Genomic DNA, 127,444 nt, shown 5'->3' with positions numbered 1-127,444 from the left:
TCGGCCAGAATCAAAGCACCACCAGGGAGCACCTTCTTTACTATGTATGGATCACCATAATTTGGAGCGAACTTCCCTTCCGGGAGTGGGACTATTGGCAACAATTTTCGCAAGACTAGGTCATTGATATGAAAATATCGAGGCCGAACTTTTTTGTTGAATGATTTAGCAACCCTCTGCTGATAGCACTAGCCATGACATACAGCCTTAAGTCTCTTTTCGTCGATCAGATTCAATTGGCTCGCCCTCTCGTGGATCCATTCAGCTTCGATCAACTTAGCTTGAGATAGTATACGTAAGGAAGGAATTTCCACTTCAACCGGTAGAACAGCCTCCATTCCATATACAAGAGAATACGGGGTTGCTTCCGCAGATGTCCGAATCGAGGTCCGATACGCCATAAGTGCAAATGGCAAACTTTCATGCCAATCACGATAATTTTCAGTCGTCTTCGCTAAGATTTTCTTAATGTTCTTATTGGCGGCTTCTCTTGCTCCATTCATCCGAGGACGATATGGGGAAGAGTTCGGATGCTTGATCTTGAATTCCTTGAACAATTCGTCCATTAGCTTGTTATTCAAGTTTGAGCCATTGTCAGTGATTATGGCTTTAGGTGAACTATATCGAGCAATGATGTCCCGACGGATAAATTTCACGATATTTCGTGCCGTGACCGCTAAATAGGATGCGGCTTCAATCCACTTAGAGAAATAGTTAATTGCTACCAAGATGAATCGATGCCCATTGGATGCTTTAAAGTTGATAGGGCCGATAACATCAATGCCCCACATAGAAAACGACCATGGTTCGGATAATCGATGCAACTCGTTCGGAGGGACATTAATCTTGTCACCATGAATCTGACACTTGTGATAGCTTCGGACATGCTGAATACGGTTTCTTTCGAGCGTGAGCCAATAATAACCCAATCTCATAATCTTCTTAGCTAACAAGTGGCCATTCATGTGTGGATCACGGATCCCTTCATGTACTTCTATCATCAGACGAACCGCTTTGGTTGAGTCAACGCATCTTAGCGGGACAGAATCGAATGACCGCTTGTACAAATTCTCTCCGTTCAAGAAGAACTTCCAGGCTATCTTCCTTATGTACTTTTGGTCAGATACGGTAGTTTTTTCGGGAAACTCTTGCTTCTGAATGTATGTTTTGATATCGTGGTACCATGGCTTGCCGTCGGGTTCATCGGTCATAGCTATATAATATGCTGGCTTCCTTAGTACCTCATTCTTCAACGGCTCAACCTCAAGTCCATCGGTGACTTGTAACATTGAGGACATGGTAGCCAAAGCATCAGCGAACCGATTGTGAGTTCTAGGTAAATACTCGAACGAGATATCGTGAAACTCCTCTATTAATTCATCAAGATACTCGTGGTAGGGCAGCAGTTTGGCGTCCCGGGTTTTCCATTTTCCAAATGTTTGGAGGATAATCAACGCCGAATCCCCAAATACCTTGAGTCGAGTAACTCCCACCTCGATGGCGGCCTGCAAGCCGAGGATGCATGCCTCATATTCTGCTATGTTATTTGTGCAAGGGAATACCAATTTTGCTGCCACAAGATAATGTCGACCACCTAGAGATATCGTAACCGCGCCCGTGCCTGATCTCGATAAATTGACAGCTCCGTCAAAATACATAGTCCAGATGTAATCCTCCACCGACATGATTCGATTCTCAGAATGATAGGCATAATCATCTCACCCCGGATTTTCAGCTAGGACATCTGCTATAGCCCGTCCCTTGATTGACTTTTGGGACAAATATTGAACATCAAACTCGGAGATGAGGATTTGCCATTTGGCAAGTCTACCAATCAAGGCGGGTTGATTAAGCACCTGGTAATGCAAGGTATATTGTCGAAGCCTGCGCAGTACCCTGACTAACGCCGCACATGTTTTCTCCGCTTCGGAGTACTTTATTTCCGAAGTTGTGAATTTCTTGCTCGAGTAATAAATGGCTCGTTCTTTTCCATCCTCCTGCCTTTCTTGGGCTAACATAGCACCCAAGGACTTACTAAGGATTGTGAGATAGAGGATTAAAGGTTGCCTCGACGCTGGAGGAACAAGCACGGGTGGATTCATGAGATGCTGCTTCAGTTTCCCAAAAGCTTCTTCACATTTGCTATCCCATTAGACTAGCACATTCTTCTTTAACAGCTTGAGGAATGGCTTAGCGGTTTCTGATAACCGAGAGATGAATCGAGCAATATAGTTTAGCCTACCCATCAAACTTCGAACTTCTTTAACCATCGTCGGCGGCTTAAGCTCACGAATAGCCTTGACTTTAGAAGGGTCGACTTCAATACCCTTGCTGTTTACCATGAATCCGAGCAGCTTTCTCGAGCTGGTCCCAAAGACACACTTGGCGGGGTTGAGGCGTAACTTGTACTTTCGGAGTCCGTCAAACAATTTCTTTAGCGTTTCGACGTGATCTTCTCTATGCCTTGTTTTTGCTATCATGTCATCGACGTAAACCTCAATCTCATTATGCATCATGTCGTGAAAAAAGGGCAACCATGGCTCGTTGGTAAGTAGCTCCAGCGTTTCTGAGACCGAACGGCATTACTCGGTAATGGAACATTCCCCATGGTGTGGTGAAAGTGGTTTTCAACTTGTTATTAACATTCATCAGGATCCGATTGTACCCGGAGAAACCATCCATGAATGAAAACAATTCAAACCCCGCAGTATTGTCAACAAGTATGTCGATATGCGGGAGGGGAAAATCATCTTTATGATTGGCTTTATTCAAATCTCGATAATCGACACTGACCCAAATGCGCCCATCCTTCTTCATGACTGGGACTATATTGGCAACCCAATCAGAATATTCTGTAGTATCAAGTAGTCCGACGTCAAGCGCCTTCATGACCTCCTCTTTGATCTTCTGGACCAATTTTGGTATGGCCCTCCTTGACTTTTACACCACTGGCTTAGCCGAAGGATTGATCGGCAAACAATGTTTGACAATGGAACAGTCAAGACCGAGTATGTCTGCATAGGACCAGGCGAAAATGTCTTGGTAATCCTTCAGGAGCTTAATCAAGCGCTCAGACATCTCTTTGGAAAGGTTTGCCCCGATCTTAACTTCTTTAGGGTTTTCCGCATCGCCTAGGTTGACCGAGATAGTTTATTCACCGGTCAAGGGCTTGATCTCCTCATGTCGTTCGAAATCCCGACGAATTTCCTCATAATTTGGACTGGACTCATCTAGGTCGTATACTTCTGAATCCACTAGGTTTCCCTCCTCATGTTTGCCCCCGAAACATAAAGTGGCGAAAATCAGAAAAACAAACAGGGTTTAATTGCGGTGTGATTATTTTTTGAAGAACTTTATTTATTTATTTTTGTTGTTATTTATTTATTTTTCAAAACCGTGGAACATGAATTCTTGAAGAAGCCCAACCCTCGGTTCTTACCATGATGACAAACTCGTTGGTCTTTGGTTATCGTTATTGGGTTGGTTTGGGATACTTCAACAAGATTCGAAAAATAGTGTAATTTTATTGATATGAAATTACATCTTCTAGGAAAGAAAATCCGAGAGTGCAACACGTAATAGAAATTCAATTGCGATCCAAAACCTAAAGGAAAACAGAAAATGTCTCACGTAGGGGATTGCATAAACATAAAGATGTTACTCTGAATCTAAACCCTCCAAAGGATCATCACATATGGCATTGATGAATGATTTGGAAGGTTTAGGCGCCGATTAAGGTTCCTCCTCATGCGCTCCGTCTTCAGATATAGTAGCAATGGTTACATCGTCAAAATAACCAGCGATATCGAAGACCCCTTCATCCTCTTCAGACCCTATTGGCTCAACTGGAATACCTTGATCCTTCAAGGTGTTGGGAAACACAATCCCCAAGTCATCTTCGAGTTGGGTCAAATTATCGTAACCTCCGACCACTCCAGGTGATCGGAAAGTGGTATATAGAGGTGGGGGTAAAGGACTACATGCTTGCTTACCGTGACCCATTACGCATCTTTTATACCCACGTCCTCGACATCTCGGACCGGCTGTATGAGATTGGCCTTTGGGTTCAATTGGGGTGCGGATCCCTTGGTCATGTTGACGTAAATCCATACCGGGCTTAAAGCCATTGCCCACTATTATCTTAGCCACCATAACGGAAGTGGTTGACATTTCGGGAATTGGCAAAGGACTTTTCGGTGATGCAAGGATGGTGTGTACTATCTCAAAAGTGTGGTAGGAATCTTCTTCATCATGAGCCGGCTCAATGTAAGGGATGGCCGTTTCATTGAAAATCTGGTGATCTTCCTCTCCATGGACAATCACCAACTTTTGTTCGACCACGAACTTAATTTTCTGATTAAGGCTTGATGGGACAGCTCTGGCGTTATGAATCCAAGGTCGGCCTAGGAGAAGGTTAAAGGCCGAAGGAATATCTAGTACATGGAAAAGAATGTCAAACAAAGAAGGCCCGATTTGAATCTCTAAGTTGATTTGCCCCAGCACATCCTTCTTTACGCCATCAAATGAGCGGACAGAAGTCTTGGCCGTCTGCAACTTGGCCAGGTCGATTCCAAGACGATTCAATGTGGCTAATGGGCAGATATTCAAGGCCGACCCGTTGTCAATAAGTACCCGAGTTATTTGAGTTTGCTTGTGTTTGATTGTTATGTGCAAAGCTTTGTTATGACCCCGTCCTTCGAGCGGAATCTCATCGTCGGCGAATGCGACCTGATCCTTTAAAAGGATCGTCCCTACAAAGTTCTCTAGTTTGTCTTGTTCAATATTCTCGGGTACGTGAATTTCACCGAGTACCTTCATCAAGGACTCCCGATGCTTCTCGGATGACTGCAGAAGTTCAAGTAGGGTTACCCGAGTCGGTGACTTCCGCAACGGGTCGACAATGCTATACTCACTCGCCTTGATTATAGCCAAGAATTCCTTAGCATCTTTCTTAGTAACTTGTTTAGCCGGTTGGTCATCACTATAAGCGCGTCCCGATCTTGTTATCGGGGCAAAATCGTAGGACCAAGGAACCGCCTTGTCACTAACATACGGAAAAGGTTGGGGCGAGGCAATGACTATTCCGAATTCATCGTCCGCTGCATCTTCCAAGGCGGGCATGTCCGCTAACTCTGAGTCATTCTTGATCAAATTAGTCACATTGGCATCTTCTACCCGAGACTCTTGAAAGGTCCCGGGTTGGGTCAAAGCCGCAAGCTCCCGATCGCAGTTAATGATAATCCGGGATATAGTGGCTATTGTCTCGGTTTGACTTGCCCGGACTATGAATCCGTTCTTCATGAGAGCGGATACCTTTTCCTTCAACCGATCGAGTGATATTGGTTCACCGACCTTATAATATCCTGCCCTGATCAAAGCGTTGAGAATATCGGCTACTTCAACCTTAACAGCACCAACTTGTCCGATTCCTAGCCCGAATACAGCATTAACTTTACTTGAATGATCCGGCAAAGGATTATTCCGGACATTCAACTGTTTGTTGCCTTAGAACGAGAATGCCTTAGAATCGAGAAGATCTTGAATCTGATGCTTCAATACGAAACATCCGTCGGTGTCATGTCCAAGCTCCCCGCAGTGGTAATCACATTTCTTTGATGGATCATATCTCGGCGAGCTCGTGTTATTGGGTCGTAGAGGCTTGGAAGTTAGTAAACCTCTCTTACGTAGAACCGCGAGTACCTACGACGGGGTTCCTAGTAGAGGGGTAAATTGCCGAGGGGACCGTTGATTCCCTCTTTATCGTTGCAAACCGAAATTGACCTGCTGCTGATTAGGAATCTGCACGACCGGCGTCCGGGTCGTGGGTTTTTGGCTATAGGTCATGTTGACTTGTGAGGCCGGCTCCTTATCTTTCCTTACCACAAACCTCTTAGTCGTCGTGGTGACATAATCGTACCAACCTTTCTTCATACTGTTCTCAATTTCTTCAGCCATTGCGATGAGATGGCTGAATGACATGGCAACGGATCCCAAAATTCGAGTTCTCATAACTTGCGGCAGAGTGGAAACAAACAATTTCATGAGCTCCCTTTCCGGAGGGGCTGGTTTCAACTGAGATGCCACGTTCCTTCACCTGGTAGCATACTACTTGATTGTTTCTCCTTTCTTCATCTCAAGCTGTTCGAGATCTTCTCTAGTGGGGAGCACGTCCAAGTTAAAGCTAAAATGTTTGATGAAAGCGTTAGCTGCCTTCTCCCAATCATCCATCCGATAGATCTCGTAGTCCGTATACCATTTCATGGGAGCTTCTTTTAAACTAGCTTGGAAAGTCCGAACCATTAGGGGGTCGTTGGTCGCATACTTGTTCATTCTTGCCTAATACATATGGACGTGCTGAACCAGGTTGGAAGTTCCATCATACTTCTCGAAGTCGGGCATCTTGAACTTCTCTGGTACCGTGACCTTTGAAAATACAGACAGGTCAATCTAGGGTATGTTGTGAGTCCTCTCGACCTCTCGGATCCTCTGTTCCATTTGGGCAAACAGCTTGGCCGTATCACTATTCAATCCGAGGGCCATAGGACCGGCTTAAGGGATTGGGACTACGAGCGGCGTACTTGAGCTCACGCTTGTGATGATCATATCTTCTAGTGGCATTGTCCGATAGGGAACAGCTTCCACGGCTTTACCGAAGTTGTCCGTAGGAGGAATTAGAGTAGGAATGGTTAGCGGCGGGCTGGAGGTGGACGATTGAAGTTTGGCGGTGAAGGCGGTGAAGGCGGCCATCATTTCCTCCATCTTTTGGGACATCATCCCTTCAAAGCACTCGGTCAAGGAGCCAAGTTTTTCGTCCGGGGCAGCACTGATGGTGGCGTTGATGTTGGCCATCCTCTTCGCGACCGATCGAGTAATATGTGGAGGATCCATGATAAATTACCTGTACGCAATAACAAACCCAAAATGAGTACAGGGAGCAAGAATAGCGAGCCGGCCCATGGCATCCCTCTAGACTCAAACGAACAAAGTGATTATGACCAAAGGATTGAAACATGTAATTTTCAGTTTGTCCGCTTTTACGAAAAAATCCGTATTAATTCGCACGTTGATCAAAACACGTCCAAATTTTACGAGATTATAGTTGAGAAGATGATGAACAACTTTTATGTTGGCCAATCGGACTAGAAATGCACGGATCAAATCAGTTTAATGTGTCTTTCTAAGAAATCACGTTCAGAAAACTGTTATAACCGCATATTGTTGAAAAAACGAAGGGCCATCTTAAATTATGAATTTAATTCTGAAATTTTGTAGGATAATAGTTGAAACATAGGTCTACGACTTTTGTGTTTGACACTTACTCAAAGCTCGGTCGTAGAGTTCAGTAAAAATCGCACAACAGGAACAAGCCAAATCAGAATTGAGGACAACCGATGAAATTGTAAAAGCTACAGAAGCAAAGTGTGAAATTGGAAACAAGACAATGAGATTCCTAAACAATCATCCCATGAAAGTAAATACATGACTCAATTTAAGCAAACCAAGAAATCAAACGGTCTTTCTTTTTTTAGAGGCCACGCGATCTATAGACGAATGGGCATTCAAGGCACGCCATAATCGTGCATTCTCCTTCGCCAAAGCATATGCCTTTTCTTGGGCCTTCATCGCCTTCTCTTCGTTGGCTTTGAGTTGAGCTTGACGGGTATGTTGCATTGTCACGAACGGGATCTTTGGGAGTATCTCAGCAGGGATGGCATGAAACCGAATATACCGAGTTGTGGCAAAGTGACTCCTCATTTTTCCGGTGAGCTCCTCCGTGGGCCAAATCAGCTCTTGATTATAACATTCCCGCTAAGCCTTAGCATGACGCCTTAGCTCTGCTCCGTAGTTCTCATCCTTTTCAAATTGAACTTGGAATTCGTTGGGCCCAAGTGAAGCGGGATATTCTGCGTAACCCGAAATTGTCGTGTAACCCGAAGAGGCCGATAGCTGGTTGCTCCATAAATGCCCATCAAAGGCACGAGCTTTTGATCGCCATGACATAGTCGAGCTTCTACCACTCGGAACCATACAGCTTGCCAAAGGAAAATCTTAGGGTTTGGATTCTCGAATAAATGGACCCACCGCGTATAGCGCAAGTTTTTAGTTTGATCCCGTATTTGTTTAAATCTTAAAATAAGGTTGTTAGTTATACCCATTTCAAATACGGTCATGTTTTCCCCGAATTGAGAAAGGTGTAAGAAAAACCAGATTTGTAAAAGCTCAACCGGGGCTCGAAAAGTCTTATCTTTTTCTTTCTTGTTTTCTTTTTTGGAATGAGCGAAACGTGTTAATGAAATGAAAGTTTCAGCAAGAATGGTGTTTACAAAATTGACCCCATCACAAACTTGTTTTACCCCGTCCATGCTATCACGGGATCTATAGTACTCTGACGGAATGGAAAAATGATAAGTCCGAAAAAGGGTAAGATAAAAATCTTAGATCTCATGAGGTCGGAATTATTCTCAAAACATTTAATGAGGAAAGATAATGGGCATGCCCTATAGTTACCCTTCAGCACTTTTTCAAATTCTTTTTTAGTCAAACCCAAAAATTCAGCAAGCACTACCACCGGATCTACCCCGAATAGGTGGTTCAACCATATCCAACTCAATTGATTTTCCAATGGCAATACTGTATTCTTCCGGGGTAGGTGTGAGCTCAAACTTACCTCCTAACACAAATGTGGTCGTCTCGGGGCACCAAAAATGAGTAAGTGCTTGCATGATCCTGCTCTGAACATCGATATCAAGAATCGGCAACATGAACCCGATACGCTTGAGCACGTACTGCTGGCCATCCAGCTTCAATCGGCCCCATAGCTTCTTGAGCTTTAACTTTGAAGTAGGCACGAAACGGTTATCGTTGCGACCCATTCGTATATAGATCACGTGCCAATTAAATCAATTTAAACCATGGACCAGCCCCAAAATAAAAATGAGATAACAGGGCATCAGAGACAAGAAATTACCGCTCATAGGAAAAAAATGTCAATCACAAAGACATGCGCATGAATTGTGGATTCAGATTTTAATTCTTTTAGCAAAATGAAATGAAAGACAGAACGACATCTCGTGGCCTCGCGTACGTTCATCATTACTAGTTGCCGCCTCGCATACATAGTCATGACTAGTCGGGTCCAATCATCTCGGCTTGGTTCGGTCGACAAGGGCAACTCTCATGCATCATAGCCTCACGTGCATGAGAACAACCCTTAAGCCATTTTTTGAAGAATTCGGGATCCAAGTGGGATAACCTTTGGCGAAGCCTTACCGCCAAGGTTAAAGAACCACATAAATACCATCCTGAAACTATCGGGTGACCCGAGTTCGGTCACAAGTCAAGGCGGTGTAGTGCAATTATATTTGGGGCATGCATGACATTTTAAAAGCAATCAGCACTCTGATAGTTCAAAAATTAAAATTCTCATCACCAAGCTCGCAAAACAGAGGTTAGCCACGGACTCCTCCACTTATAACTCCCTTTCTTGCAAAACCATTTAACACCTAGGGATTGAAATTCAACCAAGATTGCCAAATCAAGTGATTTTCTTTTTCATGAAATTATCCGGCCTAAGTCCTCTTTGCGTCCCTAGCGGAGTTGCCAAGCTGTCGCGACCTAAAAAATAAACAAGTTAATTTCTGGGCTAATAGATTATCAAGTTAATTAATTAACTAACCTAACTCGGACTCTCCCAAGTCCATACCAAATCGCAACTTAAGGTTCGAATAATTAACAAACAATGTAATTTGAATTTGGAGTCGCCACTAATAATTTTTGGTAGGTCAATTAGAAACCTAAATAAAATAGCGAGAGAAAACTATCTTATTTTTACGAACCGGAGATTTTGAATCCGGGGATTTGGTTACGCTAGATTACTCTAACACCTTTTCGGTACCATTTTCATGAAAAATGTCCGATTTGGCAATTTTGATGGATTTTACTTGAAACTCAAAGGTGCAGTTTTTTGGTTTTTTCCTTTTTTTTCTTATGAGAATGTAAGACATTGAACTTTATGCGATATATACCATGGATGATTTAGAAAGAAAGAAAATGCAGCCAGTCATGAGTATTCACAAAAATAAATTACCTTGTAATAATGCTAAACTTTGGAACACGTGACATATCTAAAATAAACAAACAAATGTTCAAACCAAATGATTACATCTTTGTAGATCGAGATGGAGAAGATTACTTTCTATTACACAAAATCTTACTCACGTACACGTTATAGTTTCATTTAAGATCTCGGAGCTGGAAGAACGTGGCTATCGTCGAAAATGGCAAGCAGTGGCGTTGTTGGGTGGCGAGAGGCGAAGTATGTGTCGGGACTCGTCGAAGATGATGCTCGACTAAAGCTCTTTTCTTTACTCTCGAATTTTCTCTTCTAGTTTTTCTTAAGAACTCTCTTTTTCCTCTCTAAGAATTCCTCTAAAAAATTCTCTCAATTCTTTTCCCCTTCAAAAAACTCCCCTTCTCTTCAAGAACTCTTCTTCTTTTATAGGCAAAGTTCTTCATCTTCATTTCTTCATCTTCCATTTTCATCTTCTCTTCTTCATCTTCATTTCCTCATCTTCCATTTTCATCTTCTCTTCACCATCTTCCTTTCATTATCTTCTCTTCTTTATCTTCTCTTCACCATCTTCCTTTCATTATCTTCTCTTCACCATCTTCCTTTCTCCATCTTCTTTTGGTATTTGCAATACAATCCCCGAAGTTCCAAGTATTTGTAATACAATCCCGGAAGTTCTGAGTATTTGCAATATAGTCCCCGAGAAAATATTTCTTTCAAGCCCAAATCTTCTTGGTGCATTTTTCCAGCTCATGCCTAGTCCAAACGCCCGTTAAATTAAGCTCAAACGTTTTTCTTGTTCAATTATATGCCAATGCTAAATGAATATGTGGGATGATTTTTGTTTAGAACTAAAATTAGTTCTAATTTTTATGCGAAAAATAGATTAGTCAAAATTTAGGCGTCAACAATCCAGACCTGGTCAAAGCCTTTGCTCCCTTAGCCGTGGTCGATGAAGCCCCCTCGAACATGTGCAACCAAGTGCTAAGTAGACCCTCGTCTTTTCTTGCACTATGATTATTGTGATTCCCCTCAATCTCGCTCTATTTTCCTCTAGATCATGTGAGAATGGCTTTACTTGCTCAACAAAAAAGACGTATCTTCAAGGGAAAATTTCAAGTAAGGGTCCGAAGTGTCTTCATTTTCTAAAAAAGGACTTGAAGAGAACCTTATTTTAAATAAGGACCCGAAGTGCTCTTATTGTTTCAAAGAAGGGCTTGGCTGAAGGACATTTTGGTCTTTTATTTTTTTATTTCTTTTTCCTTTTCTATTTTTCTTTCCTTTTCTTTTTCCTCTCTCTTTCATCTCCCCTTCTCCCACCATCGCCGGCCTTTAGGGTTGTTCTTTCGGGCACAACAGTTGCTATAAGTGTAAGAAAAATGCACCGATTGAATGGCTCAATTCATCTCTCACCAAAGTATTACAGCATCATCAATCGTTCTTCATGGGATCCAAGATCCTAGAAGTTATACTAAATGTCGAAAGCTAGCTCCATATTCCGCCATCTTGACTCTAGACCGGAGCAATACCAGTTGCTGATAATGCAGAGAAAAACGTAAATCTTAGTTGCCCTAGCAGGCATCATTGTGACGCCCTCGCCCGGGAGGGCGAGAGCCGCTCTCGTGACGGCACCGGCATTAACCTAGCCGGAAGTTTTGGTGTTGCGGTCATTTTCAACAACGAAGAAGGTCCGGGATGACCAGGTAATTCAAAATCATCAATACCCACCACCATAACATTTAATGGGCATTAAATTTTGTTAATCATGTCTATTTGTTTGGTTTTCTTAGCGGATCTTTGAGTTGAACCTTTCATTGGGGCTGCAATGGTGGCATTCCATTAGTTCATCTCCAGAAAACGATGAAGAGGGTAAAGAAAAAAGAAAAAAAAGAGAATAACGATCAAGGGGATATAATCAGTATCGGTTTGTCCTCGCAGTAGGTGCCATCAAAGTACTAAGGTCTCGCTAGGGCGCGTAAGGAAAGCCAAAGTTGGGGCGGAGAGTTGGCATAAGCTGTTTGGGGGAGTGTTAAAGTTGGGGCATAGAGTTGGCTCCAATTAGTAGCTCAAGCCAGCATTAAGGAGGCGAAGGGGAGCCTGCGATTTCTAAGTATTGTGAGGGCGGTCGCGGAGAATGGGGAAAAGGCAACGACGGCCCGAGACTTTAACGATCGAACTATGGTTCCATGTTGCCAAAAACATGAGCCAACTTGGAGTTGCTTCTTGTGGAGCTCTGCCGCTTGGGTATCGTCTCCAGGCACTATGGTGTCAGACCGAAGACGGAAGGGAGTCGGCGAGAGTCCGACGAGCGGATCTTTTCAATGACCAGCAAATAGTCGATTGATTAAAAACAAAGGAGGAACTATTGGTGTGAAGACTTGAATTTCTGTCGATTGGATTATTAAGCGGAATAGTTAATATGGAAGTATGGATCACAATGGAGATTTTGATGGATGAGCACACAAGATACGGGAATGTTAAACCGATGGGTGATTGGTGTTGGTTTATTGACTAGTTTATGATCCGTCTCTATGAAATCTGATCCCGAAAGCCCACCGCCTCTAGCCCTCTCTTCCACCGACCTATGCCCCCTATAAATACCCTAAGTCTTTCTCTCTCTTCATTTTGGTGGACATCTCCCTCTCAACTCTCTTCCTCTCTCTCAGCAATTCCCCCTCTCGTGACCACCTTGCCCTCTTACCGCCCTTATCGACAAACCAATTGCCCCGACGCCCACTCGAGCTTACTCGTTCTCGTTCCCGTTCCCTGACCTTAGCTCCTTACCGCCTCGCTCGAAGACCCACTTGAAGTCGCCTACCATTCGCCCTTGGCCGTGCGCAAGAAGGAAGGAGAATAAGCTTGTTTTTGCGACGATTTGACTTTCGTTTTCTTCAAGCTTGAATCTGAGGTGAGTCTAACCCTTAACCCTTCCATTAGATTGGTTATTGTTCATCGATTTGGCTCGATATGGCCGTTTGGAAATGGGTATCTCGATGAGAAGATTATGTTGCATGTTAGGGAAAACACTTTTGCATGGACGATTCGTCGCTTGCTTTAGAGTTCACAAGTCTTGGGTAAGCTAATTCTATAGTCCGATCGTCTTGTTTTCCTTTGGATTGAGATGAATTGAAGTTGGATGTACATGGGTGTGTGGCCGTGAGCTTTGGAGGACTGTTTATGGAGTTATGCGACTTTCATGTTGATTCTATGATTTAGGCGAATGCCAAGTAGTCATGGGTGAGCGGAATTCAAGAGCTGATCATCTAATCTATCGTTGAATCGAAGTGGATTGAAATTGGACCCTATGGAGGGTGGTTCGGCTGTATAAGGAAGGAAGACATGTGATTTTGAGCGACGATTCCACTCATATTTCTATCGCGTAGGACTTGAGGCAAGTAGAACCTCTAACCCTTTCCATTAGATTACCTATTGGATCGCTGATTGGGTGTGATGACGTTGGTTGTGTATGTGTTTGCATGTCGCTTTTGATGTTTGAAGTAATGTCCTATGGTCTTGAGTCGCTGGAATTCTTGGGCTAATTGTCTTGTTTATGGTTGGAATAACGAGAATTAGGGTGGTTTGCATATGGGCATTCGGCCTAGTGGCCATGTGGTATGTGTGACATGTTTGGGTTCGGCCTGTTGGAAATGATTAGGGAAGTGAGGTTTCGTGGTTCTTGATGGTCGAGTCGTGGAGTCGGTTTTTGCATGCATGTAAGTACCGAAGCATGTGTGTGTGCTAGATTGTTCTTCCCGATGTATTGAAAGTCAACTGTGTATGGGGTTGATGGTTGGTATGCATGAAAATGGAATGAATAAATCGAGGATCTCGTCGGCCCGTGTCTTGACGAGGACGAGATGATATTCGCCTGTGTCCGGATGATACCCCGTGGGAGCCGGAGGGAAATCGAGAAGTCCACGGCCTATGTCTCGTTGGAATAGAATACCTAAGCCCTATGTCCCTTGGAAACCCCGGAGTAAGGAAAATTGAGGCATGTGTTCCTCAAGTTACCTATGGCCAGTGTCCTATGGACGAAAAGCCGAGGTATTTATCTTTTAGAATCGAGGCCTGCGTCCTTTGGAGACGAAATTAAGGCATGCATCCCTCAAGTAAGCATGGCCTCAGTCCAATGGAAAATGGTAAAAAAAATGGAAACTTAAAACCAAACGAGTTATATGCATGCTTATGCGGTTTAAGGTTCATGTTGCAAAATGTGTGGAGTCGTAGTCGGGTCTCATACATGCTTGTGGTTGGTGCTTGTCTTTGGTGTCGTGTCTATGTTTTGCTTGTCAAGTCTACTGGTTGTGGTTCTTGCTTGGTTTATAGTTGTGATTTGCTTGATTAAGTGACGAATAGATAGTTTAGTCAATTGGCTTAGAAAGTTCTACCTGTCGAGCTTCGACTCACTCTCGTTGATTTAACCCATTTTCAAATAAGCTTCTCATTTGAGAAGTAGTGGACATGGATGGTAGCATTGGAGCTCGCCGATGGAGATGGTGGATGGTACTTTTGAGTAGACGATCCCTTTTGAATTTCTCTCGGTGTAGTCTGTAGTTTCGTTTTATAAAATGATGATGTACAAAACTTGTTTCCCTATTTTATATACATATATATGTATGAAATATTTTAAACCTATATGCTGAATGATCTTACTAATTGCTTTACAGTGTTGGACACCTTATTAAGGCTATACCCTTTAGGCATTGTACCTGGCGATTGTTTTCATGCACTTGTATGTGATGTATGGCCGTTGATTTTTTTAGTTTCTAGTCTTCTACATGCACCCTCATATTAGAGTAGAGCTTGTTAGTAATAACCACGGCGGACGCCTTGGGACATCATAGCCCGTAAAGGTGGTATCGGAGTGGGTCGTTGAAGTGATAGGGTGCGCTAGTGAATGAAGTGTTTGGTAGGCACGTATGCGATTAAAACTTACAAGTGCATGTGATTACACTTGTCGGGGGATAGGTAGTTGCTTATGCTGCTTATTAGATAAGAGACTCGTTGATCTCTATTTAAGGATTTGATGATCTTTGTGCTTTTGAGGTTATATAATGGTGATCGACGGGTGGATTAGACGATGAGTCAAAATCAAAATAACTTATCGATAGGCTTGGAGTGTGGAGTTTAATGGATTGATATTTGAGGATCATAGACTTGAATCTTTGCTGTATCTTGATGGTTCTAAATATTGATTGTTATTGAAAGCCTTGATTGATGATACGAGGTTCGCAAGGAAGCGAACGGGGATTGTGAAGTTTTAGGCATGGATTTGAACTTGTGCTTTGGGGTTTAGTTGTTGACTTTGGACGATGGGTCAATTTGATTATGTGATCTTGATTTTGAATTGACTTCGACCAAAGAAGAGGTTTATAGATTGATCTTATGCAATTGATCTTTGGTCCGATGATCGATTATTTAGAAAGTTTAGTTTAAGAAAAGGAACTAATAATATAAGAATGATTGATATGTGAGGTATAGTTGAGGTCGTTCATGCATTGCACGGATTTGTTGCATTAAAATAGAGAAATTTTATGAATGTGCATGCATCATTTTAGTTGAACTTGATAAACTATTAGCTTGGTATGAGACGAACCGTATGGGGATGCCTACAAACCGTAGTGAGATAGGATATGGGACGTCTTGAACGGGACCTTCTTCATAGGTGCTTGACTTCGGGACAAACTAGGCGAAAGCTGGTAGACCTGTAACAACCCTATTTGAAAAGGGAGGAGAATGACACCAGGCTAGAGAGGCCTTGACAAGAAGTGGTTCTTGGCAGGCTTCTAAGATGGTGATGGGGATAGGAATAAACCAAGTCACGCATTGAAAAGTGGGTATAAGCGTTGTCTTGAGTGTAACTTATTTTGAAAGATGCATTATTTTTCTCAAAATGTAAAGAGTTTTTGAAAAATGCATGGCAATACATTGCATTTCAATGAGCGAAAGGGATACCATGGACGTGGAAATGTCCGAGATACCCGATGGGAAGTTGGTGAAAGTCGGTTGTGCGTGCCTTCGCTATGATGGGAAAGGGCCCTCGCTGTGTGATCATGGTAGCCTTGGAATGAGATGAAACCCACACGAGCTAACTGTCGCAACGTAAAATTTTTTTAGGCTAATGGATTATCGGGTTAAGTATACGACTAACCTAATACGGACTCTACAAAGCCCTACCAATTCTCAACTTTGGTTCATTCAGATGTTTTAGGTTTGGAGTCGCCACTAATCATTTTTGGTAGGTTGATTAGAAAACTAAGTAAAATAGCGGGAGAATATTTTAGTTCTACGAATCAGAGATTAAGTGTTCGGGGACTTGCTTACACTAGTTAATTAAAACTAATGCCCTTCAGTATCTTAAATCTCATGAAAATCCTAATGTTTGGCAACATTGATTAGATGATTTTAAAGCTCAGAAAAATGAAGTTATTATGGGGTTTTGCTTTTTAAGATAAATGCATGAATGATAATGAATGCATGAATGAATAGAAAAAAGAATGCAATCACATGAATAGATGACTAAATAAAGGGATGCAATGCAAGACACGCAAAGTCAAAGTCATGTTTCCCTATATGCGGAATGACACAGCATAAACCCAAATCATGAAATAAAATGCAAGGCAAATCACAATGGCATGATATGAGTGTCAATCGAAACTAGATTAGACATGCAATAGCCATGCAAAAATTCATGTTAAATTAAAGGGACATGTGACTTTAACTTAACAATTCAAACGTTAAATGGGACATTGGACGCTCGGATTTGTCTTTTAAGGCACGATGGATTGTGGTAGTTCATGGGCGTTCGCTGGGATTCGGAGCCGCCTGAGGCTTGGAGGCGAGACCTTAGACGTAAAACTGAATACCTTCAAGAAAACGAAGCAATACCGACACAACAAGGAATATCACATAACAAAACGTGACTAGTCTAAGTACTGTTAAGATCGTCCCTCACACAAACGAGAACAGGTTCGCTTGGTGACGGCTAGACTATCGCCGGACAAACCAGTGTCGCTGGAGATCTTCGACATCGCTTGGCATCATTGCTGGGTATTCACCGAAATAGCAAGCTATTGGATGTCAGAACTTTTCTCATGAACGCCGCATCTCCGTTGGAAAAAATGCCACCGAACGGATGAAGTGACTGAAGCTTCTCTTGGATTCACAGCCTCTGATCTTTAACTTTGAAATCGTGTTCTTCATGAGTGATAATCTGGAAACGGTAGCCTTTGGGAGTCTCTAATCAGTGATCGACAATCTGCAAAAAAAAGAAAAAAGACAAAAAAGAAACAAAGAGAGAATAAGTATTGTTCGGTGCCCAAGATTCTGAGGGAGGAAGTTTCCTTCTTGATGTTCTTTCTCTGCAACTCCCTTTTTCCTCTTTTAGCTTGGATCCCTTAGACCTTTTCTTTCTCCTTTATACTCTGCCGTATATTCAATAAAAGTGGCCTCCCTCCTTTCACGTGAACCCTATATGTGTATTTACAATGGAGAGTTAGGATTTACGTTTTTTCGTTTGATTACCTAATAGTCCCAATTCTAAAACCTTTTCCAATTAAGTCCTTAAAGGGCTCAATTATGTTCAATTAAATCCCAATTTGGATTTATTATGTGGAATTTTCCGCCAACTTGCTCCCTAATGCCTTAGCACAATTTTTTTTAGCTCGTCGAATCCGCATGATTAATTCCGGTCCGTTCGCCTTTTGATCAAACAAAAATGCAAATGTTTATGCATGAAGAAAGGAAATAAATATGCTATCCATGTGAATTAAATTAATTATTTTTGGCTATAACTAAAACTAATTCTCATTTTTATTTTTTATGAATAAACGATTGAAAGAGGTTAGTCAAAATTTAGGTGTTAACACTAGTTGACCAACGACCCGGCAATGTCATGGTGGGGTGCGAAATGTGTAAGACTGTAAACAACGGAACCACAAAGCGAGCATATTGAGTTGGCATCGTAATTGGCATAAGTGGGATACATCCCGAGTGGTGATGAGAGGTCTGCCTGGACATGTGGACATTGTGAGTCCATTTTGACGCCAGTGAGAATGGCAAGTTGTGGAAACAAACTTAAATTGTTAGTAGCCGAATCTGTGAGCTGATAGTTAAGTATCCGAGTGGATTTGTAAAATACTAGGGTCGGTGATGACCATGAGAAACAGTTAAGATTGCATGATGTAGTGAGCGGGGATAAGGATTGAAATTCCGAGGACGAAATTTCTTAAGAAGAGAAGAATTGTGGAGACCTAAATTTTGCCCAATTTGACTTACGAGCGGATTGGTCATTGTCAGGCTTAGAGTATAGGTAATTGTGATTTGGGGTTTAATTAGTTGGGCGGCGGACTACGGGATTTAAGTGTAGGGGTGAGCGCGATCAAAGTTTGAATGAGGGACCGTTAGGTATCCGAAGTTGTTTTGGACCTCGATAAAACGGTTCGTGCGAAACCTTAGTTCAAGATTGAGGCGCCAAGGCCCCAACCAACTCCCTCTCTTCCATCGTCTTAAACTCCGCTATAAAAGGGGATACCCTCGCTCTCTCCTCTTCTCATTTTTTCTCCCCCTCCTTCTCGTGGACAACCCCTCATCTCTCTCAATTCTCTCTTCCCTCTCGATCTTTCACCAGCTTCACCCAATGCCGCTCCTCTCCTCCGCCCGACGCCGCTCGAGCTCTCATCGTTCGACGACAATAGCCCCGAGCAGCTCATCATCTTGCCCTTGAACCGCTTGTCATGTATCTCCATTGATTGATCTCGGGGATGCGTCCGGCAAGAGGAAATAAGGAGGAATCACGGCTTGTTTTTAGCGTAATTTGACTCCATTTACTCTGAGCTTTAATTTGAGGCAAGTATTACTTATATCCTAACTCCTAGACTATCCGATGGTTGTTGTTTTGGCGATACTTGTTGTCTTGAAAATGGGTATGCCACAAGTGAAATTGGCCAGCATGGAGGAGAAAACACCTTTGTATGGGCGATCTGTTGCTTAAGTCAACCTCCTCGGGTCTTGGGTAGCTAGAATTCATAGATCGATTGCTTTGAATGTCATCGAGTTGACGGAATTTTGGGAGTGGAACCATACATGGTTGTTGGCCTTGGTTTTGTAAGGAATATTCCATGGAGCTTGTGGTTCGTCTAGTAAAGCTATTGGTTAACTCACGATCCCTTGACCATGGGTAGTAAGGAGTTGAGGACTGATAATCAAAATTATCACCGGAATGGAGTGAATTGACATGGAAGTGTGTAAGTGTTGTTTAGCCATGAGCCCTAGAAGGAAATTGTGCACTAATTCTAACTAATCGTAGCGTTTACATGTGTGCTTTGTTGTGGTTATTGTTGTGTGCCTTAGCGTTGGCTAATTGTTTGAATTTCGTCCGAATGAAAGGTGAATTGGGTAGTTTAGTTGTTCGGCTAGACATTGTACTTGCTGAGCTTATAGTTCACTCCGTACTTGTCCTCTCTTTTTCGGATACCTAGGTTCAAGTGGCCTCGGATGACGGTGATAGTGTCGGAGCATGCCAATGAAGATCCGGATAGTTACAAAGGAGTAGACATTGCCCATTCGAATCCTCCCAATGTATTTAGGTGGTTGTTTGACTAAAGATAGATGTAATTTAATAGTTATCTATAATGTAAAATTAGTATTTTTGTGTTTGGCGGTGTGATGTAGGTTAGAGAGACCCTATGAAAGGCCATACCCTTTAGGCGTTGTGCATGCCTCTGTTTTGTCATGCGCTTGTGTGTTAGGTATGGCCGCTCGATGGTTTTTAGTTAATTAAGCTTCCACATGCGCCCTCTATAGGTATAATATCACATTAAAGTAGAGCTCGTAAGCGGGGTGGCGCCGTGGGATGTTACAAGTGGAGATGTCGAGGCGGGGCAAGATGTGAAAGAGGTGGTAGAACAATTTATTTTGGTTTAGGCAGGCAATGGCTAGGGGAGGATAGAGGAAAAAGACAAAGAACAATGAAAAAGAAAAGGAAAGGAAAATAGAAAAAGGAAAAAATAAATGGCAAAAATATCCTTCGGCTTGGCCATTCTCCGAAACAATAAGGGCACTTCAAACCTTTATTGGAAACAAGATCCACTAGGCCCTTATTTGAGAAAATGAAAACACTTCAAACCCTTATTTGGAATTTTCCCTCTTCGAGGATTCCCACTGTGTTTTCAATTTTGCAACGATTGCAACTTGTCGGAAAAACATCCTTATGTAATTTTGATGATGACCAAACTTTAATGAGTTCATTTAAGTGTGCCGAGATTCATATTTGAACTATGCAAAAGCTCAACTGAGATTTTACAATCACCTCAATTAGATTTTGCTAAGTCTTGAAAATTATAGAAGGAATGGTGTTAGCTAAGCATAGGTCTTGCAATTAGGTAAAATTGTGCCAACTAGGCCTTCCGAAAGATAGATTTTCATGACTGTTAGAGTTCCTAAATTGAAAGCTAAACCCATAGAAATTAACTCGGATATTATGTAGGCAACTCAAATTCATCCCCATTTTCAAATATATCATCCAACCTGTCATTGATAGAGATTTGATTGAAGATTTGACCGGCAATATAAGGTCCGATCGAGGTGTCAAAATGGGTTGAGAATCCATATTTTAACACATATTCAATGAGATGAGTCAAATATGGATTAGTTAAGTTTTAATAAAGGGATTGTTAATTGTTTGAGTTGTAAACTTAATTATATGTGAGTTTTAAATAGATTTAAAGACAAACTCATTTACAACCTATTTAGTTTATAAAGATGATTAGTTGAGTCAACATATTTATGTGCCTAATAATTTATGTATATTTTAAATTTCTGATTTTATTGAATTTTTAATTTTTAATTTGTATCTTTCTTTCTTTTACATAACAAATTAAAAGTCCAACTGCCATTCGCCCACTGTTGGCCCCCGCTATCGGTAGCCGTGGGATGGACGAGCGAGGTCAAGTATGAATCGCTAGATTTGTATTACATGGAAAAATGTAAAAAAAGGTTGAATAGATCAATATGGGTTAGACCATTTTGGACCCGACCCACCAATTTAACAAGTCTAGGTTTAAAACACAATTTAAATCTCAAAAATAGCTTCTCCTCATCAAAATGAGTTCTTTTCTTTTTATACTCACGTTATTATCGGAGCTCAACAATAAATTTCTTACCCTTCGGGCATAGTCGTCCGTTTTTCATGCTGTCATGAGTTTGTGAATCCCCCATCTTGATTGGACATTCCAAAACTAGAAACCGTAAGCATTCAACACAACAAAAATCGGGTTGATCGGATATCGGATGGGACAGTAATTGCCAATTAAATTTCGGTCATACCTTCCAATAGTTGAAAAAAGTACTAGATCCCAAAATTATACCCAGAATCTCGTAATCAAAACAAAATTTCTCGGACTTTTAAATTATGACAATGATGATATTTTTAGAATGATAAGCTATCGAAATGATACTTGATTTATAGATCCAAGCCTTAGACATTGGGCGGTGATTTCGCAATTTCACCTCGCAATATATGAGCTCGTTCGGAAGTTCTTGATTGGTAGTGATCTAATGCCATGAAAATCATGCGAATCGAACATCGAATGGAAAAATATGAGCTAGCGAACCTCAACTTGAGGTGTGTGCACCCGAGACGAGTTGTGTACCCTTGATTTGAGGCCCGCATACCTTGAGATGATGTGCACCCACTATAAATAGACATTTTCTCCAATCAGCACATGGTTAGTCTCTCCCTCGTCTTTTCACACCTAAAATTCCCCCAAAAGGAGTTCGGTTGTCACATTAATCTATTTCTTTCCACATGTTTTTTTATTTGTGTAAATACCAAAACTCACCGAGTAAGTCTTGACTCCCTTGTGAACATTTTCCAATATAAATGCATGTTAAGATATCATAATCTCTATCTAGAAGATATGTAGTTATGCTATCCATTTGAAAAGTCAAAAAATGCATGTTCTTAGGCCGTCCTAATGTCCTAATGTCGACATGAAAACCGTAAAGCCTTGGACGCATCATCATGGTACCCATTGGAATAGTCTAAAAATGAATGTTCTTAGGCCATTGTAATATCGCAATAGGATATCAAGTTCTCGGTAAATTTAGGTAGGGATGGAATTTGCCCCCTACACGACAATATGAATTTTGCACGGTCTCGTATTTACATTGGTTACTGCGTTACTCTACATTTAGATACTACATATATTTTTGTTTAGGAATAGCATGTTCATATTGAATAAATCGTAGGCCCAACTATGAATTCCGTTCAAATTGAATCGATAAGTGCTCCGACCTTAATGAGTCCGGCCATATCCCCTTTGGCTCGACCGAAGTTTTTGATCTCAGATTTATCTTACTTGGGGTTTCTTTCCCTCAACTCTAGGTTTTGTATCTTTTGAGCCTTGAGTTCGGTGGGAATTCCAATGGCCCATCGTAAGATTTTTACGATCACTAAAGTGGGCACTATATGAAATATTTGGCATTTTCAGTGTTCTTATCCCGAACTTTACTATTGCTTATTTCAAGTGGGTCCATAATCACTGGAAAGCTAACTCAATATTAACTAAAATGCGAACTCACCTTCGACCCAATGGCTAGAGACGGGCGAATATTGATGCCAAACATAGTAGTTCGAATATGGTTCCAACTGCGCACAACAAATTTCAGTATTTCACCCCAACCAAACCGTAGCCCCTGTTAGAATAATTAGATTGATTATGTTAGAATATTAGGATTGATTTTGTTAGATATATTACAATTACGATTCCGTGAATCGTAATCAGAATCGATTGTAATTGATATTGTAATATTTCATATATAGTTGCTCTTAAAGCCTATAAATAGGCTCCCGTATAGATAATAATAAAAGGACAGAAATTTCACAATCGCATTTTTCACTTTGATTTCTCTTGGTAGTAGAGCCAATCGTCTCCGAACGTCAATTCCTAACGAATGTCTGCTACGACCCGACCATAGTGGTCCAGAGCGGTTGCCAAAAGCGATCCCACGCACCTCTACGCCCCGCTATCTCGAACTTGTCTAAACTCATCCGTCGCTTGTAAGTTCTTGTATGACACCTTAATCTAGTTATTTTTTTTTTTTCATAAAATACCACCATCGGGTTCCTCATCACCGTATGAGTCCAATGAGCCAAATGTTGCTACTGTCCGACGAGCTACGCGCAGGAAACAACTCTTGTGAGTGAGATTCACTCACCAGCGGGCCCAACATGTGATTAGTAGCTAAGCCACGTTTGCAACACGTTAGAAAGTGATGTCCGCACTACCTATCTGCCATGTGTATGCCACATCATTGAGAGCACTAATCGGCATTGACCCGACGTTGACCGGCGTTAACCGGATCGGTTCACTCACTTTTCTGACCGATTTGACCCATTTTAGACCGGTTCTTGGTGTTTTTAGATCGGTTCTCGAAGTATTTAGAGGTTACGAACCCATTTCTAGCCTTATATTCTTCATATCAGCTTTACAAGTATTAGTTTTCTTAGAATTTCATAAAGATCTACTGGGTTTTGATATCATGGAGAAATTGAAAGTCACAATTCCTATCTAGACTAGTTTGAATGGATCTAATTACATTTTATGGGCTCAAGAAATATCCGGTTTTACGAGAGGATGCCGACTTTGGCATTATGTCACCGGTAATATTCGTGAACCTCCTCGTAATGCTGGTGAAAGAGATGAGAAAATCAATGAACTCTTGGAGGATTGGGATAGCAAGAATCATCAAATTCTTACGTGGTTTCGAAAAAATTCGATTCCCCCTATCGGACTTCGGTTTGGTTGTCTTAATATAGCAAAAGAAGCATATGATCTATTTGCTAGCCGATATTCTACCTCGGATATTGCTCATTAATATCGGTTGTTAGGGAAACTACATCGCATACGTTAGGAGACAGATCGGTTGATCAATGATTTCTTATCCTCCATGCATGCTATCTGGGATCAATTAGCATTATTTGAACCATAATGGGATGCAAAAACCGATGCTCGTAAGTTTTCTTCATATCGCGATCGCATGCATGTTATGCAATTTTTTGTGGCAATTAATGATGAATTTGAACATGTGCAAGCTTCCCTTTTACATTGAGACCCATTACCTCATCTTGAGGTAGTTGTCTTAGAGTTGTTGTCCGAGGAGACTAACCTTGCTGCTTGAAGGCGCAACGTTCTTTTCCTTCATCCACAGACATATTGCTTGCCACTCCAGGTTCTTCATCCTCGTGCAAATATTGTTATACGCATTGTCATCGATCCGGTCATCTTTCATCCAATTATTATTAACAACGGCTTAAGCAACCTACATTGACAAACAATCGATCATGGTATAGAGGTCCATCTCAACACGTACGTCAATCCACTGTTGCTATCATTGAGAGTTCCAACAAAGATTCATCTGTCACTTTATCGTTAGAGGATCTTCGTTTATTCTTCAAGAATCTAGCACTTCTCGCTCCTCTGTTCCTAGTACTTCTGCTACTTAGGTTACTCCGGATACTCTTAATTCTTGGTTCTTTGATTACGCTTGTTGTAATCACATGACTTCAAATTCCAATGTTTTCAAGTAAAAAACATTCGCTTCACAAGTACCCACTATTCATACAGCTAATAACTCACGGATGATAGTTAGTCATACAAGGAACGTTTTAACGTTCAAATTATCCTTACCCGACTTTCTTAGTTCCCAAACTCTCCTTAAACTTGATATCTGTGGGACAACTATGTGAACTTTGTTTTGACATTCATTTCTCTTCAAATGGTTGTTGTGTGTAGGATCTATGGATGGGACATGCCGTAAAGTGGGACATATATTTGAGCTTGTTTCCTTGCGGTTTCCAAACTCTTTTGTTCCTTGTCTTGCAACAATTTCATCTGATACTTGATATTCTCGTTTGGGTCAAACTTCCTTTTCTAGATTGAGTCCTTTAATTTCCGGTGGTCATTTAGGTTCAATTAACAATGAAAATTTCGATTGCTTATCTTGTAAGTTGGAAAAACATCATGCTTTGCCGTTTGATTTAGTGATTCTGTCTCTCATGCCCTATTTGATCTTATTCACTCTGATATTTGGGGGCCATCTCCTACTCCAACTATGGGAGGATCTCGTTATTTTATGATTTTTGTTGATGATCACTCTCATTGCACATGGCTTTATCTTATAAAAAATCGCTCTGAACTTCCTCATATCTATTGTAATTTTGCTTCCATGATCAAAACACAATTTTCTCAAGAAATCAAAGTTTTTCGTGCTGATAATGCCATGGAGTATGGAGATACTAAGTTTCTTCGAATTGTTTCCATCGTTTTGACAAAACAATCCGGTCATCTTGCATCCAACCGTTATTGACGACAGCCTAAGCAACCTACAATGATAAATAACCGATCACGATATAGAGGTCCATCTCAACACGTATGTCAATCCACTGTTGCTATCATTGAGGGTTCCAACAAAGATTTATCCGTTACTTTATCTTTACAGGATCTTCGATTTATTCTTCAAGAATCTGGCACTTCTCGCTTTTATGTTCCTAACACTTCTGATATGTAGGTTACTCTAGATACTCCTAATTCTTGGTTCTTTGATTCCGCATGTTGTAATCACATGACTTCAAATTCTAATGTCTTCAAGTAAGAAACATTCACTTCACGGGTACCCACTATTCATACAAATGATAACTCACAGATGATAGTTAGTCATATAGTGAATGTTTTAATGTCCAAATTATCCTTACCTGACACATTCTTAATTCCCAAACTCTCCTTAAACTTGATATCTATGGGACAACTATGTGAACTTTGTTTTGACATTCATTTCTCTTCAAATGGTTGTCATGTGCGGAATCCATGGATGGGACAAGCCGTAAAGTGGGACATCTGTTTGAGCTTGTTTCCCTACGGTTTCCGAATTCTTTTGTTCCTTGTGTTGCTATAGTTTCATATTAAACTTGGCATTCCCGTTTGGGTCAAATTTCCTTTTCTATATTGAGTCCTTTAATTTCTAGTGGTCATTTAGGTTCCGTTGATGACAGAAATTTTGATTGCTTATCTTGTAAGTTGGGAAAACATCATGCTTTGTTGTTTGATCTTAGTAATTCTCTCTCTCATGTTCTATTTGATCTTATTCACTTTGATATTTGGGGGCCATCTTCTACTCCAACTATGGGAGGATCTCGTTATTCTGTGATTTTTGTTGATGATCACTCTCGTTACGCATGACTTTATCTTATAAAAAATCGCTCCGAACTTATTCATATCTATCATAATTTTGTTGCCATGATCAAAACATAGTTTTCTCAAGAAATTAAGGTTTTTCGTTCCGATAATGCCATGGAGTATAGAGATACTGAGTTTCTTCAAATTGTTTCCATTGTTTTTGTCCAGAAACTTTTCAACAAAATGGTCGAGCAGAGCATAAGCATAGGCATATCTTAGATATAGTATGTACTTTGCTTATCTCAGCTTCTTGTCCCGAACAGTTTTAGGGAGAAGCTTGTCATACCGATGTATACACTATTAATTGTATTATGTCACCTACTGTAAGTAACTTATCTCCTTATGAACACTTGTATGGTAGTACTCCTATTTATAGTCTTCTTTGAGTTTTTGGCGGTGCTTGTTTTGTGCATTTACTTCATAAAGAACTCATGAAGTTAGAACATCGTACTCGCTTATGTTGCTTTATTGGGTATGGTATTGAGCACAAAGGGTATAGATGTTGGGATCCAGTCTCTAATGGTCTACGTGTTTCCCGTCATGTTACTTTTTGGGAATACAAAATGTTCTCATCTCTTTATTCCTTTGAGTTATCTCCCACCATTCACTTTTTCACCAATCCTTCGGTGGAACTATTTACAGAAGATGACAAACTTGCATCTTCCTCTTCAGAATTGTCTTCTTCTAATCTTGATGCAGGTACATTAAGCGATCCCATTTTAGTAGCTCTTGACATTTCTGCACCATCCGCTCTTCATCCTTAGTGCTACCTTCTTCTCTTATTCGTCATTCTACCTACGTAAGGGGAAAAGTACACTAGAAGTGCCACAACTTTTGTACGGCGTTCACTTGAGTGCAATAACTTTCAAAATGTTCACTTAAGTGCTATAACTTTCAAAATCGTTCACTTGAGTACCATGTTGACGTGGCAACGGGAAAAGCTGACGTGACAGTAGAAAAACCGGCGTGGCACGCCAGAAAAGTTACTGTAGCTCGGCGGAAAGCCGACATGTCACGTCGAAAAAGTTACTATAGCACTCAAGTGAACGATTTTGCTCCGACGTAACACTCAAATGAATGATTTTTGAAAGTTATGGCACTTAAGTGAACGTTTTGAAAGTTATGGCACTCAAGTGAATGTCGTACACAAGTTATGGCACTTTTAGTGTACTTTTCCCCCACGTAAGTTAACCTTTTGTTCGATTTCGTGGATTTCATTATTATTCCACTATAGCCTCATTTCACGAGTCTCACATATATAGAGAAGCTCGTACTAATCCTCTTTAGCAACAATTAATGGTGGATGAGTTGCAAGCGTTAGATAAATCTCATACTTGGGATTTAGTTGATTGCCTACTGAAAAGTCTGCTATAGGTTGTAAATGGGTGTATAAGATCAAAACTAAGGTAGATGGTACTATGGAGCGTTACAAAGCTCGATTAGTAGCAAAATGATTTACTCGGGAATGTGGGATTGATTATGATGGGACTTTTGCTCTAGTTGCACCTTTTACGTCCGTTTGAAGTCTTATTGCCGGTGCCTCTATCAAGCAATGGTCCATGTTCTATATGGATGTTAAAAATGTTTTTCTCAATGACGATCTTTTTTAGGAAGTATATATGGAGCCTTCTCTTGGATATACTATTTCTGACAAAGTATGTCGATTATGTCAAGCATTATATGGATAGAAACAGGCTCCTCGTGCATGTTATTCTAAGTTCAGTCCCACTATGGAATGCCTTGAATTTAATCCAGCCCTTATGATAATGCTCTCTTTGTTCAATGAACATATCGTGGGTATATTCTGCTCAATTTATATGTAGATGACATGGTTATCACTGGCGATGATCATACTGACATTACAATACTTCAACAGTATCTCGATCGGCAATTTGAAATGAAAGATCTTGGTAAACTTGGTTATTTTTTAGGCTTGGAGGTTACTTTCAATTTTTCAGGGTATTATTTTTCTCAAGCTAGAGATGCCACCGATCTTCTTTCTCGAGTGGGACTTACCGATAACAAGATTGCTACAACTCCTATTACGACTAATGCCACATTTAATGACAAAGATGGGACTCTTCTTCCCAATCCTACTCTTTATCGGCAGCTGGTTGAAATCTTGTATATCTCACTGCCACCCGTTCTAATATCTCTTATGCTGTTCTTATTGTCGGTTAGCTCATGATTGCACCTCGAACTACTCATTTTGCTGCTGTTCTTTGAGTGCTTGGCTATGTCAATGGCACCTTATTTCATGGTCTTCACTTTTCTGCTCAATCTACCTTGGAGTTGAAGGCTTATTCTGATGCTGACTAGGTAGGAGACCCTCTTGATCATCGCTCCACTATTGGCTCTTGCTTCTTTCTAGGTATCGGAATACGAAGCCCATTCTATCTACATATTCAATTCGCAGAAACATGCCCAATAAATCACTTGAATCATTGATCGAAGCGGGTATATCACAAGGACATATCTTAATTGTTATAGGTTAAGTGCCTCTTTGTGATCTTGGAAATTCCTTCGTGTTGAATGCCGATCAACAGTGAGTTGGGAGAGAGCGTACGTCATGTTTGTCTTCTTGAAAGTGACAGATTAAATAGGAGGAGATGGAGTGGTAGTTTTTTTTTACATCATTTGAAGATACGTGACTTATCACGTTTCAAATAGCAGATAATCGCTAGTGTGCGGGTGATTGCCCGCATGGGTGCACACCGAAAGTCCCACACACCAACATCTCCCACTTGCCCATGTAGGGCAAATAGTTCCCACATGCCCACGAAGGACCAACAACTCTCACTCATCCATAGAGGACCAAACAAAAAAAAAAATTATCTTCGCAAAGTTCATATTGACAAATAACTCATACGATCAGCATACGCCGAGAGCTCGTTGTTATACATCCGTTGGGAGTATATGGCAACTCAAAATGGACATATTCAAAAATAGATTTTCGTATGTTGTACCATAGATCGATCAATCACATACATATTCCTCTCTCTTGATCTTATTTAAGTATGATATGTTATATTCACAGTTATGATCACACTAAATAATCATAATTGACCGATCCGTGAATATAATCCATAATATAACTTAAAAACTCTAAATCAATCTTCCTCCTCCATTAGACCTCTCAATCTCGGTTCAGCTCGCTTTTCTAGAAGTGTCCCTTTAGATTGAATCAATTTCATGACGATAGGCAACACTCTAAGATAGCGAACACTAAAAAGAAATCACGAGAATAACAATGAGTCATGAGGGTACGAAAATGATGAATTCTTATCCTCGAGAGTCTCATAGAAAAGTTGAGATCTAAACTTTTGGCTACTTTCAATGGTTGATTCATGCATATGTAATATGAAATAAGTATTACGGTATTTTCTCCTTCCCTATAGAGCGTATGTCTTTCTATTTTAATACCGTACAGATGATAATTTAGACACACTCAATGTCTAACTCGAGTTCACGTAACAACTCTAGCCAAGAATTTCCATCAGAGCTCCTATCTAGCATTAAAGACAAATAAAGTGCAGTATGTGGGTTATTTCACTTTCAAACTTTAGGAGTGATAAGTTCTCATCTTAACATTCTATTAAGGCGACTTAAGTATTTTAAGCTTGAGCTCTCAATTATCTCCTAGAAAATATGCTTAAAATTGCTTCATCTCTATTCAACACGCAGTAAATAAAGGCGATTACCGGTGTGAGTGGGCTAATCTCACATCTGTCCGATATACCTTCTCAATATAATGCACCAAGCATTAACATGCATAAATATCAAATCGACTTAAAGACATCTATATTGATAAACAACATCATCAACTATAAACATTTAGGGAAAATACATATATTTAATACTTCAACCTCTGCGCAATCCTAGAGTCTTTACATGACTTATGAAAATATCTCTAGGAATCGGCTTTGTCATAGGATCTACTAACATTCTATGTGTTGATATATATAGTAGGTTCACGTCCTTTCGTGCTACCATATCCTTGACATAGTTATACTTAATGTCTATGTATTTGGTCTTCTTGTGGAACTTAGGATCCTTAGTGTAAGCTATTGCTGCTCGACTATCACAATAAACCTTTATAGGATTTGCAGCATCTCTAGTAACACCCAAATTATCTAAAAATCTTCTAAGTTAAACACCTTCTTATGCTGCCACCGATAATACTACAAACTTGATTTCCATGATGGAAAAGGTTATACACCGTTGTTTCTTAGTGCTCCATGATATGGCACCATTATTCAGTAAGAATACATTTCCGAAAGTGGATTTCCTCTCATCCAAATCTCCGCCCCGGTTAGCATCAGTATAGCCCTCATGGTTCAGATTGCTTCTTTGATATGTTAGCAAGTAATCAACGGTTTCTTTTAGATACCTCAGGATTTTCTTAACCGTAGTCCAATGTGCTTAACCTGAATTGGATTGGTATCTACTCACCGGTTCGATTGCATAACAAATATCGGTCTAGTACACATCATAGCGTACATGAGACTTCCAACAAGACTGGCATATGGAACATTTTTCATTTGTTCTTGCTTATGTGGAGTTTTAAGATACATTCTATGGCTCAATCCTTCACCTTTTGCAATAGGAGTATCAATGGGTTTACAATCTTGCATACGAAATCGTTCAAGAACTTTATTAATATACGTCTCTTGTGAAGACAACAACTTTTTCGAACGTTCTCTCGAAATCTTAATTCCAAGAATGTATGTAGCTACACCCATATCTTCCATTTCAAATTTAGAAGATAGCCAAATTTTGACTGTCTTGACAAGCTCCAAATTGCTTCCGACAATTAGTATATCATCAACATATAATGATAAAATTACAAAATGATCTTTGGATCTTTTGATTTATACATAATTATTTTCATTAATCATTAATCATGTTAAAATCGTATGCCACTATGGCATTATGGAAGAGTATATACCATTGTCTTGAAGACTACTTAAAGCCGTATATCGATCTCAGAAGTCGACATACTTTTTGTTCCTAGCCTTTGGGAACAAAACCAATAGGTTGCTCCATATAAATTTCCTCTTCTAATTTTCCATTGAGAAAAACAGTCTTTATATCCATTTGATGTAACCTAGATCCAAACTGGCTACTATTGCCAAGATAATGCGAACTCAAGTAAATCTAACCACAGGGGAAAAAGTTTCCTCATAATTAATTCCCTCATGTTGGTTGTATCCTTTCGCAATAAGGCGAGCCTTATACCTCTCAATTGAGCTATCAGCCTTACGCTTTATTTTGAGGACTCATTTGTTCCCAATGGTCTTACGTCCTTTTGGGAGATCAACCAAATCCCAAACTTGATTTGACTCAATTGACTTCATTTTCTCTTTTATCGCATCCATCCGTTTTTCCTTATCGGGACGAGTTAGAGCCTCATTTACATTCTTTGGCTCATCCTCTTCTAGTGGAGCTATCATGAAAGTTTCCCCTTCAATTTCAAAGTGTCGATGGGGAATGCTTTTGCGGCGAGTTCATCATAGAGAAGATTGTACCCTAGCTACTTCATTCTCCATTATGCTCCCACTCGGAATAAATAATGGTATCGTTTCATCAAGTGGTAGCAATTGAGACCGGTTCGTACTCAACTCCCCACTTCTCACATTGCTCCCACTTGGATCATTATATCCAACTATCCCATTATCCCGATCTAAGGTGTCAAATAGGGAATAGTCTTCACCTATTTCGCCTTTTTTCAAAAATTCTTTCTCTATGAATGTGACATCTCTTGATTCAAATTTAGTCACACTTTCGCTTTCTTGCTCCCCTATGAACACATACCTTTTTAAGTGTTTTGAATATCTTATGAAGATACTCTTTTTGCATTTTGGTCCCAATTTTTCATATTATGAGTGGACTCATGAGTATAGGCAGCACAACTCTAAGGTTTAAGAAAGCTCAAATCAGGTTTTTGACCTGTCCATAGGCACACGGTTAAGCACATAGGCAACAATCAATAAAATATCGCCCCAAAAGGCGGTTGATAAATTAGCTTATGCCATCATGGACTTAACCATTTCAAGTAATGTTATGTTTCTTCTCTTAGCTACTTCATTTTATTGAGGAGTATATGAGATTGATAATTGTTTATCTATTCCCTTTTCATCACATAAATCTATGAACTAATCGGACATATACTCTCTACATCGATCGGATCTCAAAGCTTTTATTTTCTTGTCTAACTAATTTTCCACTAAGGTCAAAAATTTCTTAAAGCAACTCAATGCTTCTGATTTATGAGAAATCAAATAGACATAGCCAAATCGAGTATAATCGTCAATAAATGTGATAAAATAAATGGAACCGTGCATTGCTTTCACATTCATTGGACCACGGATGTCCGTATGGATTAGTTGCAAAGGAAATTCAGCTTTTGTGCCCTTTCCAAATGGCTTTCGCGTAGTTTTCCTAGCTAGGTAATATTCACAAACAGGCAAATCGACTTTTTCAATATTGCATAATAAGCCATCTTTGACTAATCTATTCATTCTATATTATCCAATATGACCAAGCCTAGCATGCCAAATATTCACATCATTTTCACTAGAATTGGAAGATACAATAGGGAATAACAAACACTTACATTAGTATTTTCCACATCCAACACAATAAAGTCATCTACAAAATAACTTGAACCATAAAAAGTTGTACCTAACAATAAATCCACACCATTGTTATGGAAATTCATACTAAAACCAAGTTTGACTAACACTAACACATAGACAAGATTTTGATAAATCTCTAGAGCTTAAAAGATATCATGCAAGAATAAAGTGTGTCCACCACGCATGATGAGTTGGCAGGTGCCAATTCCTTTAACTTCCACTTTAGAATTATTTCCTACATAGATCCATCTCACTCCACTTGGAATTCATTGAAATTTCACAAAAGTACTTCTATCTCTGGCTACATGGTGTGTGGCATCCGAGTCTATAGTCCACAAAGGATAAGATTCAGTTAAAAATGCAGAACTTGATGCAAAACTAACACTTTTAAGTGTATAAAGAGTTTTTACCTTCTTCGGCTTGCCACGATCGCGAGCAAAGTGACCTTTCTTGCCACGGTTGTAACATTTCATCCTTGAAATGTTTTTCTTCACGAGACGCTTCCCTTTTCCATATTTCTCAAACTTCGGTTTCTTACTAGATGGTTCCGCTCCTTTACCTGTCTTCTTTATGAACCTGCCAGGATACTTGCGCTTGGAGCCCGAAGCTCCATGTGAGCTAAAGCTAGCAAAATATACATCAGATTGTGTCTTAGCCGCCGGAAGGCGGTCCTCCTCTAGCTCCAAGTGGCACATAGCATCCTCGAAGGTCTTGACATTTTCATTGTGAGTTAGGTTAACTTTCATGTGCTCCCAGCTATAGGGCAAATAATTGATCACTGCATGCACTTGTTGTTCATCAGATAATGTGTGACCAGCATTCTTCAGCTCACTAATCATGTTCGACATTTTTCTCAAATGCTGCTTCATATTATGCCTATGTGGCATCTTATATGTGTCGAATCTGATTGTAAGCTGCCTCGGCTTAGTGGCGTAAGTCCGCCTAAATCTAACCTTTAAAGCATCCCACATATCTTTCGTATTATCATACTGCCCGAACTCTCGTATGATATCATTGTCCATGCTGCTCAACAACGTAATGCGAGTAGTTGAGTTCTTTTTCTTCCAAATAGCGAATGCTTCCTTATCTCTCCTGTGTTGTGCAGTAGTTCCATCCTCTGGCTCAATCATGATCAAGTTAAAAGCTTCCAGTGCCTCTAGCTCTTCCAGCACATACTGAATTTTCATATTCCGGATCTCATAATTTTCACCGTTCAACTTCTCACCCTTATTGAGCTTAGCCACAATGTTCTTTGAAGTCGTTGCCATTGTATCTGAATATGAGGTAATTTAGACATTTTTCACGAATCGTTAAGTCTATTTGAATGCAACAAATGCAACATATTTATGCATTTTAATTGTATTAACATACAATCTCACAATATACCATAGAATCGACAGTTCACTAAGTTCTCATCATCTCATAGGAATTCTAATCCGAAACTAACATCAATACAATTATTCCATTTGTGTTCATGTAAAGATACTAAAACTCATGAACACTCCCACACAAAAATATAATATATATATATATATATATATATATATGTAGAGAAGATATTGCATTGAATAATCATATTCCATATTCCAACAAACATAATATTCTCAAAAAACATTAATTCAACAACAAAAAATTCCTAAAAAGAATCTCCTAGACATACTATGAAATGAGACTAACAAAGGAACAAACTCATATGTAATAACGCATTTTGATCATTTTTCCTGTTTCAACGTTGACCCATGTTATTTCCTTCCTACAAGGAAATTATGCTTCAAGATCTATAGAGGAATGTTCTATTACATTGGGAACCCATATCGGTGCCCTCGGATAACCCTTCTGAGAACCTTTGTTGATACGCCAAGGCGCATATTGTCAGTACAAAGATCCGTTGATCCCGAGCGATGATGTCTTCGCCAGCCCGATTCTCATGTATTCGTGCAAGAAATGTAGCACATAATTCTTGTATATGTCATGCTCAATTATTGCACGAGTGAGCAATTCATGCTGTTCCTCAAGCATATAGTTCCTCGGTGCATAAAAGGCATCTATAGATGATACTTCATGTCCTTCCCATATGATCTCTTAGAGCATGCTGTTGACCCTCTTTACATGGGTTATAATGTCACGGACATTATCCCACCTATAATGGCCCAATCGGTCAACCTTTTCATTCATGCCTTGTTTTTGCTCATCTATTCTTGGCCTTCTAGGCGTTATCATACTTCGACCCACCATGTAGTCACGGGGCCTGGTCTTGATGACATTGTTCCCGCAACAAATGCAGAACAAAGTGGATTACTAAAATCCATCAATCATGTAGTTTTTACAAACATATTATAACCAAGAACATGCAAGTCCAGGTATTAAACAAGCCCCTATAGGTTGACCGACCCTTTTTTTTTTTTTTTGTCAACAATCAACGATCGGTTAATGGTCACCGGTCGATCGGCGGTTAATGGTCAACAGGTCACGAGTCGGATTCAACCTAAAGCAAAACCGGATTTTGTTTAAACCAAACCTAGATTAGGAAAAATCAAAATATGGTTAGAATTACCTTAAACCGGAATAGGGATAAGCTAAAACCTGGTTAGGACACACGATAAATCGGATAATAGGCCTCGGCATGCGCCACGCACGTGGGCGCGTGGCGCCCACTCGCACCGGACCCCCTCGGCACGTGCGGCTTACTCCAACGGCCTCCAGCAACGATGCTCCCCTCTAAACACTCGTTTCGTCAATACGAACTTAATGGTATACTAAAACCTAATTTCCGTTGAACTAAAAGTGACAAAAAAAAGGACGAAACATCGCGGCCTAGAGGGAGTTTGCCCGTGGTGGAGCATGGCACGCGTGCAGCCGCTGCCGGCGTCGCCTCACGACTTGCGACCACTCAAAACGATCGTCTTGACGAGCCCGATCCAACTATGTATTCAGAAATAATTTTCATTTCATAGAACATAAAAAATTATGGATGAACAAGAACAACGTAAATAGGGCTAAAATCACTCAATAATACGAAATCATTAGAAAAACAATCAAGAAACAAGTAACATGGCTCTGATACCAATGTCGGAATATGAAGCCCATTCTATCTATATATTCAATTTGTGAAAACATGCCCAATGGATCACTTGAATCAACGATCGAAGCGAATATATCATGAGGACATACCTTAATTGTCACAGATTAAGTGCCTCTTTGCGATCTCGGAAATTCCTTCATGTTGAATGCCAATCAACAGTGAGTTGGGAGAGAGCGTAAGTCTTTTTTGTCTTCTTGAAAGTGACAGACTTAATAAGAGGAGATAGAGCAGTAGTTTTTTTTTTTTTTTTACGTCATTTGAAGAAACGTGACTTATCGGGTTTCAAATAGAAGATAACTACTAGTGGGCGGGTGATTGCTCGCATGGGCGCATACTGTAAGTCCCACGCACCAACACTAGGTAACTCACTTATCTCATGGCGTAGCAAGAAGTAGACTATTGTCGCTCGATCTAGTATGGAAGCAAAATATTGTGCTCTTGCCGATACAACAATAGAGTTGTTATGGTTATGATGGTTACTAGAAGATATAGGTGTATGTCACAACGGTGGAACAATGCTTTATTGCGACAATTGGAGTACTATCCAAATAGCACATAATGACGTTTTCCATGAGCGCATCAAGCATATTGAAATAGACTACCATTTCATATGCTCTCATGTGCTTCATGGTACCATTCATCTTGTCTCAACCTCATCGGCTAATCAAATTGCTGATATATTCACTAAGGCACATCCACCTGAGCGCTTTCAAGATGTTTTCTCCAAACTCCATTTGACTTCTTCCATGTCACCTTGAGTTTGAGGGGGATGTTAGAATAATTAGATTGATTATGTTAGAATATTAGAATTGATTTTGTTAGATTATTACGATTATGATTTTGTAATATTACGTTACTATAGATAGCTGCTCTGTAAAGCCTATAAATAGGCTCCTGTATAGACAATGATAAACAGACAAAAATTTCACAATTACATTTTCCGCTTCGCTTTATCTACCCCCAATAAACTTTTCTAAATTTCTACCTATTGACAACACACAAAGGCTTCTTTGAAACATGATTTCATAGCTCATAAACCTCCGATTTCGACCTAGAAACTGAGAATTCAACTTAGTACTAAGTTACAACGTTACTTAGATATCCTCTTCTGTTGAAGGAATCAAGGCTTGGAATTCTCACCGAGCGCTTCGAAATGAAGACAATTCGGCGTGTCCAGATGTCTACGGCTTGCATGAACCGGCGGCCCCTCCTTCCTCCGTTGTCTCCTCCCCTTTCTTATTTTTCTTGCTTTTGCGGACTCTCCCCTTTCTCTTATTGAATTACCTCTTCATTTATTTAGCAGCTGAAACAACATTAATAACGGGCTAAGGATGTCGTTTCAGAACCGAGCGCACCAAACTGCAAAATAGAGAAATGCGTGTATAACTCGTAACCCACCAATTAAGCAATGACGTGAAAATATATCCTCTTCTTTTCCTTCTTATAACAATTCAAATTTTTCAGTTAAGCAATAAGCTTCGTGAGTATATGTATGACATTGGCAATGTCGGTGACCAACCAAGCAAGATTAAGTTTCCGAACTTCTTAAACCAATTAAGCCATATGCGCAGTAATATTAAATCCCCTTATTAAAAGCTGGTTAGGTAAAATGGACAGGTCCCAGAAACCACGAAACATCAATGTCAAGCGGAACTTAACATTAAACAATTCCCTGCATATGATCCTGCTCTCATAACATTAAAGTTGACTGAACTCGAGATGAATAATTTTTTGAATATCCCAAAATGTCGAATTGCAAAAATCATCTAACAACCACGAGTTTAGCAATTTTTGAAATTATACAAACGTCTGAAAGTTCCATTCCACCGACTATTTGGTGCAGTTGCGACCCACAAGTTTCTTTAGCTTAAAGAAAAAAACTTTCAAGTGAGGAGAAAATTTCTTCCTCTCTCCCGCCAATGAAAATGCCCCAAACGACTGGATTAGACCTTGAGGTTGCCTGTATCAATCATTGGCATGTTGAGCCCCAACCTCTTGCTGGATTATTTTAGAGATGGAAATTGTTAATTAGCATCACCTTCTCTCACTTTCTCAGCAGCTGTCATATAAATTCCTCTTTCGACACAATTAAGCTTCTAGGTTGCTCGTTTTCCTGTTCCAACAACATCATTTGTTCACCGAACTTCCCCGGCAAAGTCCAACGTTGTGAGGAGATCTTTTGCCAAGATGGGGTCTGTGGAAAGATCAAAGAAGAAGGTCCACTTGTGGAAGAAAGCCGTAGTCCACTTCTCTTTATGTTTCGTCATGGGATTCTTCACCGGCTTCGCTCCCACGGGTAAGCCCACGACGTTCGCCGGCCGACCGGTCACGTCCAACAAAATGGAGATCTCCCCTCCACAAGCTGCAGAACTATTGGACCCGCCGCCGATGGCATCTTCACATGTCAATTTGAACAGAAGCTTGATTTCCGAGGCGCCGGAGCGGGTCCTGGGGAAACCCCATGCCGAAGCTGAAGAGGAAGATCTCTCGGAAAACGAAGATAATCGAATAGAAGAAGCCGAATTTCCGGAGGGAAACAGTGAGCTTGTCCCTAGGAGGCTCCTGATCATTGTCACACCCACCACAAGTGGATCGAGAAGCCATCCATTTGCGGGTGTGCTGCTGAGAAGGTTGGCGAATACTATAAAGTTGGTCCCCCAACCATTGCTGTGGATCGTGATCGAAAAGCGGTCGGATTCCGACGAAGTGCCGGAGATCATGAGGAAGACGGGAATCATGTACCGGCACCTGGTCTTCCGCGAGAACTTCACAGACCCGGATGCAGAGATGGACCACCAGCGGAACATGGCTCTCCGGCACATTGAGCACCACAAGCTCAGTGGCATTGTTCACTTCGCGGGGCTCTCGAACGTCTACGATCTGGACTTTTTTCAGGAGCTCAGAGAGATTGAGTAGGAATTCTCGCCTCAGTTCTCTTGATTATGTCTTTATTAATTAGTTTTTCCTTTAGTTTTCTCTTAATATGAAGCATAGGATGCTGTTATGGTTAGTTCTACCAAACAATGTCTTTTTATAGGGTTAAGTAGGAAAACATATGCAAGCTGCGGATCTTGACGTGCAAAATGGTGGGAGTTTTCAAAGTTTTAGGTGACGCTCTAGGGAGATATTGTACTAGGATTTAACAATGTTAATAGCTGGAATATGGTTATACTATAATTCACACCACACGTGGATAAGACATGGCGATGGATATAGTTTAGGACACTTAGGTTTCGTTTGTTTAAACAAATAAATGATTTGAAAAATATTTTCCTAAAAAGTGGTTATTTGTATCTCTTGAAATAATTAGCCAATAAATTCTTTTCATTATCGACAATAATTTATGTTAAAATATTTTCGTAGAAGATGGGAAAATTTTCGTTCATTCATTTTTATAAGTGATACGAGCGATCATCTTTAGAAAAATATTTTTTAAATCCTTATTTTTTATAAAACAAATGGAGCCTTAAGCCATGTTTTATAGATATTTTCACATGCATAACAATGGAACTTTGCCGCAACATTCATACCACCTAAGCAATGTAGCGCACGTCTCCTTAAGCAACATTTGATCAGTATTAGTTGCTATTCCACATCAAAATCTTCAAATGAATGTCAACAATCAATTGATTGGGATACATGTCGCGTGATGTAATAATTTTTGTGAAACCCCACTTTCCGTTTTAGTAATTCCAACAGCTCTTTTGTCCTCACACAACAGCTTAATTATCCCCAGGTAATAATCATTTGATGGTGACTGTCCAATTATATTATGCTGGGGACATGAAGTTATTAGATCAGCTACTCAATTAATAAGGGGTTGATCGAGAATGACTCTGAATTTAATTAATAGGATGCTTTTATTTCGCAAAAAAATAATAATTCAAAAAATATTTTTCATGAAATAATTGCCAATAAAAAAGAATTTTATTATCGATAACAATTTATGTCTAAATATTTTTATGGATGATGAGAATATATTTTTTTCTTTTTTTTGTAAGTAATATAAATTATCATCTCTAAGAGAATAATTTTCGAATAATTAATTGTTTGCAAAATAGACCAAGCTTTAGATTCAAATAGCAAATGATACGTAAATTCATTCACGAGACTATTTTTGCTTTCTAATAGTTGTCTCTCTTTCGAAACTAAGCAAGTCCTTAAACTACTTCATTTGAACCTTGGGACGTTAAAATCCTCGGGTATTCCCAGTCAACGAGGAAGAAAAAATATTCGTTTGATAATTGTCTAATAGTTGTTGCTCTCCTCATGAATTTATTATTATTATTTTTTATCATTAACTGTGTACAAAAAAAAAAAATCTATGCTTACTTTGGGAATATAATGATATACGACAGGGTGTTTGGGACGTGGCCTATGGCGGTGCTATCGGCGAATCGGAAGAAGGTGAACATAGAAGGGCCGGTGTGCGACTCGTCCCAAGTACTGGGATGGCACCTGAGGAAGATGAGCAACGAAACAACAGCCACGAGCGAGTCAAGGGCAAGACCTCCCATCCACATCTCCAGCTTCGCCTTCAACAGTTCCATCCTTTGGGACCCTGAGCGATGGGGCCGCCCTTCTTCCGGTCAACCCAACTCTCAGGTACCACACTCCTACTAAGCACCATCATACCATTACAAAGTACAAGATAACTCACCCCATCCATCCACGCCATCGATTCATATTACAATAAATCAATAGTTGAATTTGTTGAGACACCAATAGAGGCGCTAAATACTTCTAAGCCAATAAAAACCCGAATCACGGTTAGGGCGGATCTAGACAAGCAAATCTCCTCGTTGGACGAGCCCGCACACATAGGCAAGCGTGGGCCCATCTAGATCTATTTTTCTGTTTTTTTTTTTAATTAACAGGAAAAAATTCGTATTCTACAAAACAAAGGTAGGCCCTGGAAAAGGACTGGCTGCCCACTTATCATATCCATTAGGTAGCCGACGAAGACGAGGGACCTAGTTCTTGGTGGGTATACCTTCCTAACTGAGGGAGGCTCATAATAAGCCCATTGGGCCTTTTCCGTGCGACCCTAAAGGATTGGGCCTCCGATCCATTGACTTTTTCGTCGGTAGAATTCCTTGAACAATTTCTTGGTGGCAACTCCTATGCACCGACAGGAAATAAAGATTCGAGGACAAAGTCTTATTATTTTTGTACGTGTCGGTGGTCGCTGAAGGTGGGGGCTTCGGGTCAAAACATGCACAATTCCATTTCGGTTCGGTTTTGTTCGGGTAACATGGAAACCCGATTCGAACCGAACCCGTTGACAAACCTCTTTTAGGGATTTAAACTTTTCATTCACAAATAATAAAAAAAAAAAAAGATGAGCCCTGAGCTCCACATAATGGCTGCATGAGTCCGTGAACCCGTAATTAATTCCTACATTCGATCTTCATCCGATAAGTATCCGAGATGCTCATGAATTCACGAGGAAAGAATTCGAACATGCGTATAGAAGTATCATAATTAGAAATGATTTGACCATCCGGATTGACAAATGTCATGCCTACTTTTATAAATTCGATCATATTCCATTTTTCTTTTGGTAGAAGAGCACGTGACATTTTACGACGACTCTTAGGGTTCCCTCATTCGGGATCCCTAGGGAAGAGGATCGTGCCACCAAAAAGAGTATTATGAGAAATCACACAAAATCATTTGGCGGTGGGTGTCGAACAACAATTCGTGCATGTATAATTCAACAACAATTCATATCCTTATAATGTGAAAACGCGAAAATTTTCTTTTTTAATCAATTGCATGTTCATCACATTCCCTAAAAAGTATATATAATGTGATTGCAATCTCGAGCCAAGACTCAAGAGGGATCGATCACTTGGGCGATGCAGGACTCCATAAAGTTCGTGAAAGAAGTGGTTCACGAGGACGAGACCAAAGTGAAGGGACTTCCGGGAGAGAAGTGCTCCAAAATCATGCTCTGGCACCTTCGCTATCCACCCACTCGTCGTCGTCGTCATCGTCATCCCTCGACAGCTTCATCGGACGCTGATTCCCAACGATGAGAGAAAGGAAGACAGCAAATCAATAAAAAACGATGTTATTTTCCCTGTCGTGTTTCTCAAAGTCTCATCAATTAATTCTTTTGGGGTTTATAGTTTACTCTGGAAGGGCCTATTGTAGAGCATATAAAATTTGTTTCGGTTTTGAGTCATTTTGCAAAAATTGTTCAAGACCCTCTCCTTGATTTTAGGCCTCACAGTGCGATCAAAAAGCAAGGACCATTGGTGCGTTCCTCTCTAAGTGCTAGGGTTTTAATAGTACCAAGCTAACGGCGGCGAGTTCGCGCTTTTTTGCAAAATATACAAACATGTGATTTTGACACTAATTTTGCTTCAATTAATATGGTCAATTCGCTTAGGTTTTGTGTGGATTTTGAGACTAATTTTGCTAATGTTGCGGCTATCGTGGTTGGACTCGGAAAGCTTGCAAAATATGCAAATAAGTGGTTCTTTTATAATTTCGAGAAACTCAAAATGTTTACAAAAGAGAAGCATCTTTTGCAGAGGACATTTGTGGCCTTATGAATAAATTTTAACCAGAATATTTTACCAAGCAAGAGAAAATGCCTTTGAGGTCCACAAAATGTAAAAACTACAGAAACCACCAACCATTTTGGGTTTGACCCCAAATTGTTGGTAGATTGATTTGACAGGTATGAACTCTTCTTTACTGATCATGTTCTATTCAGCCATGAATCTTAGAAGGACGAGGCTTCGTTCTGAGATGAAAGATGACTTCCTTGCTAGTATCGAAAAAGTCCTAAACTTATTATTTTTGTGTCGATTTAGTCTTAAACCTTTTAATTGTGCAGTCCTAAACTTTCAATTTAGAGCCAATTTAGTCATTCCGACTGATTTTAGCTAGATATTACTAATAGATATCGGCCGACCTACGTGGTTTGACCGGTGCTGACGTAAATTTTTTTTTAAATAATATTTTAAATATTTTCTTTCTTTTTTGTTCTCCTCTTTCATCCAGTGGTTGGTGAGGGTTGGCCCGTTGAGGCGAGGCCAAACACTAGCGAGGCCGAATGTCGCTTGGGCGAGGGCAGCGAGTCTTGGTAATGCTTGGGTGAGGGTGGCGTTGCTCGGGCTTGGTCGAGGCCAGTCCTCACCCAAGTAACTCTCGCCTTGCCCTTACCTTGGCGATGCTTGGCCTCACCAGCTCTTGTCCTCGCTTAGGTGACAGTTTCCCCCAGAACAAGTGAAATTTTAGATGAAAACCTCGTGGTGGAATATGTATTAAAGTTAACCTGTGAAAATGAGAAAATATTTATGCAAAAAAAAAAAAATACCCTCATGTTATCTAAAGTTATGAGCAGTAAAATTGGGAAAATTATCAAAAGAGTCCTAAACCTATTACACTTTTGCCAATTCGGTCATAAACATTTTAATTTTGCTAATTCAGTCCCAAACCTTTTTTTTTTGTGCCGATTTAATCATAAACATTTTGCATTTATGCCAATTAAGTCCACTTGGCCAATTTTGACCGGCCGGCGCCGACGTGGACACCGGCCAACGATGACGAGGCTTTTTTTTAATAATATACTTTTTTATATTTTTATATTTTTCTTTTCTTTCTTTCTTTTTTTACATTTGACTGTTCATCTTCTCCTTGCTCGTTCCTCCTCCTTCCTCCAGACTCCAGATTAAAGTGGAGGATTTAGGACAGCTCCTCATAATATCTTGTCAGCGGCGCCCTCACCAGATCTGGGAGATGGCTTGCGGTCCTCGACAGCCCCTAATAAAGTGGAGGATTTAGGATAGCTCCTCATAATATGCTGTCGGCGGCGCCCTCACCAGATCCGGGAGATGGCTTACGGCCCTCGACAGCCCCTAATAAAAAAAAATGCAAGAATAGAAAAAGAAGAAAAAAATAAAAAAAAATATTAAAATATCCATGTCGGTACCAGCCGTGCCACATAGGATTATTGACGTTTACGTCGGCGATTTTCAGCCAAAATTAGCCGAATTAATTCAATTGGTCTAAAGGCAAAATATTTAGAACTGAATTAGGACCAATGAGATTCATGACTTTTTTGACACTTTTTCCACACGTTTAGAAAATTTTTGGTAGTTTTCCCACGTAATAATGGCTTATACATTTCTAACGAAGGGAGAACTGTCTCCATCATTAGATTTGTGGCGAAACATGGGCTCGACATATGCAACCTCACCCACGTTTAAGATGAGTCAATGAATGTGGGAAACAAGAGCGTTGGGTGCTCATTAAACTTGAAGTGAAGACGGCAATTATAAAGAAGCGACAAAACAAAAAGCAAAACCAAAGCGATTGGCCAATGCACATGTGATCGTTAGTTGGCCTATCATACTCAATTCAAACATAGGGGCAAAGCATAATTGGTAATGCATGGTCATGGTCGACGAGCTGCAGGTTGTCACATGAGGTGTTCCAAGTGCGCAAATCTAATGTGTTTGGTTACATAGCAATTACCCAGTTAAGTTGAAACATCGCTTTGTCGTATAGTCCAGTCGCTCTAAACTCATTCCGTCATTTGAAACGGAAGTATTTGTTATCATTGGGAAAATTATCACAAAAATCATAAAATTATTGTAATTGTGTCAATTCGATTTTTAAATCTTTTTCTTGTTAATTCTTTTTTCATCCAAAAAAATAAACCAAAAAAAGGAGATGATTTTGACCGAAAAGTGATGACATCGGCGTCAATCATCCTATATGGCATCGCTGACGCCGACGTGAATATTTTTTTTTAAAATTTTTCTATCATTTTTTTTTTTTTGTGTTTTATAGTTAAGGGCCGACAAGAGGTTGCCGACCTCCACATGCCACTAGGCAAGGGCTCACGGCCCTCGCTCACAGTTGGGGGAGGCCGGTGAGGTCTTATGGCTCTCACCGTGGCCGGCGGGGCCTTGCGGCCCTCGGTCAAATCTCGGCGAAGGTCGCAAGTCCTTGTCTAGTGGGCGGTGAGGGTAGCGACCCTTGCAGCGATTAATGAGGGCTCACAAGCCCTCGCCTAGTGGCAGGTGGAGGTCGCCAAGCCTCAACCGGTGGTTGACGGCATCTTATTGGCCCTTAACTATAATAAAAGAAGAAATAGAAAAAGAAAGCATAAAAAAATTATCAAAAATTTTAAAAAAAATTCCACGTTGTTTTCGTACCAACCAACCAAAAGACAGAAAAAATGATGAACTGACTTTATTTGTTGATTTCTCCCTCTTACGTGGACCATTACTTAACTGAATTGTTCACCGAAAGAACTTAATTGTAATTTTTGAAGAAGGTCTAAAACTTAAATTAACCAATTAAAAGGTTTAGAATTTGATTATACATTACACAGAAGATTTAGGATTTTCTACACAATTTTGCTGATCTTAAGGCAAGAATAATTTAGGAAAAGGGAATCGGCGGCGACAAAATTAATAAGAGGAAGCTCCACTGAAATAAGACGGAAAATATAACTCGAGTTTATGGAAATGTTTCAAAAGGGAGCTCCATTGTAAGACAAAAAAAAAAAAAAACCTTTTGCTAGCCATTTGTCGGTGGATGGTCAAATGCCAGCCACAAGTTCATTGCTAGCAAATAAAAAAAAAAGAATTTGTGATAAATTTGTATGGCAAGCATATCACGGTCGTAATGGTATGACTGTCAACTTATCTTTTCCAAAAAAATAAAAAAAAGATAATGGGCAAAGAAGATTGAAGGGATTCTTCCGAACATGTCACTACATTGACACTCTAACATAAAATATCATTAAACATGTTATGAGGCTGTCATATTTAACACGTCTAAAACTGTATTTAGACGTGATAACACGTTTCAGGAAAAATTATCTAAAAAGTCCCATACATATTATAATTGTGTCAATTTAGCCCTAAATTTTATTTTTGTCAATTTAATTCTAAGCTTTTTACATTTGTACCAATTCAGTCTTTCCTAGCCAATTTTGGTCGAAACTCCTTGATGTAGCTCGACTGGCGTTGAGATGACGCGACCGGCGCCGACGTGGATAATTTTTAATAATGTCTTAACATTTTTTCCTATTTTTTATTTTTATTTACATTTTTCTTTTTTTTTTTTTTCTTCCCCTTTCTTCTTCTTCTTCTTCTTCTTCTTCTTCTAGCTGGTCGGTGACAAGCCGCGCCATGTGAGTGATTTTCAGCCAAAATTGATCAAATAGACTGAATTGACACAAATGAAAAAGATTAGAAATGAACAGGTAAAAAAAAAAAAAGAAGGTTCATGATTGAATTATCACAATTGTAATAGATTTAGGACTTTTTTGGTAATTCTCCCCATGTTTCAATATAACTAAAGTGTCTTGTTGACATCAATAACATGTTACGTTGAATAGCTAAACATAATTAGACATGGCATGAATGGATTAAGATGGTTAATCTGCACAAATATTTTATTATTTGTGTATAAATGTGTTGGAGAAACATCCCTCTGAATTTTGATGATTTCAAAACCAACATTGATATAATAGCTACTATCATAAGTGCACATATTTGTGACCATATTTGAAGGACTTTGATGATTGATATACATGATTGTTATAAGAGCTCAGCTTAAACTTGCCAGGATGATGAAGATCTTAACAAGATATGGACAAATAAAATATGAGATTGTGTTCATAAGAATTTGGAGAATCCATGGTCATTCGCTTATCATCATGATATCTCTGGTAGTCGATTTGCTTAGTAATTTCATTGGATATCGGATCATAAGTCACTTTCGCACACTGTCCGTAAACAATATCAACTGACTCGTGAGAATTTGCTCATGATGATTGTGAGTAATAGATGTGGGAATATCAAGTCATTCATAATGCTGTTGTAGCATTCGTTTGAGGATGATCGTTAGAGATAAAAATTATAGCCGTTGGCAACCGGAACGAAACGGTAGGACAACCAAAAATCGTCAGAGAACTCGATACAGCTTTTGTCAGAACAATGAAAAAAAAAAAAATCGGCGATTTGTTAGCAACTCCATAGACTATTTTGGGAAAACTTGCTAATGTTCACGGAAAAGAATTGCATGGGTAATCTGATTTCAGGACAACGGTTTCCGACAACTCCTAATGGCTCCTTACTCCTCGAGACGATATGCAGTGGGAAGATTCAGGATGTCTACATAAGCGAGGATCATTGACGCTAAAAGGGGTTGGACAGAAATATAACAAGGTAAAAGTGTTCATTGCTGTAATCTTACTGATCAAAATAGTGATCCATGCTTCTGAGTTTTCCGCTGTAGTGTTCTTGCTATGTTGTAATCGTGACAAGATTAAGTGTATAAGTGTGATAATAGCACTTGAGTCCTGATGGTGTAATCTATCATCTGATAGGGTTATTACTTGCTTACGGTAACTCATCTTGTTAATTACAAGAGCAGTCCAGCCAAAGTTGCGGCTGTACTCTAAAGATTGGACGTAAATTTGAGGACAAAATCGAACCACGATAATTTGTTGTGTGCCATCTTTTTAATCGTCTTCGTCATTGTTACTGCACCATCAGCTTCACCTGATCTTGATGTTATCTACTTCTCCCGACGTTCGAGAATTGATTGTTGATTCAGGCGTAATTTCTTAAAATTGTCAAAATAACCTATTCACCGGTCTCTAAGTTACATAGTTAGCATTGTATACATATCTCACGTGGGGAATCATCAATCCTAGCTACGACATAATGTTAATATATACTCCAAAAGCTTGAGACTTGTACTGATCTCTTGACATAGTTCGGTTAGTGAGGTGTGTTGCGGAGTTGATAATTTGCTAAACTTAAGCTTGATTTTTTTTTTTTTGGTCGGAAACTCAAGCCTGATTTGACTCGCAGATATGGTGCGCAAAACTCAACTCGAGCTTGATTAAGTACCAACTTTCTTATTCGGGCTCGACCCAACTGAAAAATCAAGATGCTTGACTCGGTTATATTCCAATGTGCTTATAAATGAACTCGAGCTCAAATTCGAACTCTAATTTAATAAGCTGTGGTACTATGTAATTTTAAAACTTTGGTGTCTATTTTCATGATTGCTAAATGATTCCAAAAGAAAATAGAAGTTTGATTAGCGAGATTATATCTCGAGAACTTGCCGAACCGAGTATTGATGAGCCGGAGCCGGAGCCGGAGCCGGAGCTCGAGATCGACTTGACGAGACACTCAAATAGTTCGAGCTCGAGTTTGACTCGAAATCGGGTGAGTTGTGATCTCGAGTAATACTTAAGGCAAGCTTAATTTGGCAGCTAGTGATTTCATTTAATTTCACCTCGGTACCGATTGAAATACGTAAATTTTGTTGTTACTCCTATATAAATAGTCTCAACGAGAAAAAAAAGTCTTTAGAAAGTTTATGATTAACCGATGTAATTTACTCTCATTTGATTCAACTATTGCCACCTTCTCGAGGATCTAAAAAACCCCTCAATTTCGAAAAATTCTAAGATACATAGTATAGATTCCTTGGTATAATATGTAGAAGTGCCCGCCTATTGCTATGTTCCTAACCATAATGCAAGGCATCGTGTCAAAAATTAATTTTAAATAAAGATCCGAATAGCTTTCATTTTCTCAAATAATAATCTATAACCTTGGTCAAGGACATTTTCTTCTTATTTTCCTTTATTCCTTTTTTTTTTCTTTTTGCCGGTGGCTCACCGACGATGTCCAGAGAGGGCTTGGCGAGGTCTTACAAGCCCTCGCTTCGTCTGCTGAGCTTTCGCCAGCCGCAGCAAAGATAAAAATAAAAATGAGAAAAAGAAAAGGAAAGGATAAAATGATTTATAATTTAGAATTAAAGATTATTTTTAAAAGAAAATACCTTTGAACGATAAGAATATTAGGCCGATTGGAGGCTTGAGTAGGTGATAAACGAAGGGAAGCAAATAAACAAAAAGAGTGGGGTCCACGCTCTAGCAAAACCAGCTGGGAGTACTTAGACTTAGAGCAGAGCGGAGCAGAGTTGGTTCTCTCTCTATCTAATCATTTCGTTGCCCTCTTTCTCTCTCTCTCTCCTCTCTCTCTCTCACATCCCGATATTTTCCTTTCCTTCTCTCTCCTCCCTCTTTCTTGCTTAAGTCCCCCAGCCAGAGAGAGAGAGAGAGAGAGAGAGAAAAGGAGAGGGAGGTCCAGTCCATTCCCCGTTGCGTCCCCGGGAAGAAAAAGGAGCTTCGACTCGAGATCTGCATCCCACCTCTCCCGGCTTTCTCCTTCCTCCACTGGTCGCTTCATTTCCAGGTAGCTTTCTTTCCTCTCTCTATCTCTCTCTCTCTCTACTGGACCCCCCCTGTTAACGACATGACATCTGCTCTTTTCCTCGCTCCGTTGCTCGTTGTCCAGCTTCTTGCCTCTTCTTCTTCTTCTTCTTCTTCTTCTACTTGTCCTTCTACTTCGTATAGTTGTTGTAGCTCGTTCCGTGGCATTTGCTCTTTCGGCTTCCAACGGTTTGACCCACTTTGACTTCCGGAAAGTTCGGCCGGGCGAGTTTTGCGTGTCGGTTCAGTTCCCGATCGCTAGCATTTCGCGGCAACGATCTGGTATCAATTTGACGGATTGGAGCGTGGGGATGCACCGAGTGCAATCCGCGGTCCAGTCTTTCCACCTGCCCTACTTAACAATTCATCTCCGGTTACTTTGGCCGAGCTGTGGCGTGCACGCACAGAGTTTTGCGGATGCAATTCATCCGCAGGATCCCGTTGTTTCTTGTTCCAGTTTTTCTTGCTCTCCGTGCCTTTGTGGAGATTCGAAGGAATTCGGGATGGGGTAGCCTGCGTTGTGATCTTTCGTATCTCCTGTTTATCAGGTCGCTCCAAGTAAAATCGACTCTCTGACGATTTCCAGATTTATGTTATCTGCACCGACCCTGATAGACCCTGATTAACTTGGGCGACTTTGGGGGGAAAATGCTTAGTTAAGTAGAGTGGGTTTGGAAATCCCTTTTCAATTGGGTTCTGATTCCCACCAAATCAACAGATGATAAGGAGATGGGGAAAGGGAACTGGTTTTCCTCTGTGAAGAAAGCTCTCAGCCCCGACTCGAAAGAGAAGAGAGAACCGGTACTGACTCTCACAACCCGATGTTTAATTGCGTTTTCCTTTTCTTTTTCTGCGATCCTTTATTTGTTTCCTGACAGATGTATGAGATGTCTTTTTCCAGAAATCTAGTACGTCCAAGAAGAAATGGTTTGGCAAGCAAAAAGACCTTGTATCCGATCTGAGCCTCCCTGCGACAGTGGCGGAGCCGCTACCTCCGCCACTTCCTCCTCAGACTGAAGAAGTGAACTTGACAGATGAGGCGAAGGAAGAAAGCAGGCATGTTCATGCCATTGCAATTGACGCTAATTCCAGTTCAAATACTGCTGCAGAGGCTGTGAAACCAACTTACTTTGTTCAGTTTGCTGGCAAATCAAAGGAGGAAGCGGCGGCAATTAAGATTCAGAAATCATTCCGAGGATATCAGGTATATCATTTTGTCTTGTGGGATTTGTTTCTATTTTTCTTTGATGCTGTCAAAGTCCCATCTGAAGGATGCTTCTTTGAGTAGTTGTTGCTGACTTACACAGAATTTTCTCCAAGTTTTAATATGGAAAGTCGTTTCTCGCTGTGAAACTCATTTGAAATGCTTGCTACATAGCTGCGCATTTAATTAATGGCAATGCCAAGCATCAGCTGATCACAAACAATCAATTAGCCAGTCGCCTCCTGGGCCAGATTTTTCCTATTTTGCCTCTGCAAGAGTCATACCTGATAGGACCATACATTCACATCCCTATTTTGGTGCACTCTAAGAAGAGTTGTCGACAAATGTTTGATAAGTGTAGGTTTCTACGCAAGTGAAGCATTATCGGATCCTACACAGTAGCATCTCCATGTGGGATTAATCTTTGAACAATGCCACACACGACAAACAGTACTTAGGTCTTTTTATCTTGAGGATAGCACGTTTCTGGCCAAATGAAGTTGGCATGGTACCATTATGCAATAATCTTCTGTAGGGAAATTAAATACTAAATTATTTCCTAAAGCTCTAAGACGTGTTTCAAATGAAGTACAGTAGCTGGATCATCAGATATCAGTTCATTAATTCTAAGAGACTGGAGTTCTGACTGTAATATCACCAAAGCATCAGATGAAGGCAAAGACAAACAGGATTAACTTGGTTCAGACACTAGAGGCTGAAGTTCTTGATATGAAAAATCAACAACTTGAAACTATTCAATAAAGTGGTTAAGATAAGTACCATCATGAATTTTCTTATGATGGAGATGTCAAGTGAACTCTGGCTTTGGAATGAGTCTTTTCTTTAAGTGTGTCATTGACATTGTCAATATCTTTTTCAAGGCAAGAAGGGCAATGCGAGCTTTGAGAGGGCTAGTCCGGCTGAAATCGTTGGTTGAAGGGCCAGCAGTCAAACGCCAAGTTGTGAGTACCCTAAAGTGCATGCAGACTCTAGCTCGTGTACAGTCTCAGATCCATTCTAGGAGGATCAGAATGTCAGAGGAGAATCAAGCTCTTCAGAAACAACTCTTGCAGAAACGTGCAAAGGAGTTAGAGAATCTCAGGGTATTTCTCATGTATCATTGTGCATACTCTGAAATCTATGTGCCGCAAAAGCATGTTTTCAATTGAAATATTGATGCCATTAGTGTGATTTCTTAATGAAATTTACTCGACATTAATAAACTGATTAAAATACTGTTTGATATTATGATTTTGTTTCTTGGAGAAGCTAATCTGATGATAAGATAATGCAAAGCAAGCTTAGAATTGCCTGAAGAGACAAGGCTGCTTAAATCTTGTAGTATGTTATTTAACCTTTGGACAAGAGATGAGACCCGTGTGCTCCTTCAGGACCGTGGACAGGATATTAGCATTTTAAATTCATTATCAAGGAAATACTGGATTCTTATCTCTCTAAATAGATGCATTGATCAAGGCATGTCTCTCATCGGCTTTGGCACCTTCTGGCTTGGCCACTCGAGGATCTTGTGGCTAGAGAGCAGGTTGACTTTGGCTGGAGTAATGCCAGAGGCACATAAAGGATTTCAAAATGTAGGGACATTGCAAAAGTTGAAACATTGGGGCATATTCACCCCAAAAGTCCAAGAGGCAAATGTAATTTGCTTCATAAACCCGCTTTGAACCAGCGTGAACAGACCGTGGCTGGATCCTATTATAAACTTACTTTGAACCAGGATGAAGATACAGTGGCTGGATCCTATTTTTTTAACACTTCCCAGAAATCTGGTTTTTCTATCAACCTACTCCAGCGTCAGTTCAAGAATTCCGACTTCATGGTTTCCTCATGTTAGAGGGCACATTGTCTCATGCATATTTTCTTGGGTGAAGATGAGCTTTTTATATTCTTGACTAGGGCACATTGTCTTATGGATCTTACAGTTTGCTCCCTTAACCACCAATTAGTTCAGTGTTAATCACTTCTGACAAATATCCCCTGGCATAAATCTTAGGTTTTTTAAAGACCGTTTGCTTTACTGAATATGACCCTTTTGACAGCTTGGGGAAGAATGGGATCATAGTCTGCAGTCAAAGGAGCAAATTGAGTCGAAGCTTCTGAAGAAATTTGAGGCAGCTATGAGAAGAGAAAGAGCCCTCGCTTATTCATTCACTCATCAGGTGGGCTATGACGTTGTTAATTTGTCTAACAAATCAGTTGCTATAGTAGGAAATGAAAAACATTGCCAAAAGCACTAGGAGATTTCATCAGTGAATGGACTTCCTTATTGAGTATTGATTCTTTCTTGTATTCCTATAGAAGCCAGTTTAGCAGCTCAACTAGATATGCCTCTTATCTTCTTACGTCTCATCCTACTTTGCCCTTTGTTTATTTCTCAAGTCTTGCATTGTAATTTCCTCAAGGTAATATTCTTTTATTGTTATTATTCCTTATGATCTGATTATATCAGATGCATTGAGAAAATTAGAAGTCCAACAAGTATATGTGCCCTTTTCTGCAGAGTCTTGATTCTTTCAATGCATTTTGTTCACCTAGGTACAAAACAAAGTGTGTTCAAATGCTGTTATGGGATGGTAGCATGATCCCTAGATAATCGAATGGATATGTGCTTAAATTCGTGTATTGTTAATGCTTCCTTTGCTCTAATGGGAAGTACGCTTGATATGACCTTCAGTATGATGTTTGAGTGATTATCTGATACTGGATTTTAGTCTCTGCCTTAAATTTCTGTCTACTTTTCTTGTCACCAGTGGCCTGACGTTGATAAGATAAATTCTTTTACTACACCGGGTGAAATTCTCATCTATCTGCCTATTACTCTTACTGCCTCCTGCTACTTTGTGGGAAAAAGATATCATTTGCAAATCTCTGCTTTCTTTTCTTGTTTTTCTTTTTTAATAGAACTGTCCACTAACATAAATAAATTTCATCTCATACTCGGCTTCCTCCTGTACAGAAAACTTGGAAGAATCCGTCAAAGTTGACAAATCACATGTTCTTGGATCCAAACAATCCCACGTGGGGTTGGAGTTGGTTGGAACGTTGGATGGCTGCCCGACCTTGGGAGGGCCGGAGCACTACCGAGAAAGAGCCCAGCAACAACCTGAAAAGTGCATTCCCTAGCATCGCCGGAGGGGAAGTTACCACATCTTATGCTCGCTTCCAACTCAATTTGGATAAACAATCTCCAACAGCCAGCCAGACAAACGGCTTCCAGTCCCCTTCAACTCCAAAGCCAGCCTCATCAGTAGCCTCTCGCAGACTGAAGCCAGCTACTCCAAAGAGCAGTGCCCGAGTTGCAGACGACGACTCCGAAAGCATGGTGAGCATGCAGTCTGGTATGAACAGGAGGCATAGCATAGGAGGGTTGTCAGTTCGAGATGACGAGAGCCTGGGAAGCTCCGCCTCGGTTCCTAGTTACATGGTAGCCACTGAGTCTGCGAGAGCCAAGTCCCGGTTGCAGAGTCCATTGGGGATAGAGAATAATGGGACCCCGGACAAAGGAACTGCGGGAACTGCAAAGAAAAGGCTCTCTTTCGCGCCTTCACCGGCCAGGCCGAGGAGGTATTCAGGTCCTCCAAAGTTAAACAGCAGCATTGTGTCCGAGAATAGCGTGACAAATGGAGGGGCAAGCTAGCTAAGTTGGAGTTTCAACAAAATGAAACAGATACGTGAAGAAATTTGGGAATGCAAGGTCACTGCTTGTCGCATCACGTTCATTTCTTTATTGTGATAGTGGGAAGAATATTGTTTGATTGAAAAGTTTCGTTCCTCGGGTTGGGTTTAGTTGGTGGGAGATCGCTTATTTGTTATTATTTATTCACGTTTGACATACTTTCCTGTTGGTCCGGTTCTTGTCATCTTGATGAGTGTAATAAACCGCACTGCCATTGTCAATGTCCTGTTTACTCAGAGATTGATGTGTTCTCGCAGTTAAACGAATAATTCCTGTGTTTTTTCTATGTTTATAATCATGGCCAATTTTCCCCGAGCGACATGCGATCACGCAACAGAGGATGGTTACTCTAGATTCTATTTGCTTGTTTCGTGAAAAATGAATAACTTGTAAAATATTTTTTAAAATAATGATTGCTTATACTACTTATAAAAATAAATATACGAAAAATGTATTCATTACTTAAAAAAAGCGAAACAAACAAAGATTAAATAAAAAGATAAATTTGTCACCTGTAATTTCCTTGAAATTTTAATTTCTTATATGCAATCTCATCTGAGCCCTAACGCGAGCCCTAACGCTTCATCCTGCTTAACACCTTCCACATATTCAATTACTGGAGCAGTGGAAGAAATACTGACATTATGCCAAAACTTTGTAGCTGTTCGTATTCTGCTAAGCGGGGTCGCCAGCCAGTAGCGTATTGGCTCTTAATCTTTCCAAATCCTATGTTCGGATAGTTTACAGGATGCAAAATTGTTATAAACTTAATTACTATGAACTTACATACTAGACTATAGTCGCCACCAATCAATTTAGAAATCTCTAGTTTGATTGACAGTAAAGGTTTAGGCACTGATGGGACCTAAGTACACTCATGAAGGAAATTGACCAATGAAAACTAGAAATCTCCATTTCTGGTTCACTTCTAAATCATTCATAATTTAATTTACTAAGCGTACACGGATATTTTCTTCAACATGACTCGAGAAAATGACATGACACGGCCGTGACACCACAAATTCGAAATTCAAACATAAGGAGTACATGGCAAAGACACGATAAATTCGAAATTCAGACTTGATAAGAAAACGATATGACAACCGCATCATAATTTCGAAATCCAAACATGATGAGAAAATATCGCCCTCGTTAGATGGGCACGACTTGGCCCTGCTTTTGCTCGATTGCCTCTAGCATTTGTCTCGATCACGGACTTCTGTCAAGAAGCATGTGCACCAAATTGATGGTAGTCAGGGAAGAACAGAAAATTCGAATTTGGGGGGCGACTTACTCCCTTCTTTCTTGGTTGGCTCGGTGCTACAGAACGATTTGTGCCAGGACGTGCTTGAGAAAAGAGTTAGCGGCGAAATCAAGGATCTAATCCCTTTTCTTCGTTTGACCCTTTTTTTCACGCACGACGCAGTTTTGCGTTGTCCAAATATTGCATTTGCTTAGGCAATGTCGCGAAACAAATGGAATCTTAGCACATGTTTCACGAGCAAAAAATAATGCCGAGGGTTAGTGCAAGCAGTTAATGCAAAACAAGGCAGAACCAATTAGGACTTGATGGGGGCAGCCAAGAACAAATTAAATCATTGGGCAATGTAGAGCAATGTAAGAGTTGATTTATTCAGCAAATGTTATTGAATAACGTTGTATAATCCCAGACTAGGGATGTCGGTGATACCGAGGGAACCTATATTCCGGACAAAGCCAACTAGGATTTGATGCGAAGTTGTGAACTAAAGACGGGACTTTGATGAGATCAAAGCATAACAGCCTAGGATTTGGTGTCGTAGACATCTAATCTTTCCGGAGGCTCGACCCAATTTTAAGCAAAAGTCAACCCTATCGAAAGTTGGATCGAGGGGTACAATGAGTTCATGCTCTGCGAGATATATCTCTTTTTTTTTTTTTTTTGGGATCGAAAGTTAGCCGTCCATTGATATAAAACTTATGAAGGGTCGGGCTTCATAACAAAGGAGGTCTCGGAGAGCACGAGGAGGATTGGATACCTAATTACACGGTAATTCAATTTTACTTTGAGCCTTGGCTATCCAATCCGCCACTCTTGGACAATATAGCACTTTGGCTTTTGGAAAATTACAAAGCAACTCTCTACAAGAGAGAACAAGATCATGAGCGTCCCACAGTTCAGAATCTGGGCTCTGCGAGATATATCTAGTGACAACAAATCTGATCGGATAGGACGGCCAGGGCGATGTAGACACTCACTACGACCGCTCGTTAGGATTGATTCACAAAAATTCGTAATCTTGACACTTTGTATGAAATTTTGTTGTGCCTTTTAATATTTTGATAGCGAGCTTTCCAGGACGCAAGAACCATGGATATTATGATCAATCATAGTCTGACCAAAAAGGAAAAAAATCATTTTTTTTTGGGTCCATTTCACATAGTTTTCCCTTCTTGGTTGAAATATTACCCTAACAAATAGACTTTAGATATGTCATTTCAAACATGGTAAGTTCAATTGAAATTATCTCAGAAAATCTCTCACCTGACATTCCCTTGGTTTTTGGTGTTCGTTTTGCGGGTGTTGAAACTCTTCCGGTCCAGGTTCTCTAAAATCAGAATATTTGCATGTGTACGTTACAAAAGTATGCCAAAATAGTTTTCGGAAACTATCGTTATGTTGCTGATAGGAGTCCATGTTTTTTTTTTATTACAAAAAACGTCTTTAATTTATTGAAACTTATGTGCATCTATAGAAAACTTTGTTGAATAAGCCTGTCGCCACCCTCTCAATGTGAACCACTACAGCAAAGCTGATGGATTGTCGCGCCCTTCCCAGAGGTGAATCACAAGGGGGATGTCTAATGGATAAGGTTGCGGTGCCATCGCTAACTCGGATTCTCGCAAGCCTATACCAATCGCAACTTTGGGGTTTTAATCAAATTATTCAAACATGCAATTCAGATTATTTTGGAGTCGCCACTAAACTATTATGAGTCGATTAGGAACACAAGTCAAACGTGGGAGAATACTTTACCTCTGTGAAAAAGATATTTCTTGGAGACGAGGACTTAATAACGTTATATAATTTAATACCCCTTTGGTACGTTTTCTCTTTATTTAGAAAATATATTGCAAGCAATTCGGGTTGATTTTATCTTATGCCACTAACATGTGAGAATGATTATGGGGGTTCACAAATATAAATATAACATTTAATAATCAAAAGCAACAAATAAATTGCAAAAATATCAAAGAACTGAACATCCTAGGCAAGCAAGAGCAATGTCCTGCTGTTCCCATCACGACAAGGTTTCTGCAGCATTAGACTCAAGAGATAAAGACTGTAACGACGCACACTACAAAAAACACAAGCATTTAAGCCACAAAATTTGCGACGAAATCGGCGACAACAAAATATTCGTCGCTAAAACGGCGTCGCAAAATTTAGCGACGACAATTTTATCATTCGTCGCTAATTTGCGACGAATTTTGTGACGAAAAAAATTCCGTCGCAAATTAGCGACGAATAGGTTTGTCGCAAATCGGCCACGAAATTTTGCGACGGAACATTTCCGTGGCACATGAGCGACGAAAATAATTTTTCGTCGCTAATATAGCGACGAATTTGGCGATGACATACCTTCGTAGCAAATTAGCGACGAACAATGTGGCGACGAATGTTGCGACGACTTTGGCCGTCGCAAATTATAACTTTGCGACAAACATATTTCCGTAGCACATTAGCAACGAACTTGGCAACGAATTTTTTGTTCATCGCCAAATAGTCGTCACAAAATATAGCGACGAAATTTCTGTGTCGTCGCTAATTTGGGACGATCTTTGCGACGAATTACTTTCGTGATTTAGCGACGAAAATAAAATTGTCGTCGCTAAATTTGGTCGACGAACGTGTAGCATTTGCGACGAAAAGTTTCGTGGCTATAGTTGTTTGCGACGAATAAAGTGGGCTGTTATTTTTTTTTTCTCACTACAAATTTTGGTTAATTCTTTTGCGCTGAATTTAGCGACAAAATTTGCGACGACGAGGCACGGGAAAGCAAAATTAATTTCTAGAATTAATATTTACCATTGAGCAAGTACTAAGACAAATATTCAACAACAGATGTTATAGTCACCAAAAGAAGAAATTATAACATCTTAATCCAAAGTAAATACTAGGCGATACAATAGGAAATCGATACATTAGATTTTCCTGATAGAAATCCTGAAAGTAATGAAGAAAACACACTCATGATTGCACACGACGAGCAATATATCTTTACATTTTACCCTTGGTTACTCCATGTTAACTTGGTACTTATAACTCCTCAGACAATTTGATATCCACAGCTAGTTTCTGTCGAAGTCTTTCAACTCGATCCCGTGAAAAAAAAAAGGAAACAGAAAAAGGTAAAGAAGAGGGAAGAATCAAAAGTTGTCACTGCATCCCAACAGTGATTTCAATGTACTCAACGACATGAGAAATTGCAGCAGTACAAGCAGATAAATTATTAATAATGGATCAAAGAAGTTTCCATCACTTTAGCCACTCCAAAGTAGAAACTTACCGTCATTAAACTATTTGATACTTCATTCATCTTTGCAAAAAAAAAAAAAAAAAAAAAGGACAATTCCAAACGTGGATGTGCTATAATCATCACCCAATATCAAGACAAGATTCTTACTCAAAAGCAAATGCAATCCCAGACCCCCCCCCCCACAAAGCTGTTTTGTCCACAGAAGCATAAAGTATTGAGGCTTTGGAAATCACCTTGCCTCCCAAAAATGTAGGTGGCAGTTATAACCTCAGACAAACTAAGAGAGTTACATTCATAATTTAATAGCAAGTACAAAGAATTTCCACTAAATCTACGAAGTCACCATTTGGTGCCACTTTGAAGATACTTCAGCCTTGCAGCCCACAATATATAGTACATGGTAAACTAAACCTATGAAGTCACCATTTGAAAAGTTTGAGCACTCATCCAGCGTCACATGGAAACAACCTATTCAACTTGAAATCTCCCCTCAAAAGTAGGATACAAGAAATCACTAACCGATTGTCTTTATACTAGAGTTGCCTTGTGTGCTCTTCAATTGGAATAAGAAGCGGGTTGATTCTGTTTTCAAGCTATTCAACTGCATCATTCAGCTTGGCCGGCAATCCCACCAATTCTACCAATTCCGGAGCAGCACTCCAAGAAGATAAAGTAGAACAACCATAAAAAAACATTACTAATAAAAATCAATAAAGCTATAGACAGCTGAAAAAATTGTCCTAACCTGATTGCCAAACAAAAAAGCAGCTATGACGTCGGCAAACAAGCTGTTTATGGAATTAAATCACGGAGAAGATCCTCGGCATCTATGTCATCATCATTGCGCTGCTCATCATTCCGCCCACCTATTTGATTAGCCGGAGGTATCGGAGGAACCCGAGCTGGATTTATGTTGAGAGTTTGCAAGACCATTGCCATTTGAGCCTGCAGAGATCCGATTTGGTCATCTTTTTGTGACATTTGTTGTGACATTCGTTCTTCTTGCAATTTCATTTGTTCATCTTTCTCTGCAAGCAAACGGGTCGGTTGGCCCACTTGTTGTGCCATTTCCTCATCAACTCGTCTCCTCCTTCCACTATCCTTTGCGACCATTTCCCTTGACAAGTTCCCCCACCCATATATTTTTCCTCGCTTCACCCCACCCGATGCCTCCACCCACATTGCCATATTGTTGGGTGCTGGCTCAGACGCAACCCAACCATCACCACCACCAGCTGCACTCATTAAAAGCTCCTCATATTTTTCCTACATCAACAAAATAGATATGAAAATAAAATAACTTCATATATGTAACCGCCATAAATATTGAAAGCATTCATAGATTTCATTCTAGTTTCCATAAAGCCAAAAGTATAAAGTTACATACCATAACAGATTTCGCTTGGTCGCCAACCCATGTCTTATCTTTCTTTTGAAAAACGCGTTCGAATGTAACTGCATATGTCGGTAAGGTCCCCAAATCATGTGCCTACAAAATTGAACCATCAATGAGTGCTTAAATTAAATTAACTTACAACATATTTAACAAACTCACCAATCTTTTTCTATGCTCTCCAATGTTAATAGAACCCTCAAGATATGTTGCGGACGTAGAAGACCCTTCACTAGAACTGGAAGCTCGATTCTTGGCATTTCGTTCACTCATTTGCTTCATTTTTTCACCTTCCCAAGTTCTCTTAATTTCAGTCCAATCTTCACTAGTAATATAGTATGGCTTATTATTTTGTGTCTTTGCTCTATTCATCACATTGTGGATGTGATCACTAGCTTTTTTCTTAAATATTCTAGTAATTTCACTCTCGTCCGATTCATTCCAACTGAATTTCTGCTGTAACCAATAGAAAAACAACCGGCTTTATTTACGCCAAACTTAGTTTGTGAGAAAATTGAAACAGAAAACTTACCTTGAACTCGTTCCACCACAACTCTTTCACTTCTTTTGGCGCGCTACAGTAACTAATCAACGGGCCTCTCCAACGGTTATTCACTATCTTATTCGGTTCCCGCACGACATTCGTAGCATCTTCAAATCTGCACACAAGGACAATTCGGTTGACATGCATATCTACCACCCAAACGATACCCTCAATCTTACATTTACTTAAAGAATTGAAGTACTTACGAGTCTCCTTGTGGGCGTATCACACGCCCACAATCTTCTGAAGCTAAGCTGTCCTCATCATTCGATTGTTCTACTAGAGAAGGTGGAACTGAGTTAGATGGGTGGTTAGCATGTAGTAGTGGAGGCTAAGATGAAAGGGAAGGGGAAGATTGCTGGGACGAAGACGAGGAGGAGGAAGGGGAAGGTGAATGGGAAGGGACTGCTGGTCTTCTTTGTAAAAATGCACCACGCATGTGACCTCCGCGTCTATGATACTAACAAATAGGAATGTTAGATAAATATCAGCAAAAATAGAGACATGTATTAGGGATACATCACGAGGCTTACCATTTTGGTGCGGAGAGCACGTGAGAAACTTGAGAAATCAAAAGTATCAATGGTTGCCTCTCACCAACGATACCTCAAACACTACACCTTCTGAAGCAATCTAGCAACGTGCATAATTGGTGTCATGTTACAAGATACTATGAGGAACAAATAACTTTCTAAAATGTAAAAGTTGTGAGACCAACTGGGTTGCCGAAAAAGACAACACCAACAAAGGTGATTAGTAAAACTCAATTTCTTTCCTATCAATCGTAATAGAGGAAATAGTCTAAATTTTTAAGATCGGAGACATGCAATTTTATTTAGTTTACCTATTATATTCAAATCACAAATTACGCAAACAAAAAGAAGATGGTTAAACATGATGTCATCCAATTGTAGAGACATGTAAAAGCTTAGAGAGACTAATATCGATGCCTCTGAAGCTAGGTTGTGTTTCAGTTATTTGACCCATTACCAACGAGTATACAGATATCCACCGATAACTTCCCTAATTTTCAACCAAAAGCAATTGCTAGAATCAAACAAAACCAAAAGCAATAAACAACATACCTTGGTGCCCCGAGTACGGGTAACAAGAGTTTTGCCGACGTTCTTCACGGAGAACACCGATGGGGCCTTAATATCATTCCAGTCCTTCTTGGCAAACGGGTCGACTCTATACAAATGCCACAACAACAAAAAAATGGACAAAATCAGAACAAACTACAATGACCTCGTATAGCTATGACGGAAGATCAATTCGGTAGATCTATCAACACCAAATCAACCCAAGACAGAACACCGATGGGCAACTTACCATACTTGTCCCGGACGATGACCGCACGGCCCCGGCCCTCCTGAAAAAGCACAGCCCGCCAGCGTTCACAACCCTCCGCTTGAGCAAGAAAGGCGTCCCGACGAGTATGCAAGATGTGACGATCGACCTCGGATCTGTGGGTCTCGACCCGTTCGGGTAGCCGAAGGAAGCATGGTACCAGTGCTCGATGGCAGCGGAGGTCGGGTGGAGGATGGTCGTGGGCACGACTCGGCTTGGCCGGATATGGGACCGGACGGAGGGTGGTGGAAGGCGTAGTGGTCGGTGGACAACGACCGCTCGGCCTCGGATTTGTGGGTCTCGACCTCAGATCCGTGGGTCTACGCCAACTCGGGTGGCCGCAGGTGGTTAGGTATCAGAGCTCGGTGGCAGCAGAGGTCATGTGGCGGATGGTCGTGGGTGCGTGTGGGTCGCGTAAGACCGAGGGTCAAAGCAAAAACGCAACAGGAAGATGTTGATGGGAGGAGGCGAGCGGGGAGGAGAGAAACGAATGGGGAGGTGAGCGTTGAACGCAAAGGAGAGAGAGAGAGAAAGACTCGTGGGAATAGAAATTTGGTGAACAAAATTAGGGTAATTAGCGACGAACGTGCATTGTCGTCGCTAATTAGTGATGCCCAAGAACAAGTCGTCGCTAACTAGTGACGCCCAAGAAAATGTCGTCGCTAATTACCGACGCTAATAATTGTCGTCGCAAATTAGCGATGACAATGCGGCTTCGTCGCAAATTTGCGACGACTCTTGTGCATCGGTAATTAGCAACGACAATTATTTAGCGTTGCTAATTAGCGACGATAATGCATGTTCGTCGCTAAGTAGCGACGACAATGAACGTGCGTCGCTAATTTGCGACGACAATGACCGTTCGTCGCTCATTAGCGACAACTTGTTCTTCTGCGTCGCTAATTAGCGACGATAATGCATGTTCGTCGCTAATTACCGATGAACTATTAACCGCTTCGTCGCTAATTACCGACGACAATTATTTTCGTCGCTAAATTGTATAACTTAACAATTCGCGACGAAATATATGTGTCGTCGCTAATTGTCGGCGATTAGCGACGAATCTCATCTTTGGTCACTAATTAGCGACGAATATGTTATTTCGTCGGTAATTAGCGAGAAATGGTTCTTTGTGTCGCCAATTAGCAATGAATATTTCTTTTGTCGCTAATAGTTGGCGACGAAACATGTATGTGCGTTGCTAAATAGCAACGAAACATGTATGTGCGTCACTAACTTTCTTCGACGAAAACCGATATTCGTCGCTATGAACCAATCTGTTCATTGCTGAATGTTAGACAAACACCCTCTTTTTCGTCTCTAATTAGCGTTGAATATCGGTTTTAAAAATTTTTTGACGAATTGCTCTTCGTTGCAAAATTAGTCTTGAGTTTTATTTGCGAAAATGCTAATCGACACATGACAATTGTCTTCCACATCATAACAATAAAAATATATAATAACAATAACGAGAAAATTATAATAATAACAACAAAATGCCAAACGTTGCATTAATAATAATAATTACACATAATTAGTTAAAAGTGTCGTAAATCATAATCTTCGTCTTCTGAAGTGTCTTCATCCTCACTTTCGTGTTTGTCTTGATCTTCATCTTCATCTTCTTCATCATCATCATCTTCATCCTCTGTCGCGAAATCAGATTCTTCATCACCATCCACATTCGGTTCGCGAATTTCTCTTGGATCCACATCTATTACTGCTCCACATGGTTATCATAAAGTTGGAATGTTATATTTCTCAACTTCAACCGTGTTACAAACTTCTTCTTGTTGATATACTGTATCCTTCCGATGTTCCTCGACTTTCCTCCGTGTTTTGGTTTTACATACAGCCCACCAATCCGCTTTGTCGCGTTTCAAACTAGGATGCGATGCATAATATACTTGAATTGTTTGTTGTGCCAAGACAAAAGGTTCATATTTCATATACCTTTCTTGTGATTGACTTCAACCAAATTAAACTTCGTATGCACCTTTATTCCTTTGACGGGGTCGAACCACATTCACTCAAATAACACAACTCTCATTAATGGTCCAGGGTACTCTATCTCTATGATTCATCCAACAAGCCATAAAAATCATCTTTCGCACCGCCATCATTGGATGACCGAATGCACACATCGCTATTCATTGTAGCTTTTCCCATTCCGTACTCTTGAGTATGAAAATTATACCTGTGACATTCTCAATTCCGACCCCTTGGGGCTATTGACTTGAGTTGGAATCTCGAAATTGAAAGTATGAAAATAAAGAATTCTAACATTGGATATGAATTGGACATCGTCTTGTCGATGGTAATTTGATTTAGAAAGAAAATCGAAATTTCGGACGACAAGTGTAAAATTACCATTTTGCCTCTCAAGCCTTAACCTTACTTTAAGTGTTCTAAAGGGCATTTTGGTCTTTTGTACCCTCTTAGGCTGCCGAAAATTGAAGAAGAGGAAGTCAATGTTGGTCAAATGCTCTTGTGATATTATTTTCTTGAGGACAAATCAATTTTTGGGGTCTTGGTCTTAATTGACCACGTGTTTTACTATGCCAAGTTTGACCAAGCCAATAATTGGAGCCCAAAACTCTCTCTTTCCTTTGTCTTCAGCTGAGAACACTTCCCCAGCTTGCTCTTCACGCCAGCCCCTTCTTCCTCTTCAATTTTCTACACCCACAGAAAATCTCTCAGCTCGACGCCCTTCACTGTTCCGGCCATATCTCCTTCGTCCGACGTCTCTTTGAGGTAAGGTCACGGCCATCTGAAAGCTTATTGTCTTAGCTTTCCAGGGACATATTATAAGTTCGATTTGGCCCCGTAGTTTTTCCGGTAGGTCTGTTTGAATGGGCAAAGGTCAGATTGAGGCAGAATCTGACCGGTTTTGGGGGAGGAGCTGTTTCGTGGGCTTCAAGACTTCAAATGGCTCCAAATTTTCGGTGAGGCTCTCTTGACTAATAGTAATTGAGATGGATGGGCTAGAGTTACAGTTTTAATTGAGTTAGGATAGGTTCTCATGGCTGATTTGAGGTGATTTCTAGGAGGCAGATTCTGACCGGCTGCACACCTGAGGAAATCGGATTGATTGGAGGTCTTAGAGGTGTTATATTGGCTTCAAATTTTCGGTGAGTATTCGAGACATGTGAATTGAGGTTTTGGAAAATTAATTTCATGATAAATTGGAGCTTAGGAGTGATTTATGGACTGATTGGTATGGTATAAGGCAGAACAGAATTTGCCTTGTTTTGGGACTGAGTAAACCGAACCCATTAAGGGCTGTGGATGGTGTCTCTTTGTCTTAAATTCATTGTTAAGGCACCTTATGATGTTAATTGATGCAATTTTCTTAGGTACGCGCGAGTTGCCCTTTTGGCTTTGAGTGGGCTGAGTTGAGTGGCTCATTTGGATTGGAAATTTGCTAGCTGGACCTATGGGTAAGTGACCTCTAAACATTTACTAGGAAGTTAGGGTACTAAGAGACAAGTTTGAGCTTCAAATGATGATTTTTGCTAATCAAATCGTGTTCGTATGAAGTAACGTCGATTGTGATCGTAGGAACCGAATTTATGCTCGGCTGAGTTGAGGTAAATTTGTGACTTATGTGGTTGGAATTGTGGTATGGATATTTGACGTATATGTAGCCTCGATTGACTATGTGATTGTGTGGTTCTCAATTAGCCATTGTGCATGATTTATGCTTGTATTGGCACGAGAATGACTGACTTGATAATTTGCCATGTTGTGTCCTGTGCTTTTAAATGGCTGGAGCGCTCTTGTGCTTTTAAATGGCTAGAGTGCCTTGTGATATTAAATGACCCGGGGCGTATTAACGCGGGTCCGAGAATGGCAGTTATACCCCGAGGCGTACTAACGCGGGGTTAAGAATATCCCGAGGCGTGTTAACGCGGGATATGACTTGAGGTGTACTAACGCGGGTTTGTGAATGGCAATTGTAACCTGAGACGTATTAATGCGGGTGCAATGTAATTTTATGAGTCCGAGGCGTATTGACGCGGGCTTGGCCATTGGAAATTGAATGATGAGCCCGATGCGTTTTGACGCGAGCCCGAACTATGATAACCCGAGGCTTTATGACGTGGGTTATGAGATTATTTGTACCACGATGCGTTATGACGCGAGGTTTTGATATTATCCCGAGGCATTAAATGCAAGATTTGACCTGATGCGTTATTACGCGGGTCTTGGTAATTATATATATACCCGATGCGTTATTATGCGAGTATTGTCAAGTACGTCAAATAGTCCGATGCGTTGTTACGCGGGCCTTGTATCAAGAAATGGGATTATTGTGCTAGTATGTAGAGCTTTGTTTGAAATATTGAATTTCTGGTTGTTGTAATTGTTTGATTGTCAATGCCTATGCTTGCGCCTGCATCCCGTTTACACTGGTTTTATGGACGTCTTTAGACGTCTTTGATTTGAGAAGTTGTTTGGAGGTACTAACGGCCTAGTTTAGGTTTAGGGTGAGCTTGCTGAGATGTAAATCTCACCCCGTCGTGGGACCTATTTTTCAGGTATCGAGCGATGGAACATCAAGTCTACTAAGGATTAGCATTTGAGAAATATGTAGGTCGAAGGAATATAAGATATTTTGTGACCTTATGGATTATGTTGGATTTTATGGATTAAGATTGAACCATTGGTATCCGACCGCTCTATCAATTGAAGTGTAATATACGGATGTATGATGTATACCACTTTTGTCCTAAGTCATTCATTTGAATTGATGTATGGAGATGTTTACTCGCTTCCGCCTGTTTTATGGATTTTTTTTTTTTTGAAATTGTGGGTCGAAGGATCCCGGAAGCCAATCTAAAACAGAAACGGCTAGATGGGATGTTTACGAGCTCGACGGGTTCGGGGCGTGACAATACCCGTTTATGAAATATGCTGGCCAAGTTCGTACCCTTCTTTGTGGACCCCATGACAGATGATGTAGCAATCCTTGTTGTTCGACTTCATCATGATTGTTGTGAACCTGAAGTCACACACACAAAGTGGTTAATAAATTTTTAATTAATGATTTATAAAACCTTAATTAAAAGATTTTCGTCCATAGGCAACTTACATATACTTTGAACCATGTTGCAAATTGTTCATCGTACGGACGATCAAACTCATTTGGTGGTAGTCCATACATTGAAGTTCGAAAAATCCTATTAACAAATACCATTTATATATTAGCAAATGTTTGACACACAATAAATATATTTACAAAAGTACACTTACTCGAAGTATGGCTGCACTTCCGGACAGTTCAATAAAATATATGTATGGGTTGCTCGCCATTCTTCATCTATTAAGTAACGAAAGTTACATTTGCCACTTGATCGACCAAGATAATTGAAAATAGAGAATGATTTGTAATTGGAATCAATGGGTCCCTCATCATTTCTTCCTACTCTCCGTCTCTTGCACTGCACATGCGACTCAAAATAGTATGATGCAAATGTTGTCACTTCTTCCATAATATATGCATTACAAATTGAAGCTTCAACGCATGCCTTGTTCTTCGCTTTTCTCTTCAAATGATATAAGAACCTACTTGCAATAAGAAAAAATTTATCAGAACATAATAAGTAATAAAATAATTTCAAATATATTGAAATTCATATGTTACCTCTCAAATGTGTACATCCAAATAAATTGGACGGGACTCGCAACTTTGGCCTCATAAGGCAAGTGAACTAAGACATGCTCCATTGAATCAAAGAACGATGGAGGGAATATCCTTTCTAAATTGCACATAATGATTGGAATATCTCCCTCCAGCTTCTCCATGTGTGATGCATTTAACACCGTTGAGGAAATATCATGAAGAAAATTACTTAACTCAGTTATGGCACCCCATACAAAGTTCGGTAGAAGTTCTTTGAAAGCTATTGGAATTAGTCTTTCCATAAATATGTGGCAATCATGGCTCTTCAAACCTGTGAACTTGCATTCACTCAAATCAACAATTCTCCCAAGGTTCGAAGCGTATCCATCAAGAAATCGCACAGATTTCAACCATTGACAAACAACTCGTCTTTGCTATTTGTTCAATGTGTAAACTGCTTTTGGTTTTGGTCTCCTACTATTTTCACCCACATCTAGTGCTGGCTGATGACAAATGACCCTCATATCTTTTCTTGCATTCAAGTTGTCTTTCGTTTTTCCAGTGACATCCATCACAATATTGATGATATTATCGAAAACATTTTTTTCTATATGCATGACGTCAAGATTATAACGAATAAGATAGGTCTTCCAATATAGTAGATCCCAAAATATAATGCGTTTAGTCCACTTATGTACGCTTCCGTACGCAAGAGTTGTGCCATGGGGATTTTCAACAACGATCGGGAAGTCATGCACTCGCTCCCAAATCAGTTCACCAGTCAATCTCAATGGTGGGGGTGTTCTTTCAATTTTATTCTTGATGAACTCTTTTTTATTCCTTCGGAATGTATGATTTATCGGCAAAAATTGTTTGTGACAATCAAAATAGATGGCCTTCTTACCGTGTTTTAATCCGAATGACTTTGATCTCTCCATACATATCGGACATCCTAAGATCCCAGTGTACTTAATCCGAGATAACATCCCATAAGCTGGAAAGTCATCTATCGTCCAAAGGAGTGCAGCCTTCATTACAAATGTTTGATTAGTGGAAACATCATACGTAAGAACACCTTCATCCCACGGATGCCGTAACTTCACAATCAAGGGTTGCATATAAACATCTATTAATTTTTTCGGATTGTGCGGGCCAGGCACGATTAATGTCAAAAACATGTAGGGTGTCTTCATGCCCATACCAGGTGGCAGCTTATACGGAGTTAAGATAAGCGGCCAACATGAATAACTTTTGTCCGATTTCCCAAATGAGACAAATCCATCAGCACATAGACCTAACCTGATGTTTCCAGGCTCCATCGCAAACTTATGGTTTGTTCTGTCAAAATGTTTCCATGCCTTTGCATATGAAGGATGACACATTAGACCATCCTCAATATCATGATTTGCATGCCAAGTCATGTGTTGAGCAGTGGCTTGAGATGCATAAAGCCTTTGCAATCTAGGGATTAAGGGCAGATAAAACAGTTGCTTGCTTGGCCTACGCTTCTGATTACGACCCTGTCTCCTACTAATCTTATACCTCGATTGGCCATAGAATTTGCAAGATTCGGCATTTTCATCATCCCCCAAGTATAACATACAACCCCCACTACATACATCAATCCTTACAACTGGAAGACCTAAGTCTTCCACCAACTTCTTCATGTCATAAAAATTACTTTGCATGATATGGTCGCAAGGCATTGCTTCCCGCATTACGTCGACAAAAGAGTTGAAGCAATTCTTGGACAAATTATGCTCTGCCTTGATGTATACCAGTCTCGCGGTCACCGATAATTCAGTTTAGTTGTCACAACCTGCCCATAAAGGTTCATCTACTGCTTTCAACACTTTTCAAAATTGATTAGATGTAAAAGTTTCATTGTGGACATTCTCATCAAAACCCGTTACTCCTACCTCTTGAAATTGTGATGCATAGCTGGTACCCACTTGTTCTATTCTAGGAGCAAAACTAGTACTCGCATGGTTTGATTTTGAAACGAAGTTCTGACCAGCTGCATCAATCACCATCCTCTGGTATGGGTTGAATTGGTTATAATAGCTATAATCTTCACTTTCCGAACATTGATCACTTCTTCGATATTCTTCATCGGATATAAATTGTTCACCATGACAAGTCCAATTATAATAATTTGGAGTGAGCCCAAATCTACAAAGATGTTCTCTAACTTGGTCACACTCATGAAATTTATTATTACTGCATCTTTTACACGGGCACCTTAACTTGTTTCCATCCATTAACTCAAATTTACTACTAGCAAATTCCAAAAACTGTTCCAACCCAATACGAAATTCATCGGTCAATCCTCTACGTCTAGATAAGTTCTTATTATACATCCAACCCCTCCCTCTTTGCATTGTGTCTGTATAAATATTAAAAAATATCATAAAATATTGAAACCATAATATCGCAAAAATTAAAATTCTATCTATGACGAAACAGTTACTTTGAAATTGAAAAAACTATAATATCAAGAAGACTTACCCAAGTATTTGACTGAAATCTTTAAGCGAAAAGCCATCAATTTGGTGAAAATTGCAAGGTTCACTTGGATTGCGAGACCTTCAAATGGACACGTACCTAAAAAAAAGAAAAAATACTTAAGATTCATGAAGCTTGTGGCAATTGCTAGAAGAAAATGGTGAAACAAACAACAATTTATTCTAGGATTACCATGAGACATGAATTTAGCGATGACATTTTTTTGCGATAGATGTCGCGGCCACACTAAAGACATTCATTGCTAATTAGCGACGCACAGATTAATTCGTTGCTAATTGGCGACGAAAAATTACTTTTCGTCGCTAATTAGAGACGGCATGTAACTCTTAGTCGCTAATTAGCGATGACCAGCAATTATTCGTTGCTAATTAGCAATGAATATTTACTGTTCGTCGCTAATTAGCTGAAAACATAGTTCTCGCTCCAACACTGCGACCTCATATGGACATTCGAAGTAGAAAAAAACAAAAAGACCGAATTAGCGATGCAAAGCAAGATTATTGTTAATTTTGCAAATATGAACATTCAAGGGACAAAAGGTCGTAAATATTATTGTTACAAAAGGTTGTAAATATTATTTTGCATTACTACACTTTTTCCAAAGATACCTTAAATTATTTCAATGCATGAGCCCAATTTTCCATTGAAATAAAAAATGATGAAATCAATAGAAGAATTAGCGAATTAGCGACGAATGCTATTATTCGTCCCTAAATAGCGACGGACATCAAGTTTCGTCGCTAATTAGCGACAAAAATCTATGATCCGTCGCTAATTAGCAACGAAAATCCATGTTCCGTCGCAAATTAGCGAATACTATCGTTAATTTTGCATTACTACGGTTTTCACAGAAATACCTTAAGTTATTTCAATCTATGAGCCTTCACTTTGAAATAAAAAAAAGGTACAATATCGACAAGACTTACCGAAGTATCCGATTGAATTTTCTATATCCAAAAGTGGTCAATGATGAAAATTGCATGGTCCACTTGAATTGCAGACCTTCAAATGGAGATGTACCTAAAAAAAATTGCTTAGAATTCATGAAGCTTATGGCAATTAATAGAAGAAAAATGTGAATTAAACAACATTAATTTATTCTATCATTACCTGAAGACACAAATAAGAATAAAGAAGATGAGGCAAAAAAAGAGAGAGCAAAGATCGGACGAAAGATAAGAGTGTGGATAGAGATCAGAAGGTAATGGGGTTTTAAAAGAGAGAAGGTAAAGCAATCTAAGTCCCCCCAACCCCATCCCTATAGTGCGCCTACAACTTTGATGGTCTCCGATGATGTGGTTTCTTTTCGGTGTGCAGAGATTCGTTCCATACTACTGTGCCTACAGATGATCTTTCTTTTCGGTGGTGCAGAGATTTGCGACCACATTTGAATTAGTCTATAGTAATTTAGTGACGAAATATAAAAATTAGTCGTTAATTAGCGACCCAAATGCCTTTTCGTCACTAAATAGCAACCAAAAAAATATTTCGTCGCCATATATTCGTCGCTAATTAACTACGGAAAAACACGTTCGTCGCTCATTAGCGACGAACGTCCAATTTCGTCGCCAATCCGAAAATTACTTTGCACAGGCTTTGCGCAGATCTGTCATTCATGAGATTCCCTGTGCAGTCCCATCAAGTCGACGGTTTAGCGACGACCTCAAATGTTCGTCGCTCTTTAGTGACGATAACCTTGCGCGTCGTCGTTAATTAGAGACCAAAAACGGTTTGCCGTCGCTAATTAACGACGAAAAAAAAATTTCGTCGCTAATTAGCGACGAAATTGTTATTTCGTCTCAAATCCGACTTCTGCATAGTTCTATGGCACCAATTAGTGACAAATTTCATTTTGTGTCGCTAATGCGAGTGGTCTTTAGCGACGACGCCATTAAATGGTCGTCGCTAATTAGCGACGACAACGTCTATTGGTCGCAAATTTAGCGACGACTAATTTTGCCGTCGCTAAATTAGCGATGAAATATGGTTTCCGTTGCTAATTTAGCGACAAAATTTTTTTCATCGGTAGTGTTCGTCGAAATTAGCAACGAAACGTTTTTGTCGTTGCTATGTTTGTCGCTAACTAGCTACGGACATGTTGTCGTCGCCAATATCGTCGCTATTTACCGACAAATATGTATGTCGTCGCTAATGTAGTCGCTATTTTGCGATGAGGTTGTTCGTCGGTTTTGTCGTCGCAAATAGCGACAACTTTTTGTTTCGTTGCTCATTTTGTCGCAAATTAGCGACAAAATTTTTTCATCACTAAATTTTCGTGGCTAAATCCTCCTTTTTTTGTAGTGGCATGAATTATGACTATGATGCAAGACTAATTATCATGCAATCTAAACTTTTTTTTTTGGGTGTTTTCATTCATTTTTTTGACATAGTGAACAAGCGAAGTAGTCCCTAAAGTTCTAGGTGGCCGAAATTCAACATGCACAAATTTATCACTTAATGACATGCATGAATAGAGTTACTGCATGACATGCTTTAAACGATATGCAATTGAATTAAACTTGAATTAATTCTAAGTGTATTCTATAAGAATTTCTTGTATGGCGATTCAGCAAACCAATGCCTATTAAATCCTAATGACATGCAATTTACTAAATGACATGCGACATTTAAAATTATAGAACTAGTGAATTAATTCTACAGCTAAATGTGATCTACAGACAATGATAATGCAGTTTTTTAATTTTTTTTTAACGATCTAAAGTAGGAAATTGCTTTAAAATGACTTCAACCAAATAGGGAATAGTATACATTAAATCCTCATTATGCACTTAATGAAGTATGCTTTCCTAAATTACCATATGATTCCTAATGATATGAATTTCTAAATTAGGAAACATGCATGAATGTGATATAACACTAAATGCAATCTTGAATTAAATGCAAGGCAATGTCTGTGTATTTTTCATTTATGTGATGCACCTAAGTCTAATTACGTGCATATTCTAAAATTATACATGACTAATAAATAAATGAAATTGTCTAAGTAATATAAATAATTCCTAAGGTTAACTTACATTATTAAATATCACTTCACGATGCATGTATGGATCGGGAAAGATTTACTTAGGTATCAAATCTTTAATCTAAAAAATTCAATGTCCTAATTAGACCAACCGGAAGAAAGAAAGGAAATATTTTTAATGTGGGTCTAATCTCTGTGCTTAAAGTTCGATTTCCCCAATTAAACATTCCTTGACAATCAAAATCACTCGCAAATAGGAAACTTAACACTCTAAGTTACTTAAAACATGCAAGGGAATACGCATAGGTATCTAATTAGATGTCACACACCCTAAATGAGGAAAATAATCTAATATACGATATTCCGTTGTGTAATTCGACGCGGGCGGTGATCGGTAGCGACCCAAAGAGGATGTCATGCAATGAACAACGGCGATGTGAAGTGAGCAGCTGATGTGGCGACCGCCAAGAACTTGGATTGGTGGCGGTTCACCGCTCTTGGCCGAAACCTTGAGAAACTACAGGAAAATGGTTAAAAACCACAGTAATAGCAAGAGAAACCGCAAGGAAAGGTAAAAATCGCAAGGAAAGATGAAGAACGGAAGCAATAGCTATAAAACCGGCAGGGAAAAGGTAAGCCGATGGATTCTCTGCTAGAGAACGCCGGTGTTGCTGCAAGCAAGGTGGCGGTGATTGGCGCAGGGGTAGCGGCAACACCAGACTTGTGAGGGCTTGCTGGAGAAAGGATTTTCCCCGAGGGAGCTTCGCTTCAAAGGGATTTCCACAACTTTTGAGTGTAGATAACTCCATCGATCAGTTTAAGACGATGCGCTTGATCGACAAAGTTAACATCACCGAGGTAGCTCGGACGGTAATGAATTCTCCAACCTTGGCCTGGATGCCATTCTCATTGTATCTTTTCTTTAGCTCGAGTAGAAGAGCTTGGACCTGTTTCCTGTTTACAACAAGCGCACAAATCGACAGTTGTGGCTTGTTCTCTTTAAATTTAGCTGATACCATCCCAGTTATTTGAGGAAATGGGTCGGCATCTGTCTCCATGGGATCTTTTTCTTTGTCATCAGCAAACTTGATTTTAACTTGTTGGATCGCTTCTTGCCCATTTTCCCAACTTTTCCTTGCATGGTGTAGTTTAGCCTTCGGTCAATTTTATCAGGCCATCTTTTAAAAGCAAGTGAAAAAATCTCGTCTATTTTGTACAAATTGTACGAGTAAAATTGAGTATCCTTTGTTTTAGCCATGATTAATTCTTTAAATCTTTCTTTAACCTTGACCGGGTTCAAAGCTTGACAAACATGTGGTTTGCGGATGGTCATATTAGCCACAACAATCTGAACATTGTCTCCTTGGTCTAGCTCCTCTTCGGATTCATAACTTTCCACAAAAGCCATCACGTTTATAGTCTTTATATGGCCTTTTATCTTGACCTTTTGAAAGATTTTTAAGCCTAATTGCCCTCGTTGTTGACTGGAACAACTCACTGAACGACTGACCCTCTAGTCTTACCCTCAAGACAAATTTGAGACCACCAAAAGCCAAATCAGTAAAAGGTTTCTCCGAAATTGAAACAAGGCACCGATTTCTTGATTTCTAGAATCGAGGGATATACTAATCCGCCGACTCCTTACTGTGTTGCTTAATATAGGCAAAGTCTGCAATAGTCACATCAGGGACCGATCTGTAGAATTGGCCACGAAATTGTGTGTCCATATCTTCCCAATTCCGGATAGAATTAGCTGGTAAAGTGGTATGCCAAGTGAAGGCAGTCTTGAATAAGGATAACGGAAACAACCTTAATTTTCAATAATCCTCATGAGTTGCATCACCGCATTGAACAGTAAATGCTTGACTGTCGTTTGATCATCTTCACCATTAAACAGAGCGAAATCGGGAGTTGTATAACTCTAAGATAAGGTATCGTGTCAGCCCACTCTGGATATGGCTTTATACAAGGGGCCTAATGGTTCCCCCGTCACACCCTATGCATCATACCATTTGGTCGACTATCAGTCGGATGTTTTGGGGATCTTGCCCGGGGACTGCCTGACCATGCTGCCTCTAGGGAGGTACGGTTATCTGCCTTGATTATCAATTACAATATTAAGTCTCTGAGGATCATATATAGGATTAGGATGGACTACAGCTTCTCTTAAGGGGCCCTTGACCGTCCTGCCACTTAGGCGGAGATGGCTGTTTTGCTTGGTTGTCTATTGGAACGTTGGGTCTATTAAGGAATGTATCTTATTTTAGGTTGACGCACTATCCCAACAGGCCTTACGTTATTGGCATGAGCACGGGTTGGCCTGACCGCACATTCTCCACATTTGGCGAGGTGTGTTTTGTTGCGCGTTTTGATTTACCACATTGTTATTACTATTTTCATTTAAGTTGGTCCGGATGAAATTAGACCATTTAGAGCGTGGAAAGATGTTCCTTCATGTAGTTAGTTAGGTCATTATGTTGTTCTTCAAACATCCTTTTAATAGTGGCTAACAGCACTGGACGTGGCTGTAACTGCCTTCTCTGCTCTTGGGTAAGTTATCTTGGGATGTTGAAATCTCCTCCTTGATTTTGCTATGTCTCTGCCTGAGCGGTTGATGACTCAGAACGTATCATCCTATCATTGATGTGTTGTGGTACTGATTGTTTCCGATGACATTGTCAAGATCCAGTTGATTCATTATTCTGACCATTGTACTTCCTCAAATCAGCCATATTGGTCTCACCATATGTGCCAAAAAGATATTTCGACCGAATTGGATTTGAAGACGGAATATCTTCCACTGAAAGTTGTTCTATGGTTTTTTCTAAATGGAGACAAATTCTACGGCGATGTCGGACAGAAAATATCACAGGAACACAAGGGACCAATATATACACCTTTGACAAAATCAAAACTGCACAAATTTTGCCGGCATTAAATCGACAACAAAGCTTGGTAACATAAAGATACAACGCCTGAGTTTAATCGACGATGAAGAGTTGAAAGCTACTGTTAAGATACACATTGTAATTTAATCGATGATGAAATATTTGGAAACTACAACTGTGATACAAGAATTGAACGAAAATCAAAAGATAACGGGTTTTGTTTGCTTGTGCAGGTCGGGGGGTCTTCATCGGAAGCTATTATTTGTGATTTCACAACATAATTGCCCATAAGCAGTTCTTAAACAGTTTTGACCATGCTTTCACATCTCTACAACTTTAGCATTTGTGGCAATTATATCCAAAACTTTTTTTGTCTTATAAAAAACTCACAACTTTTACTTTTGTCCCAATTCTACCGATCTAATACTAAAAAAAAATTCTCAACTTTAGCATATGTCTCAATTATATCCGAAACTTTTTTTGTCTCATAAAAAACCCAAACTTTTACTTTTACCTCAATTCTATCACCGTTAGCCTCTTACGTGGCTCGAATTTTCCTGTCGAACTTAGCAATGAATCTTCGAAGTTTAGAAATAGTAGGTTTTGGGGATGACGAGACTTTAGATTGTTTTTCCAAATATCTCCATGTCTAGTCATTCTTTAGGTTGTTGAGTGCCGAAAAGAATACGAAAAGCGCCGTCTTGAGTGACTCTGTATCTCCAGGCAATATGTAAGGAATGATTAACTAATAGTAATTATGGACAAAAGGCTAACGGTGGTAGAATTAGGACAAAGTAAAAGTTGAAAGTTTTTTATGAGGTAAAAAAAAATTGGATATAATTGGGACTTATGCTAAATTGGGGGTCTTTTTTTTTTGTACTAGGTCGGTAGAATTGGGATAAAAAAAAATTGGGGTAGAAGTGAGACAAAAATAAAAGTTGGAGGTTTTTTATGAGGTAAAAAAAAGTTTTGGATATAATTATCATAAATGCTAAAGTTAGAGGTTTTTTCATTTTTGGTATTGAGCCTATTTAAAATGGTTATGTCATGACCGTCCCTCAGCAGTTCTTCTGTTGTAGCCATGTTCCCTCATCTCTGAAAGTCTCGTGCCCATACTCTCATGATGTTATATGATCCTGTCCGCAAGCGGTTGTTCCTTTAAAATCGCCTTCTACTTACTCACAATTTCCCCTCCTTTGTTCTTCAGTAACTTCAAGTTCGTAACTGCATCTTGATGCCATTTACGAGTTCCACTTCATCTTGACGCCTCGATCGGTAATCTTTTGTCCTTATTAGTCGATACTCTTCTCGACTATCGTTACCCATCTGTGGTCCTATATCGACAACCAATCAATAATCGTCGTCATCGATGTGCGTTAATTCCTTTTAAAGAGAAACACCAGTCACGTACGGGTTTCCGTCCTATGAACAGTGCTAGGGGTGGATCTCGCTCCTTTGACGCTTCGTACTCTGTGCCCAATTAGGTGCCTTGTAATATCTTGACACGTTGTTTCGATCGATCTGGTTCACGACCCACCACGGTACAAATCTTATCTTTACAGATCGCTGCCCAAGTGGTGTCGACATGCAACACGATAGGCCGACATGTTATTTCTCAAAAAATTGAAAATTTCGTTGCGTTGAGGCACTTTATATGTTAAATATATAGTTATATATACGTGATAAATTATCATTTATTTCAATCAAATTAATTTGATTCGAATTCATAAATAATTTAAAAAAAAGTCCGAGAATTGGTCCCACATTGGTGGTGAAGGAAAGAGATAAAAGCAAAATGACTTGAGAAGATGCAAACTAAAACACAATATCTTAAGATTCACGAGTCCCACATCGGTGGCGAGGGAGACAGACAAATAGAAAGTCTCTTTAAGAAGTTAGGGATGAGACGTAGAGGTATATAAGTTGAAGAAAGGAGTCCCATATCAGCTGCTTAGTGAGGATATTAAGTAGAATGTCTCTTTAAGATACCAGGGATGAGACATGGAGGCTTATTTCTCTCGATTGTTTGGCTAAATTAAAACGCAGTTTAAATTAATTTTTTTAATGGAAAGGCCCACTGATTGTGTAGCTTGCTACTGTGGAACGTGTCCGTATCACCGCCCTCTGGATCTGTTCTGGGAAAGTACACATTCAGTCAAGATTTTATTTTTGTTTCCTTTGTCTGCACTCTTAAACACTAATCCCTCACCTGGTCTAAAAACCTTTTGGCCTCCAAGATTCGCTCGTCCTTCCATGGCTCCCAGGTCTCCCAGATATCCTTCTGCGAGTGATATTTCTAAGCTCGGATAGCACAGCTTGCGAGACGGCGACGAGCACGATAGCAATTCCTAATTTGATCTCCAAAACCTTCTCGATAGAGTATCGGTCTTTGTTTCAAACAACACTTGCAAATTCCAGCAATCCTTCAATGTTTCTTCCCCCGCCCAACAGCAGAGAAGCTTCCTCTCCAAAAGTCTTCCATTATAGATGTTTGGATTGCTGAGTCCCAGCGATTTAGGGGATTCCCTCATTTTTATGTGGATTCTTTATGAATGGTACCTGAAGGATGAGATCCCGAGATCAAATATTTTCTACCCGGAAAGAGACCACTATTATTAATACAACGCTTCCATTTAGCTGCTTTTGATAGAGAAGAAAGATCTAGAAAATTGAGCTGTGTATTGTATTGAGGTGCAAAGCCAAAAGAAATAGGTACAATGAAGCCTGATCTACGAGGAAACGATCCTAGAGAATAAACAACAATAATTCTAGAATATATACAGAATCAATAGAATATTCTAACAGTCTGGACAGGGATCTAAATTTGGGCCTTCTGGGTGCTACTATTAACTTTTGGTCTTCATCAATTAATTGTTTCTTCTTTCCTAGGGGACCTCAGCTGGTTTTCTACCTAAGTTCTTCCTATGGGAAGGTTTTTTTTTTTTTATCAGATTTCGTTGAACGCCTGGTGCTGTCACCGATGCTGAACATGTGGACTTTTTTGCTGCTGTTGCTTTCCAAGTATGTCCTCTTTCAACCCACTCTAATAATATCAAGAGATCTTCATGGTGTTCGCCTCCATTTTAGCATAAGGTGTCGGTGCTAACAATATAACCTAAAGAGGGGTGAATATGTCGTATGGGAAGGATAAGTAACTTTTGCGAAATATGACAAGTTAAAACTTTAAACAATAGCAAAAACTGAATATAAAATTCATGTGCGCGTGTTGTTGATGAATATTAGTGATGATAATGAACAAGCAAAGCTAATAGTGAGAGATATAAGGTATTGCTAGTAAATTTATAGTAATTCAGCTTTATCCTCAAGCCTAGGTCCACTCTCAATACTAACACCCACAACAAGACTGGAAACCATTAGTAATCGTCAAGTGTCCGACAACTGTCTTTTTGATTGGTACTATAGCGGCCCTTTGATTGGGCATCGCCTTTTCAATAGATACCAGTATCAAGACTCACGTACCGCTATCACTCTTGTACACTTTCTCTTATCACTAATTACAAGCACTAAAACCACACAGATATTGACATCACAAATGCACAAGAAACAATAACAAAATCCATACCAAAAAAGAACACTCAAAGCACATGACTCGTTTTGTCAATTTAGATAACACCCATCATCTACGACGATATGCATAGGCGATAGGAGTGCGTCGGTCCTGCCTCCCCCTGCCTCCCCCACCTACTCAACTTTCTCTCTGTCCTTCTGGCTGGAATTGTTAAGAGGACTCTCCATTTGCACACTCAAAATGCTATCGTTTTCGGAAAACTCACTAATTCAGAAAGAAAGAAAGAAAGAAAGAAATTCATTGCTTCAATCTCTTAGAAAAATGTAGTAGCCGAAGAGTATTTTCCATGATTAATAAAAATGTTCAGGCACATTCTTGTTATTAAGGAAAATGTTTTCCTCTGTGTATGAAAGCGAATGGATGAATTTATGAGAACCTAGAACGTGGTGCAGTTGCATCCCATTAATGTTTCCAGCCCAACAAATTCCCTGTCAACACACCGTTGCCACTCCGTGCTGTGCATGATGGCGACGGTTTCAATTTGCCCTCAGAAAGGTGAAGTTCAACCTTAGCTGTGGTTCTTTCCGTGACCCCAACGCCTTAAATTCCGCGCCTATCCTTTCTCCTTCCTTCGCCCGATTCATATTTTTGCGCGATCTACCCCAGTCCAGCATCAACATTGCAGTATAGCACCGTCTCGAGATCAATCCATGGAGGTCAAATCCACCGCCGTGGCCGTCGTCCTCCTCCTCATCCTCCTCTCTTCGCCTCACTTTTCCACAGGTCTCTCTCTCTCTCTCTCTCTATAGAACATCACAAAATTCATATGATCACCATTAAAGGCCGGAAAACATGGTTTTACAATGCCTCAATTAAGTTTTTGGGTGTGGCTGGTGATGAAGTTCGCCCTTTTCAATTAGTTGTCGGATCTGGACCCGGTTATGTCTAAACTTTGCGCAATCCCTGTCTTTATAGATGATGATATCCGACCGAGACTTTGCAATTGATTTAGTGGTAGCCGTCATCAAGAATGGTATGGTTGATTTCATCGTGTCGATATAGGGAATTCGAATGGATCGGACGGCTTGGAGGTGTATGACATCGACTATAGAGGTCCCGAGACTCACTCTTCTTCGATCCCTCCACCCACCCATTTTCGCCGGAGGCCGTGGAGCCACCAGAGAAGCACCAAGCCACCACCTAAATTCAAGAACTTGAAGAGTACCGATACAAATAATCGTGTAAGTCCACCTACATCTAATTGCCAATTCTAATCATGCTTTTCTAAGTAAAAAGTCATTCTGTTAAACGAGGAATTGCGGCAATTTAAATGTTATAATAAACTGGGATTATGAACGGGTAGTGGATTTGTTTCTGTCTTTTGTTGAATGTTCTTCATGGCTCGATAGATAATTTGATAAGCTAGGTGCTCTTAGTTTTGTTCGGTGTCGCTCGGGGTTTAACCAGAAATTATCTATCAATCTTTACAATTTCTGCATCACATTCGCTACTTCGTGAAACCCTAACTCAAAATCTACCATGCAGAATAATGCTAGACCAACAAAGACTGTTTTACAAAATTTATTTATTAAGAGAAATATCAAATTGTTTTTTTTTTCACTAGAAAGAAATATCAAATTTATTTATTCTTCAATATGTCCTCTTTTTAAAGAGAAAAATGGCAAGCCAAAGATGCAAATTAGGAATTTAACCGCTAAAGGGTATCTCTAGAGTAAGTTCTTTCTCCTCATTTAAAGTTCGAATCATCGTACTTGTGTATTCTCTTATGGCCTCCCTAAGAATAGATGAATCCGTATGTCTCTAGTAATTACTCGGTCCGTGTGTAGAAGAGGAACGGCAACACTCCGATTGGAATTAGTTGAAAAGCCGCGAAATACTGCATTCATACCAATAAAATTACTGGAGTTTCGATTGCCATTGGAAGCAAAGTAGTGCCCCGAGTGAATTTCAGTAGTGTTCCTAGAAAATCTCAAAAGTTTATCATCTGCCAATTTCCGAATTCATTATTTGCCATACCGGGTACGGCTGTGCTCGCTTATTAAATTCTCGCTGCATTTCCTTTGCAGACTTAGAAACAAGTTCGTGGATTCTCATCATGTGACGAGTGTCAGGAAGTCTTGATTGTGGGTATGTAAAGGCAGAGGTGGGGATCCAAGAAGTTCCCTCCCTCGAGGTTTTATTCTTAAGTGATGTGAAGACAGATTAATATGGTACTTCAAGAATTGTTTTTAATGTTTAAATGAGTGACTTTTGGTGTGGTTGTAGATTTTATACTGGGGAAGCTACAGGTTCAAGAAGTCTTTTCCCTTAAGAAACTCTGCAATGTAATTCATGAAACTCTTGTTAAATGTTGCATTTTCCCCTCCTTAATTAGTCTCTTCAAGTGCTTAATTATCGCCTAATTGATGTAGCCATCTTGTTCTATAAAAAAAAGGGCGGGGGGGTGAATTGTCCAAAAAGTTCTAAAACTATTGTATGGCAGCTAATTTAATCATAAACCTTTCAATTGTATCAATTTAATCTTAAATCTTAAAATGAATTTTTGCCCATTTAGGCCTAACCTTTTTTATAATATGTCAATGTAGTCTTTTTTGCTAGTATAGGTTTAGGACTAAATAGGCAAAACTTTAAGGTGCATTTAGTCATCTTGATAAAAGTGAGGATATGATATGTTTTATCTTATTCTGTATTTAGTAACCGTCCAGAATAGAACAAAGTCGGATATAGAGGAAATATAGCCCGGACATAAAAATCCTAGGGAAAAGGATGGGATAAACCCAAATAGAATTTCTCTTTATCTAGCTATTCTTCATAAAACCATACATTATCCTTTTTCTTCTCCTTCGTTCTCACATGCAACTCCTTTCACATCGAAGTTTCATGAAAATAGTTCACGAAAGCAGCCAAAGTTGAACCGTCTTCTTTTCCATAGATGTAATCCAACGAATTCAAGCTCCAACTCCGGCGAGTTCAAGCTTCAATCCAAGAAATCTTGGTTGTTCTAGCACCTGGTATTTTGATTTTTGTTTTTTCCTTTATTGGGTTGGATCAAATAGGAAGAGATCAAGTGAAAAAACTCCGATCTATCTCTCTCATCGATCCTCTCTTTCCAGTGTTCTTTTTCAAGCAGCGTTGCTCCGCTTCTGCTTAGGAAAAATCTCGGGTAGGGTAAAGTGTTGCATATGCAATTTTTTCTTATTTTCTTTTTGGTTTTGTCAGATTTTTTTTTTTTAAAAATGGTTTTTTCAGATGTTAATGCTTGAAATTCTTAGCATTTTTTTATCACGTCGAACGTTTTATCCTCATCTGGCATATCCGTTTTGCTCATGGGCAATCACCTTGCCATGTGAAAAGTCATTTCTAGACTGAACGTGAGATATATTTCTTCCTCCCTGAATTTGGATTGTTGGATATTCATCTTATCATCATAAGGAACAACTTCTGGATTTATAAGTCTTCGTCTGCTTTTAAACTATGTTACCATGCTGTAGAACAAGCTATTATTGCGAAAATAGGTGAATACAACCATCATTAAGAATTTCATCTTTGGACCAAAAACAAACAAGTGGAGGTTCTTGACCATGCAACATTTGATTCTTGGCCTGATTTTGAGCCATGGCCATGAAGTTCGACTCTCTGGGTTACTGGAGGCATTACTTTAGGACTATGAGTTGCGAAATATTTGATATCATCGACAGTGCGATCGTGGTGGGGCATCTATGTCATTTATGTTGATATCTATTTTACACCAAACAATGAATATAAAAATATCCGATTTTAAATCTGCAGTTCACCAAACAATAGATATGATATGACAAAATTCTAGAATTTCTAATCATATCCTATTTAGTCACTAGAAATCCAAACGACTAAACGCAGCCTAAAAAATTTAGAATTAAATTGGCAAAACTTTATAAGATTTAAGACAAAATTAACAAAATTAAGATATTTAGGACTAAATTGGCAAATCATCAAAAAGTTTAGGACTAAATTGGTAAAATTAAAAGGTTTAGGACTGAACCGACCACCCTGTAATCGATTTAGAATTTTTTGGAACAATTTTCCTGAAAACATTAAAAAAAAAAAAAACAGTTATTATCATGGCTTCTTTGTGGTTGCTGAAAGATAGGGCACTGGCCCAGCAAAGCTGTCTCACTGAGATTTTTTGGCGTTTTTCATTTTGTGCTTCGTGATTGGTCAGGTATACAGATTTTTTTTTTTTTTTTTGGGTCTAATGTTAAATGTACAGATGACATGATGGAAAAGCACCCAAAAACTTCTCAAAATGGACAAAAACAGCCACCACATGACGCAAACTGCAATGCCAGAGGCTCTCAAATTTCTTCAATGAAACTTTGATGTCATCAACAATAATTTTTTTTTCTACTATAGTGTAACCATTGAGATTTGTTTTGTTCGATGAGGTTCTAGATTCACTTTAATTTTTTCATGTTGGTCCTTCTATCAAATGTGTAGATACAATTAATAATGTGACTATAAAACTGCAACATCGTAACCACTTCAGAATTGACGTGAGTACTTGATAATATAGATTAGATTTAGGGAAAAAAAAAGCATATTAACATTAAAGGGTGCGCATTTTTCCGGAAAACTTCGTTGTTATCCCTTTTTCCTTGGTCGCGTTAGTGGCAATGATTATTTAGTTACCGCTCTTGGCGCAATAACAACTGATCGGGCTCTTTCACTTCTTAATTCAGGCAATGAGCTTGCCTTGCCAAAGAAGATGTTTTTTTTTTATAATCCGATAAAACCTAAAAAATGATGGCTTGAATCACTTACAAAAAATGGATGAAAGAAAAATATTTTTATCGTCCACGAAATTGTTTAGACATAAATTCTTATTCATAATAAAAATGCTATGTATTGGCTAATTATTTCAAGTGATACAAGCGATCAATTTTTGAAAAGTATTTTTTAAATTATTCAATTTTCGTGACACAAACGCAACCTAAAAAAAAAAAAGAAAAGAAAAACGGAGAGATTTGGAAGAGAGTTTAGGGATGATAGCACCGCGTTGACGAAGCACAGCTAGTCACACTCGCGCACAAACACAACTAGAGATAGGGTCAACAATTTTTAACATGACCCGTCTACACAATTCTTACTTGGTGCATGTTGAGATTGAGCTTAATCACGATAGTGATATTTGATAGAATTTTTCGGACTTTGGGCCACCTAATATAAGCTTTACCCTAACCCGGCCCGACGCACTCAAATATTCCCTAATGGAGGATGTTACCACATCCTCTTTGTTCAAAATGCACAAGGATGTGCCCATCACATTGGGCATACAAGTCAGGAAAGGATAGGTGAGAAGTGCTCGCAAAAGTATTCGCACGCAACATGTGGGATCGGTCGACATGTGTAGCGAGTCCGTTTTCTTAAGATTTCTTTGACAGAATTGAGGTCGGGTTCCGGAGAGATCCTCCACCGGAAAAGGGTTTTTTGATCCTAGAAAAAATTTGCAAGCAAGCAAGATTTGAGGGGCATATTCCGTTGTGATAACATGGTTGTGAAATGGTGATGAGCGTGCACTTCCTCATCGCAACCTTGAAGGACAGAACATGGCATGTTCTGGAAAGTGGAAGCGGCCTTGTTTCTGCACACTCTTCACGTTAGTCATGACTAATTGAATGATCCACAGAAAAGTTTGAGTCGATTTCGCCCGACAGTTTGTAAGAAAATTTATCCAAACATGAAAATGCTGTAGCTTTTCGAGGCCTATTATCTTCCTGAGCCTAATTCCCTAAAAATTTCATAATTTTAAGTCCAATTCTAATTTTGATTCGTACTTGTTTTGTCTAAAAACAAACCTTGGCTTTTAAGTCCAGCCCAAATCTGTCCCGACCTTTTCTTTGTTTAAAAACAACCCCAACTTTAGGTGTGATGTCAAATCTACCATGAACATTAACTCGAGTCCCAAATTCGCTCCCATTAACAATTTGTCCAAAAATCGTTGTTAGTCGTCCCTAATTTTTCTAATTTTCTTATCGAAGAACAATTTCCTTCCGGAGATAATTTTCTCCATCGTCTTGCTAATGTGGATTGTGTTACCAACATTAAAATATCAACATCGAACAACTAATGGCGATTTTTGAAAAGAGAGTTAACGGAGGCAAATTTAAAATAAGATCGAAATTTTATGATTTTTTTAGACAAAAAAAAAAGTTTGCAATAGACTTGGAACTAAACCTATAGTTAGGAGTTTCTTTAGACGAAAAAAAAAAAAAGTATTGGGCAGAATTGGGACTAGACCCATAGTTCATAATTTTTTTTAGATAAAAAAAAAAGTTCGAGATAAAATTGGGAGTGAACTTAAAGTTTTAAATTTTTTTTTTTTTAGAGGAGTAGGCCATCTTCCGGTGCAAATATTTTTCATGCAATAAAAACGGTGACCCGAGAAAGTGCATGAGAAACTAGTCGCGAGGAAGGAGACACTAGCCTGTCGACCACGACAAAGCTGACCCCCGCGTTGCGATGTGACCGCACGTGGGGAGGTCACTTCGAATGCTGATGTGGAGCACCCGCATCATATGACGTGGACCAATGGAAGTATGACACGTGGCACAATCGTCCTCCTCAAAACTCTGTCGCACGTGCCACGGCATGTCCCCATAGGCCCCTAAAGGCACGCTCGGGGCCGATCGGCGTCGGTGAGCGTGCGAGGCGTGTGGGCCCCTTTCCCGACCTCGGTTTGGTTCGAAAATTCCTACAGGCTCGTCTTTACCTCACAAAAATTTCCAGAACGGTTTATATTGATGTTTACTTTTTAGAACAATTAAATAAGTTTTACGTACATTTAAAAAATTGTAAAAATCTTTACTAAATGTGTAAACTGCATTATTAATTATTTTCATTATGGCTCTGTACTCAGCACAATCACGTTAATCATGGTTAGGATTAGTTTAATCAAATGAATACGTTTGATTAGTGTACTCTCTTTTTGCCCTTTTGGCTTGTATTCTAGATCTTGCTTTGTTGAAGTATTTGTGACATATCCTACATGCATCGGATGTGGTTCTACTTCTGGAACCATCACAAATATTACCACCATTTTAAAGGATATATTAAGTTTGATCTAGATTTTGACCAAGGTTTGACTAAGGTTTGACCAAGTTTTAAATGTTATAAATGGCTTATTCCTTTTGACATACATATTGCCACCAGAATTCGGAAATAAATTCTTGATCCTTCAAGGCCAACAGCCCATTTTTGAGAGGGTTGGGAAATCTGTGGATATTGCATTATGGTAAATGGTGATTTTTGAAAGTTTCAAGTCGCCCAACTAACGGCTGGTTCGTAGATCTGAGTCTCAGGCACCGGCAGGGATCAAAACCTCAGGTTCGTGATATTAGGCTCATTCGAAAAGTCTCAACATCATTATTTGAACGTCTTGTGCTGACACCCTATTTTTGCTAAATATAATCTTTCCAAATTGAAAAAAAAAAAAAAAATCTTAAAGAAGAAGAAGAAGAAGAAGAAGAAGAAGAAAGGCGAGTTCATCAAGCCAGTCAATAGATCGAGTTGGAACCACATTCATTAAGAAGCTTAAGCTAATGAATTATGATCTAATTATTATTATATATCAATTACTCTACACCGCACCAATTATCCGATTTGAGATTTCTTTGACATAAATCACACGTGCATCCTAATAATATCCTTCTCCCATGTACTCAATGTTAGGTCTGTTCCTTCTTAATTCGGGTTTCCTTCTACATCAAGATATCTCAAGTTTGAATCTCCTTCTACATTTGCGTGTCATTTCCGGAAAATCGACCTATGTGAATTTTTTACGTAATTTTTAATTCGATGTGGATTTTTTAAAAAATAAACAAATGTGCCATGTGCATTTTGATGGTTATATAAATGCTACTTTCAATTTTTATTTTTATTTTTATTTTATTTTTCTTTTTTTTTTCAATGTAGACGGGGGTCACCGGCAACCTCCACCGACCGTAGGTGAGACGGCCTTTTCCGGATTGCATGAGGTCGCGATGACCTCACCCGGACCCTTCGCGGCCCGAGCGGCCACGAGCGAGGCCTTTTGCGGCCGGCGAGGATCGCCGGGGACTCTTGGTAGCTAGAAAATAAACAATTCAAAAATTTTGAAAAAATTGAATAAATTACGAAAATTGGCCACGTCAGATTTTTTGTGGTCCAACTCGCATTTTCGGCAAGGTAATTGCCAATGGCATTTAAGTGATTGATTTTTCTAATTTTGTAATTCTTAAATGAGTGAGAAAAAGTGATGGCCCTCAAGTGAGACCGTATGAAAGTTATGGCACTTTGCTGTTTTTGTCTCGGCATCTTTTGCTTAACGATATGGCTGATAGCTCTTCTTTACGAGCTAGAGATGTGACTTTAGACATTATATCTTGCTTCCCTATGTTTATGTATTTCTTTGATTTACCGAAGAAGAATGGACTTTCGTGACAAGTTTTAGGACTTGATTGCATTTTTTGAAAGTTTTATGATTCAATTGCACTTTCATGATAAGATTTAGGATTTCTTGCATTATCCGAAAAAAGAACAAAGAGGTCATTTTAGATCTCCCTCACTTTCACTCTACTAGTTGGGGTTGATTAGAGCTTGTGAGGCATTTAGAGAAGGAGAGTTAGTACAAACATCGAGCAATTCTCTGTGAAGAAAGAGAGGAGAAATTCTGTTTGGAGGTTTCTAAGGGTAAGTGTCGAGTAGGGCTTATAAGATATCGGGGTTTTATCTGGGATGAGTTATCATTATTCTTTTATGCTTATAAGAATTATTTGGGTATTGGAGCAACGGTGGTGCTTTTTCCACTCCCTCTTTTACTAATACACTCTATTTCACGGCGTTTTCATCGCTTTATCCCTTTACGCGTCCCACATTGTTGGCATCGAATGCGGTGCTCCTCCTTTTATTTGGTGTCTTCTTCGTAGCTACTTCTCTGTGTTTTCTTGCGTGCATCCAATACATGAGACTTCGGACATCCCATCATCCAATGCACCCAATTTTAGTTTAAGTATAGCCCAAGAGTCAAGAGAGACGACTGGCTAGGAGGAGGCTTGGATATAACAAGGCCGATGCAGACCACCCCTCCTCTGCTGGCACCTCCATCTCCATAGCCGGGCTTGAAGCCCACCTTCATCTCCAGCACAATGAGCTGACCATTCACAGTGGTCGGCGAGGATCGTGGAGAGAGGGCTCGCTGCAGGGTCGGAAATGTGGAAGTCAAGAAGGTGGAAAAATAGTGGCAGTGGCAGTGGCAGTGGCGGGGCCAGACCTGAAAAGGAGAGTTCCTGGGAAGGAAGCTGGCGGATGGCAATGGTTCGTTGATTGATTGGAGGTGGTGATGCTCCAGCTGGTGCGATGCAAGCGGATTTGTCTCTTCTTTTTCTAGGCCGTCGTTGTTTACCGTTGTCCCTATCGTTGCCTTGAGAATGGCCATAAAGGGGCCTCAGCTAAGCCACAAAGAGGAGAAGGAGGAGTGGGGCTCGCAAGGAAAGAAAAAGGAAGAAACCTAATAAAAGGACAGACACAACATTTGAACCTTCGGATGCGAAAAATGTGGTACCCACAAAGGATATAATGGTCAAAATATTATAAAATGGAGTGTATTAGAAAAAGGGAGTGTAAAAAACGCGGCCCTTAGAGACATACTTAATTTTGTCTCGTTTGTTGTTAACACTTGTGTAAAAAAGACAACCTTACCTAAGTGGAATTCCTACTAAAGAATTCGATTTGCCCTAATTTGAAAACCCTAGTTGATTTCCTCTAATACCTTTAAATTTTAATGATAATCTTTTAGTTCCTTTTTTTTTTTATTGAAAGTTAATATTTGCATGTTTAATTTGTGGAGAAAATTACCAAAACAGTCCTAAACTTATTATAATTGTATCAATTCAGCCAGAAATCTATTTTTTTCAATAAAATCCTAAACCTTTTGTGTTTGTACCAATTCAGTCCATCCACTCAATTTTAGTTGAAAATGATTGACATGGACACAATCATCCTACATAGCGTGATCGGAGTCGATATGGATAATTTTTAGTAATATTTATATATATTTTTAAAGTATATATTTATGTATTTATTTCCTTTTTTTCTTTTTTTATCTTTTCATTGTCTTTCTGTTTTTCTTCCCTTCCTTCTCCCTCCAGCCGGTCACCAAGTCGTTGGATCTTAGTAAATGGCTAGAGGCGATAGCTAACGAGGTCAATTCACCGGCATTTGGTGAAGCTCACCCCTCCGGCTATTAGCGAGGTCAAACTTGCTAAGTCTGCATCTATGTCGCCGATTTCCTATCAAAATTAATAAAATGAATTGAATTGACACAAATACAAAAAAAAAAAAATAGTTTAGAATTGAATTGACACATCGATAATTTTCCCTAATTTGTGTCACGGGTCCCATCATGCATACTTAGGTTGGCAAAGTTAACATTCTGATATTCTTGGTAAGAAGAAGAAATATATATTGTGGCATACAAATATACATTTTGAGTACTTATATCAATATGAATCCATTGAAAAATCTATAGTTAAATAGAAGAAGTGACCCTGAATATTTATTAGGGTCAATTTGAAATTAAAACAAAAATGTAGATTTTTATGATATTCTTGTTTATATAATTTTTGTGGAATTTTAAAAATGGAAACGATGAAAATTGAAGTGAAAATATGTGGAAAATTTAACATTTTTGTGAGAATGAAAAAGAAGGAAAATCATAAATTACACAAAAACCCCCTAAAAATTTGGAATTTGCCCTTGAACTTTTAACTATTGCACAATACCCCCTAAATTTTGATAACTAAGGAAATCTCTTTTTTTTTTTCTTTAATTGCTGTTCAAATGAAAAGTATCGAAAATGTGAATGTTTTTTTTTAACTAAAACACTATAATAAGTAACAAAAATTATAATAACTACATTGGAAATAAAAAAAAATGTTAAAATTTAATAAACATAGCCACTAAATTAAACTAAATAAGATGAACACAGATTAAATAAAATAGAAAAAGATCACAATAACAAAAAGGTCAAATTACAAAACTTGGGTTACTCATTATGTATCCACAAAAGGTTAAATTAATAAGACAATTGACTGAATAACAACAGTATTTGAAAACATTATGAAAGGGAAATATGTCATCAAAGTGATTAGCCATTTAAGGTGATTTTCTTGTGAATATTTTTTGAATGATCAATACGCTTTTACTAATTAACCTTTGTTATCATTCTATCTTTATGTTATTAAATTCTTTTTTCTTTACATTGAACGTTAATATTTGCATGTTTAATTAGTGGGAAAATTACCAAAGCAGTTTAAAATTTATTACAATTGTGTCGATTTAGCTATAATTTTTTTTTAATAGAGTTATAAACCTTTTGTATTTGTGCCAATTTAGTCCGTCCACTCAATTTTAGTTGGAAATGGTTGACATGGATGCCGGTTATCCTACATGGCATTACCAGAGCTAATATGGCAATTTTTAGTAATATTTGTATATATATTTATGTATTTATTTTCTTTTGCCTTTTTTGTCATTTCTTTCTCATTCTTTTTTTTTTCTCTTCCTTCTTCCTCCGGCCAGTCACCAAGTCGTCGAATCTCGGTGATTGGCTAGAGGCGAGAGACGGCGAGGTCGACTCACTTGCCTTTGGCAAAGCTAGCCCCTTCGGCCACTAGCAAGGTCAAGCCTTACCAATCAAAATTGGCCTAATGAACTAAATTGATGCAAATATAAAAAAAAAAATTAGGATTCAATTGGCCCAAAAAAAAAAGAGTTTAGAATTGAATTGACACAATTATAATATGTTTGGTACTTTTTTGATAATTTTTCCCTAATTTGTATCATGGATCCCATCATGCATACGTAGGGAGAAGTGTCAAAAAAGTCCTAAACCTATTACATTAGTGCCAATTCAGTCCTAAACCTTTTTTGGGTGCCAATTCAGTCCTAAACCTTTTTTTGGTGCCAATTCAGTCCTAAACCTTTTACATTGGTGCCAATTAAAGTTCTAAACCTTTTATTGGTGCTAATTTAGTCCTAAACCTTCTGTATTATTACCGATTCAGTTCTAAATCTTTTATATTTATACCAATTGAGTAATTCGACCAATTTTGACAGAGAAATCGCTGACGTGGATATCGATTGTCCTACATGACACGACTAGCACTAACTTGGACATTTTTTAATATAATTTTAATATTTAAATAATTTTTTAAGTATTTTTTTGTTTAAAATATCAAAAAAAATATTAAAAAAAATCCATGTTAGCATCAATTGTGCCACGTAGGATAATTAATGTCCATGCCAGTGATTTTCAATTAAAATTGGCCGAATTGACTTAATTGACATAAATACAAAATTTTTAGGACTAAATTGGCACTATTGTAAAAGGTTTATGATTGAATTGACACTAATAAAAAGGTTTAGGACTTAAATGGCACAAATAAAAAAATTTTAGGACTGAATTGATACCAAAAAAATATTTAGGACCCACCGATCGGTGGCTGAGTTGGTTTGAGTTCGGTTCCTTTCACGAGAGGTCCCGGGTTCAAAACTCCTCGGCGCCGGTGTCTTAAGTGGGGGGTCGTGGTGGTGGGCTCCTACGCTAGCCCCTCCCGAGGACTAGTTGTGCTCCCTCGCCGGCTGCGTGGAACCTCGGTCATAAAAAAAAAAAAATATATATATATATATAGGACTGAATTGGCATTAATGCAATAAGTTGAGGACTTTTTTGACACTTTTCCCTGCATACTTGGGTTGGCAGAGTCAACATTCTGATATTCTAGGTAAGAAGAAGAAACATATATTGTGGTATACAAATATACATTTTGAGTACTTATATCAATATGAATCCTTTGAAAATACGATAGTTAAACAGAGTTTACGGCCCTAAATATTTGTTAGGGTCAATTTGAAATCTAAACAAAAATGTTGAGTTTTATGATATTCTTGTGTATATTACCTTTTGGAAATTATAAAAATGGAAATGATGAAAATTGAAGTGAAAATATACGAAAGATTTAACATTTTTTGTGAGAATGAAAAAGAAGGAAAATCTTAAATTTACGCAAAATCTCCCTAAAATTTTGGAATTTGCCCTTGAACTTTTAAATATTGCAAAATATCCCCTAAATTTTGATAAATTAAGGAAATCTCTTTTTATCTTTAATTGCTGCAAAAATGAAAAATATAGAAAATTTGAATTTTTTAACTAAAATACTATAATAGGTAAGAAAATATTAATAACTACATTGGAAATAAAAAAAATGTTAAAATTTAATAATCATAGCCACTAAATTAAACTAAATAAGATGAACGCAGATTAAATAAAATAGAAAAAGATCACAATAACGAAAGGGTTAAATTACAAAAATTGGGTTACTCATTATGTACACTCCAAGGGTAAATTAATAAGATAATTGACTGAATAACAACAATATTTGAAAATATTATGAAAGGGAAATATGTCATCAAAGTGATTAGCCAATTAAGGTGATTTTCTTGTGAATATTTTTTGAATGATCAATACATTTTTACTAATTAACCTTTGTTATCATTCTATCTTTCTGTTATTGAAACCTTTTTTCTTTATTTTTTCCCCCTTTCTATTCAACTGTGTTTCTTGCTCTTAGAGTGTCCTATCAGTTCTATCAATATTTTCATCAATTTTTAACAATTTTCGTTAGCTTATTTTTGTTTATTTTTAAAAAATTTTCCATAACTAAAATACTGTAATAGGTAAGAAAATATTAATAACTACATTGGAAATAAAAAAAATATTAAAATTTAATAATCATAGCCACTACATTAAACTAAATAAGATGAACACAGATTAAATAAAATAGAAAACGATCACAATAACGAAAGGGTTAAATTACAAAAATTGGGTTACTCATTATGTACACTCAAAGGGTAAATTAATAAGATAAGTGACTGAATAACAACAATATTTGAAAATATTATGAAAGGGAAATATGTCATCAAAGTGATTAGCCAATTAAGGTGATTTTCTTGTGAATATTTTTTGAATGATCAATACATTTTTACTAATTAACCTTTGTTATCATTCTATCTTTCTGTTATTGAAACCTTTTTTCTATATTTTTTCCCCCTTTCTATTCAACTGTGTTTCTTGCTCTTAGAATGTCCTATCAGTTCTATCAATATTTTCATCAATTTTTAACAATTTTCATTAGCTTATTTTTGTTTGTTTTTTAAAAAGGTTTCCTGAAATTGCCACGTGTAAGAATTTGAAGTCTAAGGAGAAATGTGTAAATTTCTTCAACGACTCCGCTTCGGCGCTTCGTAACCAGCGTCAATTGTCTCGAATAAATTCACGCGGTTTGTCTCGAAGAACAAAGGGAAAGCGACTTCTTAACCTCTTTGTCCTCGGCTCGTCCCGGATTCAACAAAAGCCATCCTCTCTCGCTCTCGAGATCTTGATAATCCTTACCGTCGCTGAAAATGGCGAAGATCGACGAGAAGAACTGCCCTAGTCTCGAGGAATCGAGCCCTCTCTTGGAGAAGGAGGTCGCGGACGATGCGAAGAAGCCCAGCCAGGTGACCGACGCCGCCGCCGCGCCACCTCCAGCTGCGAACGGTCCGGTTCTGGTCCCCGTCAGCGGCGGATTCCGCTGGACCGCTGATGGCTTGCCGCTGGCTCACGGCAGCGTGATGGGCGAGCCGATGGAGCGGAATCAGTGGAACTCGAGCCTCTTCGCTTGCCTCGGCCGCAACGACGAGTTCTGCAGCAGCGATCTCGAAGTTTGTGAGTCTCTCGAGATTCCTGAGTAGGGATTTTGGTGTGATTGCTGCCTTTTGGCGGTGTATTTTTGCGGTATCTGTGGATGAATTTGGTCATTGACTTGTTGGTTTGGTGCTGGATTAGTCGTGCTTTCTAATCGATTTTATTGCTGAAATTAGATTGAATTAGCTTTGGCGGTGGGATTTTGTCTAGTTGGTGCGATTTATTGCTGAAATTAGATCGAATTGGCTTTACTATCTGGGAGATCCTTGGCTAGTAATTAAAAAGCGGTCTTAAGGGCCTTTGAGTAACAGTATCGGCAGCTGCTGCATCTGTTGCGCACCACGGTGGCTGTACTCATTTAATTCACCACAGTAGCCTCTACAGCCATTACTTGATGGTTTCGTAACAGCCTGTAACGTCGTAGCGCCCGTTATCAACGAAGATGCAGAGAATATTGAGACTTTTCAGGGCATTCCACCTTGGATTCTCTCTTTAAGTGGCCAGTCTTGCTCAAACAAACTTAAGATTGAAGAGAAAACAAGTGTACGGAGCTCTCAAAGTCTCTGATTTCAGATGTGAGTACTTGTATTCCTCAAACTGGGTGGACACTCTCTTAAAATGCATATTGAAGTGAAAATCATAAAGGATTTGCGGGTTTTGGATCTTGATCGGTCTTGGTCTGCTTTTGAAAGATTTGTGGGTTTTGGTCTGATCGATGGGATACATCTCTGTTTTCTTAGCTGTGTTCTCTCCATTAGGAGCAACAAAAGAGAGTGGAGAGAGAAGCGGCGGGACTTATGAATTTTCTATATCTACTTTAATTAAGCTTATTCTAGTAGAAATTTATATTTGTGTTTAACTATATGTTATATAGTTAGAATTTTGCAGTTTTTTAATAAAAAAATCAATTTTTATTTTTCATCCATGATATGCAAGTGTCACAAAATTCACACCACAATGCCTTCAACCCCTCACATGATGTCTGTCACACCCCACTTCCACAACGTCCATGCTATAATTCCTTGCCTTTGCATGCGAATTATTTTTGTTGATTTAATGAGTACCTATTAAGGGACATGATGCATTGTAGGTCATGTACAATCTTTAGACGAGAGAGGGTTTTACTATTTTTTTTTTTTCCTTTTGTGGGCCAGTTTTTAGTCGTGTTTAATGGAGGTTCTGAACTTCTGAAATTGTAATCTTCTTGTTGTGATAGATTTCGTGGATGACTCTAGGAAACTAAAGTGGGAGGGAAGAAATTTTACTATCTTTTAAAGAAATCACATTTTATTATGTTAGGTTTGAAATTTTCGGTGTTTAAGTGGTGGAGACTATGCTTGCTGAAAATTTTATTGAATGTACTATATTTGCTGATTTCTAGATCAGAAGATATAACTGCTTTCAAAGAAAGCACAGATGGGGTTATCCAGTTGAATATGTTAGCAAGGGATTCCCCAGGCGAACTGTGTTAATTATTTAGATATTGCTACCAGCTTTAATTTATTTTTGTTATATTGAAGGTCATTCTACTTGTATTCCTTTTCTAGAGGCTTTTGATATTATGGATCCTTTTTATCATATTCTCTCTCTATCATGACGTGACTAGGTCTTCTTGGAAGCGTTGCTCCGTGTGTGCTTTATGGAACTAATGTTGAGAGACTTGGAAGCACTACTGGGACTTTTGCGACTCACTGCTTGTCTTATGCTGGCCTTTATCTGATTGGAAACGCCTTCTATGGTCTCAACTGCATTGCACCCATGTTTTCATTTCTTAGCCGCACTGGTATTCGTCGCAAGTTTAATCTAGAGGCAAGTAATTCTTTTACCTGTCTATTCTTCCCTGGCACTTTCTCCTATTATCATGAGATAAGTTTGTTGACTGAGTAAACCACTAGTCGCACATTCTGGTGAAGCTACTGGTATTACGTCTGCCCTTTTGGAAGGCAACTGTGCCAACGTCTCATTTTTTTTTTCCTCCAAGGATTGATGCTTTTTATTTTTTATTTTTAACTGCGGAAGTAATGTTGGATTCATGAGGTACTCACAACGTAGTTTAGTTGAATCAGGAAATCTCAAGGTTATGATGTGAATTGACACGTCACTTCATGTTTGGTTAAAGTAGTCAATCTCAACAGATTAGCCTGATGAGTGCCCATGATTTGTGAAAATACAATTGATCCTGCTATGACTCTTAGGGTTAGCAATGGGTGGGCAGGGCTTGGGCCCTGTACTGCGCCTGACATATGCCTTCCGTCCTCCCCTTGCATGTGCAAATACATCCAGTATTTGGCCGAATTTATCACTCCAACCCCATTTAAAGAAGACTTATATTTCTGTTCATTTTATACAATAGCGGCTAGTAGGTAGATTAAGGGAGGATCTGCGAATATCATCATCAATAGAAATTATAGTCATCATGAGGATCTAACAGATTATCGTCTTCATGAGGGTCTACCCTTTCTCTGGACCATCTTGTGAGTTAATCATGCAATCTGTCCTGATGCTGGCCCAACAGGTTCGTTAGCATCCGTCTCTTCACCACCCTTGCAATTGCGAATGAATTATGCAATCGGCTGTGATCCTCGTGCGACAAATTGTTTAGCCCCAATTTATCCCACTTGGGATGGGCAATGCTGGTTCCTCTTAAGCTCTTTGCCCCCTCATTGGCCAATTAATTTCTTCTTAAATTTTTTTGCTTGAACTTTCTTGCCTTATTCTACATGATTGCTGTCCTGTAAATATGACTAGAATAGGCATTTTGGGAAACAAAATTAAATTTGTGTAGTGTTTAATAGAATCGATTTACTTTATATGATTTAGGTGTTTGTTTAATCTTCAACAGTAAAAATTAATATCCTCAAATAAATTTGCATTTATTTTGAAGAGCTGGGACGACAAAAATTGTAAAAATATGCCTTAGTTATTCCCTGAAAATCAGCTTTCACTTATTCAACTGTATGTATTTCTAAAAGGTCACAAGACGCTCCATTGGAGCTTCCATGACTTTCCGAAAGTTGAACCAGTTTTCTTGAAGAACTAGGCAACAACTTAGGATGTTTGCTTACTTCTAAGTATGTCTTAATTGAGAAACAATAAAATCATTTAACTTGTTTTTTAGTTTGTATAAATGTCTTGTCATAAAAGACGATGTTAGGTTACGCTTACTGTGAAGTGTTTATTTTACATCATTTTCATTAAACAATGTTATTCAAGTCTTACAACTAGTTGTACTTATTAATTTTTTATTGCCTCATGATATTTTTTCCCTGGATGGCATTATACTCTTGGTCCATTTTCTTCACTTGATTTCTAGCAATAAGAATAAGCAAATCCAATATAGTGAAATGAACTTAATTGTCTTAAACATGGATTATCATGTGGAAAAAATTATCGACCACCCAAAGCAGAATGTTAATATTTAAATATGAAAGAGTGCTATTAGTGTATAATAATTATTCCATATTTATATAATTAGTGGACAAAAATAAAAGGGACAAAATTCAACGGATTTGTACAGATGTGTGAAGTTTAGTGCAATGCATATTGAAACTTAGATGAACTTTGGTAAATGTACAAATCTATCATTTACAAGACCATCTTTGAGTTAAAAAATTGGCACCTCTGAGACTGGATTTTCTGAGTAATCTTGAGGAAATGTTCAAGGAATCACGACCGATTTCTTTACGAAGAAGAAGAAGAAAATGCATATTGTGTTTTTAATAGAAGAGACTTGCCATTTTGTGGTGTTGAAATTTCCCTCCATTAATCTGAAATTGCAGGTAAACAGAGTTTCTTTTCTGATTATGGACAAATATAATTAATTAATCATTTACTTTCAAGATAATAGGTTATGTTGATTTTTGTTTTTGAAGTACCTGATTTTATCTTTAACCACCATCCCAACAGTGTTTTCATATCAAAAACTGTTTCTTATCTTTTAAAAAAAAAAATCATTTGAAGTATCCCGTTTTGTATGTCAGATTAAAGTAGAAATGTTTGTTATGTAATATGTTGCCGAGAGACACTTTTTATCCATGTGACGCTTACATAATTATAGCATTTTACATATGCATTTCTTACTGCTGCTCATACATCTGAAGAGGACCTGGGATGACTATAGTGGTATGGCAACAATTATCTTCTATGCTAAGCATATTGAATATGTGAAGAGGTTATAAAGTGATGGTCAAGACCTATATACTGTTGTATCATAGGGTTTTTCTTTGTGCAAGAGCCTAATGTGGAGATTTTAAAACAGTTAAAGGACTTCCTGGGATCAGTTACTTGGTCTGGTTTATTGAAAATGAAACTGAGATATTAGATATTTAAATAAAAGGGGATGAGTGCCTAATGTGTATTTACTGAAATAAGTGTAAATGGGTAATTTAGGTTTACGCAGGAATACAATTCAAATCTAATAACTAGTGTAACCAGAGTCACTACAACATGTTTTGTGGGGAATGGTTTGGTTTACGAGAGTAATTTGGGTCAGTTTTTTAGGAAGGAAGAAAGTTTACGAAAGTTTTTTGCTGGGTTTTGTTCATCATTCGAACAATACAGAATGAATCTGATGGATTGCTGCTCCAAATATGATTGGCTTGAGGTCAAGGTAGCAAGAGCAGATCGCCTTGTAATCCGGAAATAGATTTAACTTTTGGATGCGGCTTTATGAGGTCTATACATAGGAGATTGGTTTACTTGAGAGCTCTTCCTTGTCTCATAGTGAACTGTACAGAATCAAGAGACGACTGACTATATGCTTCGTGGGTGTTTGCTACCTAAACAGGGTAGCTGTGAGGCACTTCACAGGTCATGTGGATGCTGTGGAAGTTGTGTGGAGGACGAGGTGCAGCGAGAGCGGTGTGAATCGGGGTGCGATATGCTAACTCATGTCTTATGCCACCCCTGCGCTCTTTGCCAGGAGGGACGTGAGCTCCGTCGTAGGCTTCCTCATCCCGGATTCAATGCACATCCAGTCTTGGTGATGATTCCCCCAGGCGAGCAGTCTATGGCTCGTGGAGCTTAAGTGTTCTACATCTATGTGAAAACCAGCCTGTCTATGCGCAAACTGTACGTGTGGTTTCTTCAGTTGTGGACTTATCCGACCTCCTATTGTACTAAAGAAATGGTGATGAAATGTAATGCTTGGTCTTAACCAGCTATAAATAAATGCTCTGTATATCATGTATTGCATTTATATGGTAATACCTCTCTGTTACACAGTTGAGGTTATTCACTTTATCGTAGCTTCTGCTTTGCTTCTCTCAAGGTGGAAATTTTTAGGCGTGCTTGCTTACTGCTGTGGATGTTGGACTGCCCAAAAATGACACTGACGACTTTGAAGATGAACGAGGAAGTTCATTGAAATTCCCTAAACCTGATCACGGAATGCAATCGAGCCACGAAACATTTCTTTTGATAATAAAGTCAAGTCCTTTCAAATGAATTAGATCAGTACTACTAGCTTATGTTAAAAAATGCCTAAACGGTATGTATCAAATTGTACACTTCAATAAAGGTTTGAGACATAGTAAGTGCTCGAAATTTTATTATTCCTGTTGAAACGTATAGGATGGATTATATTTGTTTCAGATTGCACCAATTGAAAAAAATTGAAAGGTGATTGCATTCTATATGTAATATTCAACTCTTTTTTGGTGTATATTTTTTAAGATCAATCATGAGTGGGGTTCTTTCTATGGTATAACCTAGTCTAAGAGTAGTATAAGAGTCTCTCTTTTTAAGTGATAGATCACCGTAAGATTGCAAGGAAAAAGTTCAATTAAGGGCCCGAAGTACTTTTATTTTCTCAAAAGCCTAAAATAGATCTTATTTCAAATGAGGGCTTAAAGTCTAAAAAGCACCAACACTTTACGAGAGCCTTCGTGTAGTGTCCGACACTCGATACTCGCGCCAATGCGATTGATACGTGATTATTGCTTCAAACACGCCAGCAACACGCGAGTCTAATATCTCAACAAGCCATTTTGACATGTACATGATTGATTTTAATTTTAATAAATTAGGGATCAAAATGTAAATTTATCAAAATTTATATACTTAAGTCTTATACTCAACCACACTAAAATTAACGTACCTAGCCAGCAAAAAAAAAAAAAAAAAAAATCTAATCATGAATCCTAAAAAATGAAGAAGAAGAAACTTATCACCGATATTTTCATATATACATGATAATTTATCATGTATATATAAAAATATACATTTAACATACGACGTGTTCTAATGTGTCAAAATTTTTTGTTTTTTTTATAATGACGTGTGACATCCCGAATTTCGATTCATTTTCGAAGCGGTGAATAAATGAAATGTCTCATTGATGTATTTCAGTTAAATTTCACTCAGATTTGATCACTTTTGAGAAGACTAACCAATAGGGAATGGCTAGTTAGGAAAATCAAGTACGTGGACCTAAGAACTTGATCCTATATTGACTCTTTGGCCATAAGGATTGTCGAGGGAATATTTTGGACCATTATAAGCCGATCCTAGAGAGGTCAAGGGACGATTTGTGAATACCCTACGATTGGACCACGGGTGATTCTGTTTGACCATGTATAGATTCCGAAAGTCCCTAAATCATTTTCTAATGATCGTGTCCATCGGGACTAGTGATTGACCCTCGCAATTACATGACAACCAAGGTCGCCATGGCTCGAGTAACTCTCAAACGTGATAATAATCACGGGTCGATACACGTAACTCCTAAAAACCGTCTGTTAGTTCGAGATACATTGAAGTTGCAATTGGGCGATATTAACCATGAATCGGATTTCGGAATTGGACGTTGGACTTTCAAGAATTCCAATAGCAATGTTTTGGAAGTCGCCTCATCCGGAGTATGGGTATTTTGCGGTTCACCCCAAAGTGTTAAGAAAAGTGAAATTTAGACTGGAAATAGGAAAAGACCCATTTACCCTTAGGAAATGCCCATCTCTCTATTTTGGTCAAAGGGCATTTTGATCTTTTAACCCCCCTAGTGGCTGAATTATTAATGGGCTAGGTGTCCACTTGTGCAGCAAAATTACCAAAGTGCCCTTCTTGTGTTTTAAGAGAGATAATTGAGTGAATTATTGGTGAGCCCCACAAGTCCTTGTCTCATCATTTCAAGACCAATAATTCTAGTAAATATCTCACCCCAAAAATATCCTAACCTATTCTATCTACTCATTCTCTTCATCTTCTTCATTCTTGGACAAACTTTCTCTCACGTTTATCTCTCTCCCTCATTCGGTCGAACCACCACCAAACTACCGCCGCCACCACCGAACCACCCTCTAGCCACCACCAGCTACGCCGTGAACCGCCAACCACCACCGGAGCACCAGCTGCCACCGTTGAACCGCCCGTTGTCGCGGAAACCGCCGTGGAGCCGAATGCCGCCGAGGAGCTATCGTCGGTGCCGCCACTTGGATCTCGAATTTTTCAGCTTTTTAACCATAGGTTTTAGCTAGAATTCAAGGTAAGCAAGTTTCTAAACCTTGATTAGGTTGTTAGGTTGCTAATGGTGTTAGATTGGAGAGTTTTGGTTGGAAATTTCTTGGGTTGTGATCTTGGATGCTTAACCGAATTTTTGTGGTATGATGAGATCGTGTGGCTTTGATTTCATGAGTTCATCAAGTGCTTGATCGTGTGGCTGTGATTGATTATTGCTTTATGATGATTCAATCGTGTGGTTCCGATTGATCGTTGTTTTAATGTGATTGAATCGTGTGGTCTCGATTGATCGTTGCTTTAATGTGATTTAATCGTGTGGTCCCAATTGATTGTTGCTTTATGATGATTTAGTCATGTGGTCCCGATTGGTTGATTGTTTTAGTGTGATTTAATTGGGTGATTCCGATTGATCGTTGCTTTAGTATGAGTTAATCGTGTGGTCCCGATCGGATATTGCTTCAATATGATTAAATCGTGTAATCTCGATTGAGTGATTGGGAAGTTTAGGAAGATCGCATGGTTCCGATCCGTTAATCGAGAGGATTAGGAAGATCGTGTGGTTCCGATTTGTTAATCGGGAAAATATAGTGAGATCGTGTGGTATCGATCCGTTAATCGGGAAATTTAGCAAGATCGTGTGGTTTAGATTGGTTGATCGGAAGGTTTGATGTGATCATGTGGTTTCGATCGAGTGCTCGAGTGAATATTATCGATATATGGTCATTTCTAAGGAGAATCAAGTGTGATTGTGGAAGTTATACCCCGAGGCGTTATTATGCGAGGTATTATGTATATGAGACCATATTATACCCCGAGGCGTTATTACGCGGAATTTGTGTATATAAGATCATATTATCCCTTGAGGCATTATTATGTGGGGTTTTGTATTTATCCCGATGCATTAAACGCGGGATACTAAACCGAGGCATTATTACGTGAGTTATACGACCTAAAGTATTATGACGCCGGTCCGGACTCTTATAGTGGCCTGAGGCGTTATTACGCGGGTATGTCCTTATATTGTAACCTAATGTGTATTACGTGGGCTTTTGATTAACTTTGCCTTATTAAAGGCGCGGTGAGTTGGAGGAATGATATGCTCTTATTTCTTGCATTATGTTGTGTACTTTTGGTTGAGTTGGGATTTGTTTGAGAACTGTTTGCTTAAGATGTATCCGGAGGCACTATCGCTCTAACCTAGGTTTAGGAACTTTCTTATCGAGATTTATTCTCATCTCATCGTGGGTTACCTTTTCAGATCCTAAACCTTGAAGTATGTCGCCTAAGCGTTTCGATATCCCTAAGGACATTGACACGTCCGTAGATGAATTTCCCGTGAGACAAGGTACCTTGTATATTAGGTATGGGAGTACAATTTGGATCGATGAAGGAATGGACAATTTGACACACCATCTTTTTGAGTCGTGGTATGTTCGGTAAGATAGTGAAACTTCTAGTCCTCTAAAACCCGACCGAGTTCCTAGGGATGAGATCCCGACTTGGTGTTATCCTGGACCTGTCGAGGACGAAGGTAGTACCCCCGCCACCGAGTCGAAGAATACCCCACCTAAGTCTCCGACCGTTGAGGAGGAAGAAAAGGAGGAGGAGGAGATAGAGGTTGTCGAGATCTCCGAATCCAATTTAGACGATGAAGATATGATGGATGCCGAAGATTCAGTTGTTCATTCCCCGTACGAGCCGGAGGAAGAGGATGAGCTAGGGACGTCTTCGGATGATAGTGGAAATGGGGCTTAGGCTAGTCGTCCCTTCTGACTTTTGGGGGTACTTTCTTAAAAGAGAAGTTAGGCTTCGACCACTTGATTTCTTTGGTTACAAGTGGTCTTAGGCTTGTTGTACGATTAGCCTCTGGAGCCTTGGGTTTAGCTGTTGTAAAGGATATGTGAATATGTATATAAGCTTTCTTTTATTGTCCCAAAGCATCGTATGTTAATTGTTTTATATGGAGATTTGTTTTCGCTTCCGCATGTGCTTATCATTCGTGTTTAGTTCGAAATTTTGTTGGCCATTAGTTCCAGGGAAAACTGTACTTAAGTGTGGCCGGATGGGATGTTGGCGTGCTCGTAGGGTTCGGGATATGACATGACATATCAGCATGTCATGTCGTGTCGTGTCGCGTTGTGTCGCGTGTCACATATCGGTGCTACTTAGTTCGAAGTGCTCTCATTGTTTCAACGAAAGGTCTAACCAAAAGCATTTCGTTATTAGCTTTTTTATTTTTTATTTTTTTTCTTTTTTTCCCATTCCTTTTGGCTGGTGGCCAGCCAGCAAAGAGGGTCGCCGACCACGGGCGAGGCCGAGTCCTAGCCGGATCTGGGTGAGGGTCACCGAGCCCTCGCCGGACCGGGTAAGGGTCATCGGGTCCTCGCTGATCGCAACAAAGGAAAAAAAAAAACAAATGGGAAAAGAAAAAGGGAACAAAAATATAAAAAGTAAATTGAGCGAAATACCCTTAGTCAGATACTTCTTTGAGACAATGAGGACATTTTAGGTTCTTATTTGAAACAAGGTCTGTTAGACCCCTTTTTGAGAAAATGAAGGTACTTAATGTCCTTATTTGAGAATTTTCCAAATTGCCAGAATGATAAAAATAGCACAGGAGAGGGTATAAATATTTTGTACTTTTATGATAAGTGCAACAAGTTCTTATGGTGTTATCATTAGACGGGTTGAAGAATTTGAGAGATCCAAGTACAACGTCATTCAATCGATAGTTACTCCAATGATAACATTGAGACATGTTAGAGATATCAAGACTCATCTATCAAATTAATTTATTAAACATATTATGGACGCCAGAAGTGATTATTTGAGCTAGTGGGTTCAATTAAGCACCTATAAGAACCAGGCATATTACTAAGTGAAAAAAAATCTAACACACGAATTTTAGCATTCCTCGAATTATTACAAAGTGATTGAGGAATAATATGGCTTGGACAGCATTACACTATTTTGAAACTTTCCTTGTACAACTCCCTACGAGTTGGACACGATCACTGTGCACATCTATGATGATAGAGAAGCAACGCCTGGGATGATGATCAGGGATGGAAGTGGCACGGGTTTGAGACGGCTAAAATCCTAAAATGAGATTCGACCAAAAAACAAATCCTGAAATGAGGACCTAGGCTTAAGTGTGGTTATAACTGAAAATGTTATATTTTCAACTGATTTTATATGTGGGTCCGCAAAATTATATAGTAATATTGAGATTTTAAACAAAGTAAGAATAGTTTTTTTTTTTTTTGGGGCCAAAAGGAAAGTAAGAATAGTTTGTTAAACAATCCTTTGAGTTCAAATTTCGAGCTTAACCATCAATTAAACCAAGAAAACGTCAAAAAGTCTAGTGGGGTCGAATGATTGTGTTCGTTTGCTAAATACAATCTGGATTATAAAGAAGGCGAGGACAATTTAGTAATACATATCGAGTTAGGACATCAGGTTTCACGTCCATAAGATCTCAAACTCGTCCCAACCCTTAATTGTGTCTAGCAAATCAACACCAACGTCCCTCGACTTGAGCGCTTCGACAAATCGTGTTCCCCATTCTTCCCACCGTAGGATCATCCTGATAACGATGCTACATAAGCTGAAGGGAGTACATATGTCGGAAGTCCTAAATTTTATAGGTGCAATGGAACTAGAAATCTAAATTTCCAATTTGTTTAATCATATCCTACACGTTTTTTCAAAAGGGCTTCATTTTCCGTAATTTCTGGTTAAAAAAAAAAAAACAAAAAACAAATCCTCCAACCATATCTTTGATTCTAAAATTACAAATATGGATATTACCGGCTTTTGTTAATAGTTAAGCTTACATGTTGGTGATGGTCATTACTTGTAACCCAACAAAAAGAGAGGTGGTTGGAGGAAATTTTCTCCAATTAGGGATGGAGAAATAAATACGACACTTTCTGAAATGGTGCAATCAAATTCTTTTAATGAACAACATTGTCGTGTTATGCATGCGGCACTCGAACATTGCGTACGCTTAACATCCTTAAATTGCACTTTTCTCTATAAGTTTAGAACTTAATTGCATAATTAATCTGCTCTCATTCGTGAAGCAAAAAGGCAGGCTTTGCCCCCAGCTACCACTTCATTGGGCTAACAAAAAGTGCTATAGAAGGAAAGGGTAATGGGAGAAGGCCAAAAAGAAAACGTCCTTCGCGCAAGTTTTTTCTCGTCTTGAACCCTTACTTATAAAGTTGAACCAAAAAAAAGAGAAAAAGAAGAAGAAGAAGAAAGGAATTATAAAGGGATCTTCGGTCAAGGAGACATTATAGTAGGAAGGCTGACCACTATATAAAGCACCATCAGTCGAGGGGGAGAAGCAAGCTACCTCTTTTGTTCTCTGCCCGTGTTAGAGAGACCTGCTTTTTAACTCATTTTTATTCATTGGGGTCAAATATGGGTTCAACAAACTTAAAAAATGATTCAAATATGGATTTAGACCTATAAAACTTATTCAAATATTGATTTTAACTCAACCCATTTTCGACCCTTGACCTATGGCTTCTCAACAAAACTTTTATTCACTTGTAAACCACCGCCCATCGACTGCATGCCGTCGTCACCACCTACCCGCCGCCACCGCCCACCCGGCCAACGCCTCACTCTTACTGACGGGGTTGATGGTCTAGCCTTACTCTGTCAAAATCACAACCATAACTTTCCCAACCAATCCAATGAACATATGTGAGCAAATTCAAATGGACTCGATCAACGCATTCCACCTTTTGCAGATGCCATCTAGTACAACCGAATTGGAGAGCATTGCACGCGAGGTCAATCATGAAGGGATTGTGATTTCGCGATGGGAAGAGAGTGCGGTTGTCACTCGTCACCTGCATGCATGCATGTGTCGCCCCAATTGTGGCCAAAGCAAATGACGACGATGCGCTCTTCCTTGGCGAGGATGGCCGGATCCATCGCCAAACCCGAGTGCAGGTAGGTGTGTCAATCGGCCGGGTCGGGTCGGGTCTCGACCCGGCCCGGTTTGACCCGGAATTAATAGAGCCGACCTTGGCCCGACCCAACCCGGACCGATACCCGAGTTACATGCTTCCCGGATCTTCGGGTCGAGTCGGGTCGGGTCGGTTCCTTTTTTTTTTTTTTTTAATATATATAATTCTCACAGTTTGAAAAAGAATTAGAAATCAAGCTCTATAATTAAAACATCAAACCACACTCATAATGAACACAACCCGGTTTTACTCGTTACCCAACAACTCTATTTATTGCAGCAACTCTAATTATCGCCTTGATAGTTGATACGGTTTTTTATCTTGGCAAAAGTGACTCCATTCAAGCCCCGCAGTCGTGTTGATTAACTTCTGCTTATGGAATTTCCTTTCTTGTGATAGGATAATGCTGCTTTAAATAGTTGTTTTGGAAGCGAAATTCAATAGCCAAGGAGGTGACAATCCTGGGAAAAAAATCCTACTTAGACAGTCGATCATCGGCTTTGTGTCTTGTGAGGCCCCATAAAAGGCTCCACACATTAATGATGAATGAAGTTAAATATTATGAGATTTGAAATCTCATTAAGAAAGCTGCTATGGCTAGAAAACAATAGATAATTATAACAAAGAATGTGAGAGATAAAATTAAATTATGAAATTGCCATGATCTCAAAGATGTGAAGCTTTGGCGGGTACTTTCCCATATCTCCATCCTCGCCGGCCAATTTGTTTCAGCTATTCCACAGTTTCTCCTTCTAAACCTCAATTGTCTTTTTAATTGTCATTTTAGAACCACACTCCATTGAAAGGATAGGAAAACATAGCTGCCGGTCAGGACTATAGACAGTACATACTCAAACCACAGATGTTCATCAATAGAGATACCAACAAAATATATTGAGAAGAACAAAAATCAAATTTTTCAAGGAGGAGATGGCTTCAATTCATAGGTTGATGCAGCATAGAAGGCAGAACTCTGCCTCCAGAGATCATCTGTTGTGTAAAGGATTTGGACTTGTGTAGACTTTCCTCTTTTCATCACCAAAAGAGCCATTGCCCTCCTTCTTATCTTGCTCCACCGAAGCTTGCATTTTCTGGCTTCATGGCACCGAACCCGGAAGGATCGGTCTTAGTCTTGAAGCTTGGAAATCTAGCGGATCCATCGTCAATCCTCATAGAGCAACCCCATGGCTAAGCAAATGCAAACTATACAACAATATGAAGGAACTTCTCGAACAATTGGTGATGTGCCTTTGCAATGAAGTAACCAATTGCATCCTGCAAACAATATTTAAAAAGGAAGAAACAACACACTTAATGTTTGTCTCCAAAAGAGGAATGGGTTCACGAAGTCGAAATGTTGAAGAACCAAACCATCCTCTACTTCAGCGATATTTACAGCATTGTTGGCCCACGAAATTTTGACCCTTCCTTGGAAAATTGCCCGCATGTAGTTGGGGAGGACATGAATCAAAGATTAACAGCTGATTTGTCCATGAAGGAGGTGAAAGAAGCAGTGCAGCAGTTGGGATCAATTAAAGACCCAGGCCCGAATGGTTTAAATGGCTTATTCTATAGGCAAAACTGGGTTGTCCTTCAAGACTCTCTATTTTCGGAGGTGCAGAATTTCCTCAACTCAGGCTGTCTCAACCCGGATCCGAACAGAACATATATAACCCTGGGCTGAAAAGCAGCAAAACATATTGGCAAAGTTTGTTAGGAATTTTAGCAAACTTATTATCGGTCTCTTTCAAGAAATGAATCCAAAACATTACAGGTAGTGAATATAGAAGGAGCTAGTCTCTTACAATCTAAAAGAGAGAATATTCAATAAGGAGTAGGATAAAAAAAAATTCAACACTCAACAACAATTCTATGCGATAGTTTTTAGAACTACAACAGTGTATACCTTAGTTTTTCAAAATTACATGTACCAACCTCCAACTTCATTAATCATCAAGAGGCATCGATGTCAAGTTTAGCTCGGTGGTTGTAGTGGGCAACTCTGCATTAAATTTACGATGAAAATGAGAACTAAGATATCCATTGAAGTATAAAATGGTATAAATATTCTACAACTATATTTTTTTTATCTGACTCAAATTTTTCAAGTTCTTCTAAGTCCTCCTCAATCGAACAAGAAATTGCCTTGCTTCGTAACTAATCTTGAGCACATATAAGAGCCTCAACCATGCTTGGGGTTAATGAGCTACGAAACACATCAAGCACATGACCTCCTGTGCTAAATGCGGCCTCTGATGCTACGATCGAGACCGGTACGGCTAAGATATCTCGAGCAATAGAAGAAAGGACAGGATATCTCGAAGAATTTCCTTTCCACCAACTTAAGATATCAAAGGTAGCGCTATAGTGTTCACATCTTTCCTCTAAATACAAGTCCAATTCAGATTTTTCTTCCAAATATTCTTGTCCGGTTTGGCTAAGATACTTTGCAGTCATAAATCAGCGTCAACCACAGGAGACTTTGATGTGCTCACCATCCTTGTGCTCTTTTTTCTCGAGATGCTTTGGGGGCATACACCGGTGCGGTATTGCTCGAACAATGACATCAAAGATGTTAATACTTTATCTCGTAAAGTTTCTGCGTCCTTACTTTCATATACATCATTAATCATCCACTTCACATATCCCCACTTATGCCGCGGGTCAAGTATACAAGCAATGAACAAGATAAGATTGATATTGTTCACATTGCCAAAATACTTATCGAACTTGATCTTCATTCTCTTAGCCATTTCTTGCAAACTCGTGTCCTCATTATGACAATACTTGTCAATGATTCCATAGATTCCATACACACTCTTCCCCATATCATTACTAGTGACATAAGAAGAACCCGAAACTTTTAAAGTTGTATCATAAAACAACTTCAGGAAAGGAAGAAAGCTACGGGCATACTCCGGGAAAAGTACACTAGAAGTGCCATAACTTTTGTACGGCGTTCACTTGAGTGCCATAACTTTCAAAACGTTCACTTAAGTGCCATAACTTTTAAAAAACGTTCACTTGAGTGCCATGTTGACATGGCAGCCGGAAAAGCTGATGTGGTAGCCGAAAAAGTTATCGTAGACGCCGGAAAGATGACGTGGCACGTCGGAAAGCCGACGTCGCACATCGGAAAAGTTACTATAACACTCAAGTAAACGATTTTGCTCCGACGTAGCACTCAAGTGAACGATTTTAGAAAGTTATGGCACTTAAGTGAACGTTTTGAAAGTTATGGCACTCAAGTGAACGCCGTACACAAGTTATGGCACTTCTAGTGTACTTTTCCCGGCATACTCCCAATCATCACTAGTGGGCAACTCTTTCACCTAGAAAGCTCTTGAGCAAATTTGCAATCTTGAAATGCCAATGAGCTAAAAGCTGTTTGAAACTTTAAAGTTGCTTCCAACATCATATATGTCGAGTTCCAACGAGTCTCCACATCCAAACATATAAGACTCTCGGACTCAATATTCTGAAGCTCAATATACTCCTTAAATCGTCTCAATCTCCCAGGAGAAAACCTCACATAACGCGCAGCTGATCGTATTCTAATGATGGAATCATTCATGTCTTTCAACCCATCTCTCACAATCAAACTCAATATATGGGCACAACACCTCACGTGGAGTAACTCACCTCTCAACACTAGAGAGTTCCAAGAGCTAAGTTTGATTTTTAAATGTTGAATCCCTAAGTCATTGGAGCTCGCATTGTCCACGGTGATAGAAAATACATTTTAAATCCCCCAATCAATCAAACATTTCTCAATCGCTTTTCCTATAATCTTGCCAGAATGACCCGAGATTTGACAAAAATTTAATATTTTCTTGTTCAACTTCCAATCATCATCAATAAAATGAGCGGTGAGACACATATAACTCAAATTTTGACATGACGTCCATGTGTCGGTCATAAGACAAACTCTTGGAGATGTCTCGGAGAAATATTTCTTCAATTTACTTTTTTCTTCCAAGTACAACTTGTAACAGTCACGCCTTAATGTGTTCCTCGTAGGGATTACAAAGTTCGGTTGGAGTCTATTCACAAATAGCCGAAATCCCTCGTTTTCTACGAACTTAAAAGGGCACTCACCAATGATAAACATGGTTGCTAGGTCCATTCGACTAACATCTTGGTCAAATTTCCAAGGTCTAGATGAACTACCAACCCCACCAAATCGACCCAAGGCACTTCTTTGCCTTTTATCGACATTTGCATATGGGTATTCCTTACACCTGGATAAATGACGATGCATTGAACTGGTGCCTTGACCACTAGCACAGCCTATATTAGCCCCACAATATAAACATTCAGCTTTGTCTTTATCAAGAATCTGTTTGAAGTGTTCCCACACGGTAGATCTCCTCTTTTTGTCCGTGGAACTTGAATCACCGGTTTCGGACATCTAACAATTTAAACATTCAACATTAATTACTAAAAGCTCTCAAGTCACAAACAACCAGTGAAACAATGCTGTTAAACTACTACATGAAAAGGATTATGTAACTATGCCAATCATTGTTAAACAAATGAGTTGCTTTGTTTAATGCAAATGGCTGATCCATATCACTAGTGAAATCAGCCAACATGACTATATCTACATGTAAGAACCCACTGTTGTTATAAGAATAAAGATGGACAAACACTTCACTTTATTAGGTGGCAAGACTTGTGCAAGATTATGCAATTGTTCCGGTACTACCCATTTACGAAAGAGTCTTATCTTAATTCACCCGGAAAGAGAGAGACAGAGGAAAGAAAGGAATTTAGAGCGGCACCCACCTTGTGATTACGCCACAAAAAATATAGTCCAACCGCATCACCTTCTCCAGATTCTTTTAAGTGATGTTGGCAGATATTCCATCAATAACAATTAACAACTCTTTTACTTCTTCGTGATGGCAGCATAATCGGCAAAAGATCAGACGGTTCTCGAACAATTTAATCCTTGAAAACACTCCTATTCAAGAAAAGAATCGTATTTTTAAACCTTTTAACTTATAAAGTAAGCTGAAAATAGATGTTTCTCCGAGAGAGCCATGTAGAGAGTACAAGATTGGTTGAGCATCGGTAGATGAGTACCTTATAGACAGAACCAAAACCATCCTTCCCGAGAGCTTATATCTCTCGAGTCTCTTGTTGCTTCCTTCTATTTCCTCAAACCGATCACAAGTGAATGGAATGCTCACATCATGATGGTGACCACCATTGGATTCGCAACAAACCGGAGAGATCTCTCTCTCATATAGCTTTATAAGGATATCACATAGAGAACTATTGCGGTTTTTACATCTTCATGACTAGAAAACAATAAATTAAAGAGATGCATCAAGATTGTTGAGGCGATGTATCATCAATAACTCAAAAGCTAACTAATTAGAATGGTTTCCCAATGAATCATCCGATACCAAGCACAACCGAAGCTACCGATCCAACCCTTCAAATCAAGTCCCGCAAATTGTCCGGAAAGTATCGGCATACCTCGCGATTTCAAGAGCTGTTGCTCGAGATCGTCACCGGCGAAGACGGTGAAGAAGAAGAAATGTCATCAAAAGGAAGACGACGGTCAAAGGTAAGTGATACCTCGTCGTCGACATCACACTCGCATTCGCAGACCGATCTCCATTTCGTTCTCTCTCTCTCTCTCTCTCTCTCTCTCTCTCTCTCTCTCTCTCTCTCTCTCTCTCTCTCTCTCACTAGGGTTTTGAAAACGTGAGCGGTGTAGTGAGCGACCTAGCATCGTGGGCTTTGCTCTTTCGGGCTATCAAATAAAATTTAATGACACCGGCCCTCATTCAAAATGACACCAGCCCCTATCAGAACAGTACCAAGGCCCGGCTCCAAAATACTCTAAATTTGAGGGTCGAGTCGGGTTGAGTCGGGTCTGCCCGGGCCTTTTTGACACCCCTAAGTGCAGGTGCGACAATAAGTATGACATCTCTCTCTCTCTCTCTCTCTCTCTCTCTCTCTCTCTCTCTCTCTCTCTCTCTCTCTCTCTCTCTCTCTCTCGGTCACGCTCCGATGGGCAAACAGTAGTGTGGGTGTGTCGATTGGTGAATACAGAGAATACAATCTTCGAAGAAGAAGGGTCTAGAAGGTGAGAAGGGAGGCGGTGGCGGGTGAGTGGGTGCTGGGAGGGAGGGGGGCGCCGAGCGGGCCACGATTGCAAACAGTAGTGTGGGTGTGTCGATTGGTGAATACAGAGAATACAATCTTCGAAGAAGAAGGGTCTAGAAGGCGAGAAGGGAGGCGGCGGCAGGTGAGTGGGTGCTTTGGGAGGGAGGGGGGGGCACCGAGTGGGCCACGATTGCAACGGCGATGGGGGGCAAGCGGTGGTGATGGTAGTGGCGGTGGCGGTGGCGGTGGCGGTGGTGGTGGGTGAGCGGCGGCAACAGGTGGGCCACGCCGGCAACTATGGGCGGTTGGCGAAATAGTTTTTACATTTTTTAATTTTATGAAACAAATATTTCGGGATCCGGTTAAATATATGTGTTTAAATTATACGGGTTGGGTCGGATATGGGTTAGGCTTGGGTTGGCTTGGGTATGGGTCATAAAATTTGTACTGCGTGAAAATGGATGAAAACGGGTTAAATGGATCAATATGGGTCGGACTATATTCAACCCCATCCAAATCCGACTCGACCCATTTATTTGACACTTCTAGCCCGGATAACCTTTCTACTAGCAGATTCTATGGGTCAAAACATACCTTACCCAGGGTTGACTATTCCTAAGATAGCGTTGGGATATAAGATAGATTAAGGAGAAGAGGAACTTTGATCCCACCTTCAGAGGTTTGGGTTTTTGCGAGATAATTTACGTGACCATCCCTTTCGAATAAGGAAAGAGAACGAAAATGGGGCACATATGTTAGTCATTGAAGACTTAATGGAACCAATTGAAATGTGTAGCCCTCGATTTTGCACTTTTTTTTTTAAATAAATCATGCAACTTAATTAAACCAATTGTTGGACAAAAAAAAAATAAATTAAACCAATTGAAATTTTTGAACTCAATTAAAATATGCACATAAAAAGTTGAGGACTTGAGGTGCAAAATTCCCTACTTAATTTTCTCACAATGTCTATTAACTAGGGGTACGTTGCCGACAAGCCGATTAACAGATATTGTGCGAATCATAGACCGACAACGCAGAAGCCGACGCTCCAAGAATTCACCCCAGGTGCGAAACGTTACTATACAGCCTTATCCCGCGGTAGCCACCGAAAAATAAAGTAGAGTCTACCTTCCTCATCATCATTTCCTAAATTGAGAGAAAATATTTTTTTCCCTTCGTCTCAAAAATTACCCCCGAATTTTACATCCCAAAATTCAGATAAACCAGTTTAAAAACGTACTCAAGTCCCGCGCGATAAAAATTCCCAAGTCAAACAATGTTGACATCCTCCCCCGTGGGATCATAGCAATCAATGGCAGGTTTTGAAAGCCGTGACATCCTCTCAACATGGCTCATGGAAATCTAGGGCAGATATATCAGGAAGAATACCTGTCTTGCTCCGAATAGTCCACTCGTTAAAAGAAAAGAGGGAACCCATTCACAAATCAGAACACCTCCCTTTCCTACAAGGTCGAAAATGAAATGTCCTACGGTAGTCAACAACCAACTTCCTTCCGATAACTGTGACATTCTACTATGTAGCCAACATTAAGAAACCGCAAAGTCACGAGCATAACACTCAACTCTTCATGGAACCCATAATCTCTCATTTCCTACTGAAGGTGGGGTCTGTAGGGCACCTCCCCTAGTTTTAAGCTTTGCACGTTCATTCTCCTCGCACTAGAATCATCTCTAACTCCCTCTCCCCGAAACAATGGCAAGCCAAGTTCCAACATGATGTAATGCAGGTCAGCAAGCAGTTGGGTGACGGACCGATCGTAAATGATGATTGCAGTGGCTGCGACTATATATGGAAAGACACAGGATGTCCAAGTAACATTCCTTAATTAATCCTAGGCTAAACAACATTTTAGCAACTTATTTTACCAGCTGCACCCAACAAGAGCAAGGTAAAACAATCTTTAAGGCAATCCAATAGTGTCTTAAATGCCAGATAAAGGAAAAATTCTGGACCAAGGACATCGTGCCTTTAAATAGGAAGCATGTGTTCTATTCTCCTGGTGCAGAAACCCCTTGCTTCAGTTTTTCCCTCTTCATCTTCTTTTTAGAGACTGGCTTCTTTTTCTTAGGAGGAAGGGTCTTTTGAGCATACACGTAAAGGACATAGTTCCCGACAAGAAATACCAATAGAATCCCGACTACCAGCAGCAGCACGATCAATCCCGGGTTGAGCCCTCCAGCATCTGCAGCCTCATTTCCCTACATGACATAGTTTAGTTATTTCCATATCAATAAATTAGAAGAGAGAATATAACCACCTTTCATTCATAGCATTCTCTTGTTCCCTTTAACGTGAGTACCAAAATTTGCATCTTAAAATGAGAAAATGGAAAGTCTCTTTCTCCCAGATGAGCCAAGAATACTCATATATATGAGAGGATCATCAAAAGAAAAGAAGCATATAGCTCAGTATCTTTAATAGTATAAACTAATGCAAAGGTGACCGAGCTTCAAACATCCAAAAATTACCAGCTAGATGGCCTATTTCAAGGCTTCATTTATCACGGGGAAGTTCTTGGATCCAACCAATGACAATCACCAAGCCACAGATAATCAAACAATACAGAAGATCATTAAAAGACAGAAGCATAAGGCTAAGAATAGATTAACTGGTATCAACTCATGCCAGATGTGATGAGAACTCAATCAATCTTCAAGCAAACAATAGTAGCCAGCTAGGTGGCCTATTTGCGAGACTCCCTTTTTCCAGAGAAAGGTCTTAGAGATCCAACCCATGAAAGTCCCATGGGTAGATCCTAGATCCAACCCATGAAAGGGATTGGCTTCGAGTTTTGGAATCATAGTGATGATGTTGGAACGAAGAATATTCATCACAAAAGTTCAACATATTAGCCTTATTGGTGATCAAGCAAGTTTAACATACTTTTGCTTTTGAAGGGGAAAAAAGAGGCAAGAGCAGCTGTCAGTCTTTGATTTTCAGATTTCAAAATTATGCTATTGACAAAAGCTTTTGTATCAAGAGCACATCCTGACTTGGAAATTGCCTAGACAAGAAGAATGAGGAAAGGTAGGTAAAAGAATCCAAGTAAATCGAAAAGATCATCTGCTGGCAAATCAAAGGCTTTTTTTATTTGAACATCTCATTCTACGAGCTAGCTCCTCGGTCATCCAAGCCAAACACACTTCCCGATTACACCTATCAAAGGAAAAGGGGCCCAAGTTAAAAAGAATCCCGATACTGCAGCCTCCTTGTTACACGATATTCATGTGTCTAATTTCTCCTCCATCTCCCTCTGTCTCTGGGGTCACAAAACTAGTCCAACCACATAGCATTTCACTAGTTCCATTAAGAATTCTAAGTTGAGAAAGAGATCAACTTCAAGGGCAAGCATTTACACTCTCGTGGAAGAACCAAAGCAAAATGAAGGGTGATGGAGTTTAATGTTCGGACACGAATGCATGCTCGAAAATTCAACCTAAATGGAAGATCTGATATTTCAAACCACATTGCCTGACATAACAGTTGCTTGGGTTCATAAGAGACAAACAGACACTCAAAAATCAAGAGTCCATCTACAAGTCAAACTCCAGAAATAATCACTACTTCTCAAAGCCATCACAAGTGTTTCGCAATGGATTACTCTAATTGGTCCAGATTAAAGGCATGCATCGGAGAAGAATGGATTATATACCTTGCTTCCCTATGTTTATGTATTTCTTTGATTTACCGAAGAAGAATTGACTTTCGTGACAAGTTTTAGGACTTGATTGCATTTTTTGAAAGTTTTATGATTCAATTGTACTTTCATGATAAGATTTAGGACTTCTTGCATTATCTGAAAAAAGAACAAAGAGGTCATTTTAGATCTCCCTCACTTTCACTCTACTAGTTGGGGTTGATTAGAGCTTGTGAGGCATTTAGAGAAGGAGAGTTAGTACAAACATCGAGCAATTCTCTGTGAAGAAAGAGAGGAGAAATTCTGTTTGGAGGTTTCTAAGGGTAAGTGTCGAGTAGGGCTTATAAGATATCGGGGTTTTATCTGGGATGAGTTATCATTATTCTTTTATGCTTATAGGAATTATTTGGGTATTGGAGCAACGGTGGTGCTTTTTCCACTCCCTCTTTTACTAATACACTCTATTTCACGGCGTTTTCATCGCTTTATCCCTTTACGCGTCCCACATTGTTGGCATCGAATGCGGTGCTCCTCCTTTTATTTGGTGTCTTCTTCGTAGCTACTTCTCTGTGTTTTCTTGCGTGCATCCAATACATGAGACTTCGGACATCCCATCATCCAATGCACCCAATTTTAGTTTAAGTATAGCCCAAGAGGGACGACTGGCTAGGAGGCTTGGATATAACAAGGCAGATGCAGACCGCCCCTCCTCTGCTGGCACCTCCATCTCCATAGCCGGGCTTGAAGTCCACCTTCATCTCCAGCACTATGAGCTGACCATTCACAGTGGTCGGCGAGGATCGTGGAGAGAGGGCTCGCTGCAGGGTCGGAAATGTGGGAGTCAAGAAGGTGGAAAAATAGTGGCAGTGTCCTGGGAAGGAAGCTGGCGGATGGCAATGGTTCGTTGATTGATTGGAGGCGGTCATGCTCCAGCTGGTGCGATGCAGAGGATTTGTCTCTTCTTTTTCTAGGCCGTCGTTGTTTACCGTTGTCCCTATCGTTGCCTTGAGAATGGCCATAAAGGGGCCTCTGCTAAGCCACAAAGAGGAGAAGGAGGAGTGGGGCTCGCAAGGAAAGAAAAAGGAAGAAACCTAATAAAAGGACAGACACAACATTTGAACCTTCGGATGCAAAAAATGTGGTACCCACAAAGGATATAATGGTCAAAATATTATAAAATGGAGTGTATTAGAAAAAGGGAGTGGAAAAAACGCGGCCCTTAGAGACATGCTTAATTTTGTCACGTTTGTTGTTAACACTCGTGTAAAGAAGACAACCTTACCTAAGTGGAATTCCTACTAAAGAATTCGATTTGCCCTAATTTGAATACCCTAGTTGATTTCCTCTAATACCTTGAAATTTTAATGATAATCTTTTAGTTCCTTTTTTTTATATTGAAAGTTGATATTTGCATGTTTAATTTGTGGAGAAAATTACCAAAACAGTCCTAAACTTATTGTAATTGTGTCAATTCAGCCATAAATCTATTTTTTTCAATAAAATCCTAAACCTTTTGTGTTTGTACCAATTCGATCCATCCACTCAATTTTAGTTGAAAATGATTGACATGGACACAATCATCCTACATAGCGTAATCGGAGCTGATATGGATAATTTTTAGTAATATTTATATATTTTTTTAAATTATATATTTATGTATTTATTTCCTTTTTTTCTTTTTTTTATCTTTTCATTGTCTTTCTGTTTTTCTTCTCTTCCTTCTCCCTCCAGCCGGTCACCAAGTCATTGGATCTTAGTAAATGGCCGGAGGCGATAGCTAACGAGGTCAATTCACTTGCATTTGGTTAAGCTCGCCCCTCCGGCTATTAGCGAGGTCAAACTTGCTAAGTCTGCATCTATGTCGGCGATTTCCTATCAAAATTAATAAAATGGATTGAATTGACATAAATACAAAAAAAAAAATAGTTTAGAATTGAATTGACACATCAATAATTTTCCCTAATTTGTGTCACGGGTCCCATCATGCATACTTAGGTTGGCAAAGTCAACATTCTGATATTCTTGGTAAGAAGAAGAAATATATATTGTGGCATACAAATATACATTTTGAGTACTTATATCAATATGAATCCATTGAAAAGTCTATAGTTAAATAGAAGAAGTGACCTTGAATATTTATTTGGGTCAATTTGAAATTTAAACAAAAATGTAGATTTTTATGATATTCTTGTTTATATAATTTTTGGGGAATTTTAAAAATGGAAACGGTGAAAATTGAAGTGAAAATATGTGGAAAATTTAACATTTTTGTGAGAATGAAAAAGAAGGAAAATCATAAATTACACAAAAACCCCCTAAAAATTTGGAATTTGCCCTTGAACTTTTAACTATTGCACAATACCCCCTAAATTTTGATAACTAAGGAAATCTCTTTTTTTTTTCTTTAATTGCTGTTCAAATGAAAAGTATCGAAAATGTGAATTTTTTTAAACTAAAACACTATAATAAGTAACAAAAATATTAATAACTACATTGGAAATAAAAAAAATGTTAAAATTTAATAAACATAGCCACTAAATTAAACTAAATAAGATGAACACAGATTATATAAAATAGAAAAAGATCACAATAACAAAAAGGTCAAATTACAAAACTTGGGTTACTCATTATGTATCCACAAAAGGTTAAATTAATAAGACAATTGACTGAATAACAACAGTATTTGAAAACATTATGAAAGGGAAATATGTCATCAAAGTGATTAGCCATTTAAGGTGATTTTCTTGTGAATATTTTTTGAGTGATCAATACGCTTTTACTAATTAACCTTTGTTATCATTCTATCTTTCCGTTATTAAAACCTTTTTTCTTTACATTGAATGTTAATATTTTCATGTTTAATTTGTGGAAAAATTACCAAAACAGTTTAAAATTTATTGCAATTGTGTCGATTTAGCTATAAATTTTTTTTTTCAATAGAGTCATAAACCTTTTGTATTTGTGTCAATTCAGTCCATCCACTCAATTTTAGTTGAAAATGATTGACATAGATGCCGGTTATCCTACCCGGCACTGCTAGAGCCGATATGGCAATTTTTAGTAATATTTGTGTATATATATATATTAAATTATATATTTATGTATTTATTTTCTTTTGCCTTTTTTGTCTTTTCTTTCTCATTTTTTTTCTCTTCCTTCTTCCTCCAGCCCGTCACCAAGTCGTCAAATCTTAGTGATTGGCTAGAGGCGAGAGCCGGCGAGGTCAACTCACTTGCCTTTGTCAATGGTAGCCCCTCCGGCCACTAGCAAGGTCAAGCCTTACTAGTCAAAATTGGCCTAATGAACTAAATTGATGCAAATATTAAAAAAAAAATTAGGATTCAATTGGCCAAAAAAAGAGTTTAGAATTGAATTGATACAATTATAATATGTTTGGTACTTTTTGGATAATTTTTCCCTAATTTGTATCACGGATCCCATCATGCATACCTAGGGAGAAGTGTCAAAAAAGTCCTAAACCTATTGCATTAGTGTCAATTCAATCATAAACCTTTTTTTGGTGCCAATTCAATCCTAAACCTTTTGCATTGGTGCCAATTAAGTCCTAAACTTTTTATTGGTGCTAATTTAGTCCTAAACCTTACGTATTATTACCGATTCAGTTCTAAATCTTCTATATTTATACCAATTGAGTTAATCCGGCCAATTTTGACAGAAAATTGCTGACGTGGATATCGATTATCCTACATGACACGACTAGCACTAACTTGGACATTTTTAATATTATTTTAATATTTAAATAATTTTTTAAGCATTTTTTTGGTTTTTTTCAAAACTATTTTTAAAAATTATTTAAAATATCAATAAAATATTAAAAAAATATCCATGTTAGCGTCAACTGTGCCACGTAGGATAATTAACGTCCATGCTAGTGATTTTCAATCAAAATTGGCCGAATTGACTTAATTGACATAAATGCAAAATTTTTAGGATTGAATTGGCGCTAATAAAAAGGTTTATGACTTAAATGGCATAAATAAAAAAAATTTAGGACTGAATTGATACCAAAAAAATATTTAGGACTGAATTAGCACTAATACAATAGGTTGAGGATTTTTTTTGACACTTTTCCCTACAAACTTGGGTTGGCAGAGTCAACATTCTGATATTCTTGGTAAGAAGAAGAAACATATATTGTGGTATACAAATATACATTTTGAGTACTTATATCAATATGAATCCTTTGAAAATTCGATAGTTAAATAGAGTTTCTGGCCCTAAATATTTGTTAGGGTCAATTTGAAATTTAAACAAAAATGTTGAGTTTTATGATATTCTTGTTTATATCATCTTTGGGAAATTATAAAAATGGAAATGATGAAAATTGAAGTGAAAATATACGAAAGATTTAACATTTTTTGTGAGAATGAAAAAGAAGGAAAATCTTAAATTTACGCAAAATCTCCCTAAAATTTTGAAATTTGCCCTTGAACTTTTAAATATTGCAAAATACCCCCTAAATTTTGATAAATTAAGGAAATCTCTTTTTATCTTTAATTGCTGTAAAAATAAAAAATATAGAAAATTTGAATTTTTTAAATTGAAATACTATAATAGGTAAGAAAATATTAATAACTACATTGGAAATAAAAAAAATGTTAAAATTTAATAAACATAGCCACTAAATTATACTAAATAAGATGAACACAAATTAAATAAAATAGAAAAAGATCACAATAACGAAAGGGTCAAATTACAAAAATTGGGTTACTCGTTATGTACGCTCAAAGGGTACATTAATAAGATAATTGACTGAATAACAACAGTATTTGAAAATATTATGAAGGGGAAATATGTCATCAAAGTGATTAGCCAATTAAGGTGATTTTCTTGTGAATATTTTTTGAATGATCAATACGTTTTTACTAATTAACCTTTGTTATCATTCTATCTTTCCGTTATTGAAACCTTTTTTCTTTATTTTTTCCCCCTTTCTATTCAACTGTGTTTCTTGCTTTTAGGTTGCATTTGGTCGTCGGGATTTCCGGTCAAGATGAGATTGGATATGATAGGATAAGAAATCTAGGGATTTGGCCATATCCTATCCATCATTTGGTGAACTACGGTTTTAAAGTCGGATATTCTCATATCTTATCCCGTCTTGCATTTGGTAGAAACTGTATATCAATATAAAGGACATATATGCCCTACGTGATGCTCATGAAATATTCCAATCTTATTACTATAAAAATAATGTTCTCATACACAAAAAAAAAAACTTGAAAATATACACATTTTATTAGATTTTCAAACCTCTTTGCAAAAAAATAAAATAAAATGAAAATAGAAACAAATGAGACTAGAAAGTTAGCTTTTATATGACGGATAAGGAAATCCTATCCGACCTTATCCTACCCCTTTCCTAAGATTTTTTTATCCCGGTTATATCCCCCTATATCCGACATTATACTATCCGGGACACCTACCAAACACGGGATATGATAAAACATATCTTATCCCGAGTTTTATACGGACGATCAAACGCAGCCTTAGAGTGTTCTATCAGTTCTATCAACATTTTCATCAATTTTTAACAATTTTCATTAGCTTATTTTTGTTTGTTTTTTAAAGAAGTTTCCAAAAATTGCCACGTGTAAGAATTTGAAGCCTAAGAAGAAATGTGTAAATTTCTTCAACGACTCCGCTTCGGCGCTTCGTGACCGGCGTCAATTCTGGGGCTGGCCTTTTTTTCTTTGGTCAATCGTCTCGATTAAATTCCCGCGGTTTGTCTCGAAGAACAAAGGGAAAACGACTTCTTGACCTCTTTGTCCCCGGCTCGTCCCGGATTCAACAAAAGCCATCCTCTCTCCCTCTCTCTCGCTCTCGAGATCTTGATAATCCTTACCGTCGCTGAAAATGGCGAAGATCGACGAGAAGAACTGCCCTAGTCTCGAGGAATCGAGCCCTCTCTTGGAGAAGGAGGTCGCGGACGATCCGAAGAAGCCCAGCCAGGTGACCAACGCCGCCGCCGCGCCACCTCCAGCTGCGAACGGTCCGGTTCTGGTCCCCGTCAGCGGCGGATTCCGCTGGACCGCTGATGGCTTGCCGCTGGCTCACGGCAGCGTGATGGGCGAGCCGATGGAGCGGAAGCAGTGGAACTCGTGCCTCTTCGCTTGCCTCGGCCGCAACGACGAGTTCTGCAGCAGCGATCTCGAAGTTTGTGAGTCTCTCTCGATTCCTGAGTAGGGATTTTTGTGTGACTGCTGCCTTTTGGCGGAGTATTTTTGCGGTATCTGTGGATGAATTTGGTCATTGACTTGTTGTTTTGGTGCTTGATTAGTCGTGCTTTCTAATCGATTTTATTGCTGAAATTAGATTGAATTAGCTTCGGCGGTGGGATTTTGTCTAGTTGGTGCGATTTATTGCTGAAATTAGATCGAATTGGCTTTACTACCTGGGAGATCCTTGGCTAGTAATTAAAAAGCGGTCTTAAGGGCCTTTGAGTAACAGTATCGGCAGCTGCTGCATCTGTTGCGCACCACGGTGGCTGTACTCATTTAATTCACCACAGTAGCCTCTACAGCCATTACTTGACGGTTTCGTAACAGCCTGTAACGTCGTTATCAACGAAGATGCAGAGAATATTGAGACTTTTCAGGGCATTCCACCTTGGATTCTCTCTTTAAGTGGCCAGTCTTGCTCAAACAAACTTAAGATTGAAGAGAAAACAAGTGTACGGAGCTCTCAAAGTCTCTGATTTCAGATGTGAGTACTTGTATTCCTCAAACTGGGTCGACACTCTCTTAAAATGCATATTGAAGTGAAAATCATAAAGGATTTGCGGGTTTTGGATCTTGATCGGTCTTGGTCTGCTTTTGAAAGATTTGTGGGTTTTGGTCTGATCGATGGGATACATCTCTGTTTTCTTAGCTGTGTTCTCTCCATTAGGAACAACAAAAGAGAGTGGAGAGAGAAGCGGCGGGACTCATGAATTTTCTATATCTACTTTAATTAAGCTTATTCTAGTAGAAATTTATATTTGTGTTTAACTATATGTTATATAGTTAGAATTTTGCAGTTTTTTAATAAAAAAATCAATTTTTATTTTTCATCCATGATATGCAAGTGTCGCAAAATTCACACCACAATGCCTTCAACCCCTCACATGATGTCTGTCACACCCCACTTCCACAACGTCCACGCTATAATTCCTTGCCTTTGCATGCGAATTATTTTTGTTGATTTAATGAGTACCTATTAAGGGACATGATGCATTGTAGGTCATGTACAATCTTTAGACGAGAGAGGGTTTTACTATTTTTTTTTTCCTTTTGTGGGCCAGTTTTTAGTCGTGTTTAATTGAGGTTCTGAACTTCTGAAATTGTAATCTTCTTGTTGTGATAGATTTCGTGGATGACTCTAGGAAACTAAAGTGGAAGGGAAGAAATTTTACTATCTTTTAAAGAAATCACATTTTATTATGTTAGGTTTGAAATTTTCGGTGTTTAAGTGGTGGGGACTATGCTTGCTGAAAATTTTATTGAATGTACTATATTTGCTGATTTCTAGATCAAAAGATATAACTGCTTTCAAAGAAAGCACAGATGGGGTAATCCAGTTGAATATGTTAGCAAGGGATTCCCCAGGCGAACCGTGTTAATTATTTAGATATTGCTACCAGCATTAATTTATTTTTGTTATATTGAAGGTCATTCTACTTGTATTCCTTTTCTAGAGGCTTTTGATATTATGGATCCTTTTTATCATATTCTCTCTCTATCATGACGTGACTAGGTCTTCTTGGAAGCGTTGCTCCTTGTGTGCTTTATGGAACTAATGTTGAGAGACTTGGAAGCACTACTGGGACTTTTGCGACTCACTGCTTGCCTTATGCTGGCCTTTATCTGATTGGAAAAGCCTTCTGTCGTCTCAACTGCATTGCACCCATGTTTTCATTTCATAGCCGCACTGCTATTCGTCGCAAGTTTAATCTAGAGGCAAGTAATTCTTTTACCTGTCTATTCTTCCCCGGCACTTTATTCTATTATCATGATATAAGTTTGTTGACTGAGTAAACCACTAGTCGCACATTCCGGTGAAGCTACTGGTGTAACTTCTGTCCTTTTGGAAGGCAACTGTGCCAACGTCTCATTTTTTTTCTCCAAGGATTGATGCTTTTTCTTTTCTTTTTGCTTTTTTTTTTAAACTGCGGAAGTAATGTTAGATTCATGAGGTACTCGCATTGTAGTTTACTTCAATGAGGAAATCTCAAGGTTATGATGTGAATTGACACGTCACTTCATGTTTGGTTAAAGTAGTCAATCGCAACAGATTGGCCTGATGAGTGCCCATGATTTGTGAAAATACAATTGATCCTGCTATGACTCTTAGGGTTAGCAGCGGGTGGGCAGGGCTTGGGCCCTGTACTGCGCCTGACATATGCTTTCCGTCCTCCCCTTGCACGTGCAAATACATCCAGTATTTGGCCGAATTTATCACTCCAACCCCATTTAAAGAAGACTTATATTTCTGTTCATTTTATACAATAGTGGCTAGTAGGTAGATTAAGGGAGGATCTGTGAATATCATCATCAATAGAAATTATAGTCATCATGAGGATCTAACAGATTATCGTCTTCATGAGGGTCTACCCTTTCTCTGGACCATCTTGTGAGTCAATCATGCAATCTGACCTGATGCTGGTCCAACAGGTCGTTAGCATCCGTCTTTCACCACCCTTGCAATTGCGAATGAATTATGCGATCGGCTGTGATCCTCGTGGAACAAATTGTTTAGCCCCAATTTATCCCACTTGGGATGGCCAATGCTGGTTCCTCTTAAGCCCTTTGTCCCCTCATTGGCCAATTAATTTCTTCTTAAATTTTTTTTGCTTGAACTTTCTTGCCTTATTCTACATGATTCCTGTCCTGTAAATATGACTAGAATAGGCATTTTGGGAAACAAAATTAAATTTGTGTAGTGTTTAATAGAATCGATTTACTTTATATGATTGAGGTGTTAGTTTAATCTTCAACAGTAAAAATTAATATCCTCAAATAAATTTGCATTTATTTTGAAGAGCTGGGACGACAAAAATTGTAAAATTATGCCTTAGTTATTCCCTGAAAATCAGCTTTTATTTATTCAACTGTATCTATTTCTAAAAGGTCACAAGACGCTCCATTGGTGCTTCCATGACTTTCCGAAAGTTGAACCAGTTTTCTTGAAGAGCTAGGTAACAACTTAGGATGTTTGCTTCCTTCTGAGTATGTCTTAATTGAGAAACAATAAAATCATTTAACTTTTTTTTTAGTTTGTGTAAATGTCTTGTCATAAAAGACAATGTTAGGTTACGCTTACTGTGAAGTGTTTATTTTACATCATTTTCGTTAAACAATGTTATTCATGTCTTACAACCAGTTATTAATTTTTATTGCCTCATGATATTTGTCCCCGTATATAGCATTTTATTCTTGGTCCATTTTCTTCACTTGATTTCTAGCAATAAGAAGAATAAGCAAATACGATATAGTGAAATGAACTTAATTGTCTTAAACATGGATTATCATGTGGAAAAAATTATCGACCACCCAAAGCAGAATGTTAATATTTAAATATGAAAGAGTGCTATTAGTATATAATAATTATTCCATATTTATATAATTAGTGGACAAAAATAAAAAGGAAAAAATTCAACGGATTGTACATATGTGTGAAGTTTAGTGCAATGCATATTAAAACTTAGATGAACTTTGGTAATTGTACAAATCTATCATTTACAAGACCATCTTTGAATTTAAAAAATTGGCACCTCTGACACTGCATTTTTCTGAGTAATCTTGAGGATATGTTCAAGGAATTACGACTGATTTCTTTACGATGAAGAAGAAAATGCATATTGTCTTTTTAATAGAAGAGACTTGCCATTTTGTGGTGTCGAAATTTCCCTCCATTAATCTGAAATTACAGGTATACAGAGTTTCTTTTCTGATTGTGGACAAATATAATTATTTACTTTCAAGATAATAGGTTATGTTGATTTTTGTTTTTGAAGTAACTGATTTTATCTTTAACCACCATCCTAACAGTGTTTTCATATCAAAAACTGTTTCTTATCTTTTAAAAAAAAATCACTTAAACATAACCAAACGGCCTCTTAGTTTATGATTTTATGATTATTCTACAGCTTTGAGTTCTGAAGTTGTGTCCTCTTTTATTTTATTTTATTTTATTTTTTGGCGTGGAGTTGGATTCACTGAACTTAAGTATCCCATTTTGTATGTCAGATTAAAGTAGAAATGTTTATTATGTAATATGTTGCCTAGAGAAACTTTTTATCCATGTGACGCTTACGTAATTATAGCATTTCACATATGCATTTCTTACTGCTGCTCATACATCTGAAGAGGACCTGGGATGACTATAGTGGAATGGCAACAATTATCATCTATGCTAGGCATATTGAATATGTGAAGAGGTTATAAAGTGATGGTCAAGACCTATATACTGTTGTATCATAGGGTTTTTCTTTGTGCAAGAGCCTAATGTGGAGATTTTAAAACAGTTAAAGGACTTCCTGGGATCAGTTACTTGGTCTGGTTTATCGAAAATGAAACTGAGAAATTAGATATTTAAATAAAAGGGGATGAGTGCCTAATGTGTATTTACTGAAATAAGTGTAAATGGGTAATTTAGGTTTATGCAGGAATACAATTCAAATCTAATATCTAGTGTAACCAGAGTCACTACAACATGTTTTGTGGGGAATGGTTTGGTTTACGAGAGTAATTTGGGTCAGTTTTTTAGGAAGGAAGAAAGTTTACGAAAGTTTTTTGCTGGGTTTTGTTCATCATTCGAACAATACAGAATGAATCTGATGGATTGCTGCTCCAAATATGATTGGCTTGAGGTCAAGGTAGCAA

At 39.0% G+C, this 127,444-nt stretch overlaps 5 protein-coding genes and 1 long non-coding RNA gene across 8 annotated transcripts in view; 5 read left to right on the top strand and 1 right to left on the bottom strand.

Annotated features, from left to right (window-relative positions):
- Positions 1 to 20,129: 20,129 nt before the first annotated feature.
- Positions 20,130 to 27,144, bottom strand: LOC125312749. The gene is made up of 3 exons (XR_007196795.1): positions 27,134 to 27,144; positions 25,746 to 25,748; positions 20,130 to 20,213 (listed from the first exon to the last, which is right to left on the bottom strand). It is a non-coding gene; the product is annotated as an uncharacterized LOC125312749 (long non-coding RNA).
- Positions 27,145 to 37,990: 10,846 nt separating this feature from the next.
- LOC115735146 (beta-1,4-xylosyltransferase IRX9-like) lies at positions 37,991 to 42,210 on the top strand. The gene is made up of 3 exons (XM_030666253.2): positions 37,991 to 38,936; positions 40,383 to 40,629; positions 41,892 to 42,210. Exons 1-3 carry the CDS (start codon positions 38,212 to 38,214, stop codon positions 42,063 to 42,065), a joined length of 1,146 nt encoding a protein of 381 aa, XP_030522113.1. The 5' UTR covers positions 37,991 to 38,211; the 3' UTR covers positions 42,066 to 42,210.
- A 6,911-nt stretch (positions 42,211 to 49,121) lies between these two features.
- On the top strand, positions 49,122 to 54,433 carry LOC115735092 (protein IQ-DOMAIN 2-like). 3 transcript variants are annotated; one of them, XM_030666165.2, is made up of 6 exons: positions 49,122 to 49,280; positions 50,016 to 50,098; positions 50,199 to 50,501; positions 51,383 to 51,604; positions 52,559 to 52,678; positions 53,476 to 54,433. In XM_030666165.2, exons 2-6 carry the CDS (start codon positions 50,027 to 50,029, stop codon positions 54,154 to 54,156), a joined length of 1,398 nt encoding a protein of 465 aa, XP_030522025.1. In that variant the 5' UTR covers positions 49,122 to 49,280; positions 50,016 to 50,026; the 3' UTR covers positions 54,157 to 54,433. The 3 variants fall into 3 exon arrangements, with proteins under 3 accessions (XP_030522025.1, XP_048127253.1, XP_048127252.1); XM_048271296.1 differs by having other exon boundaries at positions 49,137 to 49,280; positions 49,846 to 50,098; positions 53,479 to 54,433; XM_048271295.1 differs by having other exon boundaries at positions 49,138 to 49,280; positions 49,846 to 50,098.
- Positions 54,434 to 80,076: 25,643 nt separating this feature from the next.
- On the top strand, positions 80,077 to 81,950 carry LOC115735198. Its single transcript, XM_030666323.2, has 3 exons — positions 80,077 to 80,337; positions 80,617 to 80,795; positions 81,642 to 81,950. Exons 1-3 carry the CDS (start codon positions 80,265 to 80,267, stop codon positions 81,645 to 81,647), a joined length of 258 nt encoding a protein of 85 aa, XP_030522183.1. The 5' UTR covers positions 80,077 to 80,264; the 3' UTR covers positions 81,648 to 81,950.
- A 12,010-nt stretch (positions 81,951 to 93,960) lies between these two features.
- Positions 93,961 to 99,582, top strand: LOC115735197 (cell number regulator 8-like). Its single transcript, XM_048271937.1, has 3 exons — positions 93,961 to 94,357; positions 95,943 to 96,145; positions 99,123 to 99,582. Exons 1-3 carry the CDS (start codon positions 94,054 to 94,056, stop codon positions 99,360 to 99,362), a joined length of 747 nt encoding a protein of 248 aa, XP_048127894.1. The 5' UTR covers positions 93,961 to 94,053; the 3' UTR covers positions 99,363 to 99,582.
- Positions 99,583 to 122,330: 22,748 nt separating this feature from the next.
- The window catches only part of LOC115730911 (cell number regulator 8-like), a 5,744-nt gene continuing 630 nt past the window's right edge, over positions 122,331 to 127,444 (top strand). The window contains exons 1-2 of the mRNA XM_048271938.1: positions 122,331 to 122,742; positions 124,317 to 124,519. Coding sequence (XP_048127895.1) covers positions 122,439 to 122,742; positions 124,317 to 124,519 — 507 coding nt within the window. The 5' untranslated portion in view covers positions 122,331 to 122,438. The remainder of the gene's footprint in view (positions 122,743 to 124,316; positions 124,520 to 127,444) is intronic.

This window comes from Rhodamnia argentea, chromosome 10 (genome assembly GCF_020921035.1).
Source record: "Rhodamnia argentea isolate NSW1041297 chromosome 10, ASM2092103v1, whole genome shotgun sequence".
Lineage (NCBI taxonomy): Eukaryota > Viridiplantae > Streptophyta > Magnoliopsida > Myrtales > Myrtaceae > Rhodamnia > Rhodamnia argentea.
Note: the sequence above shows the minus strand (reverse complement) of the source record. Positions and strands in the feature narration are given on the sequence as shown.

Coding starts and splice junctions, on each gene's coding strand:
- LOC115735197 (XM_048271937.1), top strand. CDS start 94,054: ATGGCGAAGATCGACGAGAAGAACTGCCCTAGTCTCGAGGAATCGAGC. Junction 94,358..95,942: donor CAGCAGCGATCTCGAAGTTT/GTGAGTCTCTCG, acceptor TGACGTGACTAG/GTCTTCTTGGAAGCGTTGCT. Junction 96,146..99,122: donor GTCGCAAGTTTAATCTAGAG/GCAAGTAATTCT, acceptor CTACCTAAACAG/GGTAGCTGTGAGGCACTTCA.
- LOC115735146 (XM_030666253.2), top strand. CDS start 38,212: ATGGGGTCTGTGGAAAGATCAAAGAAGAAGGTCCACTTGTGGAAGAAA. Junction 38,937..40,382: donor CAGGAGCTCAGAGAGATTGA/GTAGGAATTCTC, acceptor GATATACGACAG/GGTGTTTGGGACGTGGCCTA. Junction 40,630..41,891: donor CCGGTCAACCCAACTCTCAG/GTACCACACTCC, acceptor TGGGCGATGCAG/GACTCCATAAAGTTCGTGAA.
- LOC115735198 (XM_030666323.2), top strand. CDS start 80,265: ATGGAGGTCAAATCCACCGCCGTGGCCGTCGTCCTCCTCCTCATCCTC. Junction 80,338..80,616: donor TTCGCCTCACTTTTCCACAG/GTCTCTCTCTCT, acceptor GTGTCGATATAG/GGAATTCGAATGGATCGGAC.
- LOC115735092 (XM_030666165.2), top strand. CDS start 50,027: ATGGGGAAAGGGAACTGGTTTTCCTCTGTGAAGAAAGCTCTCAGCCCC. Junction 50,502..51,382: donor AATCATTCCGAGGATATCAG/GTATATCATTTT, acceptor ATCTTTTTCAAG/GCAAGAAGGGCAATGCGAGC. Junction 51,605..52,558: donor AGGAGTTAGAGAATCTCAGG/GTATTTCTCATG, acceptor CCCTTTTGACAG/CTTGGGGAAGAATGGGATCA.